The sequence below is a fragment of the Anastrepha obliqua genome, chromosome 4 (genome assembly GCF_027943255.1).
Source record: "Anastrepha obliqua isolate idAnaObli1 chromosome 4, idAnaObli1_1.0, whole genome shotgun sequence".
In the NCBI taxonomy this organism is placed as follows: domain Eukaryota; kingdom Metazoa; phylum Arthropoda; class Insecta; order Diptera; family Tephritidae; genus Anastrepha; species Anastrepha obliqua.
The window spans coordinates 51,950,149-52,094,327 of NC_072895.1; the positions used below are offsets into that span (position 1 = coordinate 51,950,149).

General features: G+C 35.6%; 1 protein-coding gene across 1 annotated transcript; it reads right to left on the reverse strand.

Moving 5' to 3' along the window:
* Positions 1 to 13,968: 13,968 nt before the first annotated feature.
* LOC129246253 (uncharacterized) lies at positions 13,969 to 107,432 on the reverse strand. Its single transcript, XM_054884919.1, has 6 exons — positions 107,059 to 107,432; positions 78,023 to 78,443; positions 77,523 to 77,738; positions 32,597 to 33,084; positions 26,735 to 26,928; positions 13,969 to 14,458 (listed from the first exon to the last, which is right to left on the reverse strand). The coding sequence occupies exons 1-6, from the start codon at positions 107,430 to 107,432 to the stop codon at positions 14,235 to 14,237; spliced, it is 1,917 nt and encodes a 638-aa protein (XP_054740894.1). The 3' UTR covers positions 13,969 to 14,234.
* Between the last annotated feature and the right edge of the window lie 36,747 nt (positions 107,433 to 144,179).

Sequence of the window (144,179 nt, forward strand, 5' to 3'; positions counted from 1 at the left end):
TGCCGCTTTTTTTGAAAAGATGGTTCCCTGCAGTTTTAGTACATATAATAAAATTTAGAACAAAAATAATTAGTTCCAAACTATTTGCTTGCTTTTCTATTGAAATAAGGCATAATGAAAGAGAATATTCCGAGGTTTTAGTACACCGACAAAAATTTAGAACACAAATTATTAATACTTAGTTTATCGCCTGTTTTCATTTTTATAAAAGACGGCATGAAAAATGAAAGTGTTCTGCAGTTTTAGTACACAACATGAAATTTAGAACACAAACAATTAGTTCTAAACTGTTTGCTTGCCTTTCTATTTAAAGAAGGCGTGCTAAAAACGAATATTCCGAAATTTGAGTACATAAAACTACATTTAGAACACAAATTATTAGTTCTAATTCTTAAATCACTTTCTTTTTTTTATAAAGACGGCGTGGTGAAAAGGAGCATTCCGACGTTTTAGTGTACGAAACAAAATTAAGAACACAAATCATTAGTACTAAGTGGTTTGCGTGATGAAAGAGAATTTTCCAAGGTTTTAGAACATCAATGAAAATTTAGTACACAAATTATTGATAGCTTGGTTTTTGGGTTATTTTTTTTACGTTTACTTTCAACACACCGAAAATATTTTTATTCTGCATTATTTTGCTACAAAAACGTTTTTCCTTACCTAGTTTTTATTTCATATTCGGTAATGACGTATAAAAATTATAAAAAAATTAAATTTCGTTGTTTTTGCATGTTACTTAAGTTGTTGGAATATTTTGCATTGCCTATAAAATTTTAATTTGCTAACATTTTTACTTTCAAGTACCAGTATACAAATTTTATTGCAGGCCTAATTGGAATATTACTATAAGAGATTGTATAACAAATGACACCAAATATATAAGTATGTGAATTGAACATTTAGAAAAAAATTTACAATAGAATTTTATTATATATTTAATTGAATACTAATTTTCGTCATATCAAAAGGACTTTAAATATAAAAGTTCTTTAATACACAAATATTTCTAAACAAAAAGTCAAAGAAAAAATATTTTTTCTGTTTTTAGTTGAAAGTTTTTTTGGTTTATCGTAAATTAGAAAATATCAACTAAAACTAGTTGACCGATTTTATCTATAAAATATTTGTAGTAACCTCCTTGAAGTAAAAAAAAATGTATTTACTTATTTTATTTATTATATGTAAAGGCATTGTGCTATGATAGCCAGATAATAATTGCCGATGATAAAATTTGTTTCAAAATATTTTATAGCTGTATTTCTAATTTTTTTTTTCGAAATTTGGCTCTGTGAAATTAAAGACTAAAACAAGAAAAATGTAAATTTTAAATTCACCCAGTTATGGAGTAGGACGGAAAATAATCATTATTTTTTATAATTCGATCAAAAAATCAACATAATAAAATTTTAGATGCCGCCAGATGCATTTAAAACTTTAGTGGCACAGTGACAAAAGCATAAAAAGTCAAACGCATTTGCCACAGGTGCTATGGTGTTTTTCTAATTTCTTTACTTAATAATTTTCTATTTTTAATTTACTATTTTTGCAGAATTACCTAAAACGCATTTATAGTTGTAACGGGTACAAGTTTTTTTTTCGTTTAATTTTAATAAAATATTCTCACTAATAAATAATATTGAAAAATATTCGTGTATGGAATTATACATATTTTCCATAGCATCTACGAGTTTTAGTTTTCCTTCTGGTGTTGCCAAAAATTTTAATACATACATATATTTTTTGTAAACGCACATGCATGATTGGATATTTTAAATAGTGTTGTTTTTTACTTAAATTTATTGATATGTTTTTGACATGTTTTTTTTATTTATTTATTTAATTTTTTTTTTTCAAAAATTATGCTAAGCCAATTGTTTAGTCATACCTAAAGTTAAATGTGCATATGTATATACTATACTATACTTCTATATATATATAATCTAGAACTTAGATAAGTAATTGCTACTCACTGCCACTGGCAATTGATATGTATTGATTTCATGGTTGATATGTTTCGTTTTTCACAAATTGTACACACTCAAAAAAAAAACTGAGTAAAGCATTTCCTCTATGACCTAAATTTTATATAAGCTAGATTTTGCGAAATTACCTTTGGTGACCCTCAAAAACAAATTTAGAACGTATTAAAGGCAAACGCAGATTTTTCACTGTCGGAGTCGGTGTGTTAAGGTGTAAAATAAAATTAATAAATAAAATAAAAAATAGCAAAAGAAAAAATAGATGGGCTTTCTATTCAAGAACCAGGCGATCCATGCTCTAGGAAAGAACACCTTCGTTATGCAATGTATTTTGCCATCATTGAGAGCTTGAATCAATCGCAGAAGTCTTATTTATTCGTTAGACGATATGTTGTAACGATTGAGCGTGAATGTTCGGAACCTTTCATTTCATTTCAGGGGTGCCACAAGGCAGTATTTTAGGGCCTCTTCCCTTTTTCTATTTATTGATGTTATTAGTACCTGTTTTTCCTTTGCCAATTTTCGTCTGTATGCTGCTGACTTCAAAATATTTTCTGCGAATACAATTACTTATATCGGTGCATGAATTCAAAGATTTAGGTGCGAACTTTGACTCCCAGTTTTTATTCAATAGTCACATTAACTTTGTTGTAACCACTTCATATGCAATCTTAGCTCTTATACGGCGTAATAGCTCGCAGTTCTCGGACTTTTACACTCTCGAATTTTACTTCCTTTGTTCGCTCTAGATTAGAGTAGGCAACATTTATCTGGAGGCCGTGCCGCCACCAATTCCTATTCCTTTCTATAATTTCCGTTTGATTGAAATTAACTTAAAGTCCCAAGAGAGTAAAAGCGCTATACTTTGTTTTTAATGTAATCAAAGGAGAAATTGATTGTTTATCTCTATTAGGGAGCATTTATTCTCATATTCCTACTGTATCTCTACGCAACCATTTCATCTTGAATTATGCGTGTAATGCTCCTATTGCCCGCACTCTAAGGGAATTCAATGAGGTCGAGTTCTATTCCGCTAGACTTTCCGGTTAATTTTAATAATTCCTAAACTCTGTTTTTTAGTATTTAACTATCTGTAGTAATTTTAGCTCATATTAGCTCTAAGTGGCCTATAAAAGCTATAACTTTGTTTTATACTTGAAATAAACGAAACCATTTTCGGGGTGAAAAATAAGAAAATCACTCTCTCTCTCTCTTATTTGAGATTTTCCCAAGCTGCAAGATCTTTATGCCTTAATCTTTATGCCTTAATCTTTATCTTTATCTTTATCTTTATCTTTATCTTTATCTTTATCTTTATCTTTATCTTTATCTTTATCTTTATTTTTATCTTTATCTTTATCTTTATCTTTATCTTTATCTTTATCTTTATCTTTATCTTTATCTTTATCTTTATCTTTATCTTTATCTTTATCTTTATCTTTATCTTTATCTTTATCTTTATCTTTATCTTTATCTTTATCTTTATCTATATCTTTATCTTTATCTTTATCTTTATCTTTATCTTTATCTTTATCTTTATCTTTATCTTTATCTTTATCTTTATCTTTATCTTTATCTTTATCTTTATCTTTATCTTTATCTTTATCTTTATCTTTATCTTTATCTTTATCTTTATCTTTATCTTTATCTTTATCTTTATCTTTATCTTTATCTTTATCTTTTTCTTTATCAATTCTAAAATGGTTCCCGCCTTTCGCCATTGGCGTTGATATATGCGCAGCTGTAACGAATCCATAATCTGTTTCAGAGAAAAGTAAATTTTGGTCCGTATAAGAGATGCCACGCTCCTTCTTCGAATACCTCCGCCTCATATATCTGTATTAATAGTTGGGCATTAGAGAAAGATAATAACGTTAGACCGATGCACTCGTATGTTTTAAAATCAGAGAAACGGAACTTCAAAAAGGGGGTGCTAAAATTTTTGATACATTGTTTTTATGGACTTATTTTTCATACATCACAAAATTGCAAGTAAATATTTGAAATAAGTGATATATTTTCTAAAATATAATCTAACTCAAAGGTGATATCAAACACTTTCTCCCGACAGTCAGTTCTGCGTTACCCGAACGTCTGAGATTTTTGCTTATTCGGCCAAAGGCTGCCATTTCAGCAGCTTTTCTCTATTAAAGGCGATACAAATTAGAGCGAATAGTCACCAAAGTAGTTGTGTACACAATTTTGTTTTCCATTGCATTGGATATGTATTTAGTTTCAGTTTCAGTTTCAGTTTCGATTTTCGAACATTAACCTAAAAAAAGATTTCAGAGATTTTCTTGTACTTCTAAAAATTATGCTAAACTTACTCATTTAACCGTATTGTGCTATGCTAAGCTTGAAAGGTATTGGTAAATAGTTATCTTTTTGCTATGAATTTCATTTAGATTTGTAACTATGTAATACTAAATTTATACACACCTTTTTATTCAGCCTATATTTTGATATGTTTGCGATTGTATTGTGCGAGCGTAAGCAATAAATAGCATTGAAGGTCAGCAGAGTGTTGTGTAAAATTTCCAACTCATTTTGGTCTCCAATTCGTAGTTGTCTACTTTTAGGCGGCGCTCCCTAGCTCGCACAAATTGTTCATTGCCTGCCCTTATCTTACATGCACATGGATGTGTATATGGATTTCACTCCACTATAAGTGAATGTTCTTTGGTATTTTTTTTTTTTTAATTATACTAAATACATCATTTCATATAATTTCTTGTTGGCGCCTACACAAATGTATGTATAAATGTATTTGCACAAATATGTCGACATACATCTTTGCTTATTTGCATGCACACATCCATCTCATCTTCTTTGTTCTTCTATTTAGTATCTGCGTATTGTTTTCTAGTTATTATATAATTTTTATATTTTTATAACATTTTTTTATTTAATATTCACTAAACATACTCACTTACTTGCTAAAAAATCACATTTAGTTGCTTAAAAAGTTCTTCACTCCTTATGATAAAATACGCTTCTAAAAACGACTTCGTTTTAAAAAAGGGGAGAAAATATTAAAAATTACTTAAAAGCTACAAAAACATAAATTACTATACAATTGCTTGTGCAACTTATGCCATTTGAAAAATAGTATATTTCTCTCAATTTGGTGTGTTGGCAAATAAACAAATATTTTTGGAGTTTTTGGTTTACTTTAAAAAAGTATATAATATTGCTTTTCAATCGTTTTACAAAATTTTACCGCTTTGCACATATTTTAATATTTTTGGTAACATATTTTTCGCTATTTTTTATTTCCAGTGGTGACATATTTTGCGTTAAATTTCTTCTTCAAATTTGTATGCATATATAGAATTTAATATTTTTTTCATATGCGTGAAAATATTGAGACTTCAAAACGAAAAACAGCTTATAAGTTTGCTTCTACTTGGCGATAGTTAATAGTGACTCACATAAACCAAAATTAAGTTTGCTGGTTACAAAATTCGAGTTTGCTTTTTACTGTCTTCAATTTGTTTACGTATCTTTGAACGATATTGCCGATAAAAGGCTGAACGGCTTGCTAAAACTCGCGAAGACGTGCATTAAGAAGTACATAAAATAATAATTCGACTCCAAAGACACTATGGACCCTAGAGATCTAAGTCAGATCTTTGTACAGATCAGCCTACAGTGAAATGTTGAACTGGTTTTTGTAACCGGTATTGGCAAAACGACATTTTCCTTAGAAACCAACAAAAAGTGGTGAGAAAATATTGCTTTGTATTTTGATGGAAACTGTTTAAAATTAGGCTAGAAAAGTAGTAGTTAATTCTATTTGAAAATATATTTTGTGAGCTTTGTTATAATTTGGAGACTTAAATTGCGATGGTTCTACCGTAAAACTGTAGTTAAGGCGCGGTAGAAATGCACTCTTACATTCTGCGTGAAATACTTATGCCAGCGAACCCTGAACTTAACTCACATTTAAAAATTTTTTCACATCTTCATCTCGTTGGTTGTAGCCATTTTATGGATATTCATATCTTACTCTCCCTGCCTATGCATGAGGATCTTTTTCTGTGAAGTACAGAAGTTAAAACACAATTTTTATGTTTAAAGTAAATTTTTTGAATGTAAATTTTTTTTTTTTAATTTTTAATTTTATTAATATTTATTAGTGCTCAAAGTTCGAGAATTAGTTTGAAATTCGATTTTCTAGCCTCTCACGAAGTTGGGGTCAAATTACCTAAACGTCATTGAAGTTAATATTAAAAGTAAATGTTGTTCAAATATACGAGGTTTGTTGAAAAAAGTTAGCATTTCAAAATTTTCCTGTCATGAAGGGCCGTTTTCTTCCATTCAAAAAAAGTCGAGCATTCGTTAAACGGATAAAATGCGCAAGACCACCAGGCAAAAAGGAGGTAAAAAATTGTCAAAAATCAACGCGATTTTTGGGTGAATTGAAACTTGCACTGTTTAGGCCAAAATCCAATAGGCTATAAAAAAGCTTACTCGAAATTTTTCAGATTAAGAAGTTTTAAATGATATGAAAATTTGTTGATTTTTTTAATTTGCCCAGAGATTTTAACTTGGATTTATGCAATTTTTATAGTAGAAAAAACAATATTTTCACACAAAAAGTATATTATTAAAATTAAATAACAAACAAAGTAATTGTAAAAATTTGTCAATGAGTTACGAAACGCATTTTGTATGCAAATATTATATTAGACGGGTTTCGCGTTGGTTGAAGGTTTTATGATGACGAAAAAAAATAGTTAGATCAAAGAATTGGTATTGCCTTAACCAACCTCCACCACCATGTTTAGCGGGCTAAGCGTACTGTTCTCTCTCTTACTTACAGTTCTCAAAACTGAAGAGACCCATGAAAAGATGGAGGGGCTGAGCGCAAGGCTATACCAAAATGCACACGTGAGAAGTGCTTGGAGGATTAGAAAAAGCACTGAAAAAGGTGCACTATAAGTAATATATCTGGGGATGAGGAATCGTTTATAAATCATCAATAAATATTTTTCGAGAAAAGTTAAAAAAGTTACTTCTCTCTAACAAACCTCGTAGATCAGAAATCTTCACCTTTTATTAAAATTTCTTGCTAGCAAAGCACTATGCAGTTATTTAAAGGGTAGTTGTGAGTTAAGTATTTTAGTTTGAGAAATGTTTCGCTGTTTATTGGATTTGCAATTTATTCAGCCATTCGTCGTCAATGCATGGGGAAACGGTAATTCAATAACATATTTTTAAAATACCCTGAAATTATAAGCAGTTTATCGAGCAGCAAAAAAAAAGAAAAGAATATTCACAGCAGCTCTTGCAGCATCAATTGAAATGATAAATAGAAAACTAGGATTTTACAATTTTAATTTTATTTTTACTTTGCCATTTACATTTTCCGTAAATATTTGAACATGCTTTTAATGCTGCCTGGTAGTTTGGATTGGGTTAAGTTCACACATTCAAATGAGACGAGTATTTTATGGATTTTGATTAAATTTTTAGTTTTACTTTCTCATTCCAAGTGAAATACACTTTCTTTTTTAAAATTTATATATCCGTTATATGTATGTATGTATATTGTTTTTAATGTTTTGCTTTTTCAATATGTTTTTAATTGTTTTTTGTTTTTTCGTTTTTGTTTTTGTTAATTCATACGAATTTGATATGTTTGCATTGCTGAATACTCAACTGAGTATATTTGTTGATATGTATGAGTTTCGTTTGGTAAATGTTGTTAACATAAAATTATTCTCACGCACACACTCTTTTTCGCCTTTGGTACACAATTTGACTCTCTAAGAGTTTGTATGCATGTGCATTCATATTCATGTATATGTGTTTGATGTATAGAACTCTACATTAACTTTGCTTTTGTAAATATGTATTAAGATTTATCCACATACATATAGGACTAGTATATAAAATATACCTTGCCACATTCACTTTAGTTTCATTTTCTTTTTTCACTTGGTTGTTGCACTTTTGCGATTTCGCTTTGACGTGTAAAAATCGTTTCGCCTCTTTACGAAAACACAAAAAATAAATAAAAAATAAAACAAGTTAAAGTGCAGAGATTCTTATTACATGCGCGGCAACACATCTTTATCAACACATGCGCGCTTACTCACACTCATTCATACTTAAATATTTGACACATCCATTTACATACATCAATCATTCGAAAATGTTTTCAACTTTTGCCAGCAATGCTCTTGAAGAGATGCAGCAACTCTGTTTTCCTTTTTTTAATGGGATTATGCAAAATGTATTTGCATATGTGAATATGCATGAATATGCATGCATACATACATGCGTAGAAATGTACATTAGGGGTGTCTTTAATTTTAGGGAATGTATAAGTTTTTTTAATACCAAATTATAGGACTTTATAATCGTTTCCTTATATAAGTAGAAGCAGCGCTCAAAATTTGAATTAAAAAATATAGTAATAAATATTTAAATTTAAGAACAAAATTAAACACAGCGAGTTCATGGTTCAGCATGAAGCCATTTATAATTTAGTTGTCTAGCTGAAATAACTCCGACACATTCTGAAGTTGTCACGTCTAATTAAACATTTTTTAGATTATTTAAAAAATTTTTTTTTAACCAAATTTAATCTTTATTAAGTACCTTTGATGATTAAGAATTTAATTTGCTTGACGATGAAAATGCACCCAGTTGATAAATTTGAAATCATTTCTTATTAAATGCGCTATGGTAAAGTGGTAAAATATTGAAACGCAGATAATACGTATTAAAAAGATATATCAATTAGGGTGTTCCCTATTAAAAAAGTGTCCAAGTTTTCAGGTTTACAGCCAATAATTATTTAGGGAGCTTAAAAACGAGTAAAAATAGTGTGCTGGTTAAAGCGTTTGAAATTTAGAAAAAAAAATTCTATTTACTTTTTTATTTTGCGATAAATACTTTATTTGCTAGAGACGGTCATACCGAGAAGTAGCTTTACAATTTTCAATTAACTATTCCTACCTAAGCAAACATGAAGACATATTTTCTTCCAATGAGAAATTGTTTCAGACCGAAAGCTGAAACTTATCTACGATTTGATGTTTTCCCCTTTCCACAAGAACTAGAGTCGATTTTGGAATTTGACTGAACGTAATTATCTCAAAAAGTTGTTGGATTAGAGCGCTCTTCTAGCAAATTAATATGCAATAAAGGCAGCAGCACCTTTCAAAAACAAACAAATTGTATGCTTAGTGCATTACTTGTACGTTTACACAATTTTTTTCGGAGAATCTACTCTTTCTATCATTCTATTTACTCAGAATGTGTTCGATATTATGACAGCCTTAGTGCAACCATACAGCTTTCGATCAACTTCATATTTGTACACTTAAAAAAGTTAGAGATAGGTAAACTTTATGGTGAAAAGAATTCAGAAGGTGTGGCCAAGATCAGGCCATTAACCGGCTCTCTCTGTGTTGGTGGAAATGGATAAAAATCAACACGACCTTCGCTCATGTTGCTTCGTTGTCAGCTGAACCATAGATGACTAGATGCGAAATTCTTTTTCTCGTGAGAGCGCTGAAAAATGTGCATTTTTTATAACATTCGTGACTAATGCCACACCGTAAGAAACTTTGAGTGGGTATTTTTTAAACAAAAATTCGGAATTTTTAGTTTCCACACTGCCATTGAGGTTAGTATATAGTGCTCAGTAGCCTCATATCACCCGTATACATCTACATATAAGAAAAATAAGCACAATCAGCATAAAATACATAAATAAGCTAAAAAATAAAAAAATATGCTATATAATGATAATAAAGTAATGAACCCGAAAATGTATAAATAAATAGATAAAAGATTGCAATTGTTTAATATAAGAATGAAGCTAAAACAATAACCTTTAGGTTTTTATTACCTAAAAATAGTTAAGTATGCTTGCAAAATATTTCAAACTCAAATTCAATTCCCTTACCTACGCTTACGTAGAAGAGGATATGAAAAGCTTTGGAAAATTCTGAAAACTCTGTTCAAATTAAATTATTATGTTTCAATTAAATTAATTTTAAGACAAATAATTATAAACATTTCAATCGCGTAATTTCTCCATTAAGCAAAAACGAACTGTTTTCGTTAGTTATTTTTGGCGCATTTTCTCTGGCAGCCCGCCATTTCGCGTATCAGCTGTTCAAAATCCCATAAAATGTGAATGCTGCCAAGTTTTGAAACGAACTCATGGGCGCGCTCTCTCTCAAAATGAAAGAGTTTTGCATCTTATTACCTATAGCTGAACAGCGACTGATTGGACGAGTGTGTGAATGCGTGTGAAATGAGAACTCTGCTGCTAAGTTCCCTATGTTACAGCCGAAGTTACTTTCACAATTTCATTTTACACCATAGCAGATTGGCCAACTAGGTAATCTATCACCCTTGGATAAAATTGGCATAGCGCTTGTTGACAATTAGGGCACCCCTAATTTTGTTATATAGATACTATATTTTCAACCAAACAGTTTTCATTAAAATCAGACAAATAGTAAGAAGAAATTATGCAATGATTTTAAAAATTTACTGCTAAAGCAGCTTTCAAGAACTTGAAATCTTTGGTCTTGCTTTCAGTTAAAATATGTAGACAAGTTATTTTTGCAAGCTTGAAACGCATTATAATAATTATAAAAAGCAATCATAAAATAAAATTCAATCCGATTTTAAATAGTTTGAAATTGCTCACCTTTACACAGAAAAAAACTATTTCATAACACATTAAATTAAAAAATTGTTTAAATAAGGTTCAAGTCTCTTCAAATGATTATAAAATGTCGCTCTCACCATTTTGGAAATTTTAGTCATTGCTCAGATAAGAATGACTTAAACGATTTTTTTATAGTAAGGGTTAAGATATTTTTAATTCAATTTAAAATTTGACTTTTGCAATACGCCATTACTTAAATAAAAACCATTGATATAAAATTTACAAAATATCTAAACTTTTTAAAATCGTCAACAGAGGGCTAATATTTATTATTTTTCAAAATTATCATAAAATTTAACTTTTAAGCTTTTGAAATTTTTATTTTGTTAACGAGAAAAAATTAATTTATCAAAAGATTTCAAGATTTTAAATACGTAAAATGAGAGCTAAAATTTTTCATATGAACCTTTAGCTATTTTTAAAGTTTCCATAACTTTCAATAGTTAAAAAGTACATTCGGATAGTAAAAATTAAAATCTCTCAAATTAAGCACAAAATTTATTTTTTACAATTTACAATCTGTCAGATAAAAAACATTTAATACGAAGTTTTCAAAATACATACAGTTTTTTAAGTTCATCAAGTGCACGTTGATATTTTTCAAAGTAATCATAAAATTTAAAATTTACCACTTTGAAAACGTTTACCGTTACTAAAATAGAACTCATTTAAATTCTTCAAAAATTCAGTGTTTTGAAAATATCTACTGCATTCAGAAAAACTTATTAACAATTAATTTAACAAAAGCTTTGAAACTAAAAATTAATAAAGCGTAAGATAATACTTTTCAAATTCATACTAGAAGTAATTTTTACAATTTTCAAAATTGTCATTGATCAGAGAAAAATTATTATTGTCAAAGATCAGAGAAAAATCATTTGAAAGAAGATTAATAAAAAAAATATTTAAATTCGAATGGTGGGAGTTAAGATTTTTCAGATTTTACTAAAGAAAAATGTATTAAAAATTATTTTAATATAAAAAAATTTCAGACTTAAAATTAACGTTAAGATTTTAAATTTCACCATGAAATTTAACTTTTACAATTTTGCAAATTTTCGCCACTACTCAGATAAAAAGTATTTAAAGGATTGTTAACAAAAAAATTTAAAATATTAAATATTATTAAAATATTATTAAAATATTAAATATTAAATATAATTTAATATTTAAAAAGTGAGGCTTAATATTTCTAAAATTCAGTTTGAAAGTTAACTTTTACCATTTTGAAGAAGTTTTACTGTTATTCAGGAAAACTTAGTAAAATTAATTTAACAAAAACTTTAAAATTAAAAAAAAAAAATAATAATAATAATAAAACGAAGGCTAACATTTTTCAAATTCGTAATAAAAATAATTTTTACAATTTTCAAAAATTCCATTAATGCTCGGGATAAAAATCATTTGAAAGGAGGTTAATGAAAAAAAATTTTTTTTTTAAATCGTATGCTGGGCGGTAAAATTTTTTAGATTTAAAGAAATTTTTTTAATTTAATAGAAAGAAAAATGTATTAAATATTATTTTAATATAAAAAATTTTGAAACTTTAAATCAGCAAAATTAAGGTTAAGATTTTAAAATGTGCAAATTTTCATCCATACTCAGCAAAAAGTATTTAAGGAAATTATTAAAAAACAAATTAAATTAAAAAAAAGTGAGGGTTGAAGTTTCTGAAAATCCATTTGGAAATAACTTAACCGTTTTCGTCTTTACTCAGATCAAAAGCTTTTGAAAACATTTAGTTTTAAGCTAAACTTGGACAAAATTTAAGATAACGAGTCAACGTTAATGTAAAAATAAAATTTTCAAATTTGCCTGTTGAGAGTTACAAGTTTTCAGATTCGTCACAAGACTTATATTCTACTATTACTAGAAATTATTAAAAAAAATTCTTCGTACAAAAAATTTTGAGATTTTAAATTCGCAAAATGAGGGTTAAAATTTTCAAAGTCATAATAGCATTTAACCTATACAATTTTCGCCACCATTCAAATAAAAAGTATTTAAGGGAATGGTTAACAAAAAATTTAATTATTAATAATAAATTTAATAATTTCCCAAAAAGTAAGGGTTAATAATTTTCGAAACTAATTTTGAAATTTAACTTTTACCATTTCAGATATTTTCATTATTGCTCACAAAAGAAGAATTTAAGGGAATGGTTAACAAGAAAATTATTGTAATTTTTTTAAAGGTGAGCGTTAATATTTCTGAAATTATTTCTGAAATTATATTTTACCATTTCGGAGATTTTTATCATTACTCAAATAAAACGCTTTTCAAAGAATTTATTAAAAAAATTAAAGCATAATTTTCACAAAAATTTTAATTTCGCCATTTTAAAAATTGCCAACATAACTCAGAAAAAAAGCATTTAAAGGAGCTTGTTAACAAAAAAATGTATATTTTTTAAGTCCGTAAAATCAGGGCAAACAATTTTTAAAGTCGTTAGAAAATTCTTTATTTTCTTTTGGGTTTTATAACCTATTGTAACTTTATAATGTGAATAATCAGTTTTTGAGCTCACGACCAGTTTTTTTGAAAATCATAGAAATCAGTTCAAAATTTCTCTTTTTAAGATCACAAATCGTGTCTTCGCTGGTTTAATAAGAAAAGTTAAAATTGAAATTTAGAAATTGAATTTAGAAATTTCTATTAAAAAGGCTTCAATGAAGGAAGTATTAAAATTATTATATTTTAACCTTTCCTTAACTTTCATTTTTCGAACATTTCGAACTTGTGCTAGTATTTTGTTGACTGCATGAAGGCGAATATTCGCATGCATACCTACGAAAACAGGAGCGCATGTATGTATGTACATATATTCATGCAAGTGAATGTATGTATGTATGTGTTTGTACAAAAATTATCATAAAAATATAGGTATGTACGCCCTGAAAATTTCCATTTCCGTGCAACAGTTCATACATCCCTTCTACCTATACGCTTGCCGACAGCGTTCACAGACAGACACTCACACAGACTCATCTACAACACATTTAAGCTACAACACTTACATATATGTGTGTACTTATGTATAGTTTGTAAACTGTAGATATATACACTTAAAAACATACATATTTTCACTTAAATGAAATACTTAATTTTTAAATTGAAATTCGCAACAATTTTTGTGCATTTCGTTCTGTAGTCCAACAACTGCGATAACTCGTCTCGCACACAGAGATTCTTATGCGCAAATAATATGCCGATGAGTATGCAAGTTTTCACATGCCTATCTATATACATACCTGCGAAATTTAAATATATATTAATATTGAATATTTAACTTAACATTTGTTATCCCATCAGTCCTTAATTCTCAATTACAGCTACTGTTGGTCGCCAATGCCCTCCTCTCATTGCTTTACTCCCCGCTTGTTTTGCAGTGAGCGATCCTCCTTAACGCTCTGCTCCATGAATACATGTATGTATGTGTGAGTGAGTGTAACGGATGCACCGTTTCAAGTGTCTGTCTTGCAATTGCATTTTTTACACCCATGCATACACAGACATATACAATTTCATCTGTTTCTTCGCCTCTTCACTGCTTACTCCTCCGGCCAGCCAAGATCTTCGCCAACCAATTCATAGAATCGCTGATTGTGTTCGGCAAAGAATTTCCGCAATTTGGACACAACTACAGGATCAACATGCGGATGCTTGCGTCCTTTTGTTTCGCGCAGGCAACGGTCGCCGCTGTCGTAACGTAAACAGTAGAAACCCTTTGTCTCGTTGAAATAAAAATGGCTGTTGGTTACACGATGCTCAATGCCTTTACGGTGGTAGTGGTGGCAATGCACAGTGTGAAGTTGCAAATCGAGTTGGAATTGGAATGTTGCAGTTGACCATCAGATGTAAGTAATTGCAGCGACCGCAATATGAAATTTTAATACGTTGCAGTTACCGGTTGGCAGAAGCAGGCAGAAGTATTGGAAAAGATAGCCATAGCACGGCAAAGTGGAAGGCAAAATGTCAGCAATGCGGTAGACCAAAGAATTGTATGCAAATAAGAGAGAGAATATGGAAAAAGTTAGCGGAGAACAAATGTAAAAATGTAATGTAATGTTAATTGGTAATTTTGTGCAAGGTTTGCAGTTAGAAAAAAAAAAATATGAGTGCTAATACTTTACTATTCATATAAATTAAATATAAATATCTGAAGTTATGCCTAGAAAGCGGATACATAATTTTTTTGTACCGCACATCACACTTGACTTACAGGAGAAACAACGAAACACAGCAGATAGAAATTGGGCCATTTCATGGATATGCTAACATAAATTACCGCACATGCGCTCAAAGCAATAAGTACCATATAGGGGGAGCGAGTGCTATTTAATTTCTGATCAATTACTCAAGTGTGTGAACTAAAAAAGGCACATGCTGTAAATTGTATATTTAAAAGTTCCCTCTAAATCCGAATAGGAAGTAAAATTTAAGAAAAGTACAGCCACTATAGTCAAACTTACATTTTTTTAATTTCTGAAAAAAAGTGAGTTTACTAAATTGCCAGTATATCCCGTTGAGTGCATGTTAGGTTAAGTTAGGTTATACTGGCTGGCCGAAGCCCTGCAGAGTCTAGTTTAGTCCATAGCGATACCGGATCGGAGTTCGATTTTAGCGAAAATATGCATCACTCAAAATGCTCGCACTGTTCAGGTATAGATTCTAGCCTTTCAAAACTGAGAGCACCAAGGTAGTATAGTCTAGTTTTCGAGAGAGCCGAACAGTAGCATAGAAGGGTTTCTCTTGTACCTGGCTCATTACATTTCCTTCGAGCCGACTCCGAACGGCAGAAATTTTTTGTGAGGAGCTTTTCCGTGGCAGAAATACTTTCGGAGGTTTGCCATTGACCACCAAAGGCCGACCGCTATTAAAAAAAATTTTTTGAAGTGAAAACTTCTTTAGAATCGTTGGGATTGATTTGAGACTCGACGAAACGAAAAAGCGACACTACCAAGCGTTATATGTTGATATACGTATATGTGTGTGGCTGCGTACTGCTGAGCCACGCTAGTATAGTGAGTATTGTACTATGTATACTACACTGCCTATTACTTGCTTTGGCGTCATACGTATGTATGTTTTTTATGTATGCTAGTACGTATGTGTGCGCGCCTGCGTATTATGGAGCCACGGTGAGCGAGAAGGCATAATGTATACCTATACTACACTGCCTAATACTTGCTTAGACCAAGCGTCCTACGAATGTTTGTGTGTATGTTAGTACGTCTGTGTAATATACGCGTTACGACGCTTATAATAGCAACCGCGTGCGCTGCATTGCGTCCGTATTTTTATATTCGTAAATATTTTCATTTTTCAATATTTACCGCAATTGCAGGCGGTGTTGCAATATACCACAATCAAAATGACGGTGCTCGTATTGTAACTCCACAGATAGATCTGAATGCACAGCAACTAGAATCACTGTCTGTTCAGCTCTCTAAAGTGGGAGAAATTGTGCATGCGAAACCAGATTGAGCAATGGAAAAACAGTTTTACTTGTGGCAATTTATATTTCACCGAATCAATCAATAAATAGCATCACGGAATTCATTCACGAAAATTTAATAAAGTATACACCAGAAGTATACTTAGAAAAGATTACGATAAAGTTCCAATGATTTTAAGTGGCGATTTTAATGTAAACTTTGCATTGGACACAGCGGTTCCTTTAATTGACTTTCTCAATACAACATTCAATTTAAAAATGTGTAACAATCGCACTGAATCTACAACACGATCAAAAACAACAATTAACGCGGTATTTCAAAGATATGTTGACAACATCGAAACCAAAGCATTTGTATCATATTTTAGCTGTCATAAGCTACTCGTATCATTTGTTGAAATCGAAAACATTGAGGATGAATAATAATAAAATGAAGGAAATAAAATATGAACTTTATAGCAATATTATATTGAACCTATAATTATCCCGCTCCTAATGCTGCTTTCGTCTCATTCTCTCTCAGTTTGTTTTAAGGAAGGTTTCACTTCTATCGCGTCTAACCGTTAGACTGGTATTTTTTTTTTTTTTTTCATTTTGATCTCTCATCGAGATGGCGGCTATGACGGCCAAAGAAGCATCAGTTTTTAGGCATGTGAAAGGAATTTTGTTTGTGGATTACTTGCGAACTTGTAAAGCAATGAATTCTGAATATTTGTATAACCTTTTAGACCAACTGAGGAAAAAATTCGTGAGAGAGACCCAGTTTGCAAAAAAAAAATGTTTATTGCGTGGAAAGCGTTTTCATCAAATGATGAGGATGTAATAGCTGTGGAAGCGTAGTTTGCAGCCCTTCCAGATCCCCACTTCAGCGATGGAATTCATAAATTGGAATCTCTTTGGACTAAGTGGATTGATGTTCAGGGAGACTACACTATTTGTTACCCAAAATAATCAAAATTAAAAATTAGGTTAATGAAAAGTTAGGAAAAGCTTTCATTTGGGCACAGTTAAAGCAATAACAAATTTTTAAATTAGAAGAAATAAAAAAAATTATATTTTAATCATTAAACAAATTTAAACAAATTAAAAAAAAGTTTAACAATTTATTGAGTTATAATTCAAAACAAAAAAAAAATAACCAAATTGTTAATAATTTTCGCATACCTTTAGCATTATCTCGAAGTTAATATTTACGCAATTTATGCTACTGTATAGTAGAGCATCTTCACTAAATTTCGTCAAAACCAAAGCGATGAAGTTTTTGCCCTGCTTACTAAGCATGAATAGAAAACTAAGAAAATATCTTCACTTTACTTTCAACCGACAATACACTTCGGTTGTGATTCGATATCCAATTTATCTATTCGATATTCAATTCTCCGAAATTATCAATCAATACTATTTCAAAATATAAATTAATTGATTACACACAGATATGGCAAATTACAGAGCGGTAAAGTTAATTAACTAATACTCGTACTACAGAAATTGGTGTTGCAATCGAATAGATATGGATTTCTTATATCCTCATAATCCTTAAGTCGTGTTTCAAGCGTAAACGTTCAGTTACACTTTGTATGTGTGTATGTGTAAGTGTAAGCGCCTTATGCTTGCCAACGAAATTAATCAGAGTTGTGTGCACTTGTGTGCATAGTATGCAGATATTTGAATTCAAAATTACCCATATATTACAACAACAAGCAGGATAGATGCCGAATCGAGGTTTAACACTGTATGTATAAATGTAAGTGTAAATGGACACTAATTTTATATTTAACATTCAGTTGAATGGGAATTCTGATAAGTCAGCATTACGAGTAGATTTGATTATTCATTTGCTAATAAACCAAATGCTTCGTAGTGCTAATCTATCCAACGATTACTAATGTATTTTGCATATATGTATGTATGTGGTTATCTGAATATGCAAATCTGATTTAAGTGAATGGCATAATTATTATTGTTATACAGGATACAAACGGTAGTTGAGCACGTGCATATATGTGGCTATAACTTCCCGAAACCATTATTTTTATTTTTCCTCTTTTTCAGATAAGACATGGAAGACTACAAGTCAACTAAAAAAATGAAGAGACATGCAGTTATCGCCGCTTTATGAGCAAATCACATAGAAATCTTTAATTTTCTTAAGTGTGAATATTCTTTTGTTCATAAGTTGTGTCGTGAATTGGAAGCATTAGGCGACGATGCAAAATCTGTGCGAAAACCCAAAACCACGAAGAACTTTCTGACACTGTCGAATATGCAGAATTTATTAAACAAGTGCAAGCGTTCATTGACGAGCACCCTTCAAAATCAATGAGGACGCTAATGTTTCTGAAGGTCTTATCCGTCGAGTTGTCCATGAAGATTTCCGTTTTAAATCCTATATTATGCGCACAACACATTTTATGTCAGAACTAACACGAGAATAGCGAGTTATCTAATCAAAACGCCTTCTAAATAAAATTAAACTCCCTAAAACGATTGAGATGTTATGAAGTTTTTTGGACGAAAAAAATTGTGCTCAAGACCAAAAACGAACATAGATGGCTCTATGTTCAATATTACAGAGGTTCCTGTTGCCATGCACACGAAGTTTCCAGCCATTGTTATGGCTTTAGGTGTTATGAACAACAAAGAACATGCCCCCACATTTCTTTACTCGAGAATTTCGAATGAATTCTGTTGCATATATCGAAGTTCTAGAGACAGTAATCAGATCTTGGATTGATAATGTACGTGGTGACAGCTCATACATCTTTCAGCAAGACTCTACTCCTTCACACAAAGCGATGGCCATGTGTTGTTGTTGTAGCAGTAACAGAAGTCAGTGTAGAGTATATCATCGGTCGTCTTCGTCAGGCTCATCTAAATGTAGGCCCAGGAAACATGTTGTTTCGACAGTTTGGGTCCAGAAAGAGAGGGGTGTTAGATGAGTGGGTTTGATGGGGCATGTGAAAAAGTGATAAGTGTCGTGCGGGGTGCCTTCACATACCGGTAATAAGTTAGGTATGTCGGGGTCAATTGTGAATAAGTAGGAGTTTAACCTGCTACAATATCCAGAACGTAATTGTGCCAGTGTTACGCGGGTCTCACGGGGAAGCTAGAGCTCTTCATATGCAGTGGGTGACGGTTTGACTCCGATTATGGCATTTACTTGACGGAAGCTTAAGAAGGTGGTAACAATCTCCCAGTGAATGTCATTTAATGTCTGTCTAAACACTGTCCGGTCCAATAGGTCTCTGTTGGTTTTGTGCTGGATCTCGTCGGTGTAGTGTAGTAGGTGTCTCCTGATGTGCCTGGGAGGCGACTCTGGCTCAAGCAGGTGTCTGCAGGAGTGAAACCTACGGTAGTACCCTAACAGGAACTGCTTGCTGAGCAGGTTTTATGCTCCTTGACAGGTAGCATATTGGCCTCGTTGTGAAGATGTTGTATTGGGGGCATCAAGAGGCAGTACGTTGCTGTCCGAATGGCAGTGTTTTGGCATGTCTGGAGCTTTAACCACTGCGTGTCACTAAGTCCAGGCCACCAGACGCAGCATAGTTTAGAACATGCCTTAAATGCCGATAGCAACAATTCTTTGTCTTTGTCCCAAGTGCTGCCGGCAAACGATTTGAGGACATTGTTGCTATTTTGGAATTTAGTGTCAATTGCGATTGTGTGCGCAGAGAAGGAAAGCAAACTGTCGAAGGTTACCCCCAAAATTTTGGGGTTGTTTACCGTCGGAATTGGTATGTCATCGACTTTTACCTTGAGAGGCAGTTTGACCTCCTTTGTCCAGGTGGTAAAGAAGGTCGCCGTGGACTTAGTGAGGGAAAGTTGGAGATTCCTCGCAGTGAAAAAGCGAGAAAGGTCGGTGAGGTAGTTGTTCACTTTGGAGCACAGACCATCGATGTCATTGCCCGAAGCCATTATCGTGCAGTCGTCAGCGTATGTGACCAGAGAGACTCCCTCTGGTGTCTGGGGGAGTTTCGAGATGTAGAAGTTGAGCAGCAAGGGTAAAAGGACACCACCCTGTGGAACACCTTGCTTAATCTTGACGAGTGACGACCGCTCAGATAGTAGGGGGACCACCTCTTCAGCCCTGGCGGGAGTGTCGACGGATAAATGCCATCTAGTAGAGTGGAATGGCTGACGAAAGCCTTCTTCAGGTCCAATGCTACTAGGACAGTCCTCTCGCAGGGTTTTAGTTAAGCCCGCGGCTTATCTGGACGTTTATGACGGTGAGTGCAGTGGTGGTGCTATGCTCTCGACGGAAACCATGCTGATGTGGGGCTGGGGCCAGATGGCGATGGAAGATTGGATGGTTGAACATTTCCGCCTAATTGCCCAGACCGCAATACGTTGGATTACTTCATATGGGGCGTAGTTGAGCGTGAAACCCGTAAGCATCCTCATAGCAGAATTTCTTCTCTGAAGGCTACAAAAAATACCGTTATGGTTAATAAGCAGCATTTGATTCGGAAATGCAATCGTTTCTAGTCGCGAATTGAGGAGGGTGTTGCAACTAATGGAAATTTTATTGATTGATTTTATAGTTTAATAATAATTTAATGTTATGTAAAAAGTTTGAGAAGTTTCATTAAATTTTGTGCGACATACAGTAGTAATAAATAAGTTGAGTGGAAAAAAAATTGAAAAGAAAAAAAATCAAAAATAAAATTTTTTTTCTCTTTTTAATTTAAGAAAATGCTAAACTATCTCACTTTTGTGTCCTCTAGCGAATTTCTTAAAAAAAAAATTAATTCAAAAGTAAATTTCATATGTATACCAAAAAACTCTCTACAAACTTTTTTTTTATATTACTTGAAATACTTCTTTTCCACTTTGCATTCAGTGAACAATTAATCAATTTTGGTGTTTCACCGAGATTCGAACCTACGTTCTCTCTATTTGGCTATGGCCGCCGCAATTATACATATGTGGAAAATAAAAGCATTTAAATGTCCCCTATTAGAAGCTCTACAGGCTGTCTTTCGCAAATTAAAATGTTCGAGAGTCTCTCAGGCATTATTTCATTGAGTTCAGCGACCTTCGATTTGAACGTTGTATTTCAGCTTTGGAATCGTTGTTGGTTTATTCACACAGACATCATTTAAAAAAAATCCCTCAAAAGTAATCTAGTGGATACCAGTTCATGTCATCATTACTTGAAATTAATCGTCTATTGTAAATAAAAATCATTTATGTCTACTCATTCAAGCTCAGCCACAACAAATCTTTAAACAGCTGTCTATAGCAATGTCTATGGACAGTCACAGCTCATTCATTTCCATCTTCGAAGCAAAATGGGCTAATTATTATACCAAAAACCACACATATTTTATTGGATGTAATGATTTTTCTGAAATTACTCCCGGGTGTTTTTCTCCTCAAATGCTGCACTTTCTCCAAATTTTTTCACCAACCTTTGCATTTTCGACTCATTCGGACGATTACTTACACCAAAAAAATTACGATTTTGCGATGTGGCTCTCAGAGAATATCGACAAATATCATAATAAGCTTGAGTAATTTTATTACTATTTAATTTCATGTAAAGTTGTACAAATGTCAAAGATGACATACTATAAAAAAGGTACCATCTAGAAATTATTCACTACTGACATCACTGATTCACAGTTATACATCGAAATTGATTTATATGCATGATTTTTTCGGAAAATTTGTTAGGACTTTTTCAAAGAATATTCTTATATTTGCATAATAAAAACACAATCTTTCTTACGAATATATTCGCCCTAATTGAGTAGTAAAGTCCTCTCTCGACGAACAAAACTAACACTCTACAAGGCTCTCATCATGCCCGTCCTAACGTATGGCGTAGAAGCGTTGACTATGAATATCCGATGAAACATCGCTTGGAGTGTTTGAGAGAAAGATTCTGCAGAAGATTTTTGGACCCTTGAACGTTGGTGACGGTGAATATCGCAGGTGATAGAACGATGAGCTGTATGAGCTTTACTACGACATTGCAATAGCGCAGCTATTAAAGATTCAGCTTGTACGCTGGCTGGGTCATGTCGTCCGAGTGGATACAAACGCTCCGGCTCTGTCAGTATTCGATGCGGCACCAGCTGGTGGTAGCAGAGGAAAGCTGGAAAGCTCAGGTTGGAAAGCTCAGGTAGAGAAGGACTTGGCTTCACTTGGTGTATCCAACTGGCGCCGGTTAGCACTAGAAAAAAATGACTGGCGCGCTTTGTTAAACTCGATCAAAATCGCGTAAGCGGTTATCGCGCCAATTAAGAAGATGAAGAATGTACCTTGATACGAACTTATATGTGCGGTTTATATTATGACAAAGTTTCTATAATAGCATGAGGACATAAATAGTTACGCGGCATGACAAAGGTGTGTGCATATGACTAACGTATTTTGCATCGCCCGTTTTTCTTCAGCACACTCGAACCTACTTCGTCGGGGCCTTGAAAGTTTACAAAGTTGATAAAAGTTAAAAAATCCTTTTAATAACTTTTAAGCCAAATTAAAAATGGATTAATTGTTTCAGCAACTTATTATCGGTTCAAATGGCCGTACCATATGGCTTCTTTGCTATTTCGAAATCATCCTCTTAGGCGTCTTTTATGTTAATCAATAAGCAAAATTTGACAAGATGTCAATAATTTAAAGAATGTGGCCTCTTGTTAGTACAAATAATATTTTTTCATGCTAATCAACAACTTGTTCCTTATTTAAATTTTGTCTCGTTAATTTATTTATATACGAATTCAACTTTTGTCTTGTGTTCCAACCCCACCCAAGTTTATTTATGCTCGCATTCACTTGAAACCTCTTTATCCACGTGTTACCTACGCAGCCGCAAATAAATTCAAGAACCATTATTGGTGTCGCAATTTCCAAATCATTGAATCGTATTAGCTGAGCAAATAGGGATAAAGTCCCGCTTATCCTTCAACGCCTATCATTTACCAATACTAACAAGAAATAATTACGTGGTGTCCCACACATCAATAGAGCAAACCAGCATGCTCTTCAATACATATTTACAGCACATATGAAATCACAAAGCAGATATTCCAATCGGACCATGCAGGGAGTGGTGCGCAAAATAATACTTTTTGAAACAGTGGAAGGTGGAGCGAATTCTTTTACAAGTTAGTTACTTTTTTTAGGAAAACTAAGTAATGAAATGTAATGTAATTTTTATATGAAAGCTTAGAAAATATGTGCATTGAAAAATAAGCAGTTTTTTCACTTATTGAAGGGTGAAAACCTGTAGTTAATAAAAAATCAATAAATAATTCTAATTGAGCAAGAGTTGGAATAAATTTACGGTTAAGAAGAAAGCGAATTTCATGAAGTTAACACAATTCATTTAAATTTATTATAACCGATATAATTTTTTAGAATCAATCATTTAACTTTTAACTCCTTCTAAGCTTTAAATACTAGCGAAGTATGTGCAAGCGAAAAAATATAAATTAGAAGATACCCATCCTTAGCAACAGCGAATGAGCTGATATAGCTTATGGCACAATGAGTATATATCGGGTCGTATATCAAGTCGACATAAGATAAATATATATTTTTTTCTTAGCGTTCTAAATACTAAACCGATCGCATATTTTAATATTATTTTTTATTCTTTATTTTGTAAACTTATTCAAGTTTAAAGAAAAAATTAAGGTTAAGGTTGCTTACGAGAATAAATTAGCATCAAATTAAACAAGGGTGGCTATAGGTGCCATACGACCACAGATATAATACAAAAAAATATTTAGAAGAGCGTTGACGGTATAATGTGGCACATTCAGGTAAAACAGCAGTTGTGTTGAAATTTATTTTCGAAATTTGTGCTTCTTTCGCCAAATATTTCACGCGGTACGGTAAATTTTGTTCATTTTATGATATTCGCGACCATCCTGCAGAGTCAACAAAGCAACTTTTAATACATAAATTTGTGACAACCAGAATAGTGACCGACCTTGGAGCAACGAAAATGCAGGAAAGATTCATCAGATGCCTCGATACTTCGAAAAACCAATTTTTGTACTTTGCAAGTTTGGCCATTAAAGCGTCGGTATCATTGGCACTTCTTTCTTCAAGGATGCGTAAAGAGCTACCGTCGCTCTCAATGGATGGGTGACGCCACTGGCCAGTTTGTACAGGAAACATTACATTTATTAAATGAAAAGTTCGAGGGCGCTGCCCTCGGCGACTTGTACTGCCCACAGAAATGCTCTTAAACTAATGTAATTCTAAAGGCTCATATGTATCGCGTTCTTCATGAAATTGAATCACATTTATACGAATATTTCATTCAAAAGTGTTGTTGTTGTTGAAATGGTTAAGTACTTCTACTGAAATAATCCTAATTAGCGGTGGGCAACTTGTTATCTCTATATCTGAAATTTCATTAATATGGTGTAGGAATGGCTTACTGAAAGAGCGAAGTCTTGCTCTAGATAGACCTGAACATTCGCATAAATAGTGGAAAAGACTCTCTTTTAAGGATTAAAAGGATGGCTAAGTCTGGCTATATGATCCCCTAAATTCAAAAATGTTCCATTAGAATATATACTGGACTTACAGTGAAGCCTCTGCGGCTACTCGCTCGAGTTAATATTTCATATTTTTTAATATCCCGAAAGCTTTTTATTTTATTTGAAGCTTCTACTGGCATTAGACATATGTATATGATTTACAGAGTATTCTTCGTTTAAAAGAGGAGCGCCTTGCATCAAATGCGGCTTAAGGATGACGAGACTTAATTGACATATCAAGTCAGTCAGAAAAAAAATGCTTGTATCGTAGTACACATAACAGAAGTGAAACTTTGAAGGCAGACAAAGAAAGAGGGAGAGTCCCGAGAGAAACTGAGAGAGAGAGAGTGAGAGAGAAAGAATATATATCTAAATAAATTCACAACATTTGCAGAGAATACAAATATACAAAATTTACAAAAAACGGAAAAGGTTCGACCGTTGTAGGTAAACGCCGGACACAAACCGTGGCAACAACGCGCACTACTCCGAGCGTTTATCACCCGCGTTTATCACCCGCACAGCGTTTCCAAGACCGCAGCAACGGCACAAATTACCGCAAGGCAATACCAATAAATCCGACGATATATGTAAGGTATAGCTCTCTCTCTCCTTTTCCTCTACGTTATATCTTTTTCCTCGCTCGCGGGACGAAAATGCCCAAAACGTTGCATGGCCTTGAAATTTTACTCTCCATTCTCGCTCGTCCATTGACGCCTAAGGAGTTTCACTTAAAAAAAAAATGCCAAAATTTAATGCAACTCTTGAACCACTTAAAATTTGTACTTTGTGAAACCGAAATTCATTGCGCTATAAAGCAGTTTACTCAAAATTTTTTTTAAATATTCTGAGGTTGTAATTTTAATGAAAACTTGTTGATTTTTTTTTTTTTTGAGAACTGTGTACAGTTTGGAAATCGTATTAGATGGATTTTATTGAAGAATGTGCTATATTTTCATAAGAAATTATTAAAATGAAATAAGAAACAAGTAAAGCGTCTGAACTTATAAATAAGTCCCTGGGTTGTAGTTATTTAAAGAATTTTATGTATTTGCTACCCCATCTGAATGAAAAGGAAGTGAGTAAAGGAACAGGCATAAATATATTGCCAAAGCAGCCATGTCCGATTGGGGTTCTTTATGCTAAGCTTATATAGGTATAATGACCACGCATACATGCATACACACTTTAATCAAATTAGGACAGCACAATTAGTAAAATGTATCAACGGCAAATGTGCCCACACACAGACACTCACATACATATATACATATTAGGGTGGTCCAAAAAAAATTTGTATGCTGCCGCCCCCCAAAATAGTAAAGAATGAAAAATAAAAAGACCCGTATTTTTTTTTTTTTAATCAGTCCATATTTAATGGTGCCGCCGGGGCTTTGAAATATCCCATGTATTTTGCATGGGAAAAAAATACTTTTTCGTAGATTTCATGTATAAACCTGGAAAATAAATATATTTTAACCGGATAACTCAGTTTCTCTTCATAATTGGTCAGGGAATAACAACCAATTATGAAATAATTAATTTTTTTTTGTATTAACTATTTTCATAAAAGTAATATAAAATATTGTTTTTCGATTTTTTCTTAGATTTTCGTTTTATGGGGGCTTTTTGGGGTTCTATAAAAAATAGTTAATACAAAAAAATTAATTATTTCATAATTGGTTGTTATTCCCTGACCAATTGTGAAGAGAAACTGAGGTATACGGTTAAAATATATTCATTTTCCAGGTTTTTACATGAAATCTACGAAAAAGTATTTTTTTCCCATGCAAAATACATGGGATATTTCAAAGCCCCGGCGGCACCATTAAATATGGTCTGATTAAAAAAAAAAAATACGGGTCTTTTTATTTTTCATTCTTTACCATTATGGGGGGCGGCAGCATAAAAATTTTAATATAAATTTTTTCCGATGCATTTTTGGACCACCCTAATACATATACAGATAGTCAAGCAGGAAGAAATGATGTACGTAAGGAAAGTGCAATGTGTTTGATTGCGGAAGTGCGCATGGGTGTGAGTGTTAATGTGAGTGTTTCCACTTTACCGCTAACTAACGACTTACCTAAGAACGTTTCGATGCGCTTCAATTGCGAAACGGGGTCCTCAATTAATCGATCACCATTGACAACGAGTAATTGCTCACGCGGGAAGACTTCCAACCAACGATGCAAATGCAAATGATACAGAGAGATGGTTAGTGGGCGATAGGACTCATTCACCGTGCCATTGGGGAATATGGCTAGCTCCTCGAATGTTCTATGAATACAAAATGGAGGAAATTAGTGGAAGGAATAAATGTATAATTAAGTATTTAAAAATTCATGTACTTATATATGTAGATAGGTGCACAATGTTATACATACATACACGTATGTGCATACTTATGTAAATATATGAGTTGCATTTGATTATGTTACGTATACGTCATGGCTACCTGATTGGAACTGCATCTTACGTAACCACTCTACGAAGGAAGGTCAAAGTGTGCGCTGAATGGTGATTTTGGATATTGCAGGGTGACTTTGATATTTTAATACCATTTTAAATACCAAGTTTTGCTCAAATGGGCTAACTAACTTCGCAGATATCGTCGGAAAAAGAGTTGATCGCGAAGAAATAATTGAGATTCATCACATGACTACATTTCTCACTTTGCAACGAAAGGTATTTAATATATCAATTTGGAAGAGCTTTCTAAGATTTCCGAAACGCTTGACTTGTACGCTTATTTATAAGTGGGCTGTTCTATGCAAGCAAATTAGAGTATCAATTGAAAATAATCAGCGCTTGTTATGATCGAGTTCCTCAGACATTCTTGAAAAAGTTGAAGGACTTATTTCGGAAGATGTAGGATGGAAATGAAAACAAATTGCAGAAATGTTTGGAGTATAAATTAATACCATTTTGAACTTTTTACATAATCAGCTTGCAATGTCCAAGGACAGTAAAAGATGAAAGCTCAACAAATATTCAAGCTAGTTTTTGAATCTAAGTAGCGAGAACAGGATTTGGTGAATTTTTTAGGAATTATTAGTGACAACAAAACTTAGAATTTTTACTATGATTTCAGTCACAGCAGGAATCCATATAGTGGCACAAAAAAAGTAAAGTACTGCATAAGGAATTCACGGCGTAACTCGCGATCTTTTGTTTTTTTTTTTTGGGATTCAGTATTCCGCTTATTAGAACAGCGCGTCAGTCTTATGGAGAAATAATAAATTATAATTTTGAAAAAATCAAAAGATGCGAATGAGGAAACGTGAAAGGGAAGTGGGATTTGATGCATGCCACAATAAAATTAAAATGTCTCTGAAATATCCAAGTTGGCATGAGGAATTCCGATATTATTTTAAATCAACAAAATTCTGTTAACATGTAAAAGGTATTTGCGGGCCAAAAAGTTTTCGAAATACTGAAAGTACAGGCCGCTAAATTCTCAGTTATGAATTTGTTTTAAATAAAATATTTCTGTAATTTTTTTGTTGACGCTTTATAAATCAGACGGATTGCGAAACGACGGAAAGATTAGTTTCGAAACTATTGAAGTTCATTATTGATCAAATTTATTGAAAATTTAAAACTTTTCATTTTTAGGTCTCTCAGAGCCTGGTGCCTAAATGGAATACCTGGTTGATTTTTTTATATAAAGGGTGGTTAAATTTCAAGGGCCGATGTTGAATGTCAACGACACCGTTGGACTTCTTTCTTTGGGCTTATTTGAAAGAAAAGGCATACGACGATAAGCCAACAACAATTCAAGAGCTAAAGGATGAGGTAATTCGGCACATTAACGGCATAGAACCTCAATTATGCCTCAGCGTCATGGAAAATTTTGACCATCGGATAGAGGTGTACCGCCGAGACCGTGGCAGCTATTTGGCCAATATTTTGTTTTATACGTAATTGAGCTATACCAATATTATGATAATAAAGAGAAATGATAATAATTTCCTAAAGAAATTGTGTTTTATTCAAAATCAACACCGGCCCTTGAAACTTAACCACCCTTTACAATATTCGTTTGTATGTAACGCCAGAAGGTGTGCCCGATAATAATCCATACAATCGATTTGTATCTATTTATATCTTTAAAAGTTATTTCGGTTATTAAAATTCGCCTATTTTAAACTAACAACAAGTTGACTATGAAAATGAGGAATGTAAGATTACAGGGTTTGATTGAAAAGTAATGAGCCTTCCGCGCGGAGTGTCTGCTGCCTGGTGGGGAAAATGATCGTTGAACCTTCCCCTTCTACTAGAAACCGGTCCCAGTTCGCTTGCAACAGCGGTGCAGTCAACATCGCTCCGCGCGTGATAGCTGTTTTAAAAGTGTGTTAGGATTTTGCAGTGGCGAAAATGCAGCGATCGTTGGAGCAACGTTACTCGATCAAATTTTGCGTAAAGCTAAACAAAATGAGTACCGAAACCATTGGGCTACTCAAGGAGGCTTACGGGGACCAATCTCTGTCCAGTGCCCAGGTAAAACGGTGGCACAAGTCGTTCAAGGAAGGCCCGAGCTCGTCAACAATTGGACCCTTCATCACGACAATGCACCGCATCCTCTGCACCTCTGCATTGGCCAAGATGGGAGTTCGGTAGTTCCCCACCCTCCCTACAGCCCAGACCTGTCCCCTCCGGACTTTTTCTTGTTCCCGCGCCTGAAAAGAAAGCTGAAATGGAGGCGTTTCGACCCTATCGAAGCGATCCAAAAAACTGTGACTGCCGAATTGAACGCAATTCCGGCGGATGAGTTTAAAAAATGTTTCCTGCAGTGGAAAGATCGCTACCAGCGGTTTATTGACGCTCAAGGGTCCTATTTTGAAGAATATTAATTGTATAAGCCAAAAGGTTTAATAAAACTGCTTAAAAAAATAAGGCTCATTACTTTTCAATCAAACCCTGTAGATTCTTTTATAAACTTAAATTTCTACTAAATAATTGCTACTTTACCAAAAAAAAAAAGTACTACACTACAGCTATTTTTTTCCAAGGTAGAAAGGTAGGTTCTGAGTGATTTTTTATATATAAATGAGTCAATTTTATTCATTCGCGAAAATGTTCAAGGTTATTCGGTTGACCAAACTAAGAGCCTAATTATGTTGCGGCTAACACAAAAAATTTTATTGCCCAGAAATTTTTAAATTTTCACAACTGCTTTGGTTTAAAGCCTGAAGCCTTATCACTTAGTTTCCTACAATAAAAGAGACCTTGAAATAAATATATAATGATATTTAACTAAGTAGACTTTTAAAACTAAATGAGAGGTGCAACAAAAAAGTAAGACACGTAGGCGGTCTAATCCTAGGCAGTGCAACTAATTAACTAACTATGGTTTTAGGACCTACATAATTTTTTATTTAATTTCTTTATGTGGTATAACAAACTTTATAAAATGCCGGACCACTGCAGAAATTCCAAACAATCGATTTCCTCACATAAAGCGAACAAACCTTGATCGATTGACTTGAAATTTTTTTTTTTATAAGTCATGTGATTTTGGGAGAAAGTTTTATGTAAAAATTTGTGTGGGTGTCATTTTACTCAATGATAGTAAGTAAGTGTTCTTAATATTTCCCCATCACGTCACAATGTTTTTAAAAGAGATAAAGTTTCAGTTAGGATTCAGAATTTTAAAAAAATTTCCTAAGATATAAAAATGATTTTTATTATTATTTATTTTTATTATTTTAAAAATGTGTTTCTTGTTTTAATTTTCGTCCTTCAATATGCAGCTGACTTTACCTATTCGTTCACAAATGGATATACATTGGTTAATTAAAGTTATCTTAACCCTTTCAACCCCAACGTTGCCTGTGAGCAACTTCGGCAGTTTAGCAGCTTACGGAAAGCGTGCGTTTTGTTTTTGTCTATTCGTAATAAATGATAACGATACTTTTATGTATCTACTCAAAATATAATCAAAAAAATATATCATTTGCTGATCATTTAACCAAGTTCTGTTGAATAAACAGCAAGTGCAGCGCAGAAAATATTGTTGTGAAATTCAGTAGAGTTTTTAAAGTGCGTACTCAAAAAGTGCGTTATAAAAATGAAAAAATTTAAAAAGTTTATATGTCATGTTTTTTACCAAAGATTGAACTTTACGAAGCTGAATTTAAATTTGATTTGTTAAAAATATTAACCAGGTGAGTAATTTTCAAAGTTGCAATGTTGCTTGTGGACAACCTTGGGTCATTGTGGTAATAAATATTTTTGTACTTAGTTATGAGACAGAAAGAGAAAAGATTGTCAAATGACGATATTGAGAGCGAAAGTGATGATGAGCTCTACAAAGTCAACCACCGTTCAAAGAAGTGGTACATAAGAATCTTCTATTGGTGCCTAGGAACATCCGTTACAAACGCATGGCTATTGTATAGAAAAAATATGATAAATCCGAGGCAAAAGCATATTCCTCTAATAAAATTTCAACTAGAAATTGCCATGGGTTGCTTTCTGCCACTACTTCGCTCGGAAAAGGGAAAGGCTGACCATCGAATGTTGAAAGAGCTAGCTCGATAGTATCCCTGGGCTCCCCATCAAGCAGCGTGTCTTCCCAATAGCCAAAAAAGTACAGGTTCCAACCGAATCCTTCAGTCTCACAGCGTTACGATAAAATGGAACATTGGGTAGTCTTTAGTGAAAAGGGACGTTGCAGATTGTGCAAGACAGGAACGCCAATGTTCAAATGCCTTAAATGTGAAGTCCACCTTTGCTGTAATAACAATAAAAACTGTTTTTTGTCTTATCATACCTAATTTTTCAAAATAAATAAAAATCATTAAAAGTTGCTCGAAAGAAAAAAAATGTTTATTTTGTATACCACCATTGTCCAAAATTGCTCACAAGCATTATTCATTTATATACTCGTATACGTCATATAATTTTATGGACCTAGCATATTTTTTTAATACCGGATTCCAATTGAAGCTTTGACGTTCTTTAAAAACATACTGACGTCATGGTGAAAAACAAAAACCCAGACTTACTACTATTCAGCAAATTTTTTATAAATATTTTTCGAAGGCTTTTTTTAATTTTACGTATTTTATATTGTATATTTCACATATTTTGTAGCCGATATATCAAAACCTTCTGTCATAGCAATTAATGAATGTATATATGTGTATAATTCAAGCTATTTCTTGAAATTACAAATACAATACATTTGCAGACATTTTCTTTCACATTACTTTGAACAAAAATAAACTATAATTATTTGTTATTATTATACAATATAATATTTATTTACAAAAGTAAATAAATTACAAATTTAAATTTAAATTCCCAGCACTTTCGGCTAAAAAAAGAAGCCAAATTATGTAATTTTTTTTCACATTTCTAATAAAGAACTGTTCCACAATACCATACATGGACTTATTTCGTTATTTTATTACTCTACGGAGAAAATTGGCTGACGTATCCCCATTTTTCCCACAGTACAGTAGCCTAACCCCTTGTTTTTGAATATAGTTGAGAGAAGAAATAATTTCACATTTAATTTCAAACTCTTCCTACTTCAAACCCTTCATCCTCAAACACTTCGACCTCCCCTCGTGTATCTGTGCGCCATAAAGGGCCTTTTTTTTTATTTTCGCTCAATTTAAATTGAACGACAACACGCGCTTATTTTATTGAATTAACAAATTTAAATGAATGTCGCGTCTACTCAAGCCATTGAAGGTGCACCAGCGCATGCTGGTGGTTTGCAAACCCAACTAACCATAGCTTGACGTGGCAAATTTTACAATATTCTCCTGTTTTACATTTCATTTGTATGCAAAATAGTCAGTAAGAACACACTTACTTACTTCCTGTTCGGCTTTTTATTACTCTTTTCATTGCATACACTCGAACATTATAGCATGAAGGAATTGCAGCTATTCATGTACATATGTATGTGTAGTTTCTATGTGCCACTTACTTGCTTGCAATTTGTGCTGCAGCAGCCGCCGAACCGGGCGTTGGCGCTGTTGTATAGGAATCGCCAAAACGATTTCGTACACCTCCTCCATCGTCGTCAATACTTATGCCGCCACCGCCACCTCCACCGTCAATTGCATTATCATACACTTGTGCCGCCGCGTAGGAATTACTCGATTTGCCATATAGCGCCACATGCTGCGAGGCTCTGAAATACTGATTCGTTGCTGCCGCATAACCTGACCCTGGTCCATAACCAGAGCCAGCTGTTTCAATTGCCCTGCCTTGTCGCCTTTGATAAGTGTTTGCGATATGCTTAGCGGGCGCCGTTGAAGGTGGCAGCATCGCTGGTCCATCGGCTAGTGGCAGCGTGGCTGTTGCCGCATGGCTTCGCAATTGTGTGTAATCAGAAATGGCCCTCGTCACCGGTTCACGTACAATGAGCAAAAGTTTTATGCTGGCATTCATGGCGCGTACACGTTCCGGCACCTAAAGGCGGGTAACGGAAATAAAAAGTGAAAAAGAAAATTTTTGTGAGAAAATATAAATTAGAATTGCAAAGAATTTAAGACAGTAACGAGTGTTGAGGATAAGCGCAGATAGGTGGTTGTTATGTGAGTGAAATTAATTTTGTCTTCATTGGGTTTTTATTGAACTTTCTCTACTTTTACGCTGGTAGTCCTTGTTTTGCTGCACAAGTTTATTTTTCTCGGCATTTGCTGTCAATTTAATTTACAGTTCATTTTTTTTTTAGTATACTTTTAAATGCATATTGTCCAGTTGCATGTATGTCCGATTTGCCTGCACGGCTAGCGCTAGGATATATACGTACATCTGTATCAAGAAATACTTTTACCCACTGGCATACAAATGCCCACAGAAGGCAGAATACACCTAATTAATTTAATAAGACTAAAACGAGCTCAATTTGTGTGTACCAACAACAATAATAGCATGTGAGTGTTGCGCGCAATTAAGATCCACAGAGTGTACCAGTCCAAGACCGTAGCGTTAGAGTAAAGGATAATATTTGTATCGTAGTAGTTGCTCAAGTGGTCGAAAAATGAATGGAAGAAAATATTGATTATATTATTCCCCCACAAAGCCAAATAGGTATGCCGCATGAAATAACATAAACCTTACTGATAAGTTCAGATAATTTATTTATTTCTTATTAAATTTTAATAACAGTTTTATGAAAATATACTTCATTCTGACTTAAAAACAATGTAAAACAGTTAGGTAGGTAGATAGGTAGAAGTGGCATTCGGTCTCTAAGCAAACTCATTTAGACAGAAGCCATTCCATTGGAATGCCACAGTAGAAGTTCATCTGCTACAGTTCGTTAAACCATTTTGTTTTAAGTACAAACTCGTTAAGCTGGCTGACACTTACATAAATCCCTAAGGTCATCAGTGTCACTCAAGAACGATGAACTGAAGTATCTAAACATAGTGACATGAGAAACTTGCAAATCTTTAAGCATATTGACCTAGGAGACCGTGCTCCGTGATCAAAGCAACTAACATAGAGAAGTTTTCCTAAGTAGCGCATTATAACGCCTTGCATCCCATTTTTGCCAAACTCTATTTGTAGCATTATATGTCAGGCCATCAACCCATCTCGTGTTGGCTGAAGTGATAATGCTACTTGCACCACGCAGTTTGTAGGTTGAGAGGCGTATAACTACAATCTCCATACCAAGAGGGAGGCGAGTGGTAGTGTTCTCCCCGCTGATTTATCTGCTTTAGAATTCTCTGGTATGTTGCTATGCCCTGGCACCCATGTCAAATGGTTGTGGAAATATTTCGCCATCTCTTTAAAAGATGCCCGGCAATTGCGAGCAATGATGGAATTAGTGACAATCCCACCAAGAGATTTAATCGCCGCTTGACTATTGGAGTAAATATACTCTTCTCTTAAGGTAGTCATATTTTTCCCTAATCAGACAGCTGCCTTATTAATGGCTAGAATTTAAATTTTTTGGAATGGAGAATTTGAATGAAAAAAGAATGGGCAAGTAAGTGAAATTGCTGAAATACCAGTCTGGCACTACCCAAGTAGCACTAAAGCACCGTTTTGGTACAATTATGAGACCTCCAGCAGTCAGATATCTAAAGTTGCTGATGTAATGGAGAAAGTTGATGGGATTTTGGTTGGAGGACTTTCATTCTTTCCCGAAATATTTCAACATTTGCACCATTAAGAAATCTAAAAAATAGTGCCTAAAAAGTGAAAAAAATCCAACCAAATAAGATTTTCAACTTAAAACAGTTATTCTTTGCTATTTTGTTTCAGTATTGTGAGTGATTCAATCAATCCATTTTTGTTTACACGCACAGGAAGTAGTGGACACAATTAGAACGCGTATACCCATATGAAACGTGTAAGTGTTTACCTCATTTATTTATGTATACATATAGACGATCATTATCCGCATATAAAATCAATTCTTACACTCCTGCAAAGTACAATTTTGGCATTTGTTCAACTCTTTTCACTTGTTAGGGTTTGCCAAAAAGCCTACGAATTGCCACTCGCTGTCATATTATCGTCTTCGCTTTACAACCGGTTTTGGCAGCACCGTTAGCTGGCAATTAATTTACATGACTGCCGAGTTCAATTGGGTTCAATTTGACTGCCAATGTGTTTGCTTTTTATGACTGCACAAATGACTGTCTATGTCTGAATAAGCGGCTGAATCACTGACTGGGGCAATTCAATGACTTTAATGGTTCACTTGTTGCCAGACATGAAATTCGCAACTTTCTTTGAAAAAAAAAAATAAACAAAAACACAAACAAGATCGCTATAAAGGAATTTGTGTATCGGAGTGATTTTTTTTTCTCTAATATTTAATCTGCTTGCTTTCCCGTGCTTATCCATCCATGTTTTAATTTACTTTGATATTCATTAGTCGCCAGCTGCCGCCAGCCAGGAGCCACAGCACTTTTATTAAATATTTTATTCAATTAAGTTGGTTGTGTAATCCTTTTGTCTGTAAAGAATAGCACTGAGCAGTTTTCTTTCTAGCCTTTTCATATTCTGTAGTAATTTATTGCCATTTCACTCACGAGCTAAAACAGCCAGCCAACGGCAACCAATCTTTAGAGTGACCAACTAAAATATACATCAAGCTGTCAGCGCCTAATTATATGCCAGACGAAAATTATACTTTATGTTAGTTTTTCATGCTTCACAAAGCAATTAAAAAGGGGTGCGCTTGAAAGCCAATTTTATGCATTCAACCTCTTTATGACATCGTCTCGCGGTGTGTGAATTTTCAGTGAATATTGGGGTCAGCAATTAACGGGAGTTAATAATTGTATGTTGAACGTTTGCCCTTGAAACAATAATGCTTTTAATATTCATCAACTCGTTGAGCATGAGTGGGCGAGTCATGATTTTGTTTTTACATAATATTGGGTGGTGGAAAAGGTGTGTTAAAAAAATTGCCTTTCAACTGCTATACCTCTTTCAATATACAAGTATATCACATCTGATAACACTATAGCTCTTTGTAAAGCGATACACATAGGTGAGAGAGCATATTCGATTAGATTCAAGTTCAAGTAAGACTTCTTATCGAAAAAATCATCACTGATTTAATTCAATAGAATAAAAACGGTGACAAGCCAAAGCATGTTGTATGTACCTGAACAACCAATGTAACATGACATTTAAGGAAATATGAGACACGCGTATTTGACGGCTATTGACAGTGTGACAGTCCTACCCAGCACATACATAACCCTCGCAGCGTGAATATTCGGCCGAGGCGACGACGTAGAAGCATGGCCGGGCAGTCCCCATGACATTCTTTTCTTTGAATTGCTGTAATACATCCATTTTTCATCATCCATCACAATGCAATGAAGAAAACCCTTCCTTTTTTGCCGCGGGAGCAGTTCTTCACAGGCGAAAAAACGACGTTCAACATCCCTTCGTTTTAACTCATAAGGAACTCAAGTCCGCTGTTTCTGAATCATTCCCAAAGCATGCAATCGCTTGGAAATGGATTGAGCAATGCCTGCAATTCAGCGCCTTCGAAGGTTTTTGGCCTGCCTTCACGGGGACGGTCGACAATATTAAAATCACCGTCTCTGAAGCGACGGAACCAATCTCGTCACGTGGTTTCACTTAAAGCAGCATCTCTATAAAATTTTGTAGCTCTCGATGCGCTCCAGCCGCCGTTTTTTTCGAATGAAAGAGGACGGTCGTCAACACTTCCCGCAAATTACTTTTATTTGGCACAAAATCAGACATTTTCACAAAACCAAAAGTATATGATACCAAAACAAAATCACTAATGTGTTGAAGCAGTTTGTTTACCATATGTCTAAGCTTGGTTTATGATGTTTAGGTTATGTTAGAATCTACTAGCACACACTGCTGGCGGCATCTATTGACAAACAGCGGAAACTTAGTTGCGCACCTAATACATTTTTCTAAGAACTGGTTTATTGGTACACTTGGGTATAATGAGAATTAAACTGAAAAATTTTGAAAAAAAATTATAATTTTGAATTTTATTCAATGCTGAAATATTTTGTATACAGATTTTTTAAGTAAAATTCTTTCAACTATTTTTCACATTTCAGCATATAGGTACTTATAATATACCTCAAAAAATTTTTTTTTTTACTTTTTTTGTTTTATATATATTTTTTGTTTTTATATGTATTTTTGTTTTAATATTTTAGAAAAGAACAAACTTTTCCAAAATTTTAAAAGTTGAAAAAAAAATTTTTTTAAATGTTAAAAAGAACCGAGAATATTTCACTCTAGTTAACCAAAGCGAATTCATTGAAATTATTTTAAAATGTTCATCATACATTTTGAATTTTAATTCATTATAAAATTTTAATTTTTAAACTAGGTAGAGAGCGGCCGCGCACTCCTGTACCTCAAAATTTAAACTCATTTAACTCACAACGACTTGTTTTGGCCTGGTGTTGTAAAAAAAAAAAACTATTCAACCGATTCATTTGAAATTTTAGTATGTTGTTCACAAAACTACTGGCTATCGCCCGTACTAGAATCATATTTTTATTGCGAATATTTCGTATTTTTTTTATTAGAAAACTGAAAAACCCCGATTTTTAGAGCGTCAAATTCAAAACCGCGCCATTTTGTCAAATTTATTTTTATTTTTTTCTGATTCTAGTACGGGACAAGCTGACTTATAATTTTTTTCGTTTTTGTGTTTTAGATAAATAGAAGAGCCAAAATGGATAATATCGTTCAGGTACAATTCTTCGGGAGGGTCAACTTCAGCGCCATTTTTAAAATTATTAAAATACAATAAAAAAAAAATTTCACTTTTGTATGTAAAAGAAGTTAAATAAACGGATAAAAAATTTGAATATCATTTTTCATTTTTATTATTGTAAAACAAAATCCTGAAAATACCCTAAATTTTCAAGCTCTCTGCCACCGGGACCCCTTGAATAAATCTCAAAATTCTTATATTTTGCGTAAATTTGTTTCAGTTTACCTCTCATCACACTCAAGCCAAAAAATAAATCAAGTGTCGTCAATATCTTATACACTCGGATCACTTCATTTGAAACCGCACTGCGGTGAGTTTGTTTAAACCGAGTTTAAGCCTGCAAAATTAAGCATTCAAACTCAAACTGAAAACTTGTACTGAAAAACAGGCGCTTGAGGAATCAGATAAATTCAAATTCCCAAAATTATCCCTACCAGTTTTTTGCAAAAGACCACAAAAACTCTACTCAACTGTTTGGCTCTGCTCGAAAAGTGGAGTAGTTTAAAATGTCGTTTAAGTCATCAAGAACTGTTTTTAGATCACCCATTATTGGCCGCTATAAAGCTAAAAATTCTTGCTTCATGATTCAGCAATTTATAAAATGGGATTGACAACTAGAAATTGAATTTATCGCGCCCTTTTAATATTTTAATTACAGTTAGCTGATGAGGCAGCCAAAAGGGATTGTTGCTGAAGCCCAGAGGTCATGACTACTGGCTATCGCTATTCGGTTGGCAAAATGAAGTACAGCAAGCATTCCAGTTGAAATGTTATTTATACGTACAGGCAGAGTTGATAGAAATGCCAATGCACGCCACAATTAAGAGCACATATATTATTTGTAAACCCATACTTATCATTAAATCAATTAATTTGATGGAATAATTTCCCTTGTGATATGTGTGGAAATGAGATGTGTGGACAGCCAACATGTTTTAATTTTGCTTTCTTTTAATTTTTAGTATTTAGTCAATTCAGAAAGCGTGTTTGTTTTTACAAAATGAGTTCCACGCATTAAAAACGATTTGAAGCAGTGTTCCGATATCAAACCTTAAAGGTCCAAAATTGTCACGGGTATCTTTTGTTGACGACTTCCGCTGACGCACACCCAAAAAAAAATATCTCTGCAAAGCCAGATCAGAAGATTAGTGATTTGTTTGTGATAGAGCCGAACTTATCGTACGCAAAGCTAAGGAGTTTTTCAGATAGAGTGGTGTTAATGCCTCAAAAGACACGATTCGAAGGCGTTTACGTGCAAAATACCTCAAAATCCGGAGCACATGGAAAAAACTACTGCTCTCATTATTATACAGTAAAAAAACACTTTAATGGGCGAAGGCAAATTCAGAATGGTATTGGACAAACGTAATATTCACGGACGATTTTTCCTTTCGGACGAATAGTTGCATTCTTCGGTCCTGGTGCACTACTGATAATCGAAAACTTCAACGAACTGTTACGCATTCAAATGAGGTCCGTGTTTGGGGCTGCTTCTCCGAAATAGGATTTGACCGTTTATTTGTGTTTACCACCAATTTGAATGCAGTTTTGATGAATAAAATTTACCAAAAACCATTATTACCGTTAGCATCGAAAATGTTTGGAAGAACTAGCCAACCTTGAATTTTACAAAAAGACAACAACTCCAAGCATCGAAGCCGAATTTGCATAGAGTGGAAACAGCAAAATGGGATTGATAGGTTGGATTGGCTTTCACAGTCGCCTGAAGCCAGCCCTATTGAAAATCTCTGGGCAATAGTTAAGCAAAAATTCAAGGGAAAACGAATACGGATTAGGGAATGTTGGGTTAGGGAATAAGTTGTAACGTTTTAAATATTTTCTTTTATTTTACAACGATTTGTTTGCTGTTTGGCAGAGGGTAAGTATATAGATTTGATAAAACTCTTTCTGCTCTACAAAAGTATGATAATTGTATTTTTGAGTTGCTTAATTTTATATGAGTTTTGAGGCTTAGAAATGGAATACCGAGGAGGTAAAAATCAATATTTTCGACACCTGCTCTTCTTTGCTTTTCATAGAGGTCAGAAAGCTGCCGAAGTAGCCCGGGATATTTGCGACGTGTATGGAGAAGGTGTCATAGGCTAGTCTACAGCACGTATACGGTTTGCAAAGTTCAAAAATGGCGTCTTTGATGTCGATGACAGTTCACGCACCGAAAGGTCTTCTGAATTCGAGTTCTTAATGAGAAGATCATGATATGTGTTTGGTGGGACTGGGAAGGCGTGGTGCACTGGGAAATGCTCGAAAATATTGCTACGATCAACGGGGAGCTCTACATTGCCCAGCTACACCGCGTGAATGAGGCTATTTGACTGAAAAAACCTGATCGAGATGGGCAAATCATACTCCTTGATGACAATACTAGGCCCCATGCTGCACAAGTCGTCAAAGCTGCACTCCAAGAGCTCGAATGTGCGGTCCTTCAGTATACGCCGTATTTTGCGAACCTCGCGCCGACCAAATACCATATTTTCCGCTCCTTGTCAAACTATATGAAAGGCGTTACCGTCGATAAAAAAAGAGCTTAAAAACTGGCTCAACAACTTCTCAGACACTAGACCAGGCGATTTTTGGCGAAACGGCATCAACAAACAAGGCAGTCACTTTGTAATTCAGTTATAGAAATTTTCATGAAAAGGATATTTTCCTGTAAGCGTGGTCGTGGTGGTAATTTGCCTGATCTTATTTTCCACTATGAACGGCATACCTTCCTCTTTATCATGAAATAAACATCCGATCATTTATATTAAAAAATAGCATTTTTCTTTGAATATGAAAATAACACCTCTTATTGGAGGTAATTATTTAATTTTGGTATATACATAAATAAAAGTGTTCAGTAAAAACGCTACGCACTTATTCCCCAATCCAATAGTTATCAAAGCAAATTCTGTTGATTTGGATTCGAGAATGTGAAGTCATTATGGCTAGTGGTAATGGCTATACATTTTATGGAATATAGTCTTTATAATAAATAATAAATAGCTCCTACTATGCAGTTTACTCGAATCAAATTGGTGAAATAGTTTCTCAGTTATGGCGGTCACGCTTATATTAACTTTTTTGTATATAAAATTTTTCAATTTAATTATCGTTTTTTTGATAAATTCACAGACATTTTCAATGAATCGCAAGCAAATTTTGTTATGTTATATTAGCATTTTCACTCGTAGGATATTAATTTTGTATACACACATACATATAGACATACATGATACTTCTTTATTCAAGTCACCTACTCACTTCCTTTGTTGCCCATAATTCATTTATAACATTTTTATTGCCTTTGTAGAATATTTAAGTTTTGCATTTTCTATTTGCTTATGCAAATTTATTTAAATATTTGAGTATTTTCGCAAATTCCTTGCTATTGTTTGCTTTGCTTTAAGAAATAAATTATGAATCACTTCTGTGCAAGTGTACTAAGGAAAGCCTACGAACCTTGGGTAACATTCAGCTTTATTGTTGAATTTTTGCATTTATTAAAATTTTAAATCGATTGAGTTTTTTTAAATGTTCTTATTTTCATTTTTTTATTGTATATTGAAATAAATCAAAAAATATTATATGCTTCTAAGAGGATGGAAACTAATAATTGAAAACCACAAAATGCAAAACTTTAAAAGCATGTATTTGTATGGTTCTGGTATAAAATATTGCGTATCGCATTGGGACAGATTAGCTTAGGATAATTCCGAACCGAACACAGGAAGAAGCCTGAGCTTCTTACTCTTACTTTTTTACAATGAGGACTTTCGTAGGAAGTCGCTTTTATGGATCGCTATTTGTTGCAAGTAGCATTGATTTAGTGCTTAACAATTCATAAGCAAAAGTTTGCTATGTGAATGAAATGATAAACCAAATGGGAACTTGCTATATACTAACAAGCGGGAAAAGTATTAAGCACAAGTCACTTAAATAAAGGCCAAATTAGATCATCTTTTTTGTATCATGAAGAATTACACATTACATCGGCAGCCAATTCATGGAAATTGTGAGAATTTAACATTTATATGGGATAATTTATAGAGGGGAAACTGCTGGGCCGATGAGTTGGCCAGACAGGATACCCTTGAGACGGCTTCATCCAATATGAGAAAATAGGAGTTCCCTTAACGGGTTAGGGGTAGTGAGAATTAAAAAAAATTGGATTGTTTTTGCATTTTCTTAAAGTATGATATCTGATACTTTTCGAGTTGTTCAACAATTAACAAAGGGCGCTCGATAGCAAAACTTTAAATGGGTTTTTCTCAAAACTGTGGTGATCACTGCAATTTTAAAACCGCTTGGTAGATTTCAATAAAATTTATACTGCTTTTGAAAAACATAAAATCTCGTGCCTGATCGAAGTATGTCTTTTTTCAAAAATTCCAATTTTTTTTAATGAATTAACTGTCGGTTTTTTTCTCGAAAATCGAAAAAATATTTCTTGAGGTCGCCATATTGTTAATTTTGAACAATAAAAACTTGGTCAAGGAAAAAGATTATCTATTAATAAAACTAATTTTTCTTGTCCGATTGATTTCAGATGAATCTCCAAGGACTTGTGATGATCACCGCTAGGGACTTTTGCAGAAACGGGCTCCACACAAACAGCGATAACTTTTACAATTATTAATTATGTTCTTTTACCAATGTAAGAAGAATCTGTTATTATTATCATTGTTTTTTGTGATTACACTGTAAAGGTCAGTCGGTGTGAATCCCTTTAATCTTCGTTTGATATTTTCTGCCGATTCTATTTTATGCATCTCTTCGTTTTGGTGGACTGACAGTCGCTGTATATGCTTAGTGCTACATTTTGTGATTGTTTCTTGGATAGTGTCTACGTTTAAGTCACGATGTATGACTTCATTGGAAATAAACCAACCAGCATTGGTTATATTTCGTAATATTTTGGATTGTGTTCGCTGTATGAGCTGAATATTTGTGTTTTTAGCCGTTCCCCATATTTCTATTCCGTATTTCCAAATAGGAATAATAATTGTTTTGTATATAGTCACCTTATTATAAAGTGATAGTTTTGATGCTCGTCCGATTAACCAATTTAATTGCCGGCACTTATTCTTGATTTGATTTCTTTTGTTAATGATATGCTGCTTCCATGTTAGTTTTTCGTCAATAGTTATTCCAAGATATTTTGCTGCTGGGCAGATTTTTATTTTGTTGTTTTTTAAGGTAAGATCTTTTGTCTTATATATATAACTTGTGTCTATCTTTTTGTTTGTATATATAACTTGTATAGTTTTGTCTTTATTAACTTTTATACCTCATTCGTCAAACCAATTTACTGTATTGTTTATTAATTTTTGAAGTGTTAAGGTCGCCAGCTTTTCGTCATTGTTTGATGCCATTAATACAGTATCATCCGCGAACGTTGCTATCATTGTATTATCTGTTGTCGGAGTTGGCACATCTGCGGTGTGTATTAGATATAAGAGAGGACCTAATACACTGCCTTGCGGTACTCCAGCTGTCATTGGTAGAATATCGGAATATTCGTCTTCATATCTTATATAAAATTTTCGATCAGTTATGTAGCTCTTCAAAAGTTCAATGTAGTTTTGTGGAAAGATTCGTTTGAGCTTATGCAAAAGTCCTTTATGCCAAACTTTATCAAAGGCTTTTGCAATGTCTAGGTATACAGCTACACAATATATTTTGTCATTCATATCGTTAAGTATTTTGTTAGCAACACTGTGGATTTGTTGGACTGTTGAGTGTTGCCGTCTAAATCCGAATTGATGGCTTGGTATCACTTTTTTTGCTGTCAAAATTGGTTCTAGTCGGTCGAACAATATTTTTTCAAACACTTTTGAAAGAATTGGCAATAGGCTGATGGGTCGATATGAGTCAGTTTTGGTGGCATCTTTTCCTGGTTTGGGTATAGCGGTAATTTGAGCAATTTTCCATAGTCGTGAGAAGTATTTAGTCTCTAACATGCAATTAAATATATATCGCTTAGCTGTCTTATTTGATTTTTAATTTCGCTTATGGTGGTCTTTCTTGTTTTGATTTACGGAACGTTTATTATGTTATCAGATTTAATGTTAATGTTTTGATTATCCATTTCGCTTGTAAATGTGTCTAAGAAGTGTCTGGCTACGGTGTCGACTTTTTTTTTGCTTGTTTTTGTCCATGTGCCGGCTTCTGTTTTGATGGGAGGTTTATGTATTACAGCGCCATTAATGTGTTTTGTTGCTTTCCATAAGGAGTAATTTGTAGATGCTGCTGTTCCCAGGTTTGCCATATAATTTCGAAGTTTACTCTCCTTGTGTTTTGTAAGGAGTGCTTTAAGCTCATTTGTCGCTTTATTAAGTTTGGTTTTATCTGCTGGATGTCTGGTGGTTTGCCATGTTTTGCGGAGTTCTCTTTTTTCGCCGATTTTCTCTTTAATGTAAGTTGGGATATTTTCTTTATTTGTCGTTTTCAGTGTGGGTGTAGAGGAAACAACTGCTTGTATTACGCTATCATTGAAATATACAATAGCGGAGTCAATTTCATCTTGAGTTTTCAGTGATATATTTATTTTGAGTTTTTGCTCTAATATTTGGCAAGCATTAGTCCAATTAGTTCTAGAATTATATAGGCCCAGGGATTGTTTTATTTCAATAGGTCCAAGTAAGGTCATAATTAATGGTGAATGGTCTGAGGATAGCTCTAAACATGATTTTATTGTCAGATTTTCATATGGCATATTTTTAATTATGTAGAAGTCAATTAAGTCCGGTTGTTTTTTCCTATCTGTTGGCCAATAGGTTGGCTCACCCGTGCTAATAAAGCGACTATTATTTTTTCTAATGGCTTCAATTAATTGCCTCCCTTTTTTATTTGTTAACCTTGGCCCCCAAAGTATGTTTTTAGCATTGTAGTCTCCTCCGGCTAAGTATCGATTCCCTAGCGATTTTAGATAATGCAGGTATTGTTCTATTGTGTTGTTATATTTGGGGGGACAGTAGACTGCAGATATTGCTATTTGCCCTTTTGTGTCTTCTATGGCTATTGTGCTGGCTTGGATGTTTTTTTCTCTGTATACCTCCAGTTCATTGTATTTAATATTTCTTTTGATAATAATTGCTGTCCCACCGTGGGCTTTGTTGTCGGGTTCATTTGTGTAATGTATATTATAGTTCGGTATGTTAACAAAAGTTTTGTCAGTGGCATAAGTTTCAGAGATCATCATTATATCGATTGATTTATTTATTAAGAATGATTTAAGTTCCAGAACGTGGCGAGCAAGTCCATTCGCATTCCATATAGCTAAATTAATTTTATTCCTTTCTTTTTCATTTTGTATACTTTTTTTGCGTAGTGCCGGATATCTCTGGACTTGAAGTGCCTTATATATCGCACATACGCGGTAGTTTGCTGTGTGATTTTCGCCGCAATGTATGCATTTTATGCTATTTTTATTATTGTCTTTAATTGGACACATAATTGTTTTGTGTTTGCCTGCACATTTTACGCACGCTGGGTCTATTTGACAATCATTTTTCATATAGCCGTATCTTTGGCAGTTTGTACATTAGGTACTATTCTTTTTTGGCAGGGTGGTTCAAAACTAATTTTGCAATGTAGAAGATTAGTTATACTATATGTTTCTTTGTTATTATCCTTTGTTTTTAATTCAAGTGAAAATAGTGAAAGTGGTTGTTTTTTGCGTCCTGAGTTGTATTAGTGCTATGTTTTTGTTTCTGTAAAATAAAGCAACTGACCAACAAGAAAAAATGATTGAAAATCGTCATTTTTTCGGGCCTCTGACTACCCGTAACCCCTTTAGAACCTGTGGTCTGCTACTGGAAGTTTGAGCCTCGCGTCAACTCAGCAAGTGCTGAGCCAGTGCACAAACGTACAATGTTGAGAGATCCTTCCGGCCACGGGTAGCTCAGGGGCAACGATTTGCACGACTATTTAGAAGGTGGACTATTGGTTGAGGGCATCAATATTCGTCTTCTCCTTTATGCCGATGATATTGTTCTCCTGGCGAATAATCCTAAAGTCATGCAATCCATGATTAATAACCTGGAGAAATACCGCGCTGAATGGAATATGGAAGTAAACCCAAATAAATCGGAGATGATGGTCTTTAGAAGAAGTGGACGACTTTCCCAGGCTGAAAAATGGTGGTAGCAAAGTGAAGAAATTAAATTGGTGGCCGAATATAAATATCTTTGTGTCATTCTCACACACAAAATGGCATTCGGCAAGCAAGAGAGTTATACTGAAGAGGACCTATTTTCAACTTTCTCTAGATATGGAAGTGTATTTATGCTACGTTATTTGCTATTGACGTTCGATGCTAACCAAAATTTGATTCCAAATTTATCCACCTTGTTGGGCATATTTGGCAAAATCTACATCTTACTTCAGTCGGAAATAGCTGTTCATCTATGGTAATATCATATTACTACCCGGTTTGTAAAAGTTTGTCTATTCTCAATGAAAATATCCCAAACCGTAGATGCCATAGCGAATTTGTCTGTTTTCAAACGTTGGCTCCGCTGACTTTTTTGATCAAAAGGAATAAATCTAAGAACTTCCGTAAAATTATTTTTGCTTATAGTTTTAGAAAGAAATGTAAGCCCTCATATGTTATTCCACAAAAAAAAATATCCCAATTATTTGCTCCATATACAGCTCGTGCGAATAAAATTGCATTAAATGAATTTAATTTTTCTTAAGATAAACTCCAATCGGTTCCTAAAACTTTCTTTGCTTCTTCTATTGCGACTGTTCTTGTATGATTCATAATAGAGTGGTCAATTATGAATGAAAATTGCCTGAAAATGTTATGAAGTGGTGGTCTTCCAGGTGTGCCACCTACGTGTATTTCTTCCCTAACAGATCCGTCATTTGCAAAATTTTGTTCACTTATATCTACTTCACTTTCTTCAGAACTTGAAAGTACCTTTAATTCTTTTTCGTCCACAAAATATATTCACAATATTTTCCTTTTCATCTTCAGTATATCTGTAGATTGAAACTCATTTTCATTTGCAAGCAGTATATCTTCATTTTCAGAAAATGCATATTCTCGAACTGCGTTGTTTACTTCGACATTTTTCTGGGTAAAGAGTCACTTGTATTACTGCGAGGGGTGTTCAAAAGGTATCGCGAATTTTGAATTATCGTAGGTTACGTATATTCGAAATTCGTATTTTTTTGTGGTGATATGTTGGTATTCATGCCGACGAGTTCGGCCATTTTGTTCAGTTAATTGTTGGCAGTTGCTTTGGTTGCACATGTGTCGGTTTGCCTTCGATTTTTACCTATTCAAAAAAATGGATCAAAGAACCTGCATCAAATTTTGTGCGAAAAACGAAATTAAGTGCACAGATGCATTTCGAATGTTCACTGTGTCATACGGAGAAGCTACTTTGGACCAAAGCAACGTTTATCGGTGGTACAAAATGTTCTCAGAAGGCCGAGAAGATCTGAACGACGAAAAGCGTGCCGGACGCCCGAGCACTTCAACAATAGACGAAAAAAATGATGAAGTGAAGAAAATGGTATTGACCAATCGTGAATCACCGTTAGAGAAGTTGCTGCGGACCTAGACGTATCGATTGGCTCGTGCCATTCGAATATTTTCAATGATTTGGGCATGAGACTGGTCGCCGCAAAATTCGCACCAAAACCAGCATCGCATGAACATTGCTAATGAGATGTTGGACTCTGTTCGTGACGACCCAAATTTGTGGGCTTATCGTTATGACGTGGAAACCAAAGCTCAATCATCTCAATGGAAGCTGCCGCACGAACCAAGACCGACAAAAGCGGGCCAAGTTCGGTCGAATCTAAAAAATTTGCTTACCGTTTTCTTCAATTGCAGGGGCGTTGTGCATCATGAGTTCTTGCCACAGGGTAAAAAAGTCAATAAGGAATATTACCTGCAAGTTATGCGCACTTTGCGCGAAGAAACGCCCGAATTTGTGGAAGAACAAAAATTGGCTCTTGCATCGCGATAACGCCCCTGCTCACACATCGTTGCTTGTGCGCGACTTTTTGGCCAAATACCTCACACTAATGATGTCACAGCCACCGTATTCTCCAGATCTGGCCCCCTGTGAGTTTTTCTTGTTCCCGAAACTGAAGAGGCCCATGAAAGGACGGCGCTACGCTACGATTGACGAGAAAAAGACGGCATCGAAGTAGGAGCTGAACAAGATAAAAAAAATGATTTTTTAAAGTCCTTAGAAGATTGGAAAAAACGTAGGCACACGCAATGTATGTAGCTTTTGTAGTCACGGTACATCACATCAGAGTGCCCCAAGCATCCTATTACATGCGTAGAGAGCGTTATTGGCTTTTTTCGCCCTTTGCTCCACATTTCGGTTCCACAATAGCTTGCTGTCTAGTACTAGACCAAGGAAATTTAACCAGGATCATATAACCAAGTTAATCAGAAATTACCTAAATAATAATACCCTGAAATGACCTAAATAATAATGGCCTTTAGTATGTAGGACGACTTTCTCGGTAACCCTGTATAGACGAATGATTACTGGACCTATAGAACCAACGGCAGATATCGTGAATTAGTGTCCCTCTATCTTTACAATTGAAAGAAGCTAAAGAAGCCTGCTTACAATGATAAACTATATTTTTTTTCAGTTCTGCTTCTTACTAGAATAGAAATTTATTTATTATTTTTTATATATTTTATATTGTATTATGTGTGTATTATATTATATTATTTTATTTATTATATTTGTTTTTTGCTTTTCTTTTTTTGTAAAACTTGACAAAAGGCCTCTTCATTTTGATGCATTTCTTAAGGCATTTTAGATCTTCATTTCATCGTCATCTGCACCAAATCACAGAGTGTTTGCAGTGTTTTTACTCTATATGCGATTCCAACCTTGCCAATATAAGCAACATCCCCCATTCCGTTTCTCTCAAAGGTAAGTTAGTGATGAGAAAGGAAAGAATTTTCACTTGGCCAGTACTCCTAGTTACATAAATATCTCTTCTCTAACTACTAATCCGCTACTGCATTAAACAAATCAAAGATTTTTCTTAAAAACATGAAAATTAAGTCCAGAAGAAAAAAGTTTCTATAAAGTTATTATTAATATCTTAAATTAAATTTCGTTAAATGTACAAAGGCATCAAGTGCAACCACTTATCAATTTATAATAGTAAAATTCTCTGGTTTAAAACGTAATGTGGCAGCAAATAAAAAAATATTAATTGGAATATGCAAACTTTTTTCATTTTCAACTTAATTAAACAAGCGCGAAATTGCGCCAATTACACCACATTCACATTTATCAATCAATGAGTTGTCGTTGATTATAACAAGTGTACATATATATATATTTATATGTATGCAGAATGCAGAATCGTTATATACGTGTATCTACGTCCGTGCATGCTTTTACGTAAATACAAAAATATACAATGTACGCAATTGTGCGCCAAATAACAGAGTTGATTATGGTGAAAAGTATGACAAATAAATCAGGAATATGTGACGCTTGGGGTTCCGCGTTGATTTTAAGCGTTCACATGAGAGAATTCAAAATTATACAATAATGCCTTTGTAAATACAAGATTCATATATGCACACATACACATATGTGTGTACGCCAGGGATGTACATTTTTCGAATTTTATGATCCCGGGATTATTAATAAATAATTATTAATAATATTATATTATATAGCTTTATAACCTTATAACCCCGGATGCTCGAGATAAGTCCCGGAATTTAGATATTCATAATTTTGCAATAACTTAAAACGTCAGAAATTGCATCATCCCAGACCCAACACATAGCGGGCACAAGTTTTGTTGCATTCACCTCTTTATCATTGAGTACTTACTTTGAAAAAATAGCTGTTTCATGACATTCTATTTATTGGTTCGTGAGTTATTATGTTAAGAGTGAAGCTATTTTTGTTATTTTCGAAACAATGGATTAAAAAGAATTTCGGGTTTTAATTTTCCACTTTTGGGTGGGAAGGAGTACCAGTCAAGCGAAGCAATGGCTTGAAAGGTGTTATGGGAACTCTGCTCTATCATAAACAATAATAAAATGATGGTTTGTTGGCTCCATTCGTGGTCATAGAATGAGGCCAAAATGAGGCGGTAATACCAGAAAACATCAAAAAAATCCACAAAATCGATAAAAAGCCAAAATGCGTGAGTTAGCTGACATCATAAAGATATCCGAAGAACGTGTTGGCTTTATATTGCATGAGTATTTGACTAAGTAGATACGAGGGCGGGTCAATAAGTCCGTGACTTTTTGTATTTCTGACCTCTTTACTGAAAAAGAAATACTGCTCCTGTCAACAGGTATCTGTCAGTTGACTCCTGTCAAAATTTGAACGTGCTGCGTCAGTTAATTTGTGTTTTACAGCTACCTTTATCAGACTACCCAGCAATTCACAGTCGACCACAAACGCAATCGTGTAACAACTTCACAGGAAGGTTTGCCGTTGTTTAATCGCAATATGGAGCAGTTTTTGCGCTCTTTTGTAATCGTGGACGAAACATGGATCCATCACCACACACCAGAGCCCAAACAACAGTCGAAACAGTGGGTTTCTAAGGGTGAATCGGCTTAATAAGCACACGAAATTCAGTTTTTTTCCATTTTCTCCTCAAATTACTAGGTAGTCTGATAAAGGTATCTGTAAAACACAAACTAACTGACGCAGCACGTTCAAATTTTGACAGGAGTCAACTGACAGATGCCTGTTGACAGGAGCAGTATTTCTTTTTCAGTAAAGAGGTCAGATATACAAAAAGTCACGGACTTATTGATCCACCCTCATAGATATATGAGGTTTACACTGCGAGCTCATGGTCGTTTGTAGCCTCTACATACTCATCACAACATCTCATCCAAGGCTTGGATTGTGCGTATATGCCCTCCTCTGGCTGCAATTGGCCAAGATATCTCAATATTCTCCGCACTATAGCGGTGCATTCTAGGAGAAGGTGCATTGGACTCTCCTAAAATTGGTCGCAGAAACAGCAAGAGTCCGTAGTCCAAGTCCCGATTATGTGTAGATGACTTCACGGTCTGCAATGGCCTGTGAGGATGCCCGTGAGCATTCTCAGATTATCCTTGGGGAGGGTTGTGAGTTTTTAAACGAACCCCCCCAGGTTCATAATTTCGACGTTGGGCCCCTCAACAATACGCAGATCCGTCAAGAGGGGCACCCCTCAGGGCGGTGTACTTTCTCCTCTGCTGTGGATTCTGGCAATGCATCAATTGTTGAAGAATCTAGAGGAAAGGAGGATACACGTAGTGGCCTACGCAGACGATGTTGCAATATTAATAAGAGGGAAATTCCCAGATATCCTCTGCAACATAATGCAAAATGCTTTGAACGATGTAAGCCAGTGTGCTGTATCGAGTGGTCTTGGGGTAAATCCCAACAAAACAGAACTAATCATGTTCACCAGAAAATACAGCATACCTGTTCTAAACCCCCCAACCCTTGAGGGAATCACACTGTCGATTGGAGAAGAGGCGAGCTACCTAGGACAATTATTAGATAGGAAGCTCTCGTGGAAACATACGATTAATGATAGAGTAAGAAAAGCAGCCACAGCACTCTATACATGCAAAAGAATTGTGGGGGCAAAATGGGGCTTAACCTCAAAAATAGTACACTGGCTATATACAGCAGTGGTGCGGCCTATCATGACATACGCTGTCTTAGTCTGGTTGCTAGAAAAGAACAACAGTAGTATTCAAAGTATTCAAATGAGTGCTAGTATCTGCATAAGCGGGGCACTAAATACCACGCCCACGGCAGCGATGAATGTCATTCTGCTCTTATTACCGATTGAGGCCTACAGCAAGCAGCTGGCGGCGGAATCGGCACTTAGGTTAAGAGAATCTTCTAACTTAGCCATTAACAGAAGGTGTCACGCAAGAATACTAGACGAATACCCCTTCCTACATCAAACGACAGACTTTTGTATCTCAGTAGAATTGCATTTAAACATATCCTTTACCACAACTTTCCCAACGAGAGAAAATTTGGACAATGGGGTAATGGACAATAGAAGCGGAATCAGCATCTATACTGATGGTTCCAAGCTAAATGATTAAGTAGGCGGAGGCCTTCATTCTGAAGAAAAGGAAGACCTGCTAGCCCTAAATTAAAGTGTCGTCACCATAAGAGATATAAACATATATTCACATAGCCAATCGGCCCTGAAAGCTTTAAAATCGCCTAATGTTAACTCGAAGACAATAAAATAATGTATCGACGTTCTGACAGAACTATCACAGTACTTTGTAATAAACTTTCTCTGGCTGCCGAGTCATGGATACATAGAAGGCAATACAAAGCAGATGAACTAGCGAGATTGGGTACCACATTACCGATTCAACCACAGAAAGCGAACATACCTATACGTTTAGCAACTTGTAAGATGCTTATAGATAAACACACTATCAGTGCTTCCAACAGGCTATGGTCTCAGTCCCTGACCTGTGCAACTTGTATAATGACAGGGCCGGAATGGAACATGGGCCGCACAAACCGACTGTTAAAACTAAACAGGAAAAACATGAGAAATCTTCTCGGGGTCCTAACAGGGCATTGTCCGATTGGAAGGCATGCCAGTAGACTGGGAGCACCCTATAACGACTATTGCAGAAGCTGTAACGACATTGAAGAAGAAGAGACTATAGAAAACTTTCCATGCGGGTGCATGGCTCTGGATAGAAGAAGGTTCAATATTTTAGGAAAAAGTTCCCTGAATAATTTGGAAGAAGTAGCCAATATAAAAATTACAAGTCTTGTTAGATATATTAGCCACAGGTTGGTTCAATGAGGACATTGTAGAGTGAGGAGAGGGGACAGCCCTGGTGGTATTACAATGGGCCTACAGCAGGGCTAGGTGGGTCAACCGACAACCACTATACTTACCTACCTATACCCTCCCAGTAAGGATTTCGCCTGGCATATCCCCATAGTTTGGTGCCAGCAAACATTCCTTAGCCCCTGCTGAGCTTCTCCTTGGTGGTGTGTTGTTCCATGGCAAGGAAGGGCTCGGGTCCTATTAAAGGCGAGGCTACAGCCTCTCTCGCCAATGCATTTGACTATGAGAAAGCACTGCTCAGAGTGGGTAACGCGTTTGCTCACTTTTGACCTAAAGCAAGAACGTATTGATGATTCTGAGAAGTTGCAAAACTAGATAAATTGAACTTCGAACTGCGTCTACATCCACCATATTCGCCTGATTTGGCTCCCAGCGACTACAGTCCAATCTCAGACCTAAAAAAAAATCTTCGCCGGTATGAAATTTCGCTCGAATAAAGAGATTATCGCTGAAACTGAGGCCTATTTTGAGGCCAAAGATAAATCGTTCTACAAAAGTGCTATTGAAATTTTAAAGCGGCGCTGGAATGATAGGGTTGCTCTTGTTGGAAATTACGTTGTTGAATAAAGCTAATTTTGAAAAAATAAAAACGTGTTTTCATTGTTAGACCTGGGACTTTTCAGCCTATGTGTTGACCCAATGTAACAATTAAGCCATCCTAACATGATACAACTTGCTATACCGACGGCTCCGAGAACGAAAATGGTACTGGAGCGGGATTACATTTGGGCAGTTTCTTCTTATGCTTTACTGCTTTAGATTTATGATGATAACTGTTTTCCCATTGGAAGCCCTTGCAATACTTAAAGTTGCAGGTCTGAATGTGGGCAAAGGGTGGCGAGGGCATAGAATCATGGTTTCTAGTGATAGCCAAGCTGCTTTAAAGGTCTTAAAAATCGCTCGCACATCTTCAAAATTAGTCCAGTAAAGCAACTTGAGACTAAATTCTGCTGTATGGTGGAATGAGCTTAAACTTGGTGGTTGGTGCTCGGACAATATGGTGTTCAAGGCTATCATTAATCAAGCTCATGATAACCGTTGATATAGTACTGACACCTGTAAAACAACCTCGTGTTTCCACCTCGTGAAAAGTTCTGTCAGAGTGATCATTAGATTCCTTTTCTGACAGAGCCAAAGCGAGCTACGAGCCCAAGTAGAACTAACACTAGTCAAAATTCGACATAGTGTAATCGACGATCTACAGTGAATGTACGAGTACATCTTGTTTGGATTTGTCTAGAACGCCTACAACACAAGGAACGAAGCTAAAGTTTTATGAATGCGGATCACCTGAACGTAAGATGAGTTTAAGGTTTATAAATAGGTAAGTTTTAGGCCGCTGTAACCGAATGGGTGTGTGCGTGACTAGCATTGGCAAGAGCGCAGGCAATGGCAATCCCCTATTGTATTTCTGCCACGAAAAAGCTACTCATAAAAAACGCACGCCATAAATAGGAAGAGTAGATCGGGCGATACTAAAAACGTGTAAGCGCCAATTATAATATGTTTATATATATGGATATAATGGTGTAGGAGGATAATGATGGTGCAGATTATATTCGCTGCCGTCTGGCTTTCGCCAGATTAAATGTGAATGAGCTACATCCCCCTTTTCATACTCTTTTATCATAAAATATTCATGAAATTAATATGTACTTACACAAGCACTTTAGTATGAATTAAAACTCTAGCAAAGCTAATCAAGTGGTTAACGGTATATGCATCATGTCTATAAACATATACTCGTACAACTCCAAAACTCATCAATCAAAGCGTCAAAATAAACCGTTGGGAGTTGAATGCATGCATTCAAAAACTTTCACACAAAATAAAAAGTTAATAAACTCACAATCGACCAAAGTTAGCAGGCTGAGTTTGTGCGCATGCTTAGTTTTAGTGTTATTGTTGTTGAAGTTCATGCAACAGCTTCGACAATAAATATTAATAATCGCATTAATGAAGATTTATGACATTTTCAAAGCTGCTAAGTAAAACACAGCAGTTTTGCAGGAATGCAACCGCTCTGAGGCACCCTACAGCACTTGGCTACTAGCAACAGGCAAAGTTTGTCTGCAAATTTTGTTGCTGATTTTATACCAGCGCAGTTGTGCCTAAGGGTATTCAAATTTTGTTAACGCAACGGTTGCATGTAATAGCATAACTGATGGACATGGACATACATTTGTGTAAGTATCAGGTCAGTCCATAAGTTCGTGCGTTTTTTAAAGGTGGTTTTAAAATTAACAAAAAAGATATTTTAACATTTATAAATCAATAATATATTTGCCTTCATTATTTACAATGTCTTTCCAACGTTTAGGCAAATTTTTAATTCCCTGCTCAAAAAATTGTTTGTCCTTGGAGCCAAAATACACTTCGCTATCCCTTTTGAGGATTAGTTCTTGTTACTCATATGGGATTGAAGTCCACGGAAAAGGTGATTATCACAAAGAGCAATATCCGGAGAGTATAGTGGATGCAGCATAAGCTCCCATCCGAGCTCGTTCAGCTTGCCTAATGTTTGCCATGCGGAATGAGGTCTTGCGTTGTCGCGGTGAAACAAAACTTTGCGTCTATTCACTAAAGACGGTCGATTTTTTTTTAAGTGCTTCATCCAGGTTTGATAGCTGATGGGAATAATAATCAGCAGTTATCGTCTGGTTTGGTTCCAGAAGTTCATAATAAACAATACCGACCATATCCCACCAAATAGACAAGAGAATCTTCTTGGGGTGAAGGCCATCTCTAGGGGTAGGTTCTGGTGTTTCACTTTTATCTAACCATTGGCGTTTGGGAACAGGATTATTGTAAAGGACCCATTTTTCATCACCAGTAAAGATATGGTTCAAAAAACTTTCATTTTCAAGCCGTTGCAGCAGCTGAGAACACACGGAAAGTCTATGCGGAACCCATTTTCCCAGCTTTCAAACCTTCCCCAACTGAACCAGGTGCCTGTGAACTGTTCCATGAGATGAATTTAACCTCTGAGCTATCATATCGACTATCAAATTTGGCTCAGCTTCCACGAGTTCGAACAAGGCGTCGGAGTTAAAGACTTCAGGACGACCAGCGCGCGGGGCATCCTCCACGTCGCAGTTACCACTTCGGAATTTGGAAACCACTTTTGCGCAGTCCCTACACTCACGGTATCCTCTCCGTGAACAGTGTTTATTTCTGCGGCAGCAGTTGTTGCATTTTTACTACTTTTACAATTAAAAAAAATACAAAATATGCCTCCTATACGCGTTCGAAGATTCCATTTTATTTTTTAACAACACGTGCTTCTATCCACGATTAAAATCACTTGTTGAATGCACAATTCAAAGAAAATATAAATAGTTCCGTTATATTCCGCGAATAATTTTTTGTATGCAAAAGTTGTACCAAAGTGAAATTATGGGTAAAATACGCACGAACTTACGGACTGACCTGATATATCCATGGACAATAAAATAAGTGTGCGATATTTTGACCAGTTTTCGTTATTCCAATTTCATTTATTTAGTATCTAACTCATTATAAAACCAAAACTATTTAAACCGTTCCTTCGAGCTTTTAGAGAAAATTATGAAATTTATGCAAATTTTCATCAAAATTTCAAAATTTTTGATCAGAATTTGTAGAAAAAGTAAGCAGTTCTATAGCCCATTGATCTTAGTATAATAAAGTGCAGGTTGCAAGTAGCTACAAAGTAACCTTGAATTTTAACAATTTGTTTCGCTAAGAGTGGCTCGCATTTTTTTCCATGCAAAGTACACTCGATTTTTTTTACATTCAAGAAATTATCTTGCAACATCAATGAAAAAATTAGCCCGGAAACAGAAATACAATGCAATAAAGAATTTAAAAAATGGGCAAAGTCACGCTTTTTTTGGATACATGCGTGCGCCTCGTTATGGACTTAATGAACTTACCAAAATTTGATACACGTATTTCTGCCTATCTAATTCAGGACATAAATACTTATTATTGGGGCCGTACAAAAACCACGCCCACTTTTTTTACATGCTAAAACTAAAATTCAGTGCGTCCATGTCTATGAGTTTTCTCTCATTGTCTATAATTTTTTTAATTCCAAAAATTAACAGTGAGCCCAAATTAAATTTTCCTGGAATGTGCGCGGGTATACAAAGTTCGGTCCGGACCGAATTTAGTACCTGCTTACGAGTACTAGTTTACCTTAATTTTTTTTTTTTTGTTACTTGAGCTTTGAAATTTCATGACTATCACGCCACTTCTTCTATGCTGCATAAATGCAAGAGCATGCAACAAAATTTAGACATTCGCTAAGCTGTAGCGTTAAGCTAGTCACTGCTTGTGAAATTACACGCTGACAAACGCACTCACGAAATGAGTAAGTGAGCGAGTGCAGAGCATAGAAAGAGCGTAGCTGGCGCACTTACCGGCGTTTCAGCCAGGGGCTGGTGAGTAGGTATCATGACAGAATTTTATTATGCCACAACTTGGTATTACCGCACCAACTACTACTAGCAACATGCAACAACGTTTTCTACTTTGCACTTTAATCAGCTCATCAAACTGACATTCTACATATATTTGCTTCTACACTCAGACTACTGACTGACTACTCGGTTTACTAAATACTCTTTGATTGACGCAGCAACACTCCCCTACATTCATTGCTTTCGGGTGTAATGAGATAAGATTTTACAGAAAGTGCTTTGTTGCATTTATGCACGCATTCGAATGCATTTGAGTGCTTGTACGTGGACGTGTGCGCGCCCTTGAAGAAACTCTATGTGAAATCTTCAATCACTTCCGTGGCTTCATTTGATGTGAAATTTATATTCTTCATCTTTCAATTTGCCTGTGATGGATAAGAATATTTCAAATGCTGTCAGAGTAGCTACAAAAAATAAATGGAAATTCAACATCACCATTCTAAGCAACGGCACCAGCTAAAAATTTTCTTTGTGGCATGCAGAGTAGACACAGTTGAAGGGGAGCGTTTCAATATAACTTTTTCTCATCGCAAATTCATGTCATGTGAAACTAATTCAGAGAAATTCTTCAAAATGAAATATAAAGAAATGTTGGAATGGGTTTCATATCTAAAGCTAAGTATGTGAGTCATCAGAAAAGTATATAAGTAGATGTGTTTTGCGTAGAGAGGAGAGTCTATATACTATTTTTTCTTTTAATCACATCATATTTGGAGACTTGAACATTTTTCCCACTTGAAATCTAGACAAAGAGTCAGTATTAATATATATCTCCACGGGATGAAATTAGTTGCTTTACGCCTAAACAGCCTTGGAAAATATTGCAATCTTATTTCCAAAATCAATGATGTGTAGCCCAAGCTGTGCGTTTATTTAAGGTTAGGTTAGGTATATCTGGCTAATCTTAGTAGATCTCACATATGTAGACCACAAGGATCCGTGGCGCTATCAATGTTGTTGGAGTCATGTTAAACATAGTTTGTGATACATTTCTTGGCGAATTATATGTAATAAACAGTTTAAACTTTTTTCAACACTATCCTTAAGAGATGGAAAGTATACAAATCCCCAGCAGTTGCAACGAGTTTTGCTTTGAGTAGAGCAGTGGCAAAGGAAGTGCGCTTTCTTTCCCCATTTTTGCTGCATGATATGGAGGCTGACAACTTCCCGCCAGTACTCCAAGCAATATTTTAAATTTTTTCTTTGGAAGTGATAGAACAAAGTTGGTTGTTTTCACGTTGCACGTACGCAGTGTTATTCTGGCATTCCTGTGGGAGGTCGATGCTTTCTATTTAGACTGCGCTTCCTGAGTAAGTTACTCGTCTAGTTCCGTCTTCAAAACTGAGAGCGAGGCATATTTGTTCGACGTACTCATCCTAGGCAAGCGGCTGCCTCTCATTTCCCTCTCTCTATCATTTTCCTCTATGCCCTTGTGTATTGGTACCCAATAAATTGTGATCTGTCTATTCTCGCGAGCTCGTCCATTTTGGATCTACAGTGTTGCACGTATTCCGAGCTAGTCCTTGCAGCCATTATTGCCTTAATAGTAGCTTGACTTTCGATGAAGATGTTTCTGCGAGTGTCGAGGGGAGTAAATTCCAACGCTAATTTAGCTGCTTTGGTTGCAGCATAGATTTCAGCTTGAAATATGCTACCGCGATTAGAAAGCCTGAAAGACTTTCGGAGATCAAACTGCGGACTTTTATTGAAAAGTGACCCATTTTTCTATGTAAATGCTTTTGGAAACGCTATTTCGGTCACCGATAAGAACTACATAGGCATGACAAACGATTTTCTGTGGCTGAAAATTGAACATGTGGACTTGAACAAACTTTTCTCTCAGCAGATTGGTGCGCTATGCCTCATCACCCATGCCAAAATCGATCAATAGATCTTCTGAGCGCCAAAGCCGTCTCGGCGATGTCCATTGACCACCATGGAGTTACAATTAGATGGCGTTAATTTTTTTCTTGCGGAGTGCCTTGAAGTGCCAATATCAGACGAACAATCCATTAACGAGGCATGCCTTTAAGGCGATTATAGAGCAAGCTATTGATGGGATAGAGCTGCAAGCCATCACTAAGATTTGGAAGACGGAATAAGCTCCTGCGAAGCCTGTCGAGGTAGTCGTATGCATGTATAAAATATTTAAAAAGAAATTGCTTTATGGATCAGCTTGCATTTACCGCCCCTATTCTTCATAATACTTTATCTTGACATAAATATTTTTATTTATTTATTTATTTTATCTACCGAGCATAGTTTACAGACTAAAACCTATAAAGTTTATAGCTTCTTGCCATATATCTGAAGATACCTTAACTAACTCTGTGTAGATAAATTAATATTCGCCGGCGTGTTTATCCCAGCTGATTCTTTGCCTCTCGCTATCCGTCTGTTTAGTTTCAATGCAATTCTTTAGTATCTCTCTTCTCCTCTGAACTCATTTTTGATATTTTGTGTCTTTCCACTGTATCTAAAGAAGAATTCAGACCCTCTTAATGTTGCTGCTACCGTTTTTTAATCAAATAATCTACTACCACGTTTCCATATACGACTTTATGGTCTGGAATTCGGTCGAGCTTGCCACTAATGCGTTTTAATTCTCTACATATCTAAAGAGTACACTCGGCTAACAACTTGAGCGTCCCCCAAGTGCAGTGGAACTCTGTTCCCCCTCTTTATTAGGAGATGAAAATGCCAGCAGTTACTCTAAAATAATAATAAAACAGCGTCCAACTACGCCTTACAAATAAGGCTACCGTACTGGATGGTATTTTGGATTAAAAGCTGAGTTGGGAGAAATCAAAACTTAGTTCTTTGAAATTATATCCCTATCAGCCCATCTACACGCAAACGATCTGTAACAAAAGGTAAAACCTGAGCTCCACTACTTGCCGCTGGAAGTACGCGGCGATCGCTAGACCTGTTTTTTCCATATGAGGCTGCCTTGTCGAGATAAAAACAGTGCATTCGTTGTATGGAGAAAATACGTAAAATAAGATAAATTAATTATAAAAAGTAAATGGAATTTTTTAGTAACTGTTTTTGTAACTTTTAGTATTTTTTCCACTTAATCGTACTAAAATTTAATAAGCTATGAAACGGCATGAAAAACATTTTTCGAGAAACTCGAATTAAAAGTCGTAGAGTTGTTCTAATTGTTGTATAAAGTCACAAACTCTGATTCATACAGCTTTTGTTAGACAACGAGTTATATTTTTATGTATTAAATAATAAAAGGGAAAGAAAAATAGTCAAAACTGGTAAAAATATTGATGTGCTATCGTCTTTCACGTACTGAATGTGGCTTTCAAAGCTTCAGAGGTTTAGAAACGTCTCTCTTCTTATTTTCGCCGTGGTCGAGTGGGTTGGCGAGTGACTGGGTTGATTGATTTTGGCTTCTATGCTCTCCGTGGTTATGAAATATCAAATAGTGGAACTTTTTTTTAATAGCCCAAGAACGCTTTTCTTCTGACCAGAAACTACACAACTACCTAACCTTTCCAGGCCATCAGCGCGACAAATGCTCCGCTTGGGCTGATATTTAAAATATGCGCAAATAACACCGCACCACATAGTATCGTTGCGACATTTGTATTGAAAATAAATATTAATTACATGAAAATATTCCCGGAAAAAATTTGCATCCTCTGAGTAAATGGCTAAAATCCGAGTGGCTGTAGGAAAAATAGTGTTTTAATTTTCAGTCCATTTTGTCCATTTTGAATTAAAAATTTTTTACTTCTTTCATTCAAATAATTATTCTTCCTATATAAGTTGAGTACACACACCCTTTCTATCAAGCTTTCCGCCCTTTGCGAATAAATGCTTTATTTGTATTAATTCAATTTTAGCGCTGTAATGGACAGCGAAAATAACAGCAGAGGAGCCGCTAGTACTAGCAGGTGATTTTTTGGGTGCGTTAGTGCATACACATGCATACTCATATATGTATATCTAAATATAGATTTTGTATGTATACATATACATAGATACCGTGCAGGGAAATATCCGATAAGGAAAAACATTTTCGTAAAGGGAAGCATTTTCGTGAAGGGTGGTCTTAGGTTCGATATCAAGGAGAGGTACGAGTAAAAGCCCTTATTTGTTTTTCTTTTGTTATTTTATTTTACTTGACTCCACTGGAGCATGGACTCAACTAAGCCGATTGGAAATATTAGTACCCACTCATAGCAGAATAGTCAAACCCCAAGAGAATTTAGCTTCTCCTCATCGCAATTTTTTGAAGTGAAAACTTCTTTAGAATCGTTGGGAGTGATTTGAGACTCGATGAAACGAAAAAGCGACACTCTTGGCCACGAAGCGTTATATGTTGATATACGTATATGTGTGTGGCTGCGTACTGCTGAGCCACGCTAGTATAGTGAGTATTGTAGTATGTATACTACACTGCCTATTACTTGCTTTGGTGTTTAGTTCAAGCGTCATACGTATGTATGCTAGTACGCATTTGTGCGCGCCTGCGTATTACGGAGCCGCGGTGAGCGAGAAGGCATTATGTATACCTATACTACACTACCTAATACTTGCTTAGACCAAGCGTCGTACGAATAATTATTATTATTTGTGTGTATTTTAGTACGTCTGTGTAATATACGCGTTACGACGCTCATAATAGCAACCGCGTGTGCTGTATTGCGTCCGTATTTTTATATTCATAAATATTTTCATTTTTAAATATTTACCGCAATTGCAGGCGGTGTTGCAATATACCACAATGAAATTGGCGGTGCTCGTATTGTAACTCCACAGATAGATCTGAATGCACAGCAACTAGAATCATTGTCTGTTCAGCTCTCTAAAGTGGGAGAAATATGTGCATGCGAAACCAGATTGAGCAATGGAAAAACAGTTTTACTTGTGGCAATTTATATTTCACCGAATCAATCAATAAATAGCATCACGGAATTCATTCACGAAAATTTAATAAAGTATACACCAGAAGTATCGCGGATACTTAGAAAAGATTACGATAAAGTTCCAATGATTTTAAGTTGCGATTTTAATGTAAATTTTGCATTCGACACAGCGGTTCCTTTAATTGACTTTCTCAATACAACATTCAATTTAAAAATGTGTAACAATCGCACTGAATCGACAACACGATCAAAAACAACAATTGACGCGGTATTTCAAAGATATGTTGACAACATCGAAACCAAAGCATTTGTATCATATTTTAGCTATCATAAGCCACTCGTATCATTTGTTGAAATTGAAAGCATTGAGGATGAATAATAATAAAATGAAGGAAATAAAATATGAACTTTATAGCAATATTATATTGAACCTATAATTATCCCGCTCCTAATGCTGCTTTCGTCTCATTCTCTCTCAGTTTGTTTTACGGAAGGTTTCACTTCTATCGCGCCTAACCGTTAGACTGGTATTTTTTTTTTATTCTGAGTTAAAGTTTAATTTTTGGGAACAAATCCGACTTCAGTATACTTTAAATATTATTAAAAAATAGAGTTCATATATCTTCGTTCTTTTTACATACTTATAATAAAATTTAGCGTACAATTTTTTGACAAAACCCTCTTACCTTAAATGATGGGTTTTTCGAACTACTTTTTAAAGACTTACCCGAAGGTTAATTCAAAAAGGCAGTTAGAGGGTTCAAATGCTCCGCAAAAATTTTAAGCGTACAATTTTATTAGGACTTACCGAAGTTGAATTTCTACTAATTAAGGGAAGTGCGGAAGAAACTTTAAAATTATGAAAAATGTGAGCTAACTGCAAATTATGTATTTACGGTCATTTGGCCGGATCGATATCAATATCTGATGCCTTTAAACTCTGTACCCTGTCACTTAGTACTTTGTTTTCTCTGTCGTCTGTGCTATTCTAATTGCTAAGCAGTGAACTGGTATACTTTTAATATTGCTCTGACTCTATCTTATATATGTACTATATGTATCGGGTATGTTTTAGTCGAATGAAAACTATCGATATCGATAACTATGGATTGATAGCTGAGAGTGCCAGACTGTGGTGACATTGCTGTTCAGTAAGGCTTGTCCAATAATAATGAGCATTCATGCAATTCATAGACTACTAAAAAACTTTCCTTCCGAAATAAGTAAGGAATTGCCGTTACGGTGAATGGAGAACGCTATCGAGCTGTGCTGACTGAAATTTTATCTTCAAAAATTAATCAGCTAAATAACAGCGCGCTTAACAATCGATTTATTGTAATATTCAGGCCACCATTATTAGAAAAAGTAGCCAAATATTGGATTGCTCGAAAGAACCATGTAACTTGAAGCCGCTGCGGACATATGCCGGATATTATATTCAAAAATTAAATGCTGTTATCTACCAGATTATAACAAAACAAAATCACTCCAACAATATTACAGAGTTGTGTTATCATATTATGTTTTCAAACTCTTAAGAAACATCCGATATATACCCTATGATCAGAAAGTACCGGGAATGTAACGTAATGTAACGTAATGTAACGTAATTTAAACGAACTGCGCACGTGAGAATGGGTCCATATTTTTTTCTTATGTTGGTAGGATTGTAAGACCCACATCTGTCACCTTTTATACCATCGTGCAAGCACAATATTCACCTGATAAAGCCCCCAACTTGTTTCCCTAGTTGAAGCTACCACTTCGTGGCAGGAGATTTCAGTCGCTAGAGGAGATCAAAAAGAATGCGAAGAAGGAGCTGGAGGCCCTCTCTGAAAACATATGCCATTACTCGGAACTTGAATACTGAAATGCTTCCCAATTGATGAAATCCATTTAGTTTTGAACCAGAAATTTATTTATTATATTATAACTCAGACTCACTTTCCCGCAGGGTATGCACGTATATAAATACAATTTATGCACGCTATCACCAAGCCGTTCACTGCATCCATTCACTTTGCGATTTTTCACATATTTTTTTTATTGTTTCGACGATGTGTCCGAGATTACAAGCCGCTACTTTTAAATATGTATACAGCTATTTCATAGTTGTTGTTGCTGAATTTCATCGCTATGCAGCATTTACTGCGTATATGTATGCGTACATCTACGTACGAGTATATGTGTTTGTGTGAACATTTGAAATTCTCTTTTAACTGAATTTTTGTGTACTGTGTAATTTTCTGTAAATACCCTTTCCAACTCAGTTACAAGTTACTGCCCGTCTCATCACCCTCATTCACACTAACTCATTCGCTCACTCTCGTCTCAGCCCTCTTTTACAACTCATACACACCAGTTATATTTCTATCTCACCCATTTTGCTCTGTTGTCCAGTTAAGTCAGCAATTTTCCTTTCATTTTTAATGATGCATGCAACAGACACTTTGTGAATACACACATCCATAGGCACTTACGCACACACAACTATGGCGGAAAGTGCAATTTATCCCTGCAGTTAAACTTACTAGCTCTAGACTGCCGACTACCAGTTTTCTTTGCAGCTGGAGTGCGTGCTCTATATTTTCCCAATGCTGGCAATTTTTAACATGGCGTTGTCCTACGAAAAGTCAGTTGTCAATTTCGGTATCAGTGTTTCACTGGCTGATAAACTAGTTTATAACGGACAAAAAATTAACTAATTCAACATTTATATTCGTCTAGTCCGCATTGAGGCCATCCTTAACGTTTGCAGCACTCCTATTTAAAGTAATAGCAGAATATTTGCTCGCCATACACCAATAATTAAGAATTTTGCAACTAGTAAAATTGTAGTCACTTTCGAACTAGTATGTATTTTTTCAGCTAATACCAGTGCATGCACTATCATATTTGCTGTATGGCCTTTTACAACAGCGATAGTATGCAGGGTGCATATGACGGACCGTTCACTCGTACAAACGCACATACATATGAACATACGTATATATGAATATATGAGAGCTTGCGCTGCGGATTGTGGAAAACTGTTGGTCAGTGCATTTCAAATGCTTTGCTCGTTCTGCTCATCTCACTTTGTTAACGTTCAGATTTTACAGATTGAGACTACAGTTTCGTGTATACTATGTATGTACGTATATGGCATAGGTTCGTAGTTTAATTTGCAGCTTTTGCACCCAGCTTGGCGGAAAATACTTTTAATTATAAAATAAAATATTAAAATATGGATTTTCAACAACGCACATTCATAGTAGATTGTCAGTTAAAGCGCAAAAGAGCCACTGAAGGGTAGTTGGAAAAAGTGGTGCTAAAATATTAAAAAATTTATTGAAAAAAGTGATAGTTGCGGTGTACAGACGTGTTTTGGTTCGCTCCATAATTGTGTTTATTTTCTAGCGAATCCGTCAATTAGTGCCTATTTAAAAACATGCCTTGCACATGCAAGCAAAAAGTCGACCGTGGTGAACGGAAAATACAATGTTCCAAATGCAAGGAACTTTTCCACTTGAAATGCGTTAACTTATCGGAAGCTGATGCTGACTTTTTTATCAACTGTGAACGTGACTTTCTTTGTGCAGTTTGCTCTAAAGTGCGGCGAAACTCAATTCGGTCCCCGCCTCCACCCCGCAACACACTTGATGCATTGCCGCCTGTGGATGATCGGGAAATTGTGATTGTGCCAGAAAAACAACAAGGACCATCTGTATTTCAAAAGGTAAATAATACTCGGCAGAAAGAAACGGAATCTGCGCTCATTGCTGTTGTGCAAGAACTAGCTGGGCTTAGAGCAGAGAATATTCGTGTGCTTTCTCTGCTCCAATCTCTACACGATGATAAGCAATTGCTTTTGGGAAAGGTTGATAACCTTCAATCAGAAATTCTCTCTATGAAGAGTTTACTGAATAACTGCTTTACTGCAGTAAATCCTGAGGCTGTTAATGCGCCTATTTGTGCTGATGATAAGACTAGCTGTATCTCGCGCACTGCTAACACAACGAATCCAATGTCAACAACTGTGCCAACTATTTCTGCTGCCAACAATTTTACTTCGAATGCTGCTGCTGACGCCTCCGCCTCTATCTCATACGCTGCTGCTGCCTCTGCCTCTGAGACTTTGTCGCCGTCTGTTGTGCCTTTCGTTCGCAATCGCTCTCAGCTGTTGCCTCGCCCAATTGTTGCTAGTGCAGTTGATGCTCCCTCCGGTAATGTTAAGAGCGTAAATAATAATTTACCTTCGCGGATAATTGCTTCTCAACTTCCAAACTCTTCGCGGGCTCCCACTGATTCTGCCTGGGTCTCTGTTGAGACTAAAAAGAGTAGACGTAAGAAAAATCAATTACGTGTTGTTGGTTCTGGTGTGAACAACGAACTTGAGGTGGCTGTACGCTATAAGTGGCTACATTTGTCATCTTTCTCACCTACGGTGTCAACTGATAACATCATTCAGTATGTTAATAAACATGCCGGCTTAGATACGAAGCATATCTTATGTTATAAGCTTATTAAAAAAGAGACAAATGCGGACTCTCTTAGGCATATAAACTTTAAGTTAGGTGTTAGTGAACATAACTATGATGAACTACTTAAGCCTGAGATTTGGCCTACTAATGTATCCATTCGTCCTTTTAATTTTTTAAGCAAACAAATAAATCAACCGCCGCAGAATTAGTTGTCTGTGCTAGGCCTAATAATCGAAATAATAGTCGAATTAAGATTTATTATGAAAATGCGTCCGGCATGCGTACTAAGGCAGAGCATGTACACTCCCTTAGTTCGCAATTAGATTATGACATATTCGTTCTTGTTGAGACCTGGCTAAATGCAAGTTTTTATAACAATGAATTCTTTGACCCGAACCTATTTAACGTTTTTCGAAAAGACAGAGACGCTGCAAAAACAGGGTGCTTGCGCGGGGGTGGTATTCTTATTGCTATCAGGTGTCACTTTAACGCATTTTTGTGCCCCCTCATGAACGGTGACTCTCTACTGGATCAGATCTGCGTCTGCATAAGTAGTCGAAACTCACGAGGCTCTTTATATCTGATTGCCTCGTATTTGCCGCCTGAAAGTTCATACGAGCTGTACAAAGCGCATGTTGACAACATAGTATATCTTGTCCAAAATAATTTAAATGACAATAATTTATGTGTGTTAGGTGATTTCAACTTGAGTAAAATAAATTGGTGTCCTAGTGCCTCTAACTCTATTCTCATACCAAACAATGTAACTGCAAACCATGAATTATATCTTATTGATAATATTCTTAGTCTTAATTTATTTCAAATTAATAATTTTGTTAATTCTCTGAATAGAATCTTAGACCTCATATTTGTAAGTGATAACATAAACTACGAGATCAATGAATGTTTGAATTCCATAACTCCAAAAGGTAAGCATCATTTACCCTTAGTGCTCAAAATCGACTTTTATACTTTTGCTACAACTGCATCTGATGTCAGGCAATCATTCAATTATTCTTTATGCGATTTTGTCAATTTCAATGACTTATTACTTGACATTAATTGGGATAATTTATTTGCTGAACTCGACACATCTAGTAGTTTTTCTGCGTTTAAGTCCATTTTGTCTAAACTCTGTTTAGATAACATTCCGCTCAGAAAGAAAAAGCCCTATAAATTGCCCTGGTATTCTAGGTCTCTGAAAAAGCTTAAAAATCTTAAAAATAATTACTTCAAGAAGTTTAAATCTACGAAGAATCATTTGTACTTCGTTAAATATAAGCAAGCGTTAAAGGATTTCAACGATTTAAATAAATCTCTCTATAACAGCTATATTACCAATATAGAGTTAAACATTAAAGCGAATCCCAAAATCTTCTGGAAATACATAAAATCTAGAAGGAGTAGTGCCAGTGTTCCCACTGGTATGTTTTTCGATAATAGCCAAGCACGAACCCCAACTGAAACGGCAAACTTGTTTGCTGAATTTTTTAAATCTAATTTTGCTGACGACGAACTTGATTGCCCATCCGACTTTTCTTCTGACTTAGATTATGCCCTGAACTTTGGAGGTCTTTGCCTCTCTTCTGAGGATATTAGTAATGCTTTAACTAAATTGAAATCATTGTGACGGTGTATACCATTTTGGGATGTCCATGCAGTGATTACTGAAATGTACGCCCTGCCGACCGACGAAAGTTCACTCCGAATTCTCGCTATGTAACACCTCGATAGGTTTATAAATTCTCGGAGAAATCCTGTTGACTGCGTATATGAAGTATACCCTATGATCAAAAAGTACCGGGAATTGACTGTTTTCTTCGGTTACCAACGCGTAGTGCAACATGAGTACCTTCCAGGTAGTCAATAAAGAATATTATTTATCCGGTTTGAAGCGTTTGAGAGATGTTGTACGTCGCAAACGGCCGGAAATGTGGGCAAACAATTCTTGGATTTTGCATGATGATAATACGCCATCGCACCGAGCCCAAATTGTGCTGGATTATTTGACCAAACACCAAGTAAGTATCATCGTGCAAGCACCGTATTCACCTGATATGGCACCAACTTGTTTTCCAAGTTGAAGTTACCACTTTGTGGAAGGATATTTCAGTCGATAAAGGAGATCAAAGAGAATGCGACGAATGAGCTGAAGGCCATCCCTTTGTCGGCCTGCCAGGGGTGCATGGAGGGCTGGGTTAAACGTTGGCACATGTGTGTTGTCATGGACAGGCCATATTTTGAAGGAGAAAAAATAAATTTGCCTGAAATTTAACTCTGTTTTGTTTTATTTAAATATACCCGGTACTTGCTGATTATAGGGTATGTAAATAAATGACTTTAGTGATACATATCTCTTGAAGTATATGTCACAAAGGTCCTTTGCCAACGGGTCATAATATAAATACTTAAAGGTGACGTTATGCATAAAAAAGTGTTATATAGCGATCCGACACGGTGGTAAAATATAAATAGTTTTATAGGCTTTCCAATACCACTGCGACCAAGGTGAAAAGTACATCACCGCTTAGTCCAAGCGGAAAATTCTCCACTCACATTCCATTACGATGCAACATTTGGAGACAGGGTCTGGTGAACCCGTTCACAAATGGCTCGAAGTTGTAAGGAAGGGCTGGCGGGCAAAAAAAAGTATTCCACGAGGAGCTCCCCATCATATTCAAGTTCGGTTTACTGAATTTCTGAAGTTCCAAGCAGAGGCAGCCGCATTCAGAGAAGCAGCTGATTGGCTACTCACTTGGGTATTATCTGTCTCAAAAGTAAATATTTACTCCGGTAGCGAAGCGGCAGTTAGGACTCTGGGCTCAATGACGGTGCCCTTGAAATTGGTCAGGGAATACCTGCTTTACTTTCAATAGCATCCGAATTCTCATAAGGCTTATCTGGGTACCAGGTTATATTGACATTGCGAGAAACTGCGAGGCGGATGACCAGATAAGGGACCTGTGGGGTAGTATCCTAGGAAAAGAAGAGGCTTGGGATCCCCTTGACCACCTGCGGTCAGCTGAAAGGTGGGCTTTGCGACAACTCAGCGAGCACCTAGCCAAGTATGATACACAAATTTGTAAGTTCGCGAAATTCTTCTGGCCATCAGATCAGTTCGGAGGAATCTTCTGAGAATGACGAAATCTCAGCTCACGAATTTCGTGGGTGTCTTCAAAATGAGGTAAGTATGCTGTGAGACTCGACATTACTTCGAGTCTTTTTTGCGTTAGCTATATGGAGGATAAGACGAAATCATCTCAATACCTTCTCCTTAGCTGCAATGGTGTAGTATTCCTTGATACTGAAAACCTCATGAACTTCATCAACAGTATAAATCGGTTAACACAATCTTAACTCAGTCATCGTTCGTAATTCAACAAAGAGTCAACGCCTACTTCAACTTAAGTTCTAATAAAATAGGAAAAATTGTGTTAAAGATAAGGTATACTCGCGTCAGCCAATAGTCGAAAACGTTAATAAATTCAACTAAATAGTCGAAACGAACCGATATTTGAGCAATTTTCCCATTGCCATTGAGTGATTGGTGACCGCCATAACCGAAAAAGCTTATGCGTGACTGCCAATCGGGACAGTTCTGATTCAAAATCTACTGTAGGTATAAAAGAACAAAATGATAGAAACGTTTTTTTCTGCTCCTCTGCAGGCAATTGTAAACCTCCGAATGTATTTGTGCCATGAAAAAGCTCCTCATAAAAGAATATCTGCTATTCAAGGGGGCATAGAGTTGTACATTCGTCCACTTGTAGAAAGTCATTTAGACGCACACCAAGAGTTGGAGATTGACTTCAACTAAATACCCAACAAAGGATGTTCGGCACAAGTAGTAGAACTCACTGACAAATTTTAACAACTCATTTTTTTTTACATAATTTTAATAATTTTTTATGAAAACATAGTTTATTCTCCTACAACACCATATAAACACAAGTCTCAAACTTTGTGCTAATTAAAGAAATTGAACAAACTTTGGTTAAAAATTCATAATTTTTAATAACATTTTGTAGAAAAACTTTGGACATGCAGTTTAAGAGCCCTTGGAATTCGGTGTAACAAGTTGCAAGTTTAAATTGGCTCAAAAATCGCGTTGATTTTTCATAATTTTTCTTTCGACGATGTTGTGCATTTCCTCTATATATCAAATGCACAATTTTTTTTTTTTTTTTTGGGGAAAAAAACACAAAAAATCTGTCAAATTAACTTAAGCTTACACTTTGTTGTATCAAAATTCAATCGGCTATTAAAATACATAATTAAATATTTCCAAAAATTCTGGGTCAATGAGGGATAGTGTGATGTAAATTTGTCGATTTTTAGTAAATCCGCAGTAAGTTTGAAAGCTGAATTTATATAATTTTTTTAGTATAATGAACTAAGAGTGAACCTGTCAATAAGTCCCGTGATATAGTTATTTAGCGCAGGGTATACTCGTATAAGAACAGAAGAAAATGGTTTTTTCTAACAGCGTTCGTCCCTCGGCAGTCAATGGCAGGCCTCTGAGTATACTTCTGCCATAAAAAGGTCCTCATAAAAAAATATCTGCCGTTCGGAGTCGGCTTAAAAGTCTCCCTCCCTCCGTTTGTGGCACAACATGAAGACGCACACCACAAATAGGAGGAGGAGTTGGGTCAAACACCCAAAAACGGTGTATAGCAATTTTATATATATATATATATATACAGGGCCCGCCATCTATCGTTACGGATTTGAACTAGGTATTATTTGAAGAATGGTAACACTTAGCTGTCATCTGATTTGACAGAAAATTAGTTTTATTCTTCCGCTGAACGAAAATGGTTGTGTATACGCTCAAAGAACGCTGGGAAATATTGCGACATTACTTTGAAAATGAGAAGAAGAAAAGCACCGAATGAAGCGTATGTGCGTTGCTTTGCGAAAAAAGTAAGATAAGCTGGGTTGCTTATTGACAAACCAACGCGTGAGCGACCAAAAACGGTGCGTACACCCGAAAATATTGCTGCTGTGGCCGAGAGTGTTCGTGAATCACCAGGAACATCACTTCACCGTCGTTCTCAACAATTGGACATTTCGGAGACATCATTGAGACGAATTTTGCGTAAAGACCTTGGTATGGTAGCCGAGGCAGCCATATGAATGAAGTTGTGTTCCATCATTAACCGGAAGGATTGTACTTCAAAATAAAAAAAACAGTTTGGAAAAATATTGAGTAGTTTCTTTTTTATATCATTTTTAATTCCGTAAAGTTATATGGCGGACCCTATATATATAAGAAAATGCATCTCTATATGGTAAGCCACTCTTGGTTAATTTCATCGTCGAAATATGCTCAGAAATTTTTAATTCATCCAACATTTAAACTACATATTTACTAACGTACGCCTTCGCACCAAAGCATGTAAGCGTAGCCATCCTTGTGGCAATTACAACGATTCTTGTGAATTATTCACTCATCAAAGCATATGAATTAGTCTAATTGCATAAATTTGCCTGTTATTTGCGATCCCAAAAGTGTACTTTGTTCGACCTTTTTGTTTGTATGATCAACGACAAAGTTCTTAGTAATTTCAGTCAATCATAGCAATATATTTCAAAGCAAAAGATATGTGTATAGACTTGGTTCAACTATGGTCTCCATCTTCCACATTCGTCTTAATATGGACACTTAAGTAACTCAAGTTACTATTTATTTACAACAAATCTATAATAAGCCATACAAAACAAAATGTTCGTTATAATTACTTGAGAACTAAGAAAAGTTATTGCACAATTTTTCATTGCGTCGCTTTGCTAATGAAATGCACAAGAAATTATAAGCAATTAGAAAGTTACTGCTTACTTAAAGGAAACTTCTTGCTAATTGAAAGTTTCTTAAATGAAGGGACAGAAGGAAAGTAAGAAAATCGATTGTTTTAATTATCAAACATCAAAATAACTTTATGGAACAATAAGCAGCGCAGAGGGAATAGCAATAGCAATAGCAGAATATGCAAGTATTGAAGCGGAAAGGTGACACAAAGTAACAACAACGGTGTTGTTAAAGTATACAATTAACTAGATATTTCACATATAAAAACTTCACCTTTGCACATGCAGACAAGAAATTATATATCTAAATATACCAAGCATATGGGGGTATTTTGTATGCATCTATATCGTAAAAGTGAATGAAATATCAAATGAGAAAACTTTTTTTAAGGTAATAATTTGGCTTTAAATCTAGTTCTAGACTACAACTTGTTATATTTTTATCCTTATAGGGACACTGAAATGTCATACAAAACCGCTGAGACCCGTAAAATTAATTTTGCGCCATAAATCACGGAATTGTTGTTCCATTTTTAAGTGTCAGGCAATTTTCTTAAAATATTTCATTTTCCTATTTGCATAGTCTTCTAAGCGATTTATCGAAATTTTTTTTGTTTCCAGAATTTTATATTGTATACTGTTACCAGGTTGAAACAATAAATATTAATCATAAAGTTTAAAATTTAACGCTGCTTAAGTAAGCGATTCCGACACATGTCATTATAGTTTCATGTTAACACCTTAGTTTTTTAATAAACAGCGTAACAGGATTTTTTTTATTAACTATAATTTTAGCTTTCCAATCTCGATTGAAGTGTCTGATAAAAAACAAAAAATATATTTTTATTAGCTTTCAAACGAATTTATTTTCGTAAGACATAAGACATCTACATCAAAATATATAGTTTTTTTTAGTAGCACCTACGTAGTGAGGCAAGAGAAAAATAGAAATTGCTGCCATTCCCAGGTTGAACCCCAACTTTTAGGTCCCTTTCGTCATGAAATAAGAATGAGTCTTAAAATCTTATATTCCTACAGCCTTTCTAATCTATAACAGAACACCCTGTAAAACAGAAATTACGAAACTAGAACCAGAAGTGGATCGATAGTGCCATGCAGCGAGATAAGCAGCAACTAAATTGGCGATACCAAGCAAAGAAATGTGCCCAAAGAAGTAGACATTAAACAAATTTGATGAACGATGAGGCTGACGCGACCTAATGGGATGGTTTCGAAACCAAAAAAGAATTAGGAAGAGCCTCGTAGGCGTAACTTTCGATGGACTGTATTTGAAAAGTAACCGAAGTAGACCTAAGTAGTCAATCTAGCTGGCGTCGATTTAATTAATCAGGTGAAGGCCGGCAGTTGGGGAGTAAATGGTTTAGTTGAGTTAAAGTATCAAACTGATGGATATAAGCTTGCGAGACTACCAAAGAAAACAGCTTTCAATACTAGCAAAAAACAAAAGAAGTCGGAGCCGTTGGTTGGTTGGTTGGTTAGAGTGGTGATTCATCCAGAATCCAACTAGCGCTTCCGCACCATTTTGTTGCCACATCCTCGTTACCAACTTGTTATTTACGGCATGACTATACCCAGTCTGTGCGGTTCAGGAACCTTATTAGGTTGTTGACCTCTAAGCCAGACAGTTGTTCGAGCTCCTCGAACAGCGGTTTGCCCAGGGTTAACATTCTGTCCTTCCATAGGGCAGGGCATTCACAGAGGAAATGGAAGATTGTTTCCTTTTTCTCCGGTTGTTTGCAACTGTGACAGTATGTGTTGTGAGGGATGCCCATTTTGGCTGCCTGTTCTCCGACAGACCAAAAGCCAGTTATGACTGCCGTTAGTCTCCAGGCATCCCGTCGTTTCATGTTTAACAATATTGATGATTGTTTAAGGTTGTAGGTGGGCCATAACGTTCTGCTGATTTTGCATTTCGTCTGGCCCCTCCATCTACACTCCGCCATTCGGAGGTATTTTAGGGAAATTGTACTCTTGACTTCACCTAATGGTGTGAATACCGGTTCTGCAAGAGCGTTATTCATGGCAGATCCCCCTCTTGCCAGTTCATCTGCTTTTTCGTTACCTTCAATATTCCGATGTCCTGGGACCCAGATTAAGGTAACATTATGTTTTTCGCTCAAGGTGGAAAGGCTATTCCTACTTTGTTCCACCACCATTGAGGTTGTAGTCGCTGAATCCAGTGCCTGGATTGCAGCTTGGCTATCCGAGAGAATAGCGATATTGCTCTTAAAAGAGAAGTCTGTGATTAGTAGCCTACAAGCTTCCCCAATTGCCAGTACTTCCGCCTGGAAGACACTGCAGGTATTGGGGAGGCGCACAGATTTTTCAATTTTAAGTCTATGAGAATATATACCAGCTCCAACACCACAATCCATTTTAGAACCATCTGTATAGACTGTAGTGTCGAAGTTGTTTAATGAGAATCCCTTATTCCACTCTTCCTTAGATGGAAAGAGAGTGGCAAAATTCCTATTGAATGTTACCGTCGGGACGATATAGTCAGTCCTCACCGAGGTTAACTGAGTTTGCCGCAATAGTAGACTGGCATGACCATAAGTGTTTTCTTTCCAGCGGCCCGCTTCGTTTAACCTAAATGCACTCATGGTTGCCGTCTTCTTAATATGTAGGTCTATTGGAATAACGTGTGTCAGTGCGTTCAGAGCCTCCCTAGGACATGATCTGATTGCGCCGACCGTTATTGCACAGGCTGATCTTTGTATTCTGCCGAGTAATTTGATGTTGTAATCTCTCCCTAGAGCTTTCCACCAAACTACCGAACCATACGATAAAATTGGTCGTATAACCGCCTTGTACAACCATAATGTATGCTTAGGTTGAAGACCCCATCTTCTTCCAAGCATACGTTTACAGGCATATAGAGCAATTTCAGCTTTCCTTACCCGTTCGTCGGAGCCGTTACTTTTTATTTAATTTTTTTAAGGGAAGAGGGTGATACAGCTCATGCTAGAGTGTAATAAATTTTTAAACTGAATTACAAATTCCATTTTGATCTGGACGAAAGTATCTAGCTGAGCTCAAGAGAAAGCGTAATTAATTTACATACAAACATCTTTAAAAGGTGGCTTGCTGGAGTCTGTCCATTGGCACTTTGAGAACTGGGGCTCATAGTAAATGAAGTCTAGTGGGCATGGCTTCAACACACAAAAAATCATCAAAGATTTCACCAAAGCTTAAAGCCTTTAAATCACTATCTTTAGAAAATGTCTGAGTATGCAGTTTTCAGCCTATTTAGTTAAACAAAGTGCAAGTTTGAGGTCGCTCAAAAGTCGCACTGATTTCTTACAATTTTTTTCATATGATGTTGGGTACTTTCATCCTTATAAAAGACTTCTGAACCTGATATTAAAATTCAACCCAGAAATTTTCTAAACACATTCAGTACACAAGAGTACCGAAAATTGTTCAATAAAGCGCAATGTAATTGTTTAATCATACAATTTTTTTTCGCCTTCAAAATAGGCTCCTTTCGAAGCAATACACATATGCCAACACTTGGTCCAGTCATCAAAGTACCTTTTAAACGCGTTTGAAGAGATCTTCTTCAGCTGCTTCAGCGAATTCTCCTTAATGGCCTCTATCGACTCAAAGCGGCGTCCGCGGAGTGGTAATTTAAGCTTTGGGAAAAGGAAAAAGTCACAGGGGGCTAAATCCGGTGAATACGGTGATTGTTCGATGATATTTGCCGAGTTTTTTGTAAAAAATGTCCACAATATAAGCCTTGTGAGACGGTGTGTTATCATGGTGCAAGATCCATGAGGTTTCTTTCCACAAATTCCACCGTATCCTACGCACATTCTCGCTCAAACGTCGCATAACTTCCAAATAATATTTTTTATTTACCGTAGAACCATTTGGTAGGAATTCCGAGTGCACAACACCATGATAATCAAAGAAAACAAGTAGCATGACTTTCACTTTTGGCCGACATTGGCGTGGTTTTTTGGGTTTCGGCTCATGTGGATAGTGCCATTCAGCCGCCTTTTCCCTGATTTGCATGTCAAATTCGTACATCCATGTCTCATCACCTGTTATGATGCGCTGCATAAACGTTGGGTCCGAATTCACTTGTTCAAGCATGCCTTCAGCTACCTGCACCCGATGAATTTGTTCAAAGAAACTCAACTCTCTTGGAACAAGCCGAGCAACCACCCGCCTCATGCCCAATCGATGGTGAAAAATATTGCAAATTGATTCGTGAGACACGCTACTGTCACCAGCTACCTCCCTCAAAATTAAATGATGGTTTCCCAGCACCATTTCCTTGATCTTTTCATCTATTGAAGACGTTGATGGGCGACCCGATCAGGGCAAATCTTTCCATCTGCAAAAGCCTTATACCACTCGAAGACCCGTGTTTTCGATAAAGCCATAGGCTTGCCATAGACTTTCTGTAACATTTTCAATACTTCGGGACAAGAAATAACGTTCAAAACACAAAATTTAAGGCAAATTCTTTGTTCAATATTTTTATCCATAGTGAAAATCGCAGAGCACACCTGCGGTTGACTGATATAATTAAATCCCAAAAACAAGCTAATTGACAGATCATGCTCCAACTCTGCTACAGACAGTTAGACAACTAGAGGACAGTTTTACCAACATTCCAGCAAAAAAAATTAGACATATGTGTAATGCGCGCTTTTTAAATAAACAATTCTCTATAGTTTTTTGACAGAATGTACTCTAATTATAAAATTAAAAATTTCCTGCAATTTTTTTGAATTTTCTTAAATTGTGTTAAATTTTTGTGAATTTTGTACTATAGGTCTGCTGTTAACTATATTTTTATAAAGAATTTACGAAAAAAAGATAAAGTTACTTAATTGTGTGAACATAAGTAGGCTAGGCAGTTTTATATTAATAAATTAAAATGCCTTTCCAGGATAATTTTCGGAAAAATCGGTTTCTCCCTCTTCAAACTGTCAACCGGTAATTCACTTCCCATGAAATCCTTTGCTTCAGTTTTCGTTAGTGTCTTATTATTTAATATTTTTATAATAGTCAGAAATCTAAAAGCCAAACCACTTACTAAATGCTTCTACTTATATGATATTAGTTTTCATCGAGTGCGTTAACTATTGTTCTTTTTTTTTTCAATCATTAAAATTAACTTTCTTACCTCTGGCGATACGAAGTAACTCGGACTTTTTTCGATAGTAATTTGCCCACGAAATGAGTGCGGCATTTTCTTCCGATACCACTCCAAACCCTTCATATAGTTTTCATCACGATCAAAGAAGTGCACTTCACCACCAGCCTTTTGTATGCGAGGATGCAGGTAAAGCATTTCTAGGAGAGCGCGCGTGCCGCACTTTCGAACTCCAATGATAAGCGCCTGAAAGTTATAAGCAGAAAAACGTCTATAAATGAATACTTAAGAAATTGCGCCATGAGAAATGCAAGTTTGAAATTACTTGTTTTTCACTAATAAAAAATTCAAAAAAGTTTCAGCAAGCGATTACTTCATTTATTCTATTGGTTGAAATTTTTAAGGTAATCAACTAATTGAGCAAATAATAAAGCTTGTTTTCAGGTTTTCAAATTTCCTCAAAATTAATTATATTGCATTAGCATCTGTATCTATATAGGAGTATATGTACGTTTCCTTGCAATACCTACCTGTGGCAATCGTCGGCTGGTCTTTGGGAAATGCACGCGGTTCGATGGAAACACCATTGGATGACTAATCTGATTCGAGGAGGGCACTGCGGCTAATGCTGCTGCTGCTGCCACTGCTGCCGCAGCGGGTTTAATGAATTCAGGTAAATGGTTGTTGTTGTTAATGCCACTACCACCACCGCCACCACCACCGCCAGCGCTGCTCAGCAAACGTAATCGATGATGTTCGGTAATGGCTTGTGCGGCTTGTATATTATAGACTGCACTATCGTAGAGGACATGAAAGGTGAGAAATAGTGATACTAACATTACTGTTAGAAAGACTACAGCTAATTTCGGACGGGAAACACCAACAACCAATATGCAGTCGGTGTGTGAGGCGTCAGGCCCTACTGGCCGCATCGCAGACTTTGGTAACCATCTACAGAAAGAGAGAGAAGAAAATTTGTGAAAGAGAGTTAGAAATAGATAATATTCGTTAGAGAATGAATTAAATAAAATAAATTACTTTATATAGTAAGTTGGTAAAGTAGTACTTTTTTTAAATATTTTAATTTGAGAAAAAATCCTTCTTATAACAAAATTTGTTGCCAAAGATTTATTAAACAATAGCTCAAGCGTTTCCTAAATTTAATTAGAAACAAGTGGGCACGCACACCTCAGTCTTGGCGCTCTTCCGAATTATACTCATCAGAATCCCTCTTTCAAGCAGTGGTCTCAATAAACAAATATATGTATGTGTGATGGAGCTGGGTTGGGTTAGGTTTATGTGCCTTTTTTCTGGTTGTAGCAAGTCGCGCATATTTCTAGAGATAGTTCACAAAATCGACAAGAATTGTTACTCAGAGTCAATGCCAGTAAGTATTCTCAGTTTGTTATTATGGAGGCTTATGAGTTGTTTAAATTTCTTCTGATTTTGCCTTCGCGCAAAGGCTTAAACTGGTGTAGCTCCACAGTTTGGTGGTAGCGTAAGTCTCGTAAGGGATTTGATTGATTTGTTATATACACACTTACGCATGTGTGAGTGTATGTACTTTCCCCTACTATGCTTATAACTTAATAATCTAACCTATCAATCTAAAAACGCATTTGTGTATTATGAGTGTCATTAAAATTTAAGTATACGTTTGCGATTCCAAATGACAGCCGTCAAATAATTTTTTTAGCGCTCTCACACATACGCATGCCTGTGAATGAATGGCATTCTTCTTATACCATGCAGAGCGAAATATAGTACCCCTATATGTATATATATATGTATATATAATAGTACATATATAATTCGCGCGCACACCCAGTTTAGGTGTCTGGTCGAGATCCTCCTCCTATTTGTGGCGTCTTGATGTTGTTCCACAAATGGAGGGTCCTACAGTTTGAAGCCGATTCCGAACGCCAGATATTTTTTATGAGGAGCTTTTTCATGGCAGAAATACAGTCGAAAGCTTGCCATTGCTCACCGAGGGGCGACCGCTATTAGAAAACACTTTTTCTTCATTTTGGTGTTTCCCCGAGATTCGAACTTACGTTCTCTCTGAATTCCGAATGGTAGTCACGCACCAACCCATTCGACTACGGCGACTGCCTTATTACTATACTATACTTCATTTAATTCCCCCGCTTTAACAGATTATATGCTTAGTACTAATGAACAGTTTGATATTCGACCTCCTCAGTATTAGTGCAGGGGCTAACATTAGTAAAATACTAACCGTTTGCTCTCTTTACCTTTCAGTAGGTCCCATTACTTTCAGTGTCATATCCACTGGTACGATTTGTAAATTTCTTAACAAATATATCTCGTTCTTCAATTAATTCTCAGTAATGTATGAACTTTGAGATTTGATTTTTAATAAAAAAATTATTATTTTTCCAATATTTTGACATTATAAAGTATGGTAACTGTGAGATCGAGATTTTCCCCATCTTTATTGTTTAACTATTTTCTTATTATTTCCTATGGTCGCGGGGAGAAACGAAGGGCCACAACAAATTCCTTCCATTCAGATCGGTTTCTATCTCATAGCTTTATTATAGGTTGAATTCACGGTGAGCATTTCCGAATCCAACAACCGTTTCCAAGTGTCTGTTCGATTGCCTTCCTCGTCTACGGTTGCCTTTGGGATTCCAATAGTAGCAATTGTTAAATCATCACATTTCATCGATTAATGAAAGCTTGCAGTGCATTTATATCGGCCTCTGTTGCATTCCGCGATTCGCAGGCCTAGAGTAAAGATGATTTGTCATTAGAATTAAAGATTCTCAGTTTCAAAGATATTGCCAAATGTTGCTAGAGCTTTCCTAATGTGGTTTTTGTTGTCTTCGCTTGAGCGGCCTGACACCGAGATGATACTGCCCAGATATCAGAACGATTGTACTTCGCTGGGGTATATCACTACTACTCCTACTTCTTTTGAAGCATAAAGAGCTTCCAAACCTCAAGCACCTCTGCTTTGACAACATTAAATTTCCCGATATTTAAATGCTTGTTGAAGATGTTATGCGACAACTATAACAGCCGTCAGAACTAATGGCAATCGCCAGTAGTCAGTATTCAAATATATCCTGTATCCCTGTCCCTTTTATGCTCCCCTACTGTAGGCATTCACCACGGCAAGTTGCACGATTAAACCGCATGACCAAATGTTAAAACTTTATTTAGAACGATTCAAAGGACTGGAGATCTGACAGTGCTACGCAATGGTCGCCAGGATCTTGCAGTTAGACGACGCTGCACTACTTCTTGTACAGTTTTCTGAAGCTGCATATGAATATAACCCATTGTAGCTCATTAAACAGAGAACGCTCGATCTATGCCGACGAGTCAATGAAAATTAGATCTCTCGAATTCGTAGCATTATTCGAAGCCACGGTGAACATTCGAGCATTGTCATATGGCATACCCGAGTACAATGGCATACGCGTCGCTTTCAAATAAAAACAGGTGGGTTAATACCGCACACACAGCTTATTGCATTCCATTTCAGTATCGACTCGCCTGCTGAAATCTCAAATCCATTTGGTTAATTAATTGCGTTTACGTGTGCGTTCATTGATTAGCATAATTAAGGACATTCGGGATTTAAATGAAATATGTGGTTTAAAAGCACACGCAGACACAAATTGATTTGCTTGCAAAGGGAAGACAGATTACGAGTTCTTTATTGCATCTATTTGCATTGTATTTTGATATCGACAAAAAGTATCAAGTTGTGGTTTGGGGATAATTAATTAGGTAAAATTCCAATTTCACAGATTTCGAGCAATTCGACGATACTTCAGCTATAAGCAAACAAAATCGGAATAATTAAATTAAATTTATTTATTATAAGGAGTATAGCACTGTTGCTGGCAGTTGGCAAAATATTTAATAAAATCATTTTAGACCGCATTGTTGAGCCAATAAATAGTAAGGTGTGTAAGCAACAAGCCGGATTCCCGCAATACCGATCCTGCATTAGTAACATCAACACTATGCGAGTGATAATTGAGCAATGTATTGAATATAATACCACGCTATATATGACATTCGTGGATTATGAAAAGGCATTTGACTCTGTGAAAAGAGAATATATACGGGAAGCCTTAAATAGGTTAGGTATACCGAGGAAAATCACAAGTCTAATAGAAATAGCTACTTTTCTTCACAATGGAAAGCTCAGTGAAGCTTTCAGTATCACTATTGGAGGGCGACAAGGGTGTGTCTTGTCCCCTTTGTTATTTGTAGTGGACTGTATTTTTCAAATATTTGACTCTGTAAACCGTGGAATTACCTGAGGAATGTGCACCAGTCTCGAAGATCTGGAATATGCAGATGATGCCTCCTTTGCGTTGGAAAGATCAGGTGGAGAAGGACTTGGCTTCACTTGGTGTGTCCAACTGGCGCTGGTTAGCACGAGAACGACTGCCGTGCTTTGTTAAACTCGGCCAAAATCGCGTAAGCGGTTATCGCGCCAATTAGGAAAAAGAAGAAGAAGAAGACGTACGGCAAAAAAAAAAAATATGTTTTTTTTTAATATATCGAAAGCGGTTGAGTGTGGACCTCATGCCATATACAAATTTAATCCGAAATTTTCTTAAAGAGAATACTTTCCCTGTAGAACTGTATAGATCGTTCAATCACTTCGTAAGATATATAATATGTACGTGTAGGTGCGTGATTAAAAGGGTTTTAATTTTTTGTTTATGGCTGAATAGCGGTAACTTGAAAACTTCTCGAAAACTTGTCCATAAAAATCAATTACTTTAATTTTCGGAGCCAGCGGGCGGTTCTACATAGAAATTCAATAGTAGCATCTGGGTTACAAGAAATTTCAGAATTGGTAAACGAGTGTTATCAATACAAATCAATAATAACCACTTAGTGCGAGCACAGATAAAAAGTTGAAAACTGGTTGAGTAGTGTAATCCTTACTGTAATATTATATCAGCCTGTGGGATAGCATTTTTAGTATAAAGAATAGGTCACTAATAGTAAAAAAACGTCTTCCATTTCTAATATTTTATATATATTTATTTAATACTATAAAAGTTTTAAATTTGTATTACGCTAAGCTCAACGCTTTTATTATCCTTATTTTGTTTTCTACAATCAAAGCTCGAGCGGGAATAGGTTGTGCGTAGGTACGTGTAGTGTATAGTTAGCAAAATGACTAACATTAAAATTTACAGTTTCTTTCAGACGACAGCGAAGCTCATTACCTTTCCCAACACACCTACCATGTAATGATTTTAAATTACTTTATATGAAAATGTTGCAAGATGTGACGCAACACCCACACACATCCACCCGCAATATATAATTCCATAAACTTAATTACATAATTTTCGAGGCGAAAGGTTTTCACACACACGTTCCCATGATGTAATTATACGCGCGTAAGTACACATACATGTATGAGTGAACGAGTGAGATGATGTCGGCAAATGTGTTTATGCAATGCCTGATACTCGTATGTGTATGTGTATTTTGTGGGAAAACACACGCACATGCGTGGATACATTTGACTGATGTCGAAGAACAAAAATCACCTGTGGCGACAAAGCAACTGGCAATTAGAAGAGCGACGTGCAATGAAAGCTTCAGCAAGCAAATGCAGCGCACTATAAAGGAAACAGCGAGGGAGAGACTGAGAGGGAGAGAGAGAGAGCAAGAAAAAGGAAAGAAACGGAGTGGTAAAGACTACTTCAAGGCAACACAAAACTGCAGTACCTAACCCATTATTTTTATGTATGTACATATAAAAAATTCCTGTAGCAAGTGCCCTAAGCCATAGAAGAGGAAGACAGGAGTGCAAGTCCTACAAGTCTCTCAAGTTCTACTCGTACAAGTCGAATGTTAATGTGTATGTGTCACTGAAAATGAAGTTGTTCGCGCCTGCATAACCTGGCAAGTATGTGTATATCTGACGGTATGTGGCAGTAAAAGCATGTGCCACATACTTATATGACACTTATGCAACGCAGGCACATACCCCGATGCACGTGCACACATACCTACTACTTAGCATTCCTGCACTACAATTTCGCTTTTCGTTCTTGTGGCCACAAGGAGTTTAAAGGAGCGTACAGCAACAACAACAAGAATTAATAATAATGAAAGCATGAGAATAAAGAAAGAAATGAAAATGAGAATGAAAAGCAACAGTAAAAGAAAAAAAAAAAACCAAAACAAAACTAAGAGCCAGCAGTATTGTTGTTTTTATTAATATTGGCAAGGAATACCCAAGCAGCTATTTGTCCACAAATAGGAGAGAAAAGGGAGAAAAAGAAAAAGTATTAAACCATAAAAGAAAGTGCTGGTGCTGTAACTCCTTAGCTCGTACATACATACATCTTTTTTTCAGTGTGCGTACGCATAATTATGCATGTATGCAAGCACATAGGTACATATGTATATGTGCACGAATGTAGAAGCATTGTCGGTTACATGAAAGGGTTAATATATATATGTATGTGCATACACATTTATCCAGCCAGGCACAGCACTTACAACAATGCGCCAGCTCTTAGCAAGCAGCAATGGGAACACTGCCGCAGGAGACTTGTCGATGTTCTCCTAGTCGCGTGTCGCACAGTGGACGAAGGGTGGCTCAAAATTAACAAACATATGGCATTTACAAATTTTAATAAATTTTCCTTAACTAAAGTATAGTTCAATCTCCTACAAAAACCATAAAAATCTAAGTTGCACACTTTGCGAAAATTCAAAGAAGAATTCAATTTCCGGACATATCTTAAACTTTTTAGTCCGAATTTTTTACGAAAATTCGAAATTTTATAAAAACTGTTATAAAAAATTCGGGTACACAGTTTTAATGCATTTTGATATAATAAATAAATTTTGTTTTAATCAAGTAAAGGTTTCACTATAGTGGATGTTTTAATTCATATAAAAAAAATTCTAGCATTCCAAAATGTACAAAGTCGCCAGCAAAAAAGAAATGCTTAAAAATCCACGCTATTTCAAATTTGAAGTTTGCACACCATAAAACTGCATACTGAAATTTCAGATTGAAAATTGTGAGTCCCGCTCCAAACTTTGTACAAAATTTACAAATATTTAACAAACTTCAAAAAATTTTCTTCAAAATTTTCAACTTTCTAATCAGAATTTTAAGGAACCTTCTGTACAATAAAGTGGTTCCAAGTGGTCAAAAAATGCCATTGATTTTTAAGATTTTGTTTTGCTGACGACGTTGGTTCGTGTTTTTTTCACATGAAAAAATCTTGAGCAGTTGTTGCATTGCAAATGCACCAGACTGCCGCAATAGAAAAAAAATTGTGAAAAATCAAAGTGATTTCTGAGCTACTTTAAATTTGCACTTTATTGTCCAAAATAGAAAGTACCATAAAACTGCATACAAATTAGAAAAGAAAAAACTGATTAAAAGGTTTGAAATTTTTATGAATTTAGAACTTTTTTTTCAATTTGCATAAAACTTGAAACTCGTATATATATTGTTTTTTAGAAGAAAGAGTTATATTTTGATGAAGAAAAATTGCAAAACTTAAATTGTTTCAAACAAATGGTAAAACTTTTCAATTGGTTCTGGTGTAGGCACAGGCCTTTGCACAGGATGCCTTTTTTCAAGAAATGTAAATTTAACTCGTTTTAAGTTAAAGAGCTATTATGTAGCTGTTCTAATGCAATAAAAACACCTATTTTCATAAATACCGGAAAAATCTTTTTGTGCCGATCTTATGGCATGTTTTTAGGTTTGGTCAGATTTGTGCTTCAAATAAAATTTCCAGATAATTACTTTAGAACCGGAACTTTAGGACTTGGAAATTTGGTACCCAGATAGGCCGAGACATGCGGATAGTAGGTTTGATGCAAGCTTTGTAGAAATTTGTGGCAGAGAATACCTTCGTAGAGGTAAAACTTCTAAGCGCAAATGTATCTCGTCAGACAGCCGGGGAGCCTTATATGACCTCGCAGTCTCATACAACACAATCCAAACTCGATTGTCCTCAATATCGTGGAGGTAACAATCACCGCCTTTCTGGGCTGGCTACTAGAACATGCAGGTCATCACGGCAATGAATAGGCGGACTACCTCCAAGAACCAGAAACTCGTTGCGGGTTTACCAAATCCTAAATGTTGAAGACAAGAATCAAGATTTCATAGACTTAAACCTCGAATAAAGGAAGTTACCAACAACTGGACAAACAGGTAATTCACATGACATTGAGTGGAAAGCCCTAGACAAAGGTTTGCAAAACCATTTATGCTTCCTTCGAGAAAAGTATTGAGGAGGCTGCTAAAGCGGCATACTGGATACTACACTGCATATTTTAATTTTTGCTATCATTACAGAAAACATGGGTTAGTACATACAAGCTAGAGAGGGTTTTGCGTACTGGACAATAAAATGTCAGAACATATCTCATGCGAAGGTTTAGCTGTTGTTGTTGTTGTTTTTATAGTAATAGAAGCCAAGTCAGTGTAGGGTATATCACCGGTCGTCTTCGTCTGGCTCATCTACAGGTAGGCCCAAAAAACATGCTGTTTCGACGGGTTGGGTCCAGAGGGAGAGGGGTATTAGATGAGTAGGTTTAAAGGGGCATATGAAGAGGTGATTAGTGTCGTGCGGAGTATCTTCACATGCCGGTCATAAGTTAGGTATGTCGGGGTCAATTGTGGATAAGTAGGAGTTTAACCTGCTACAGTATCCAGAACGTAGTTGTGCCAGTGTTACGCGTGTCTCACGGGGAAGCTGAATCTCTTCATCTGCAATAGGTGGTGGTTGGTCTCCGCTTACGGCATTCACAGGGAGGGAGCTTAAGAAGGTGGTGAGGGTCTCCCGGTGAATGCCGTTTATTGACTGTCTAAAGACTGTCTAACATTCCCATGGCAGCCAGTTTTACGTTACCGAAATGACTCGGATTCTTCCCGACCAAGTTCTGCCGCCCCAGTAAACAAGCCATGTCTAATGAACAGTATAAGGTTTAGCTGTCGCAAGGTTTAGTTGGTTCAGAAACAACTTAATGGTGTGCTTTTGTATTGTCGCTCATCGTTTTCGCCGGAGAAGTCCCTATTGATATTTTCTGGGGAATACTTGTCGGTAACATTTAACTCCTTTAATGACCCTGCATCTTTAATATTTACAAATTTTCAAAAATAAGTGTCGAAATGACTCACGCGGCTAAAAATTATTCGGGTAAAATATTCGAGAAAAATATGCGCACTTCAATTTCATTATAGAGTCTTATGATAATATTTCAGCAGAAATCGGCCAAAGATTTTTTATGGCCAACCGCTACTATTTTACGCTGTCTCAACACCCAAAGAGTTGCCTCCTAAACAGAAAAACAGAGATTTCACTGTATCGCTCAATTATTATGTATGTATTTCCATCTTGCTATACGGTAGTAAAACGTGGGCACTCAGAGATGTGGATAAAGAGGATCTGCTGATTTTCGATGGGAGAGTTCTACGAAGATTTTTTGGCGCGATATGTGATAAAGGCAAGTGGCGGAAACGCTGCAATCATGAACTCGAAAAACTATAATATATGCGACCCCATCTGTGATAACGACAATCATGATCAATAGATGGGCAGGTCACATATTGTGGGCTAACACGAATTACCCAACAACAAATACTCTTCGGTAAATGCCACCGACAGAGAAGAAGGGACCGCCCGCCGCTTAGATGGAGTGATGGTGTAGAAGAAGACGCAGGCTTATTAGGATTGAGGGCATATAGGACACAGGCACGGGACCGAGACAGTTGGAGTTGTATGCTAAAGCAGGCGAAGACCCATCCAGGGTCAACAATGATGATGCTGATAATAATATTTATGTATTATATTTTATAATTATTATATTAATGTATTATTACATGATTTTTTTTTTAAATAATTTATATCATCTTAAGAAGGATTGAAGGATTGTACTGAAGGTACACTGTAAAAGATTGGAAGGTTTAGGGACGAAACGGTAAGTGGTAAGATATTCAACAGAACAGCTTTTTTTTTCGCTTCCTTATCGGTTTTTCGTCTCATTTTTATATTTTTTTCGTCTCATTTTGTCGCACAGTTTTATCTTTGAAATTACAGCAAAAGAAATTCAAGTGATATTTTTTTTGTCACATGTTATTAATTAAAAAACCGAAAGCCATATAAAATTTCATTGATTTAGAATAATTTGGCTAATATCTTTTATTTTTGGCTTTTTGCTATGTGATATGAGTATGACACACTGTGCTTGCCATCAGTGGCGCCACTCTCAGAGTCATAGTTATCAGAAGCTGTACACAGCACTAACTTAAGTGTCGGTACTTGCGCCTCTGTGCCACTGTAGTGGTGACAACCGCCAACGTCATTGCACTGTAATGGAGTCACCCAATTTAGTTGAGCCGTAGAGCCGCTAGACCAACACACATATACACATTTGTATGTGTGTACATATGTATATACGTAAATGTCTAAAATTTAACACCTGATAGCGTGAAGAAATTGTGTCTGCAGAAAACCGTCGCCGCAGTCACACCGCACCACCGTAAATCTTCTGGCGCTAATGGCGTTACTTTGAGCTCGCTTAGCCCTCTATTGAGGCTAAGGATGCAACATTTATTATGAAATTAATTAAATATTTAAAGCATGTTTTAGCAGGAAGCCATGGATGGTTGCTACTAAGAAGGGGCGCGTCGAACTCGAGAAAATATAAAGAACAGAAATGGAAACGACCACGCCAACGCCTTTAGCTGGCATCGCCACAAATACCCAACATACCAAAGTGGGGACAACCATCACTTTCACTTGCATTATTGCTGCGATTTTTTATTCTTCTTCTTGCCATTGCTCACTTTTCACTTTTAATTTTACTTGTTCTAATATCTAGTTTTAGCAGGCATTTTCCTTCGTATAATGCACACATATTTGTGAATGTTTGTGTTAGCCTAAACCTTGCCGCATGTACGCTGTGACACATTAACCCAAAAATGTGTGCTCTGATAGCAAAGTGCCTTTTTAAATTGAATGCGCACTGGAATGCATTTAAAAATTCTAAGATTTTCGATGTTTTTTTAAGCAAATTAGAAAGTATTTAAAAAACAAAAAACGCTGTTAAAAAAGCTGACAGAAGTTAAAAATTAACATATCGAGCAACTCAACATCACTTACGTATCGAGAAAGTTAAGGATATAATTCAGCATAAGCAGGTTTTGTTAGAAGTTTAGCTCAGTACATAGAAAATAGAGCACTAAAACCCACCGAAGGTATACAATCCGTACAACAAATACAATACATACAATACACTTTTTTAGTTTTAAAGATTCACCTCAAAGCACTCCTAACTTTTGCTTAAATACTGTGTTTTTACATTTTTTTTTTATTGCGTATCGGACGAATTTTACTGTGTTTATAAAAGTTTTTTCAACGAACTCCAAGTGCATTATTGCTAACCAGAGATAGAGACTCATAGCAAACTGCATAGAAACTGCAAAGGGATTCACCAAGTAAATCTCGATAAACCAACACATATTTAAATTAAAAACAGAAAAACTCAAACCAAGCAAAGTAGCTAATGAAATAAATATAAAATAAATATATACCGTGAGTGTGTTACGTTCTTCCCCTAGTGAGAGAACACGATCCACAAGTGAGACGAAAATTCTTATCCCGCAAAGAGTACCTCTACAAATCAAAAATTCGAACTCAATGCCGCGCACGAATTTAGCACAAAGCAGATCAAAAACAAACGGGTTAATACAGTCAGTTTCCATAAGCTGCAATAACAATATGCGCTCTGCATTATCGCGATGGAGCGCAGAGAGCATAAGTTATGTTGATTATCATATCAGGAGTCCCGTATACTCTGAGCACAACTGGTATGCCTACAACTACCACAACCAATTCATCAACAACAACTTGTTCAGCCGTCTCTTCAAATGCTACAACAACAACAATTGCATCAACAAAACTACTTCTAGCGAACCGTGAGTCTGCCTCTACTTAATCAGCTACAGTAAAAAAGGTCGCAACATCGGCTATCAGTAAGAAAAAAATAAAAGCAACATCAACCCTGAGCCAAAGTAAGCTGCCAAATTACTGGTTGAGTGGGATGTCTTCTGCAAACAAATTTGCAGCTTTAGACTTGGATGATAAAGAAGAACTTGCTCAAACTGCAAACAGTGGGCAAATTAAAGATTATCTGTCGCAAAATGAAAATAAAGACGATAAAGAAAACAATAATAAGCCTCCGTCATTATATTTCTAAGGTGTAGAGTATATTAAAACATTAAATAGTGCTTTAAGTGAAGTAGCAAATGGCAGCTTCACTTTAAAAATTTTAGGAAAAAATGAAGTTCGCGTTCAGGCAGACAATTTGCGAATATATTGGTTTGGGGAATAAGTTCATAGCATTTTTATATATTTTTTATTTTACAACGATTTGTTTGTTGTTTGGCCAAGGATAAGTATTCATCCGATAGAACTCTTCCTGCTCTACAAAACTATGCTAATTGTATTTTGAGATCTGAAGTTTTTATTAGTTTTGAGGCTTAACAATGGAATACCCAGGAGGCAAAAATCAACATTTTCGACATCTGCTCCTTCTTTGCTTTTCATCGAGATCAAAACGGTATCAAAGCAGCCCAGGACATTTGCGACGTGTATGGAGAAGATGTCATAGTATAGAATGTTTGCCGACTTGAAGGAAGGATTCTCAATCATAAAGGATTCTCAATCTCTTTTATTCATTGGGATTTACCGGAAAATTTGGAATCTGAATGCGTCACTAGCTAGCAGAAGTGCACTAGCCTATTGCCCTAAGGGTCGTTAGTGTGAATCCCACCATGGGCATGGTACTGCACTCTTCCTATTTTCCGCTTTTCACCTCTTTTAGCTTGGATAATCATTATTTATAGTTTTTCCAAGTACCTTCCTTCCCAATAAACAACCTTAATCCTAAAAATAACTAAAATAAAGCAATAGAAGCTTTCCTCAATGCCTTTACTCCGGCGTGCCGTTAATGCAGTCACAAGTAGAGAGCTGTTACCACCTCCATCTCCCCTCTTCTTCGAGAAACTGTACAGGGTGAAACAACAAGTCCATGAAGTAGCGCTGCTCTTAGGCAGCAATAGATTACAGTCCATGCCCTAATCTACAATGGCAGACTAACCACCTACTTTGTTAAAATACTTACTTCAATTATAGTAACCAATACAAGTAGCCTCGGACGTACGATTGCTCAGATGATATTATAGCATCTGATCGCGTACGTTGGAGAGGCTTTTTAGAAGCCTTATGCTACTCAAAAAGTAATCAGAAGAAAGAAAAAATAATATATAGATCTAGTTTTGCATATATCGAAGAGCTCCGATTGTACTTTAATTGATTACAGTCAAATGAGTCAAAAAATGTAATTTAATATTTTTCTCCAGCTAGCTTTTTCTGATCAAATCACTACGAACCGCTTTGAAGGCAAGTCCACTCTTCTGAAATAATAAATTGGTTCTTGAGCCCAATTTATAGCTCACTGCCTTGCGAAGTCAGTATCCTACAGCAGTCAAAGTATCACATTTTCCTGCGCGCTGCTGCCACAGTTATTCCTGTTACGTTCTGCTTGCATAATCAGGCCCTTATTACAACATACAACACTATCGATAGTATCTTACACGCGTTAGTTTCCTCAACTTGCAGGAATACCTTACTGGTGGATTTCGCAGAGCACACTTCGACTCTAACCAGCAGGCCATCATTCTTCTGAACACGTACATATATTATGCATAAAAGTTGATGCATGACGTTGCGCTATGGAAAAATAATTATTCTTTTTCTCTTAGGAAACACTACAAATGACGTGACACATGTACATTAATAAATGCCTTTTTGTTGGTGTGTCATAATATTTTGTAATATTGTTACGCGATAAGCTAAAGAAACTGGTTAAGCTGAAATCTTGTGTAGGAACAATTCACTTGAAAAAAACATAAATATCATATATGTGGCTTTATGGTATTAAATTATTCGCAGCCGAAACTTAAATTTATTATGGGGCGACAATTCTCTGTGTCAACGTCCACTGCATTGAGGAACGAAAATCATTAAGCCAAATTGAATGTTTGCACAATTTAATACTACCACAAAAAACCTGCTGCGAGTATGCAAAACAGGTAATAAATAGAAATAAAATTACCATTATAAGCCAAGCAATTTATATACACTCATTTAAGTGGATAATACACAAAAGAGGAGAAACATTCTGGCCTTCTTAGCATACCTCATAACGATATTATCACAGAGGGCAAGTTTGCCCATCAATGCCTTAACTGACTTCGCACTAATGCTAGACGGACATTTCATACATGTCAGACATTTGATCAAGCCGAAAGGATAAAATTTTAAATCTTCTATATAATATTGCCGAAATTAATTAAAAAAAGTTATAGTTCAGCTCATTTTTCCAAGCCTTTGAGAGCTTTTGGCACATCTTCAAAGATATGCACATCCTGGTGTTGTCTTAATAGAACACAACCCGCTTCCAATTCATCAAGTCTCATCTCCTCTGATCGAACACCCGCTTTAAACTGCGCAGTTGTTGAAAATGGGGAAAAGAGTTTATTGTTTGGCTCGTTGTAGAAAGCTCGCAGTGGCTCTTCGAATCCTACCAAAAACATTCCAAATCCATTTTACGCAAATCTTAATCTTGACGAAAGCTATTTGTCCACAATCTTTTTTTGCTGTTGTTTTTGTATGTGAATCCATTTTCAACTAGTAAAATTAATTTGCGTCAATACGTGTGGCACCAATGTATCAAGCTTCTGCTTAAGACTAGTCTTATGAAAATGACCCCGAACAGATTTGTGGCAAATTTTCAGTTTGCTACCAATAGAATTAGTGATCGCATGCCAAATTTGTTACATCTAGTGGACCTGTAGCTGTTCAAAACAAGTGATACATCAAATTATAGGTAACTAACTAACTTCTATATTTAACATTAAAATTAATTTTTTCATTAAAATTATACGTTTTCAAGATACTTACAAAGAAAAGAGACTATTTTTCAAAAATATGAAAATTTTTAATTTATTTTATTAGAGATATTTAATGAAATGATTTTCCAATGACCAAAAATTTGTTTACTTATTTCTAGAAACTAACATACTGAGATAAAAGTTTCCAATAAATAAAAATGTTATTCACCTTAGAATAGAAAAAAATAATTTTTCATTGAGAACAAAGTCAATGTTAAGTAAAGCTTAATAAATCCCCGACTCGGAGTCACTGTTTTGCAAATAAAAAAAAAAATTTTCTGTTTCCTTAATTTCGTATTTCACATACAAACGTTTAGTTTTAATCAGTTTAAAGTAGGAACAAAATATAAGACACTTAGTAACCCTTATTTTATATATCACCTGTTTTCATCGGTTAATAGTTTGCTTTAATGATCTAACTTTTTTCCTTTAATCCGAAACTGTAATTTGTCGATATATCGAAAACTACACAACAGAATAAAAATTTCGATTTTCTGACCCAGCGACAAATTTTGCAAAGGAATGGTCTGGTTCCTGGGTTTCGGGCTGTACAGTAGTGTACTTTATAGAGTCTATAAACTCCACAAATGTATTTATCCTCCTGCTTACAATTTTTACATTGAACCTAGTGCTACTGAAGAATGTTTGAATTTGATCTTTCTTAACTCCAATTTGGAGCGGTGTAATATACCAACGAGGCTTCCTCAGATACAAAACTGCCAAATATTTTAGAGTGGAATTATACCTTTAAAGTAAGATATAGTCCATGCAATATATTAAATAAGTACTTATACATCGTGTATACGTCTTACAATGCTTTAAACTTCTAAATGACGTATCTAAGTGCTACAAAGTGCACCTTATTTGGGTGCCAGGCCACAGGAATATAGCAGGAAAATGCAAGGCGGATGAACTTGCGCGAACCGGTACAATGCTCGATCTTCCACCGGATAAGACGCTGATACCCATGCCTATAGCCACTTGTAAATTACTTATAGACAGGGAAACCATCAAAAAGGTAAATACAAGCTGGCAAAACCTTACAACATGCGAACTAAGCAGACAGACATGGCCGAATTGGAACAGTGGTCGATCGAAAATCTTGTTAAGATTTAACAGAGAAGCTATAAGAAAAATAATAGGGGTATTAACTGGTCATTGTTTAATAGGCAGCCACGCTAGAAGGTTAGGACTCCCGTACTTCGATTTCTGTAGAAGCTGTCTTAATACAGAAGAAGAGGAAACAGTCAGACACCTTTTATGTGAGTGTGAAAGCTTAGCTATGAGGAGGCTGCGGCATTTTTAACCGATATAGCGGACATAGCGCATCTAAAACTAACGAAGCTCTGCTCGTTTCATTAAAGCTACCAGATGGTTTGAAAAGGCACACGTAGGGTAAGGATAAGCTCCAGTGGTATCACAATGGACCTGCGAAAGGCCTAAGTGTGTCGCTACAACAACCACCCAACCTACCTACCTATACATTGTGATTTTTGATTCATTACAGACGCCTAGCGGAAAGTGGTTAGAGCTTTCTACTTAACCTACTTAAGAAATACGACGTCGATGGCCTGAAGAGATGACTATTGCTATATTACTTCTGGGGAAAAAAATTTTTCCATCGGGTAATGGGACAAAGGCGAAAATTTTAATTGAGGTTGAGAATATATAGGTATGTGTTTGTTTAACCGAAAATCTGTAAGAGCTATGACTTGACTACCACTGTCCTATAAAAAATTACTTTTGCGCAAGTCTAAAAATAAATTCGATTTACTCCCGAGATCTATATTACATGCCCTGCACACATACATTTAATTCTCTACTAAATGCAGTAGATGAGTGTTCTCGTTTCCAAAATATTGCGTGTAACATAACTTAATCAAAATTAATTGTGTGAAAAGCTTGAAAAAGCTGTTGTGTGCCACCTTTTCTCCGCTATACCATTTTTTTTTTGTTTTTGTTTTGTTTGCCGTCTTTATGCTGAGCCTTTAATTTGACTACCTTTGGTTGTTTTGTAATTCATAGCTGTTACCTGATGATATGAATCTCGTTTTAGTTGTAAGTGAAATCAGACGTTATTTTGAGGGACACACCAAAGTAAAACGGAGAAATACAAAATATTTAATACACTATTAGGCCTAGTATCACAACGCTATTATTTGGCAGTCGTCATGATAAACATTGGATCCATGAACGTACATTGCTTAGAAATTTTCAAGAGAGTTCGAACATGTTGTTACCTGGCTGATGTGAGTTGATCATCAATAATTTGGCATTGGCGCCAATAGAATTCTTTCTTCGAATATTTTTGAAAGGAACAATAGACTACCGTAACCATACATATACCGAATTGAAAGAGTGCATTTAAAGCGCCCTTGATTAAATGAAGCTTTTTGGGTATTTGGCCGAGCTCCTACTCCTATTTGTGGTGTGCCTCTTGATGTTGTTAAAGAAATGGAGGGAACTGCAGTTTTAAGCCGACTCCGAACGGCAGAAATTTTTCATGTGGAGCTTTTTCATGGCGTTATGAGAAGTATGTACCATTGGAAGCTATAACTTTACTCTATCTTTCAAGCAGCTTACGGATTCCTCTGACGAAAAATTCGACTTCTTTTGACTTGATCCATTGATTGACCCAGTTTGCGATGCTCTCGTAAGAAGTGAATCGCTCTCCAATAACGGCTGACTACATCGATCGGAAGGTGCAATGCCTGGGGAATACGGCGGGTGGGGTAAGATTTTCCAATTCAGTCCCTCTAAATATTTCTGGACCTGGCGTTGTCATGCAGCTAAATCTGTTTGTGTTGTATATCGTCCCATTCCGGTCACTTTTCTTTGAGAGCTCGATTTAAACGCATTAGCTGCAGACGGTAACGATCGCCAGTGATGGTTGCAGGTGGTTTAAGGAGTTCATTGTAGATGACACCCTTCTGATGCCACCAGGTGCACAACATAACCTTTGAAGCATGAATATTTTTTTTCGCTGTTAATGGACCTGGTTCACCTGGCAGGCTCCAAAATTTTCGATGCTTAGAGATCATAATAGATCAAGTTTTTATTGGCGATACGATGCAGAAAATCTTTTCTTTTCTGCCGTTCAAGAAGCATCTCACACGTCAACAAACGTTTCTTGATATCCCTCTCCTTCAATTGATGTGGCATCCAGTTACCTACTTTCTGGACCATTTCCATCGTGTGCAAATGTTTACCAATGGTTGACCTGTCAACATCCACCTCTATAGACATATCATAAAGGGTTCGAACTTTTTCGGTACCCCTTTGCGATCTTGTGGGTGATACATTGAAATTGCCAGTTTGAAAGTGTCGAAATCATTCTTTACAAGCTGTATTTGACGGAGCGTGATGGCCGTAATATTGATTAGCTGCATTTTTTTTAATTATTATTAAACAGGACTTCCAGCAAATGCTGTTTTTTTGGACGAACATGGACATTTTTGACGTCAGGTAAAACAGATTCTTAACGCTTCAACTACTGCGATCAAGATCTAACACATACACCTTCAAATCACCAGTATATGCAGTACTAGAGCGAACACAAAAAAAAAAATACATCAGCAGTGACATCTCGTTTACGAGGGCAGAAACTTATTCCCATACCCAATATCACTACAGGCTCTTATCATGCTCGTCCTAAAGTATGGCGCAGAGTGTTTGAGAGAAAGGTTCTACGGAAGATTTCTTGACCTTTGCCCTTTGGCGATGGCGAATATCGCAGGCGATGAAACGGTGAACTGTATGAGCTTTACAACGACATAGAATAAAGACCCAGCGTCTTCGTTGGCGGGATTTTGTCGTTAGAATGGATACAAACGCTCCATCTCTGAAACTATCCCCTGCGGTACCAGCTGGTGGAAGAGGCGTTGTAAAGATCAGGTGGAGAAGGACTTGGCTCCATTTTATGTGTCCAACTGGCGCCGGTTAACACGAGAAAGAAACAACTGGCGCATTTTGTTGAACTAGGCCAAAATCGCGTAAGCGGTTATCGCGGTAATTAAGAAGAAGGAGAACTAATATTTAGCTGAAAATAATATCTGCGCTACAATCTGCGTAAAGCTTTGTTTGTTTTGATAATAAATAAAACATTCAAATCATTTGGGTGAGATTATGGAAATTTCGAGATTAAATAATTTTCGAATATTAATTTGTACTTGAAACGCTTCCGTTTAATTGAAATATGTATTATTTGTAATGCTTATCGAAGAGACGATTTTTAATACTACCTTCTCATTCCTATTAGTAGTTAGATACTGTAGGCGCTGTATATAATAGTCACGCACTAACCAATTCGGTTGCGGTGGCCATAATGCAATACAAACTAGTTTTAAAAATCAAGTCCACATTATTTACCTTGACATAAGATATGCGGACTAAGAAGGAAAAGCGGGTGGAGATTCTAAGTAAGCGACTAAGCCTAAATTAAATGAATCTATGGATTTTTTCATTTTAAATTTTATTTGCTTAAATGTTGTAAATGTATGAAATAAATTATATTTAAAAGGAGTTATTGAGAAAAATAATTTTTAACAATTATTTTTAAACAACTGGCGGGTGATCTTTTAGCTATTACTTTGTTTCGCTGTCAAAAATTTTCAGTTCGGTCTATAATTTAACCCTAAATAGTCTTACAAGCGAACAACGCTTGCAAATCATTGAATTTTATTATAAAAATGCGTGTTCTATTAAGAAAGTTTATCGCGCGCTTCTTCCATTTTATGGTCAGTTTAATCGACCCACTGAAACGGCTACTCGAGCTTTAGAACTAAATTTACATTATTGGACATCAAACCACCAACACGCTTACGTAGAGTGCGAACTGAAGAAAATATCGCAGCAATATCGGCCAGTGTTAACGATGACCATCAATTATCGATTCGTAGCCGTTCACAGCAATTGGGCTTCTATTACTCAACAACGTGGAAAATTTTGCAAAAGGATTAAGGTGTGAAACCTTTCAAAATACAGCTGGTGCAAGAATTGAAGCCGAACGACCTACCGCAACGCAGAATATTTGGTGAATGGGCTCTTGGAAAGTTGGCCGAAGATCAACTTTTTTATTGAAAACTTGTGTTCAGCGACGAAGCTCATTTTTGGAGAGCTACCAATGTTTCCAGGAAAGGTCACAGTTTGGTGCGGTTTATGGGCTGGAGGTATCATTGGACCGTATTTCTTCAAAGATGCTGCGAATGGTAACGTAACTGTGAATGGTGAGCGCTACCGTGAAATGATATCCAACTTTTTTTGCGCAAAATGCAAGATCTTGACTTGCATGACATGTGGTTTCAGCAAGACGGTGCCACATGCCACACAGCACGCGTAACAATGGACTTGTTGAGAGGCGAGTGTGGTGAACTTTTTATTTCACGTTCGGGACCTGTCAATTGGCCACCCAGATCGTGCGATATAACGCCTTTAGATTATTTTTTGTGGGGCTATGTTAAAGCTCATGTCTATTCAGACAAGCCTGCTTCAATTAACGCATTGGAAGACAACACTAAACCATTTATATGTGAGATACCGGCCGAAACATTTAAAAGAGTATGCCAAAATTTGACTAAGCGGATGGACCATTTGAGGCGCAGTCACGGTATTAGTTTAAAAATTGTAAGCACAAATGTTTTTCTCCAAGCCATGTTATTAAAATTGGTGAACGGCATATATATAACTCAAGCATTTTAGTTTTTTTTTTGCAACCTGCGGAGTATAATTGTAGATTTCCATTTAAACCTGCCCACACGACATTTATGATGGTCCAAAAATTATGGTTTATGTAAGTAAATTAAAGTAGTTTTTGTTCCTCTCTTTCCTCAAACTGCTTCCATTTTGCGTACCGCTTGCACTTACCACACAAACGCACTAAGCCGCGCGATCTCAGACTTCCATAAAAATACTTTAATTATGTAGAGAGAAAATTGTGTACTAATGTCATATCTAAGTTGCTTGTTAAATAATCTTGTTAAGTTTTTTGGGAGAAACCGATATCTTTTAATAATATTATGTAACATTAAAAAAAGGAAAAATACATGAATGTAACGAAACAAAATTTCCAATTGTTCTAAGAGCTGAGGAAGAATTGTTTAACTACCCACTGATGTCAAAATGAAAAAAGAAAAAAATCGGAAAGCTTTATTTGTACTCATTACCCCATTTTATATTTTTATTGAAACAAAACTCCATATCCTTATGAGAGCTTCACAGTTTTGCACTCTAGAGATGTAGCCCCTTAAGCTGTGCTTTGAATAAATTGTCTGCATTAAATTTTATAAAACCCATGCACGTAAAATATTAATTTCCATCACAAAGAAAAAAAATTAGGTTGTTTATTTTCGCACATTTTTAACTGAAGCACTTATATTCACCATTATTCACGCTCATTATTTTCTTTAAGTGTAAAAATGTTTTATGCAAATTTTTGCATTTTTCAACTGCTCAATTCTTTTGTTTATTTATTTTTCTTTATTCAACTTTTGCTCCACTTAACGGCCGTCTGGCATGTGAAGTGCACATGAATTTTGTATTTAAAAGCGATGTGAAAAAAAACACATGCACATAATTTTTCTAACACATCAACGAATATGCATACATGTATCGGCAACACACAAACGCAAGTTAATCCAATTTTAAATGTGTCTAAATTGCGGGTTCGCTCGTTAAGCCATCAAATAAAAATAACTTCATTTGCAATTGAGGCCTTTTTTTTGCCAAACCCAGACGGCGGCGACAGCGACAAATACATAGCATTAAAAAGGAAAATGAATTTTTTGAATGTTCGCCACATAAACATTTTTCACACATACCCAGAAATGCATATGTACGCCTATGTTTTTAATTTATTTTCTGTGCATTAATGTAAATTTCATATATAAAATATTTCATTATCATACAAATCAAATAGCAATACATTAACGAAGGTTAGCGCTAATCTCATGCCACTCCATATTAAGGCACTTAAATGATATACAATAGCAGGAGTAAAGAGCAACCAGAACAAGCAGGCATGGGGTGCATCGTTAGACAGCCAAACATGCAGCCACACGAGCGCAACGGCGGCACAAATTGGTCAATGCTGGCATGGCTTGTTCACGTTTCGAACAATAGAATATCCTACAGCTAATATTAACCACTAAGCGCATACGTTGCGTATGAGTAACATTTCACGCACATATGAGGTGAACGAGGTGGTGCAGCACGGCGTATAAGTTTTGCAAAATTGCCAGTTTGCCTTATTGTTGTAATGCTCGCAATATCTTGCTTATTTTGCTTGTTCATGAACGCCGATGTTATTATATCGTGGCGCTGTTAATGGGATTATTACTGTATGCACGCGCGCGTGCAGAGTGCGTGTATGTGTTTGTTTGCGCAATAAACAGCAACGATTTATTTGACAGCCAAACGCACACAACCTACCCCGGCACAAGGCATCGTTAAACAAAATTTTATGGCAAAATATGCAAATTTCGCTGACATAAGAACAGCTGGCGAGGATGATCTCACACATATGCATTCACATATACATGTATGTGTATGTGATGAAGGCACGTTATAAAACAATGAATTTGTTTACACATTTTTTTTAATTTTTTTCGGCAACTCAACATCAAAATTATGCTTCTTCAAGGCTGTAAGCCTTCCACATCTCTAATAAAATTGCAAATCTTTATTATGGCTACTGAAAAAACAAGTAATTTATGAGTATCACGGATGGGGCTCAATCACTTAGAATATCTGTGAGGGGATTCTAAGAGAGCTGTACATATTGCCAAACCGAGTAACTATCAACAACTTTCGGAAATTTTTAAAAGTGTGTGCCTGAAGATTCCGAAGCAGCGATGTAAGCAATTGGTGAACTCAATGCCTCGCCGTTGTGCTGGCGTAACAAAAAAAGGGAAATTCAACTAAATAGTAGTTACAACTTTGTATCTGCAAACTTTGTCAATGCAGTTTTTCTTTAATTTTTGAGCAATAATGAGCACTGTCATTTTAATGTTAAACTAGAATTTTTTTTTCTGTTATAAAACTTTGATGTTTTCCCCTATAGAATTGATTTCAGTTTGTGTTCAGTTATAATAAATAATAGAACAGTAATTCGAAACAATAATAAAAACTTTGTAATCACATCGAAGATTTTGAAAAAATTTAATATGTTTTTGGTAATGCTATTTTCGTGTTCGCAATTGTACGTACACAGGCGTGCATGACTAAGTAGATAAACATTTTTTATATGTCCAAACTGATTTTTGAGTTTATTTTTTTTAATATTTCCTTTTGACAAATAATACATATATTAATTTAACCAAAACCACCTAAGTCCTACTTTCAAATTTTATACAAAACTTTTACGCAAACGGTGTTGCGAATATTCTTGTAAAATAAATTAATTTATATACGAAAAGAAAGTGCAAAAACAGGCACTAAACAGATTTTGGTTGGTCAACCCGAAGTTAACCGCTCAAAATTTACACTTTTTACTACTTTTTCATGAGCCATACACATAAAAAAATTTTAAAATTTAAAATAAAAGGTTTAAAATTTACATGAACATTTTTGTAAATTTTGCATGGCATTTAAAAGCTTGATTTATACGCTTTGGTCAAAACATGAGGATTATTAAAAAAATAAAATAAAATAATATTACATAAAATTTTAAATTCGAACTCGAAAAACATTGTAATATTAAAACAAAATCACCATGCATCCACTTCTCTACTCGCCAGTGTGCACACAGATATTCTATAGGACGTGTGATACATTCTATAAACAAATATATGTGTTGTTGGCTGACTAAATATGTGTGTATGTGTGTATGCATACGTATGCGTATGCTTATATGTCGATACCACTAGCTCCCGCTATATTATCGTTGTTGGTCTAGATGGCACTTTATCGCTCTCTTTATTGCTTTTGAACACATATGTACCTATGTGTATGGATACATACACACTCATGTTATAAAAATTTAAGCTCAACACCAAAAATATAGCGAGCACCTCGAGTATTCCGCATTATCTTAACTCTCTTTCATGCCAAACTTTTTATTGTAATGCCTTTCTTTTCGCTTGTAAATGACATTATCGAATCGGCATTAAGCTGCCTATGGTGCTAAACTCATGTGAATTATTTGCTTTTAATGTATCTATTGTCAGATTAAGTAGAATGTTGATTGGAGCTTTGCTATGCGCAAATTATGTGACATACCTATAAGAAGAAGAGCAAGAAAAAGAAGAAATAAAGGCGCATTCTACTATCCTCGAGATTTAATTCTACAAAGATAGAAGGTGGCAAATAAAATACTATAAATTTTCAGTAAGTGACAGCTGACGCGGAAATAAAATTAGCTTCACGTCAATCTTAAAAATACATCGAATATTTTCATTTAAAATATCAGTAGCGGTTAAATTGAAAAGATTAAGAGCTCTTATTGCACTAAATTTGCACGAATTTTCTCACACTGTTGAATGATTATAATCCAATTTACATTTTTATCAATTTCTATATATATATATATATATATATATATATACATATATATGTACGTAAGCCTTTTTGGGTGTTTGGTCGAGCTCCTCCTCCTATTTGTAGTGTGCGTCTAGATATTGTTCCACAAATGGAGGACAGACATCCCGAGACTAATGACATTTCAAAAGTGCGTATCTTTACTGGCTTCGATCAAACCAATTTCAAAATCAATGATCAAAACAGTAACAATTGTATTAGCGAATTACTTCTAAATGACACATTCAACGAAGAATCTAATTGATTTTTAGTTATTGTAAAATCTAACGATATCGAATTAGAGGTTTCATAAAATACGCGAAGAGTTCAAACTATAAGTGCATTGGCCCGAAATTCGATTTAATTTCTGCATAAGACTCTCGCCGGAATAAGAAAATTAATGCATTGCAAAATAAATTAAAACAAAAAGAAAACGATAGAATCGACCTTCTGCACTCAAGCGACTTAATCCAAGTGATAACGAACGGGAGCTATAAATGGAGGGAAAAGGGAAATGGCTATTCTTGTGATAGCAAATTGGTGATAAGGTCATCAAATAAATGAAGTATATTTCAACCTCGATCGAAAAAACTCAGTTATTGCAACGTGTAAGGATTTGAGAAGTTTGAACTATTGCCTCTAGCAAAGCTCAACATTTAAATTTTCAGACATCTGCATTTCAAACTTTTTGGTCAGGATTCAAAAAAATTTTGGGTATTTAATTTAAAGTATTTTCAATTTTCATGTAATAAGGTTTGAAAATTTTCGGTGATACTTGTCAATCTTTTTTTGCTGACAATATTCATACAAAAAAAATATTGAACAGTCGTTATATAGAGAAAATGCACAAAACCACCACCAGAAGTAAAAAATTCTACAAAATCAACGTGATTTTTGAGCAACTTGAAATTTACATATTATAAACTGCATACTAAAAACTCTGATTAAAAATGTCACCTTTTACACCTTTCACATATTAAAATTTAATAAATTTGCTTAAAAATGTTTAACTTTTCAATCACAATTTGAGGAAACTTCTGGATATAATAAGGTGCAGGTTCCGAGTGGCTCAAAACCGTGATTCATTTTTGACATTTTGTTCTTCTGCCTACAAAAATTTTTAACAGTCGTTATATGGAGGAAATGCATTTGACCGAGACCAAAAAAATTGCGAAAAATCAGCACGATTTTGGAATCGCTTGACACCTGCACTTTATGATACCAAATTCAATGGCGTATAAAATTGCATACTTAAGGGGGTCTTCTGGTCTCCAGCGAAAAAAAAATCGATTTTTTTTTTGCATAATTTTGTTGTATGTGTATGCGAGAATACGCCACAGAAAGAATTTTTTGAAAATCGCATTTTTTCACATTTTTCTGGGCACCGAAGTGTACCCTCCTCCGGCCGTTTTATCATAAACTTTATCTTTAAACGCGTTTCCCCGAAAATCGTGTTTTTTAAGCATTTTGGTCACTCTTTTCATAGTAGTTATACTCCGATTTCAATGGTTTTGGTCTCAAAAGGTTCGGAAAACTTACCGCTAAGTTTCCCCGTGTACGATTTTTGAAATTTTTTTTCATTCCATTTTTATAACCTTTTAAAGTTCAAAAAATGAGCAAAAACAAATTTTTTTTGCAAATTGTTGCATAACTTTTGAAAAAAATTAAAAATAAAAAATCTGTCACGGGAAAACTTAACCAGGGCAACTCTGAAGACAACGCATATCTAATTTTTGCTTTCTGATTACCCAGGTGGAAAAACCGTGACCAAAATGGAGACCTGTTTCGTTTGGAGGTGGACGTCTTCAGCGCCATTTCAAGGTCGCGGGTGTTAATTTTTTTCAAAGTCAAAACCATTTTTTAAAAGCCAAGACATGTACCTTTAAAATAAAAAAAAATTTTTTTTTTAAATATTCACAGGATTTGTCACAATCAATCCCCAAAAAAACCCTTCATTTCAGGGCCTCGAGACCAGAAGACCCCCTTAAATTTTTTCTAAAAATATTGATTAAAAAGTATGAAATTTTTATTTAGATTTATTGAATTTTTTCTTAATTTGCGCAAAGTGGGAAATTTGGATTTACAGTGCTTTTCTAGAAGAATGAGCTATATTTTCTAAAAAATTATTAAAGTTAAATTAGAAACAAACAAGCTGGCAAAATAGATACGAATAAGTCCAGGTGCTATAGTTACTTGAAACAGTGTATTTCTGAATTGCTGCAAAATATATTTTCACTATTATACTACACTACTTTTTATTGAATTCGGGAAGTACGATAAATGGTTTCGCATCTGATTCTGCTTATACTGGCAGATAATTCTGGCAGCTTATCCATTGAAAAGCGAAAACGACGAAAGAAAGTGCGAAATCAATTATTATCGAAAGCTGCAAAAGAAATATCGTTTATTATTATGTATGCTTTTGTTGAATATATAAAAAAAATCTTGAAAAAACAACGAATAAAAATGAATCCTTATTGTACTTGTATTTTAGCTCAACCATCGTAAGTCTCTATATTTTTTTCTAGCTCCATTTTCGTTACTTCGAATTCTTTACCTAATATGATGATGATGAAACGAAGTGTTTCCAACACGAAACTGAAGCTAAGCGTCAAAGTGCCGAATGGAAGGCCTCAGATAAGCCACCACTCAAAAAATCGAGTTTGGAGAAGTAAAAATCAAGTTGATGCTCATGTGTTTTTACGATTCCAAGGGAAATGCCCACAAGGAGTTCATGCCAACGCGCCAAACCGTCAATGCAATTTTCTATCTTGGCGTTTTGAAGCGTTTATTGCATCACATTCGTCGGATTCACCCTGAGTACACTGAATGAAGGAGGAAGCTGGCGCTTATTGCATGATAATGATTTTTTGACTATAAATCGCATTTTAACCATGAATCATTCACCGTCTTCGTCTGATATGGCTCTCTGTGTCTTCTACCTGTTCGAAAAATTGCATTTGGCCATGAAAGGAAAACGTTTTGCGTCCGTAGAGGTTATCCAAAGGGCTTGTACCGACATCCTGAAAGACATTCTGACTTGATACACTCTTTCGAAAAGCTTAAAGATCGCGCAAAACAGTGTATCGAGGCCAGAGGGAACTATTTTGAATAAATAAACTCGAAGTTATCGATACAGAGCTCTTGTCGTTTCTATTTTAACTCAGTCTTTTTTATTTTTGACTTCACCTTGTATATTTAAGGATCGGTACTGCTAGATAGGCCAACCAGTCAGAGGTCCTACTTTTTGTCATCATGCATCAAAATAAAAATTTTCAACTCTAATGTTAAGTCTGTACTCTTGTACGGCTTTAAGTTGTGGAACATGGCTGCTAGCAATATAAAAATATGCAAGCTTTTATCAGCTACGTATTACGTATTTTCTTGCCAGAAGTCGTTACGGATAACAGACTATGGGAGATAATGCAACAAGTTGCTATTAACACTGAAGTTACGAGATGAAAATGGCGATGCTTTGGCTATGTCCTGCGTAGATCAACGAGCGATGTAACAAAAATGGTCATCGAATGGAATCCGCAAGGCATGATAGACCGAGCAGGAAAGAAGAGCTGGAGAGAGATAAAATTCTTAGGTTTAGATAGAAAAAATAGGAATAATTTCCATTATGTTCCTCCCTATGTTCCTTGTGGGAATAATACTTAATCTTGCCTTAAATTCATTGACAAATTTTTCAATGCATATGGCGAGAAGAGATTCGTAGAAAAAGTCCATTATTTTTGCTTTTGTTCGTATGCGTTGTCTATTCAAAACTATACCCAGTTTATGTGGCAAAAGTTCGATTGAAATTTACGGATTGCTTAAAAAACTTAATATTTAGCGAAATGTTTTTCCAAACATTTGAAGTGACAGACAGAAAAAAAAGTGGTCGGCCTCGCGTTGTTTTGAACCAGTGCAGCCATACCAGCCGTTCGAGGAAGAATTCGCAGAAATCCACTTAGAAAGCAGAAAATCATGTCCAGGCAAATTAATGTATTGACCAGATCCATGTCAAGACTAATTAGAGATGATCTCCACATGAAACCCTTCCGTCACTCATCTGGCCATCTTTTGCCGAGTCGCTTGAAGAAAATTAGGCTCGAGAGATGCAAGCAGCTTCTTCGGTGACACGCAGTCAACGCCCATGGAATATTCTTTTCACAGATTAGAAAATGTTCACTGTTGAAGAAGTTTCTAATAAGCAAAACGACGAAATCTATATTAAAACTTCTAAAGACGCAAAAAATGTTGTTCCAAGTGTTCAGCGTGCCCACCCCTAGCCGTGGGTTCAGCGTTACATCTCTTCATTTCTGTGAAAAACGGGTTAAGACCGGGGCAAGAGTGTACCAGGAGAATGTCTTAAAATACGTGATGAAACAGTTGAGTAATACTCTTTTCATTGGAGTGCGTTGGATTTTCCAACAAGATTTCGCTCCAGCTCATAGGGCAGAATCTACCCAGCAGGGGTTATTAGAAAATATTTCTGCGTTCATAGCCGTAGAAGATTGACGGTCTTGAAGTCCAGATCTGAAACCATTGGACTAAAGTTTGTGGTAAGAATTGAAGAACATGACCTGTTAAAGACCTAACAGAAATTTGGAGAGTATAAAACAATCTTTGGTTCTAGCAGCGACGTCAACATCCATGGGAACTGTACGTTTTGCAATAGCTGAATGGCCTAACCGCTTTAAATGAAAATTAATTTTTTTTTAATATTTGCATGATTAAATAAAACTGCGTCCATTAAAAAAAGTATTATAACTTCATGGCAGGACTAAGTATGCATATCGCAATATGATATTTTAGTGTGTCAAGTGGCAACTTTTATCTATTATAGTTTTAAAACCATTCATTTGATACCTTTATTGCTACATTTTATTTTATTGTTAATTAATTAAGCAGTAAATCTCTGTCGCTCATTTATAGCCACACATACATATTTATGTATGCTTATACGAATATATGATAACAAAATCAGCAAATATTTATGTTTATATGTGCTTATGCACCGCATTACAAAAATCTCTGAAAAATATTTTATATACTCACAGAATATCCAAAGGCAATTTCACCGAACAATCACGCAATGATGATTGATGTTGCCGTTGTTGTTGGTTTTGTTGGCTTTGTTGTTGTTGATGATGCGACTGATGGTTTTCCTGTTGATATAGTGAATGCGACGTATGATGCAAATACTGTGGCTGTTGTTGGTATTGATACTGGTTTTGTTGTGACTGCTGTTGAGGCTGCTGCTGATAATGATTGTATTGATGACGTTGTTGTGTACTGTGATATTGTTGTTGTGGATGTTGTAGGAGATGTTGTTGGGCTTGATGATATTCATCCGTATCATTGTTGTTGTTGTTATTGTTACTATTGTTATTAGTGGCGCCACTGCTTGCGCGTCTTTTAGCGGCGGTCATCAGTAGAACGGAGAGTTGGGCGTAACTTTTGGTGGGGGAGAAAAGTATAAAATGGTGAAATTTTAATCTCTGCTGCTGAAAGCGTGTGGAATTGGAGCAAAGCAACAGCCGGGACAGGTTAAAACTTTTTCGTTCAAAAATGAATTATAAAGTTTCGGGCGATGAGAAGAGAGGACCTTTTTGTTCTTCTCGCACTTTTAGCTCGACTTAAACGATGTGCGGAGATTACACTATTAAATGACACTTAGTAGATATTTTAGCGTTTATAAATATGTTCGTGCCTTCCAGAGCTTTCGTGTTAATGTACGCTTTATTTAGTTTTAATACCTAAAAGGGTCGAATCGGGATTAGGCATTCATTTGAATTTGGTAGTCTTTAATTTGTAGAGACATTGGCCTGTTTATCATTATTTAATAGGGCTTTTATTTTCTAACTAAGCTTTAGAGCTTTGAAGCTTTCTCGCATTTTTCTCTGCTGAATATTATTCAGTTTCTTTTTTTGAGTCTTTAGGTTAATTTATTTTCGCATTTTTTCTCTTTGAATTTTTTTATTTTGTTAATACGACTTTCACGCTCAATATTTATTTAAGCTGCCTTCGTCTCCTGTGACCTTTTTATTTTTTTATAGCCTCAAAATTATGCTACTTACGCCTAAGCCCTAGCTTAAAAATTTGGGCTACTTTGTTTTGAAAGTTTTTTTATTTTGCAAATTTAATTTTCAAATGGCATTCGTTTCAAACTTCAAACCTCGCAGGTAAGAGCTTTTAAGCTCTATACAGTCCTTAACTTTTTTAGCTTTCGGGCTCTTATTACTTTTGGAATGGCATTCAGTTTGCTTACTTCATTTTAGTCTGCCATATTCCCAAGCTTGTAAAGCTTAAATTGCTTGGACTAGTTTCAGTTGTTTAAATATCCGCTTTCTTGGTACGCTGGTTATGATAATTAAGATTAAGGCTTGATGTTTTCCAAAGGAGCTTTTAGGTAGGGCACATGCTCTTTAAAGCTCTTTTACACTTTCTTTTCAGCTGCATATTCCGAGTCATACTTAGCTCGCATACCAACTGTCGGATGCCAAAAGCTTCGAAGCTTTTTAAAGATCTTAAAGCGGCTTACTGAGCTTTTCTTGGTTTTTGGTGTTGCTGAGTTAAAATACCCGATCGAACAAGTTTAAAGCTCGAATATTGTTGAAAAGAGCTGGCGTCAAGTTTTGTATAAATTGTATTTCTTTGTTTTCAAACCTTGTTTTCAACTTTATTTTACTTCATTTTTAACTGCATTTCAGAATTTTGAGCTCCAATACTTTTTTGAATCGCCTGCCTTGTAAACGAGCTGCTCTATTGCTCTAACCGATTATATTTGGCAGCATGCACATAAAAGCTTTTCCAATAGAGTTACTGTATTTCCGTCTGTTGTTACAGATTTCATTGGCATTTTTATTTCATAAACATATCAATTCAACCCAAGTGCTCTGCATTAACTTTTTGTACTCGCAGCCAAAAGTCCTTTACTGAATTTCTATTTTTCGAAGTACAGTGAAACCCTTCAAAATCCGCTGGCTGATATTTATATGAAAGCTTTCCTTAGGCGTCTTGCCTCTTGTTATTGCGAAACTTTGCACGTCACCTATCATAGTTGGCATTGTTTGGTTGCACCAGCGACGAGCGAGTTACTTTTACATATAGAAAATTGTTATTATTTTTCGAAATAATGTTGCAACATCACTTTTAGTTGTTATTGTCGCGGTTATTGCTGTTAAGCGCTTCGCCAATTGAATGGCATCACTCTACACCGGAACTTAAGTGGCCATTTAATTTCCGTCAACTATTTCCGCCTTGCAGCAAATTGCATTAATGGCAGCAACAGTCACAGCCACAACCAACAATGAAAATTTGCTGTTGAATAGAAGAGCCGCGAACGCTTTTACTGATAACATGAGCTTAACGCCACACACTTATGTACACACCGGCACACACACGCGCACACAGTCGTAATCTCACTTACACGCACTTGACTAATAAACGCGTAATTATATATATGTATGTGTGTATGTGTGTCTGCTGGTGTTGGATGCGTTGAATGCAGTATGTGGAGCCCGAGATTTTTCTGCTTTGTCTTCGCAAATATCTTTGTTATTGGCGCAGCTGCTTTGAGTTACATATATTGTTGTTATTGTTGTGCGCTTTGCGCAATCAACTACTTAGTTGCTCTCCACTTGACGGCAATGGTGGTAATTTTGCTTAGTTGTTGCCTCCTTGCTGGTATGCCTTGGCTGTGCGCTAAGGTTAATTGTTGTTTTTGTAGTTACTTTTGCAATTGTTGTTGTTATTGATATTATTATACTTGTTGTAATGTATGTTATTGAAGTCGTTGTAGCGGATAATTAGATTTAGCGCGCTTCCTTGTTTTCCTTCAATGCGCCGACTGGCTTAGCGGCTACATACACGAATATGTTTGAATGTATGCGTATTGCTTTGCAAACTCTAAGTTGGGCATACACACACAAAAATCACTTGCTTTCGCTCAACTCTACAGTAGTTCACCTCCACAGCTCTTCAGTTGAGTAAGCATAGGAAGCGTCTGAGTGGAAAATCTATGTTTGTTGTATTGCGCTGCTCGTTCAGCTAAAGCGTTGATGTAATTGCTCGATATGCCATTGTGTATTTGCTGTTTTTGATTTTTATTGTTGTTGCTGGCGTTGCCTTTGTCAATGTAACTTCTAATAACTGCGCATGACACAATAGTTGCTATTCGTATAACAGTTGCTGCCACTACTTCCCTTTTGCCTGCGCTATTATGAAGTTCTTTCTAGTTTTCCGCCACCGCTGCTTCCTCTTTTGCTATCTCTGCTACTTTTTTGCTTCCTTTTATTACTTCAGTCACTTTTGCCGCTGCTGCTGCTGATGTTGCTACAGTTATGCTATTCTCATGCATCTTCTTGTTGTTGCGGCCGCCTTTGTTAATTATGACATGGTTTCGCGCTTTATTTGCGGGACTCCTTGTCGATTTATGGCGTTGGTGCCACGGCTGTTTTAGTGCTGCTCCTTCTCATAAGTGGTTGTGGTGACAATACTCGCTCTCACTTTGGTGTCGTTGTTGTTGTTTTTATCACTTTTCCCTATTATACCTTCTGAAAGTTGCTGCAAGGTTTCCGCTCTAGCGCTTCCCATTTATGTTGTCACCCTCCTCTTTTTTGTTGTATTTGCTGTTGCCGTTGTTGCAGTAGATACTTTGCCACAACTGCTTGTTGCAGCTATTGTTGCTTTTATTAATACTACTGATACCTTCTTTCTCGCTCTAACGCTGTCAGTCCGTGTCATTTGAATTCAATTAGAATTTGTTTGCTTTTTCGCTGATGTGAATGCTTTTGTTTTCTTTTAAATTATTCGAATAGCGTTTGTTGTTTTATTGTACATTATTATGCGCTGCAACAGAGGAATAATTTTTTATTTGATTGTAGGTATGTAAATGACATGGATTGTGTGAATGTGTGTGTTAAGGTGTTTGACTTAATAGAAATGGTTGCAGTCGTTGTTGTTGCTTTTGCAGTTGATTGCAGCTATTGGTGTTCCTTTTTTGTACTTTGCCGTAAAGTAATATTATTTGTTTTACTCCTGCTATTATAGTTTGCCGTCAAAGTAATGTTATATTATTTTTTCCCCTTTTTCCCCCTTGCAATAGCGCTCTTTTGTGTGCTATTGCTGATATGTATGTATGTATTATATTTGTTCACTTGTGTTCGAGTCGAAATTTAAATTCGCACATTAAGTTATAAAAAATTCAATTTGTTTTCTTTGGTTTTTTATTTTATTTTTTATTTTTGTTCGCCTGTTAACCTATTTTCCGCATATTGTGGCACCGTCGATATGTTTTGTTATATTTTTCCCCGCCTTTGTTGTTTTTCAGCGCGTCGACTGCTTTGCGCTGTTGCTTATAATTTCAATTGGTCGGGTTGCAGTTCAATTAGTTGCGAGTTCACATAATTCGCTGAAAGTTTAAAGCAAAAGAAAAATATTAAAAGCCACTAATAGAAATAATTTCATAAGCAGGAAATTGAGTATGAAATCAGTTTATAAAAACATTAAGGGGAAAGTTATTCAAACTTTTTTTTCAAATTAATTTAATTTTTTATTTTTATAAATGCATTTTTTTCAAGCGTGAGAGTAAATTGTAAGACCACAGGAAAAAATTGACGAAATTAGGGGTTTTTAAATGATCGTTGTTTTAGGTCGAATTTCTATGCCAGCTCGACTTTTAAACGAAACGTGCCATTTTTCCTTCCATTTTTCCTCAACGATTTTTTATGGCCGGAATTGGATGGTATTGATATGGACAACGTTTATTTTCAACAAGGCAGCGCTACGTGCCCCTCATGCAACCAAATCTTTGATCTTTTACGGGAAAAGTTTCCGGACCGTGTCATCTTTCGAAGAGGTGATCACAATTGGCCACCGAGATCTTGTGATTTAACACCTTGTGACTTTTTCTTTGGGGTCACGTGAAAGAGAAGGTCTGCGCCAACAGCCCAGGGTCGACTCAAAACCTCGAAGTAGAATTCGTGCGGCTATCAAGGGCATAGGGCAGCCAGTTTGCAATTCGGTTATAGAAAATTTCATGAAAAGAATATTGTCCTGTAAGAGTGGTCATTTGCCTGATGTTATTTTCCACTATTAACAGCGAACCTTCCTCTTTACAATGATATAAACACCCGATCATTTATATTCAAAAATAGCATTTTTCTTTGAATATCAAGATACGGTCTCTTATTGGAAAACCCTATATTTATTATTCGTAACCAATAAATGCAATGTTCTTACTAACTAAGCAGACTACATTTAAATTACCTAGAATTATTGGTTTAACATAAAGTTAACACGGCTCTAGGGAATGAGGAATATTAATTCAGCTAAAGTTCTGCTTAAAGACGCATTCAATTATAATAATAGGACTATGTTTAAGTTCGTGCGGTTTTACAACAGATGGCGTAACTTGATTATTATTCCATCGATCCACATTTCCAAACATTCATTGGAGAGCTACTGTCGTAAGGCACAAACGTCAGTATAAGTTTTTTATTTGAAGCGTAAACAACAATATTTTTACCACACTTGAAAATGTCGAATTTCGTGCCAAATAATGTGTTTTTGCGGGGAATTCTTCTTCATTATTTTAATATGAAGAAAAAAGCAGCCGAAAGTCATCGTATCTTGGTGGAAGTTTATGGTGAGCATGCTCTAGCTGAGCGAACGTGCCAGAAGTGGTTTGCACGCTTTAAAAGTGGTGATTTTGGCTTGGAAGACGAAGAACGCGAGGGTGCGCCGCCAAAGTTCATGGATACCGAATTGGAGGAATTGCTCGATCAAGATCCGGCTCAAACGCAAGAAGAGGTTGCAAAAACTTTGGGAGTTGATCAATCAACCATTTCCAAACGTTTAAAAGCCATGGGAATGATCCGAAAGGTAGGCCATTGGGTGCCGTATGAATTGAAGCCAAGAGACGTTGAACGCCGTTTTATGGCATGCGAACAACTGCTTCAACGGCACAAAAGAAAGGGTTTTTTGCATCGAATTGTGACTGGCGATGAAAAGTGGGTCCATTACGACAATCCAAAACGTCGGGCAACGTATGGATACCCTGGCCATGCTTCAACATCGACGTCGGCGCAGAATATTCATGGCCTGAAGGTTATGCTGTGTATCTGGTGGGACCAGCTGGGTGTTGTGTATTATGAGCTACTGAAACCGAATGAAACGATTACGGGGGATGTCTACCGACGACAATTGATGCGTTTGAGCCGAGCACTGCGAGAAAAACGGCCGCAATACGCCGATAGACACGACAAAGTTATTTTGCAACATGACAATGCCCGGCCACATGTTGCACAAGTGTTCAAAACATACTTAGAAACGCTCAAATGGGATGTCCTACCCCACCCGCCGTATAGTCCAGACCTTGCGCCATCCGATTACTATCTCTTCCGATCGATGCAACATGGCCTGGCTGACCAGCACTTCCGTAATTACGATGAAGTCAAAAAATGGATCGATTCGTGGATTGCGGCAAAACCGACCGAATTTTTCACAAAGGGAATCCGTGAATTGCCAGAAAGATGGGAAAAAGTAGTAGTAAGCGATGGACAATACTTTGAATATTAAATTTGTAACCATTTTACGTCAATAAAGTTTCAAATTTCGAAAAAAAACCGCACGAACTTAAACATAGTCCTATATTTAGTCGTACAAATATACAAAATGCGTATTCTGCTCACTAGCGCAGGTCTGTCAACAGGATCTCCTAAAATATTAAGGTCCTCCCCTCATTTTAAATGGTGTTTTTGGGTGTTTCTTTAAATGCGTGTAAAACGGAAACGAAAAAGATTTTTATTCTTATTTCCAGTATTTTATTTTCTAATCCATTGTTAAAAAATAGATATTTGCTTTTGGTCATATGACGTTCGCTCAAAAAGTTGTCAGCCTTCAAAAAAAAATCAACTATACATATGTACTTATAATTGGGGCGTACACCGTTTGTGGGTGTTCCGCCGAGCTCCTCCTCCTATTTGTGGAGTGCGTCTTGATGTTGTTCCACCAAAAGGAGGGACCTACAGTTTCAAGCCGACTCTGAACGGCAGATAGTTTTATGAGCAGATTCGGCGGTTAACTTCGAAGCAGTGAGTGAACCAATTTAAGCGAGACCCAAAGGAACTTTTGCATAGAGTGGTCACCGACGATTTTTTGGGATGCGAACGGTGTCATCCTCATGGATTTTTTATAAAAAGGAAGAACGATCACTGGATAATACTATAGTGAGTTATTGGTCCGCTTTTATAAACAATTGAAGGAGATACGGCCACATTTGGTGAAAAAGAAGGTGCTGTTTCACCACGATAAACCACCGGCACATTCATCAAGAGTTGTCGCCGCCAAGCTACATTTGGTGCTGCATCCCCCGTATTTACCCGATCTAGCTCACTACGACTTTTTCTTGTTCCCTAACACAAAGAAATAGCTAGTGGGAAATAAATTTAGTTGAAACGAGGAAGTCATCGCCGAGACAGAGGCGAATTTTGAAGAGTTCGACAAATCCTTTTTTTTTGAGGAGGGGTTAAGAAATCTCCGGAGCGTTGGAAGAAGTGTATCTTTCTAAAACGGGACTATGTTGAAAAATAAAAAAAAACATTAAAAAATGGTGTCTTCATTTCTAACACGAGTACTTATTGAACGCCCCCCGTATATATACAGACATCTCAAGCTTTATGATCGTTGTGGCGCTGACAAACGTTCCCTATTTTTTTCAACCGAATTTCAATTTTTTAGCTCTTTTGGGACGCTGCAGCCCATACAGAGCTTCACAAAATACATGAAGGATTCTAATTCGATAGACGATTAAAAAATAGTAATAATCAGAAATGTCGTTACCGTTTATCAAAATATTGCTTATTGATGTTCATATGTTTTTTCATAAGTTTAAAAGAATTTTTCAAATACTTGAATTGAGCCTTATTCTGAGTAATTGCCATAGCATGTCTCAATCTTATTTGGCAATAACAGTTCACGCACAACATTTATTTTTCCAGTACCGTAACCGATTTGGATAAATTTCAGAGAATTTGTCCTGTAATGAAACGCGATCACGATTGAATTCGGTAAAACAGAGAAACACACTGCATTGAGATGGTAGTTTAGGACTAAAACCCAAAGGGGCAGATCTGCTCATTTGGCTTAATTGGCTTAGTCCATGTCAGAAGGCATGGTAAGTCAATGTAAAATTTAATATCATCTGAATGTGCTAATTGTCTTTAAAAATGCAAATAGCAGTGGGGAGAGAACTGTTACTGAATACGATTACCATTAGAAATGTCCAGCTTTGCCATGAAAATTTCGTACTCTAAGTATTAACGCAAAATTGAAAAACCAAATTCCCATAGGAAATGTTGGAGGAAATCGTGAATTGAAATTTAAAAACAATTTATTCAACTATAAAAACAACAGCACATTTTTGATGATTCTAATCAAGACTAAACCATTATTTTTTTTTTTTCAAATAGCATGAGCTTACACTCCAGTCAAAAACCAAAAAACCAAAAAGGGTTGCATTATTTGTACATCCTTTTCTCATTATTTTTATTTCTTAAAAAAGTCCATATTCGATTTAATGAAACACATTTCAGAATTGACAAAATATTTCATTTGATTTTCCTAATTGCAGATAGAAAGAGAAAATACATAGACGAGTAAGTTTATATTTAATATCGACAAATGCTTTAAACGATTTCATCGAAGAACGTGCAAAAATACTAAGTAAGTGCCTCAGCCCTAACTTCATTTTGAACCGGTAATTCTCCCAGTCACAAATGCAGTTATACCAACATCCATAACAACATATTGACTGAGTTCAAATTGCATTTGCACCAAACTGCCATTGCAGCTTGTTTGTTTCACTTTCCGTATTGCCTGTTTCGCTAAGTTTTCCCTCGTATTTTCCTTTACGCGCACTAGTGCCAATATACATACGTACAAGCATATAAGTATATATGAGCACTTGTCTAGAGCTGAAATCAATTTGATTGTAGCGCCGGGCTTCGGAGAAAGTAAGCGGGAGCGGGAAAAATGAATTCAAGGCGCCATAGACAATGCATTTCCGGCATGTCTATGGCACAACTGTAGGCAGTAATAGTTGTGTATGTGTAGGTGCTTGTGAATAAGACAAATGTGTATATGTATGCCCACATATGCTTGTTTAAGTTCAACAATCGTTTTTTGTTTTTTTTTTTTGTGTTTTGAATTGTGGCAAGAGGAACAGATATGGTGTCTTCCCCACTTGTGGAATTCTTTGGATGTGTGATGCTTTGCTTACTTATCTCTTTCGTTTCTTTCATTGGTTGTAGGCATTTTGTGTATTTTGTAACATATTAATGTTGAAGCATTGAGCAACACTTTCCTCTTCCTGTGCTTCTTTCTGTTGTTCTCTTTTTTTTCTTTGTTCTCGATGCTTTCAGTAAATGCTTATCCTTTGTTATCCTAACTCATAAAATGCTTTGTTGGCATTTCAATTGGAATGGATGTACACGTATTTGTAGGAATTACTATGGACATGTTTACCAGTATCCATTAACATTCTCAAGCACATTTATGTGTATATGTGTATGCTTGCTATTCCCAGCAGCAACTTTTGAGAACTTTCCTCCAACTAGGCAATTAATACCCATTAAATTCGATTGTTCTGTAAATGTACTTTGTATGCTCCCATTCACATTGCATGCGTTGTGAAAGCTCTTTCGTGAGCGATGTAGAAGGAAGTAAAAAATTCCGCTTGGTATACAGAACGAAAACGGAAAAGTTTTCCATGCAGAATCATACCGCAAACTGCCTAAATGAGTAAGGAGAGACTTATCACCACGGGACCCCATATTTGGCTTGAGTCGCCACTGGATCTTGTGGGGCTACCTCAACATTTGAAAATACGGCCCCTAAAGTTCTCCTCTTTTTAAATAAATCTAAATAACTTATTTATTTTCTATAAAAAGAGCAAAGCAGTATTGAAAGTTGTTTCATAACCTTTAAAAACCATATCATCGTAATAGAAATCATCTGAAAAAGCACATATCGCTTATTGCGGAAATGACCTTTATGCGTGGCGATATCTATAAAATATGACTCATTAGATACAAATGTATCGTAACTTTTAATTAGAGGAGCATAATAAATTGAAAACTTTGGAGCCGTTTTTCTCGACATTCCGGTCTAAGAGGAAGTTATGAGGAACGATATTTTAATTTGTATTTTAAATTTTCAATAACATTGGGATGATTACCAAAAGAGTTACTGGTTAGGTAGGAAAAAGTTATTAATCCTACTCCTTCTTATGAATTATTCCAGTTCACTTTAGGCAAACATCTCTGGTACTATGCCATATTCAATTTTTCAAGTTTTGCGTCTAAATACAGTTGTAGAGACCCATAAGCTTTCAAAAGTAGTTAATCAATACTCAAAGATATGCAAAAAACAAAATGTGACTGATGTAATTTGGAATCAAAGCCTCACGAGCTATGTAGCTAAGCAGTTCCCCGTGATAATAAAAACACAAACATTTTGTTGACTGGTGTAATATCTCCAACAACATATTCACTTCTCCGAGATATTCAAAAAAAAAAAATTTTGTTGACTGGTGTAATATCTCCAACAACATATTCACTTCTCCGAGATATTCAAAAAACAAAAATTTTTTTGACTGGTGTATTATCTCCAACAACACATTCACTTCTCCGCGATAATAATACCTCCAAAAAAATATTCTACTTTCTTCTATTTGTATTCAGAGACCCAAAAACTATCAAACTTAGCTAATCACTTTCCCGCGTTAGCTCGAAAAATCACGTTCCGGTGCCAAAATCACCTTGAGTATTTTTTCTGCATGTCGACGAAACGACAAATAAAATTCTAAACACTAAGAAATATTTCACTATGTAAAGTCGGTCTTTTTGAGGAAGTTTTAAAAGCAATGAATTTATAAGGCCGCTTGAGGGATAAAATATTCTAGAAAATGTTTTACTAGAGGCTTTTTTTGACAAATTCTGCAAAAAACCGCCTATAGAAACTTAATACATTGAAAATACATTGAAAGTTCACCAGTTCCGCTTAAGATATGCAACACTCCCTAGTTTTCCTTCACAAGCATCTACGTTGCGATTGAACAAAGTTGGTACTTGCAATTATCGGTAATTGCGTTTTTATGTGCCTTAGAAAATAGTTTTCGCCCTCTCAATTACTTATTCACGGTATACAGTCAAAACAAAGCTCATTTATGGTTTCAAAGCCATACGTTTTTTTCAGAGTTAAATTCTCTATAACTTTCTGACTTCTATTTAGTACTGCTGGGTTCTTTCATTTTGGATGCGGAATTACTATTTTGTTTTTCGTTTTCAGCGGAAAAAAGGTCATGAATTAGTATGAACCAACTTTGAGTTAAATTTTTGGACTTGAAATTAAAAGTAATATCAGCAAGCGCTTAAAGCAGCATATTCTTTCCAATATAATATTGTCCCGCTTCCAAAATATATTAATCCAATACGGGTACCCGTATCGCTGCAATTCTATTTCAGCGCGCTCTCAAAAATCAAAATTAATCATACAGAATTGATAAAAGATTTATTAAAATTGAAGTTCCATGTTATTTCATAGCAGCCAGGTTACTGTAAGGCATATCTTTTGGTAGGAGAACGAATTCATAAGGAAAAAACCATAAATCAGTATGGGATTGAACATTTCAATGAAAATTGGTCTGTTAATTGTTATCCTATCACCTTAAGAGATATGTATAGAATATTACCAAAAAGTTTATAATCATTTAGAATAACAATTTACGATATAGTTCTTGGTAAGTTATGGTCGTTAATTTAAGTTAGCCTGGTGTATCAGTGTATTTAGTTTTAAATATATTTAAAGTCAGTCAACATATCTCATCTCTCAAAAACATAATGAGCCGATTTCATAAAAATGTTGCACTTCTTCAAATAAGGTTCCGTGGTGTTGAAACGATGGGTATTTTTATCAAAACTAACTTTACAAAACATTTCGAGATGCAAGTTATAAAAAATAATACTTTTGTACTGAAAATATTTCGAGTTTTATCAATTTTTTTTTTTTCAAAGAAATACTTTTTCGTAAAACGAATCTAGGAGTCACTCATAGCCGAGATGTAAATGGAATGCTTGCTTCGCTGAGAGGAGCACAAAGTAGCACGCAGCAAAACTTTCATGACATCAATTCGGTCTAGCCGGTAATTCCTGGGAGACTCATATATGTAGGGTTTTTCAGTAAGAGCGCTTCAACTTTTGAACTTTTTTGAATAAAACACAAACGGTTTGACTTTTTAACTAATTTTTTTTTATTATCGAGTTTGAACATATACATTTAAGTATGAAATTTGATTTCTTTTGCATGACCACCGCGTGCACGTTTTACGAAGTCCAATCGTTGAACCCAATTTTCGACCACTCTTTTGCATAAATCGGCCGAAATTCCAGCAATTTCGCGTTCAATATTGGCTCTGAGCTCACAAATCGTCGCCGGCTTGTTACTGTAGACCAATGACTTCACATAACCCCAAAACAGGACGGCTTGTTAAATGGACCGTAAAATGGCCGTAATGCTCTTAAAGTAGCAGCAACAGAACGATTATTTTCATAAAAAATTTGCAATCGGTGCTCAAGTATGTAGCGTTCCATGATGAAATGTATACTATTGAAGTTTACAAATGACAAGCGAAAAATAAAAAATATTGCGTCGTTCGCCCTCCCTATCGGAAAAAAGTTGAAGCGCACCTATTGAATAACCCTACATGGTCTACGTGAGTTGCTGCTCTAAGATCGGCTTTTAAGCCGCCGTAAAATATGGGACCATCGTAAAAATTTGCTCCCTACAGACATCTAGCGAAAAAATGTCAAAACTTTCCACTTTGGAGGGGAAATGGAAATGATAAAAACTGAATTCATATCATAGTAAAATATGAAAAATATTGATAGTTGGACAAATTGACACTTTTCAAACGACAGAAAATTTGTTATACTAATAACGAGAATATTGCTGCGCTAGAGGATATCAACGTGTTGCATATCTCATCAAGCAAAACCTTAAGAGCACTTAAGGAATCTAAGCAGTAATCTGAACTAAAGCCTGGACTTATTCACCCATACGGCTCAATAAATTCACAACTTGAAAACAACTCTCGCTGTAAGGGCTTTAAAGCAGCTAAAAACAGCAGTTTAATTGTCAACATGCAAACAAGTAAAGACATCATTGTGCATCGAGCAGTTGACCGTTTTTTGTGGTTTTTCGAATTCCAGCATTACTAACTAAATTTTCGTCGAAAATAAAGACAGAAAGAACGTTGCAGTCAAGAAAGAGCGCTAGGTATGCCAAACAATTATTTTATTTTTATTTTTTGTTCTTGTTGTTTAGCAGGGCAATGAAAAATTAGGTACAGGCAAACGATGGTTGTAGCAAGATGGATACTAATGGGATAAAAACCTTTTCTTCCGTTATAAATTAGACAATCGCACTAGAAGCAGATTTTCGCCTCTTAGTTGACCTGCTCCAACTGAGATTTGAAAAAAAAAAGACTTAAACCCCTTTATATATACTGATAACTCTGAAAAGAGTCCGACCCGCAAACAGAATATTTTTAGCGCTCTTTAACGTTAGGAGCAAAAACCATCAGAAAGCTGCTGGAAAATTGTGTTGACAGGTTTCGCTATTACAGGGTTTGCCGAGGTAAACAATCGAATAAAGCTTATAATTATTAGCAAGGCTTACTCTTTTTAACAAAAAAGATTATTAGAAATCATTGAATATTAAAAGGATTTTATAGCGCTCATAGAAATAAGGAATCAGATGGGTTTTTTAGGAAGGGAAATATTATTAATTTTATTTGGTAGGCCATTTAGTGTTTCGAATTTAATTTAATTCGCTTGTAAATACAAGACACATGAACATTTTTTAACGACTTTTTCTTAACTAGAACAAGTAAGCCTTGTAATTAAATGTTTGCTTTTAACAGCACCACAAAAATCCTATCTAATGGGTGTCAAAATTTCTGGTTTTAGGAAAAAAATATGAAAAAACCCATAGTATTTAAGCCATTTCATATTTGCATTTTATTCCATTCAAATTTAACGCGCTATAAAACTGCATACCCAATAATTAACACTGATTAAAAAGCTTGCAATTCTGATAAAAAATTGTATGGTTTTTACAAATATTGCACAAAGTTTGAAGTAATAGTAGCTCTATACAAATTACCTATACTTTCGAAATTCTATTAAAAATATTGTCGATATGTGGTTCTTTTAAAATTATGCAGCAGAGGATATTTTTTCTGGCTAAAAACGACCGACTTTCCAAGTACCTAGATATCTGCAGAAATAGATAAAAAAATAGTTCTAAATGGTAGGTTGACCACCCTTTCCTAGTACCTTTATTTGCATATTTTTCGCATTAAAATATGTAGAAATTTCCAATTGATGAATTTGTTTTAGGCAACTTTAAACTTTAGTTCATTTTAATCTATGTAAAGTGACACCTAAATGTCAGTAGTAAATAAATCCTAAACGTTACCTTTTTTGTTTCGTCTTTGACAATTATCAAGTACACAGATACAGAATTTTGGAGGATAGAACAACGCACTAACATTTTTAAAATGTATTATGGAAATTATTATTGGCGGCCGCCATTCGGAATTCAGTGAGAATGTAGTTTCAAATCTTGGTGAAACACCAAAATGAAGAAAGTGTTTTCTAACAGCGGCCGCCCCTGGACAGACAATGGCAAACCCCCGAGTGAGTTTCTGCCATGAAAAAGCTCCTCATAAAAATATCTGCCGTTCGGAGTCGGCTTAAAACTTAAAGTCCCTCCATTTGTGGAACAACATCAAGACGCACACCATAAATAGAAGGAGGAGCTCGGCCAAACACCCAAAAAGGGTGTAAGCACCAATTGTATATATAATACACTAGCAAACCCGGCCCCCTTCGCTGGGCATACTAAAATAGAATATATATGGTTTAGAACAGAAAATATATGGTTTTCATATTATTTATTTCTTTATTCTTTATTCAAGCGCTTTAGCATAAACAATATTTTTTGTTTTTCTATTTGTTTTTGAGTAAATATAAAATATAAATTGAAAATCAGGAAAAAAGAAGATTGTTTTTAAATTTCAAATCAACGCATATGAATAAACAATCGTCTTTTTTCCTGATCATCCATGAATTTTTCGTTTCAATTTATATGTTTTATTAAGCATTGGAGCTTTTTTAACCATTATCCATTTATATTTTTCAAAAAAAAAAAAAAACAAGAAAAAAATTGTTTTTTCGAACACATAATTTTATTCGGATTTCACATTAAATTCTCAAATTTCGTAAGAAATTATTCACTGTTCCAAAATCCACTCCAAAAAAATTCACAAACAATTTTTACATGTTGCACTTTCGTGTTTTCCTTATGGCATCCAAATCAGAAAGAAATATTGACACATTGTTTGTTGTAAGTTTGGTTTAATTCGGTGCAAAGACACGGCGGGTCCACGTTTTGGCATATATTTCGAGACCCTAGTCATCAATAGGTATGAAAATTACCCCGTATTAAAGCACTTATCAACAGCTTTCATTTGATATCCATATTGTACATACACAACCAAAGGTTACCCGGGTCCACGTTTTGAACTATATCTCAAGACCCCAGTCACGTAGCGGCATGAAAAATACTCTGTACTAAAGCATTCACCAACAGCTTCAATTTGATATCCATATTGTACATACACATCCGAAGGTTACCCGGATCCACGTTTTGACCTATATCTCGAGCCCTATCCACCAATAGGTGTTCAAACTATACGGAAACCATCTTCAATACCTTCTTCACAATGTGTGTAAGTTTGGTTTAATTCGGTGTAGACACGGCCGGTTAGCGAACACACACAAAAAGTTGACTTTATTTTATATATAAGATTTTTTTCAGTTTGTGTCCGAAAAATCCAAATATCTTACGGAACCCTATTTTTTTCCAAAATAAAATGTAATCCATGTTACTCGTGGATAATGTAGTTTTCGAATGGTGAAAGAATTTTTAAAATCGGTCCAATAGTTTTTGAGCCTATTCGTTACAAACAAACAAACAAACAAACAAACAAAGTTTTCCTCTTTATAATATTAGTATAGATTATGGAAATGCTCGACCTTAAAGAGCAACATATAGCAAAATTCGTGATATTTTGAGGGAAATAATCGTCTACCAAAATTCATCGACAATTCAAATGTTGGGGAAAAAATTTCATGAAACTTACCCATTTGAGGATAGGAAAAGGACTGGCAGATAAAAAACTGAATATTCTGTTGAGAACATTGCTACTGTTGCGCAAAGTGTTTCTGAACAGCCAGCAACACCGTCAACAAATATAAATGTTAAGAGCCGAATTTTGAATGAACCAGAAAGAATCTTAATTTTTATTTTCAAACAACCCCTATGTGCGTATTTTGAAAGACCCTTTACTTTAAGGTTTGCTGCTGAAATTTTGAATCAGGTACATATTTATAAATAATATATCTACATATATGCGCATACATATTTTTGCATCAAAACATATAAACTGGGCGTACATATTTCTAAACAAAATTAGAAATTATGTAAATCCCACAAAGTTCAATCGAAAAAGCACTAAAATGAAAAATATATAAAACCTGTAATGTCAGACGTCGCACCAACACAAGAGCAGAAACCATTAAGAAGACACCAGCGCAGACAAATTGACAAACTTTTTAAATTACTGTAGATACTCCCACATACTTATACACTTATTCGTATATCCCTTACTTATACGCACACTGACGCATTAATAAAGTTCTTAAAACAAAGTAACAACGCACATTAAAGTTGAGTAAAGGTTAAAAAAGGAGCAAAATCTACTTTCACCATCCAACTATGTGCAAACTCTGCTTCATATCTACACTAATGGTGAATTTGTTTAGTGCGACTCCAAAAAATATTAGTTGTCAAGCAGATAGTTTAACAGACATCCAGCAACTGCGGCTGTTGGCATGGCACCAACGTAATCACTTAAGTGCACGCAACTCCCCTACTAATTCCACACGCACTCCTTCGCTCTTTCACTCTTTGCGTAACCATTCCTTCCATGTAGAATAGCGATGTTGACTGCGACAGGAGCTGCTGCCAGCTGTCTACTGGCCTGTTATGTGCTATATCATGTTGCGTATACGCCGTGTGTGACCTTTAATGAACGAGACGCGAGTCAACAAACACAACAATCACATCATGCGCATATAAATGAATATACAAATCGGCGCAGACAAAAAACTGACGCATGGGCGAACACACTCACACACACATAGGAAAACATCGGAATAAGTTTGCTTAAATCTTTTCTTCATATATGTGTATCTGGTACATCCAAATGAATGGCTTCAACTCGCAGACCGACGTTGTTATGTTGTCACATTCTATACAAAACCACCCCATTGTTCACTCCAAATGGTTGGTAGTCTGTATTTGCTTCTTTTCGCCTGTTTCATGTCCTTCACAGCCGCCAATTATTATTGATTACTGCGCGCCGAAATGCTTGCTTGATTTTTATAGACAAAACCCGTTTGGGAGCAAATGCTTTGCTTTAATGCACAGTGATTCAGGGCCAGGATGGCCAATTTCGATAACTGATGTAATGAAATTGTAGAAATAGGAGTGAGGATCTAATCTCCAGGCAATGTAAGCCTCACTTAAGAAGCTCCAAACTTTATTTTTAATTTTTTCAGTAATACTTGCCGTGATTTTCTCACTTACTACCAAAAAAGTAGCACTGTATAGTTTTGTTCCACAGTAGTTGGGTGACTTAATTTAACTCTTTCAGGCACTGGTGCATGCATCAATTATAAATGTTGACTGAATAACCGATATTAATAGTTTGAGCGTTTTTTTCTTTTATCTCTTTAGATATATCAGTAACACGTCATTTCGGCCATTAAGGTATATTTATTTCAGAATTTTTTAATATTCTAATGGTCATCTGTTGTTTGTAAAAGGGAAGCATGCAAGCAAGTTGAAATATTTTTTCACATGAACAGTCTGTCTTATGCAGGCGTGATTAGCAAAACTCAAACCTAGAGTTCCGTTACAAAAAAAATGTAGATGTGGATAAATAAGTAGATATATTTTTCACCATACGCGTTTGTTAGATCTGTGAGAAATGTAGAAAGCGTGTTGTTAATGTTATAAAATGAATTCCGTTCATGAAAAACGATTTGAAGCAGTGTTCTTATGTACACACCCTAAAGGCACAAAAATGCCACATGTATCTGCAGCAAACTAATTGAAGAAGTCGAATACGTTCATAAATAAATAGATTCAACAAGCACGACTTCCTCGGACGAGGCCCAAAAAAATAGCTTCTCTTATCATTGCTTTGTTTGTGACAAAGCCGAATTTATCGTTGCGTGAACGTTTACGAGCAAAAGTTCTCAAATTCCGGAGCACATTGAAAAGGCCTATGCTTTTAATATTAAAAAAAAACTTACATGGGCTAAGGCAAATTCAGAACCGCAAAGGGTAAACGTAATAATCATGGATCAGTATTTTTTTCTTCTCAAATAGTTGCATACGTCGGTCCTGGTGTGCTGCTGAAAATCGACAACTTCAATGAACTGTTAAGCATCCACTTAAAGTCAATTTATGGGACTGCTCCTCCGAAAAAGGGTTTGGCTGTTTATTTGTGTTTACCGCCAATTTGTATGCAGTTTCGACGAACAAAATTTACCAAAACGCATTATTACCGTCAGCTACGTAGGCGTTTGGCTGAACTAGCCAACCTTGTATTTTACAAGAGGGCAATGATCCGAAGCCAAAGGTGTATGGATCGGAGACAGCAAATTGGGATTGAAATGTTGGAAAGGCTTTGTTGTCAGTTGTCTGATGCCAACAATATTGGAAATGTTTGTGCAATAATTAAGGAAAAAATTCAAAGGAAAACCAATATGCAAGGTGAAAGAGTTATTAAAGCAAATTTTGTTGGTTTGGAGCCTTTTATTTACACAACGCAGAGCCTCTTATTTCTTGCGCAGAAATTAACGCAAAGCATAACTCAGAGATGTGAAGCCATAATAGCTAATGGTGGTGACTATAAATTATATTGAATATATTGCGCTTAATACATATAATTTTATAAGCTCATACAATGCAATTCATTAGAATCAAATTGGCCAAATAATCTCTCAGTTATGCCGGTGAATCTTCCATTAGACAGACTGTTATTAAAATTAAAATTTAAGTATACTAAATAGTGTTGTTTTAGGGGTTCCTATTGCAAAAAAAAACTATTACAATTTTACGCAAGACTTTTTTTTGTTTTCATGGGAAGAAATAGTTTTGAGTCAATTGTCATGAAATTCTCAATCATTTTATGCAGATTTTTTCTAATTAATTGTTATTAATTTTATTTATAACAAATTTTATTTTTAAACTCGATTTGTGAAAGTACTTTCCAATTGGTTCGACTCACGTAAATTTTTGAGTTTTACGAAATAATTTTATATAATTCTGATGGAATGGCTGAGGTGGGAACACTATTTAAATAAATATTTCATAACCGACTGGATGTAGAAAACCATCAATAGGCTACTTTGGCTGATTTCAGAGAAGTATAGTTTGTTTAGTTTTTTTTTTTCTTTTTTTTGTATAAAAACTTAAAAAACAAAATGTGAATTTTTTGCTCGCTTAGTTTTAACGAATTTTTCTCTAATATACCCACAAGAGTTCAACCCAAAAAACGCCCCAAACAGTAGGCTCCAAGGAAATATAACGCCAAAAAGTAGGCACCAAAAATATATTTCCTGCAAGTTTGCACCAACAAACAAGCGCCGAAAAGTAGGCAGTGTTATTTCTCACTAGAAATTAGCAACTACAAGGAAAAACTCAGGGAAAATAGCCTAAAGTGTATCTAAGATATATATGAGTTATAGCCCTCTCTCTCCTTTTCCTCTACGTTATATCTTTTTTCTCTCTCGCGGAACGAAAATGTACAAAATGTTGCATGACCATGAAATCTTACTTTCCACTCTCGCACGTCCATCGACGCCTAAGCAGTTTCATTTCAAAAATTCTGCTTAAGCTAAAGACATGCATTGTTTTCTTATCGTAAAGGCTGATCAGATTGTAGGTACTTTTCCAATTGGGTTTTCTTGACAGATCACGCATGACTACTGTCAAACCGGAAGGTGATTGGAAGATACGGTATCGAAATCTATACCGATGGTTCTAATATGAACTGTGGTGTGGGAGCTGGCTTCCATTCGAAACCACACAAGCATCCAGGCAGATCTTTTAGCGATCAGAGAAGCATGCAAATCACTTACGCTCCATAAGGAAGTTTGTGCAAGAGTAGCTATCTTCTCAGACAGTCAAGCAGCTATAAAGGCCTTAGATCCCAACCCCATTTCATCCAAACTGGCCTTACAGTATAGAGCGGAGCTGGAATTGCTTAGTCATTCGCTTTAATTCACTCTGAAATGGGTTCCCCGTCATAGGAACATACGGGGTAATGAGATAGCGGATGAGCTAGCAAGAAAAAGTTCGACACTATACTTAGCAGAGGCGGTGGCAGTTTCCAACCCACTGAATACATTAAAAGTATCCATTGCTTCACGCTATCTTGCTTAACCGAAAGAAGATGGAAGCAAATAACTACATGTATTACAAAAAAAACACATGGCCGTCATACAAAAACAAAGGACGAATGACCTGTTAGGATGTTCTCGGCCAAACATCTCACGCATCACTGCAACCCTTACAGGACATTGGAAAGTAGGGGATCATGCATCCAAACTCAACCTCCCTTTCAATCCTATCTGTAAAAGCTGTCAAGCGGAAGGGGCGAAGGAAAGTCTTTTCCACTATTTATGTGAATGTCCGGAACTAGCCAGGGCACGACTCCGATCCTTCGGTAAGCCTTTCCTACAGCAAATTAAGGAGATCTCAGACAACGAGAAAAAAGATTTGCTGTTATACTTGGACCTCACTAAATGGATCTGACTTGGAAACAAAAGAAAAAAAAAACATCATCATAGCACGAGATAGTTGTAGTAAAACGGTGGTGGTCACTAATTAGGAGCATTTCAGTTCAGAAATGTTCAACCACCTCAGCAACAACAACAACAACCTTATATGGCAGAATATAGTGCTGAAAAAAATTCCACTCCAATGTGGAAATAGTCCAACGTTACCAGTCAAAAACTCTAAGACTAATAACAGGTGCTCCTTGGTTTGTGAAAAATGAGGAGATACATAAAGACCTCAATATTCCTTATGTTAAAGAAGAGATAAAAAAATACAGCAAAAAGTATATTAATCGACTCGAAAATCATTGTAATACCCTAGCTATAAATCTGTTAGATAATAGTCAAAGTATACGACGACTAAAACGATTCCATATACTAGATTTATCAAATAAATAATATAAAATATCCTAACATAAAATGGCATATAATGGTTAGTCTCAGTGGAGACTAAACCATTTCTGTTAAGTACCTAGGTTAAGATTACAAAAATTATAACATTTGCTTATTGTCGTCAAGATAGATTGCAAATAAAAGTATACATACAAAAAAAAAAAAAATATTTTTCGAAAAAAGAAAAGATCAGCTATTAAACTAGGCGTATAAGCTTTCAGCTACGTTTAGCGGTATTTAAATAAATTCAAGAGTAAAATGACTAGGACTAACGCCAAAAATGTGTTTTATTGCTTTTCGTGTTTTGTTGCTCGAACCCCGCAATTAATAGCGCCAGCTCGAAATGGATTTTTTGTTTGGGTTTTGATATCTGATGTTACTAATGCACGGTTCTTGTAAGTACTTATCATCAACTTTGAAGCTTTAGCGTGACAGCCACCTATGATTTTTCGTCCTTACTCACAACACAACTTCAAGTTCGCTATTCCGAAAAGCAACGAAGGGCAACTATGATAATTTAACCAGTAGAAAAGAAAAATAGAATAAAATCAATGCTTGTAACAGACATTGAACTCAAGTAAACTTACATAATAAACCAAAACCACAATAAGGAACAACATACATACAAATAGGTATTCATAGTGTATTCCATTAGTACGCAAATATGTATGTACCTCTCAATATGTATGGGACCTAATAAATTATATGACGATTTATAATTAAATCGATATTAAATAATTATTCATATTTGACAACAATAACTTAATAAGAGTATCTTATGAAAAATTGGAATTAATATTGTCAACAAACAATGCATACCATAAACGATGAACTTGTAGACCCAACTTATTACAATCAATATAATCGTATTGCACTTAATACTGCATTATAATAAATTAACTCGGCTCATAAGACTTGGATAAATACAGCACTTGGGGGTTTGTAGTGATTTACGTTCTAGTATTCGATATTCTAGCTCTGTACTTGTACACATACGGATTGGTTACGATTATGTATTTCCGCCCCTGTGGAATTTTCACTACTTTTAAGAAAATTAATACTATAAATACCCCTAAATACAAGTATCTACTGGGTAATAAGTACTACTTCTAGCTAAATACACACGTATGGTTAGCACAGCATAGCGAAATACATCAGAAAAACTTTCACAGGGTTTGTGTAAAAGAGTGTACAGGAAAGTCATTAGCGCACTGACTCCCTGCAGTTAACTTCGATGTACGACTACACCGTGTTTTCCGTCTTTTAACTACAAGGTAGTCGTAAATTTTTTATACACAGCTTATCAGATATGATACACATGTACGTACATACGTCTTGAAAACAATTGCCTATTATATCAAAAAAAAAAGCGTAATTCTACGCCATTGTTGGGAAAGGCTACACCATACCATAAACTTGGAAGAAAACAATTTGACATATTTCATTTTTTTTATTATATGAATGGTCAAAATATCATCTAAAACTGCTATGTTAAAATGATTTTGGGCAATAAATGAAATGAAATGGTAATAATTCTAAAATTGGAAATGTTTAAAAAATCTAAAAAAAGTAAAATATTTTTTTAGGATTATTTTTTCCTATTTGACAAATTTTTTATCGAATTCAATACACTGAAAATTAATTCTCCAATTTGGTTTTCGCATATATTTTCTACTAAAAAAAATGATTTTGAGTAATGGACCTTTATAATTTTTTCTGTTAAGTAGTTAAGTTATATAAGTTTATGTAATAAATAATTCGTATAACTCTTTATAAATCGATAGCAAAACTTTAAATGCGTTTTTTTTTTTCAAAACTATTATATGTTTTTTGAACTGGTGATCACTGTAACTTAAAACCGCTTGGTAGGTTTCAATAAAATTTATATTGCTTTTGAAGAACGTAAAAAACTCGTGCCTGATCGAAGGATTTTCTTTTTGAAATATTTCTATTTTTCGCGTCGGTTTTTTTTCTCGAAAATCTGAAAAATATTTCCTGAGACTGTCATATTATTAATTTTGAAAAAAAGCTTAGATCAAGCACAAGATTATCTATTAATAAAACTTATTTCTCTTGTCCGATTGGTTTTAGATGAGTCTCCAAGGACTTGTGATGAACACCGCAAGGGACTTACGGAGAAACGGACTCTACACAAACAGCGATAAGTTTTACAATTATTAATATTTTTTTTTAAATTCTGCTAAAGTCAAGTCGAAACATGATGCATTAATGCTATGTTTTTATTTTTTTTTTAAATAAAGCAATTGAATAGCAAAAAGAAATTATTGAAAATTATCCTATTTTCGGACCTCTGGAAACCCCTAACCCCTTAAACTGCTTGCTCAAAAGTTTTCTAAATAGTCTGATAAAAAAATTTGAAATTGTGGTGAGAAATTTTTTAATTTTATGTGAATTTTGTACAAAGTTTGGCACTTTGATTTTTAGTGTACCTGTGTTTTTACAAAAAGCTAAGGAAAAGTATTTAAAATAAGCTAAAAAATAAAGCTACTTCATTATGTGTGTAAATAAATTACGCATGAACGTTTTAAATTCAGAAAATAGTATCTCAGAGGCAAAACATGAATTTAGGGGTGACGCGTGGTGCTGCATAACCTGAAATGTGGACAAAAATCATATTTTCTTAATGAAAATTATTCACAAAATTCCCATTTATGCAATCTCAAAAGTAGCATTGACTTTTAATTTTTTTTCTGACTGTGTTTTCCTCTATTTAAAAAAATTTTGTGTTCTTGTTATATGGACAAAATGCACTTCCACCCTTTGAGGTTTGTCATTGCTAGCAGAGAAGCAACCACTATTAATAAAAAAATGTTCCGATATTTGAAGTTTAATGCCAAGACTGAGTTTCGAATCAAAGCCCAAGCACAAGTCTATGCGGTCACGGCGATTTTCAATAATTATAAATTTTTTTTATTATCGAAATTATGAATTTCGGCGACTTAGAGAGATTTTGTGGCACACTGCGGCCCCTTTGTTGTTGTTGTTTCTTTTTGGCGCTGCAAAATTCCTTGAATGGCGTAAAATTAAGTTCAATGGAACTACCACAATGACTAAATAATACGGCCGAAAAATGGGAAAGGATGATGAACTAAATGATAAACATTTGTTTAAAAGCATTTATTACAAAGAGGTTTTCGTTTTCTCAAGTCAATAACTTAATTTTTACTTAACGCAATGGTTGCAACATTTGGAAGCTACTTATATCGAGTTTCATGCAATCGGTTTCACCTTCCCTCTTACATATATTTACATACATATAAACATGCATACATACATACATACATATACTTGGTATATTTTTACACTCGTACATTGCATGCGAAAGTATTTATTCTCCTTCACACTATCTGCCCATCGAAAATGCAAAACTAATGTAAGCAAATTGAAATTCAGCTCGAGTACAAGCCACAAGCAGTAAGACAAAGTAACAGCAGCCCAGTGGCAACTGCAACAAACCAACAAAGTTTTCGCAAAGCAAGTCTTGCAATGCAGACAAGCGTGGATGAGTTGAAAGTTATGGTGGCAGCAGCAATTGCTTATGCGCAGAAGGCGATCTGAAATAGTGTTGCGTCTTGCAAAGTGGAATATAGTCACAATAGCTACAGCGTACACATGCATACCCATACAAACAATATTTGCGTACAGCTGCTAAATGTTCATGTATGTGCATAGTGCATAGTTTTAGCTGCATGAAGTATACTTTCTTGTAGAAATGGCTCCCAAAGTAGCTTCCAAGTGCCGCGGCCATTTCAATAATTTCTTAATTCAATTATGAAGTTTCTATTTTGTTACGAAATCTTGGATGTGGCGACGAAAATATGTATGTAAAATAGACCACATGCACAAAACATATTTTGCTGATGTTTGAACACTTACTTCGAGGTTGTTTCAGAACCGAATAATTTTACTTTAAGTAACTTATAAAAGTGGCTAAATATTTTATACATAAAGCTCACCTGTTTTGTATGTGATTGTGATTAATTGCTTGCCGCGTAAAAGTACGGACTGAAGCTAATGAAAAATAATATACAGAAAGGCTACAATCAATAAGCTACGAGAGCTTGGATGGCAGACGCTAACGCCACCGCCGTCTAGTTCAGACCTGCCGCCAAGCAATTATCACCTTTTCAAGTATTTGAAAATGTTTCTTTATGGTACCAAACTGGTTGGAATAGAGGCTTGTCATAAGATTCATAAGATTCATAAAAATAATGTTACCTTTCCCGCTGTTTTTTGATGCTTCGTCCACATTTAAAATAATTTACAGAAAAACTAATAACAGTGACGGATAATGGACCAGCTGTGCCACAAACTTAATCTAATTTCGCTTTAATATCTTCGGAAGTTCTCTTTTTACCTATATGATCTGATTCAATGCTTTGCCTTGTATTAGCGACAGTTTCAATAAAAAAGCCGAAATGAGTCAAGTTTTTCGATTAGCATTAACACTTAATATGGCTGCAATTTACAAATTGAAGTTTCAGATGTATCTTCTTCTTTATTTGGAAATTCTTAATAGAAAAAGTAAGCAAAGTAAGAATGTAGGAATTTTCTTACTGCCCCTTAATTATTTCTATACTTCAGTGAACTATCAAAGGAAATTTCATCGAACTGTTAAAGCTGTGCCTACGGGGGCCATTGGAAAAGTCCGCGTAAAGTCAGAAAGGTAGGACTACTGGCGCATATCGAAACCATTTTTAGTTAGAGGCATCTCCTAGAAAGATACACAACAAGTTTCAGACAGATCCATAATTTTCTTAGTGTTTGGCATTCATTTGAATCGAGGAAATCGTGTCTCGTCTCGGCAGTTGTAGTCGCAAAATTAATGGAAATAGGGTTCCAGCTCATTTCATATCCCATATTTTGTCCAGACTTGGCTCCTTCGGAGGCTCCGGAATACTATTTCTTCCCCAATTTGAAGAAATTGTCAGCGGGAAAAATATTTTATTCAAACGACGATGTGATTGCAGAAACGAATGGTTATTTTTCAGACCTGGACAAATTCTAAGTACGTTAAATCACTAGCCCTGGACACCAAGTTAGAAATAAGTCAAAGTACAATTTTGATAGACTACAATAAAGTGAGCTCTTACACCTAATCTCAATGATGTGATTTCAAAATTTGGGTTATTAAAAATGTTGCACCCCCATGCCTCAGCTTGATTTTATGTTTCGAAATGATTTCTTCTATTTCCTCTTCTTCTTAGTATTACAGTCCTTGGTGAACCATTGCTTTATTCACAACCTTGCGCCGTCTGTCTCTTTCTAAGGCAACTTCCTAGTATAGCGCAAACACTCAGATATGCCGTATGCGTCGAAAACGACTTTGCTTTTTAGGAGCAGATGAAGGTTAAGAGTTTATATTCATATTTAATGGCGCTTTTTCTTATGGAAGATTTTAACCCAATATTTTTTAGCCGTTTACATTACGTTAGCCCTTATTTTTAAAAATCCAAAAAATGTTAAGTTTATGGAGTCGATTTTTAAATTATTCACAAAAATATTGTATATATAAATACGAAAACTATAACGGTACAACGTGCAGCTTTAATTTGCTCATACTGCTTTAGAGATTCCGGGCAATAATTTTTGTATTGAAAACTAAACCTTAGCTGTCAGAAACTAGTACTCAAAGTTATAGTGATTACTTTGCACCATTATGGAGGGTACAGCCCTAAACTTTCCACTTTTATGAGTTTTATAAAGTGTTGGGCAAAACTGAAAGAAAAGTAAGCGTTTAAGTGAAATGTGTACGACTAGTAACATTTTTGAATAGCATTTGCCCTTCTTCTATTTTGAGTAAAACGATTAAAAACAAAAATTCAACTTTAATAGCTAAAACAACTTTTTCTTTTACACAAATGTTTGGTTTTTTCATACTTTTCAAATATTTCAGTTAAAGGATTCCATTTAATTTCTTTTAATTTAAATTTGTTTGTTCCATTTTTTGTTTTGCAATTTCTCTTTTGTTCAAGAGCTACGATCTTCATTTTCCCCTCTGTAGGTAAGTAGGTGAAATGGTTGAAGTGCCGGTCTGGCACTCCTCAAGTAGCACTAAAGCGCCGTTTTGATATCACTATGAAACCTCCAACAGGAAGATATCTGCAGCCAGCCAGAGCTATTGATATAATGGAGAAGATTGATGGGATTTAGGTTGGCGCACTGCCCCAGGCTGTCGAAGAAAGAAGCCCCCAGTGACCTTAGTCATCTAGCTGCCAAGCCCGAACATTTATAGAGAAACTGCTCTACAGTCTGCTTCTCTGAAAGGTCCCCACAGCTTCTGCAATGGACGTTAAATGGTAACCCTAGCTTTTTCGCGTGTGTGCCGATTGTCCTGTGACCGGTAAATATAGCCACGAGTCGAATGGCGAGGAGTCCAAAGGACTTTCTGAATCCTTCGTATATCGTATTGGGGCCAAAGGGTTTTCGAAATAGCACACGAAGAAATGGAGATCCATCTTTTCTGCACTTTCCTGAGAAATAATTTGTGCAGTTCCCCTTTAACAACTGTCAAGGAGATACCGATGGACGGGTATGAGGTATCTGACGCCAATTTAGTCCCCTTCCTGGCAAGCTCATCAGCAATTCCTTCTGTATACGCACTAAATTTAAAGGCGTCATAGATAAGTGGCATCACAAATCAGTTGTGCGCAACTTCAGTGTATGAAATTATTTCTTCCAAACTATATTTGGATATTTAGCAGTTTGCCGGAAGAACTAGTTCGTCTACATCTATTTCACTTTCTTGAATTTAAGTGAAAGCACAAAAGCTGTTTTCGCTCGCGAACACTAGGACGGGGCATATCTGTTATAAATAGTATATTTTTGAGTAACTATTTTTTGTTGTTTGTATTTCCTACAATACATGTACATAAGCACATGTATGAAATATACAAATAAAAACCTTTTTCCTACCTTATTTCCCTCCTAAAAATATTTTACAAAAACGCCTCTTTCAGACCAACTTTAGTGCCAACCTTAAGCCAATTGCTTGCGCGTCTAAGTGAAAAGCTGAAACCTAAAAGTAACTCCTTTTATATCTATGTGAATCTTTTTCTACAGTATGGTCAAAAGATGCAATATTCTTGCTCCTTTCACTTTTGACTGTTACAAAGTTTTCTAATTAAGTTTAGTATAATTTGCTGGCTGCTGTTGGCTGGCAGCGGCAGTAAAAAATTCAATGAAAACTTACAGCAGCAGTGTGAACTTAGAATTTTCTTGCAAAAGATGACATTTTAATATTAATATAAACTAAGTTGTTGAGGATTATGAGAAAATAAAAACTTTTGAACAAAAATTTGTGTTAAGTTTAAAACGCTGGAAGATACGTTTTATTTCAAAAAAAGTAGCAACTTAAAACTAAACCAAAAATATTTGTCTAATGAGTAAGAAAGTTGTTTGAAAAATTTTTCAAGCTTTTAATTCAATTTATTAATAAAACTGTAAGCAGACGAAAAAATGTATGTCATTTCGTACCATAGAAATTTTCATTAACAGAAGACTACACCAAATAAACAAATGGCAATGTTACACTGTGCATTACAACCTTTATTCTCCGCTTCTTTCATACTTTTTCTCTTTATTTTTTTCTCTTCTTCTTCACGATCGATGGTATAAAGTCATACTGAAAAGACTCAAAAAATGCCTTCATGTTCGGCGTTTGTATTTTACATAAAACGAACAAAATAACCTAAGAACCTCTTACATCACGCGACAAAACGATAGCGCATCAATATTTTGATAAGTTTTGACTACACTTCTTTGTTTGTTTTTTTGTTATTTCCATTATTCTCGTATGCAATTTTAAATTTCTAAATACAGGGTGGCAGATGAAAGCCGCTACCAAAAAAATTGAATAACTTTTTTTCTTTTTAAGTTATCTGTTCCATTTTTGTTTTAATTTGCAGATTGATCTTTAAAATTTATTAAAATGAATAACTGGGACACGCAAACAAGAATTTGGATAGTCCGCCGCTATCACGCACTGGAGTCCGTAGTTTTGGTACAGAGAGAGTACAGGCGGATGTTTGGCGGCGATCCCCCGAGCAGATGGACCATAATGAGACTGGTGAATAATTTTGCTGAGCAAGGAACAGTCGCAAGAAGGCCTTATCATCGAAACCCACCAGTTCGGACGGAGGAAACGATCGCTGCTGTAGCTGCAGCTATACAAAGCAATCCAAGGGTTTCAACAAGAAGCTTATCTGCTCAACTTGGTGTCAGCCGACAGTCTTTGCAAACAATAATGCACAAAGATTTAGACTTATTTCCATACAAAATTCAAATGGTTAACAAACTGAATGCAGCAGACTTGCCGATTCGCTTGGAATTTTGCTAGAAGATCCTGCGAATGGTGGAAGAAGACCAAAGCATGTTAAACTGCCTTTTCATGTCTGATGAGGCCCATTTCGATTTAAACGGCAATGTGAACAAACAAAATTGTCGAATATGGAGTACTTCTAACCCACAGATACTCCACGAGACGGAATTGCATCCTCTTCGCGTGACAGTGTGGTGTGCGGTTTCTTCACGTAGTATTGTCGGGCCTTATTTTTTTGAAGAAAATGGTCACACCGTTACGGTTACTGGAGACCGTTATTTGAAAATGCTGAAAGAATTTTTCTATCCAGAACTACGCCGAAAGAGAATTCCTTTCAACTCTGTGTGGTTTCAACAAGATGGGGCAACGTCTCACATAGCCCAGACTGTTATGACAGAGTTGCGACGAAAATTTCCCAATAAACTGATTTCAAGAAACTCCGAATTTCGTTGGCCCCCCAGGTCGCCTGGCCTTACTGCACCTGACTTTTTCTTGTGAAGTTTATGTAAACAAGAAGTTTATAAAACAAAGCCAACAAATTTGGATGAACTAAAACAATCCATTCGGGCAACAATTGCTGCTATTCCTGTCGCAACTCTCAAAGCAGCAATGAACAACTTTTTACTAAGATGCCGCACTTGTGTCAACGAGCATGGGGGGCATTTAAATTCAATTATTTTTAAAACTAGTTAAGCTACATTTAATAAAATTTAATGACCTTCAACTTGAAAAAAAAATAAATGAATTCCATACACTAAAAAAAAAGTTATTTGAGTTTCTTAATGTAGCAAAATTCATCAGCCACCCTGTATTAAATAGGTTCATATGAGTATTTGCTTTAAATAATTTCCCCACGATCAAAGAGAAATTAAAGCAATAAAAAGGGAAATTGCTTAAGTTGCCTCTGGTGTTGGTTCTCACTCACTTCGACCCAAAATTTGTACACATTAAAGGCCTGTTGAGGTTTAGTGTAGTGAGGTATTATAGGTTAGGTTAAGTTCACCTGGCTGATTGAAAGCCACCACATAGACCTATTGGTCCTTAGTGGTACCAGATAAAGCTTGACCTTTACACTTCTTTGTAGTAGACTTCTTGTAATAAGCCCACGTCTTTTGCGAATCTAAGTAAGACCCAAAGCTCTCATTCAGAGAGACGTTCTAACTTCTTATATTGTAGAGCTCTTATCCATTTCATTCGGGTTCTTCTCTACTACAGGGCATGACTAAAGAAGGTGTTTTAGAGTATGAATGTGCCGCCAGCAAATTTGTTTTTCGCGTTTTTGCAAGTGGCTAGATTGTTCCACCTTCTATCTATCTATATTTTCATATCCGCAACAGCCTCATTGCATATCGTATTTGAAGACTTCAGTATGTCATTTTTATGTTCACGTGGTTCAATGTAAACAGCGCTCTTGGCAATCTCATCTACAACTTCGTTTCCTGCAATGTCTTACATCTGTCTGCCGTCACTCTCCCTATGGCTTCCTTGCTCTTAACAACTTTTCTAGATGAAATTTCTGATGCGTTCATTGCCTTTATCATCGCTTGACTATCAACGTATATATTTAGGTTGGAATTGCTCGATGTTTTTACTTCAGAAAATCATTCTCTCGGCAAATCATTCCTTCGCAAAATCATTTATGATTGAAAAATTTGTAATTAATGATTTCTTGAAAACAATAGAAGGAGTGGACATTGTTGAACTATCGAAAAATTCATAGTTTTAATTTGACAGCCATGTCACTAATACAGCGGAATTGAGGAACTAAAAACCTCAACTTATTCTCCCACAATTGGATCTTATACACGTTAATACACATACCAACAAACCATGGTCATACTAGCGGCCGCCGTAGCCAAATAGATTGGTGCGTGACTAACGTGGAAGCGCACAGTTTCTAATATCCGTGCACGAAACACCAATTGATAGAAAAAGTTTTTTTCAATAGCGTCCGCTCCTCCTTTGCAAATATCCGAGTGTATTTCTGCTATGAAAAAGCTCCTCATAAAAAAACGTCCACCATCCAGAGGCAGCATAAAAGTGTAGGTCCCTCCATTTGTGGGAAAACATAAATGCGCACACCACAAATAGGAGGGGAAGTTCGGCCAAATACCCAAAAAGGGTGCCACTTATTTCTATATGTAACATATTGCTAGCAGACGTGCAATTACCAATGCAATCGCGATTGCATTACATTTGTACAGTTGGAGAAGCGTGACGTTGTTGCCGCTTATCAGAATTCAACAGCTCCACTGGGAAATTATATTTTTCAATTTGTCTATCGGAAACGAAAAGCAAATACAAAAAGAAAACCGAATGCAGGCAACGATTGCAAGCGTAAGTAGTTGGTTGTGTTTATTGTTGTCGTTGTAGCAGTGCCCGCTTGCAACTACTAAGATAGGTAGAGATGGAGGCATTTTAAGGCCATGCTATTTTTTTTTTCTTCTAAGTGTTTTTGGTTGCTCTTTATTCTCAGTTCCTTGCACTTTTTTGTGCTTTTTTTTTTGTTTTTGTGCTTTTGTTTTTATATTTTTATTTTTCTACACTTGATTTGGTGTTGTAATTCATTGCTGTCAGTTGAAAAGTTGCATGCTTAAATGTAATTTGTGGTCACAGGCTATGAACTCTGTCTGTGGTGTAGTTTACTGTTTTTCTTTTACCGTTTAATAACTCTTTCGACGGCGTCTCCACTCGACGTTGATGTTGTTTTCTTGCCCTTTTTCAACACATTTCTTCTAACGGGTATGCGTTTCCGAATGTTATTGTCATGGCTTTTTCACAACAACTACATAAGTGCATGCGCATACCAGCGCCAGTTACAATTCAAAGCCGTTTAGCTGACTCATCAATATTGTGCATGGCTAGCTGAGGTTACTCATACACCACCTCATACCTGCAGACATGCAAAGCAGAGCACAGAATTTGAATATACAAGAATTCAGAAATAGCAACAATTGAAATTTAAAAAAATATTTAAGTAAAAAAAATTGTGTTATTGTAATGGAAATGTAAGACATTAAAATTAGCGGAAGATTTTTCTAATATAAAAATCGATTTAGGAAGATTTCCAACAACAACAAGAAAAAAAATAAGACATTTAACATCTTCAAAAACAACACGGAAAATAAAAATATAATGCCTGTAGCTGATAGCTAGAAAATCGGCAGTAAAATTACCAACACCAAACGCAACTCGAATTCGGCTGGCTACGAAAAAACTGAACACTTCCGTTTAGCCGGCAGCTCATCTAAAAAATTTGTTTGCGGCGCCACTCTGCATTGCTACAGAAGCACCTTTGTTGTTGGCTTTTATCTACTAGGTTTTGTGTGACTATGTGGCTTAGCCGCTGCTCCTGGAATCCTCTTTTTTCTTTTCAGCTGCATGTGCCTTTTTTGTTTTTGTTTTATTTCTACTTTTTGTTTTTATTTATCGTTTCGCTAAATTTTGCATTTTTGCATATCTTTTTCATCTACCGCAGCCATTGAAAGTTCATTGTATCGCGTGATTTAGCCCGCTTGCTTTTAGTTTTCCTGCTTTTTCTACTCGTCCACCAGTTCTCTCTGCTTTTTCTTTTCTTCTACCGCATGCCAGTTTGCCTACTATTTAATATTGCTCGCTCGTGCGCCCGAACATTTGTTGCGTGACTAACGATGCAAGCAAATAGAAAACGTTTAAAAAATATAAATGAATGAAAATACTAAACAGCAGATACGGAAATTAAAACAACAAACTAAATATAAATAAAGGTATTGCCATGGTCGCCCCGTTTTAGTTGACTCATTTCCTCTTATGTCACGGTGCAAATGACCTCTAAAATTTTACGGAAGCTACGGTCGAGAATTAAATATAAATAGAAGATTGCCTTAAATGTTTATGGTTTTTTTTCCACATATATATATATCTTTTTTATAACTTAAGCGTACAATTGCTGTTGTATTATAGCAGATTTTTCATTTAATAATTGAACAACTGCATAAAGAAGATAAACACAATTTTAGACGTTTATTTTACTACTTAACTATTGTATCTTTTATATTTTATATATTTAATGGGATGGGAGCAAAAGGCAGTAACTGTGACAATAACTGTAATAATTTATTGCTACCAACCTCCTGTCGCTCATAGGCTTCCACTGGAAAACGCTAAGAACTGTAAAACAAAATTTCAAAGTCACTTGACAAGTTGGCATTTTCATTTTGTGTGTCTCCAAGTACGGTATTCATAGTGAGTAAAGTCGGTGTGTGGTATGAGTTTCACAGTGCCGCAATACATGCCTTGTTTGAAATACAAGTTTCTCTTCTTTTCTTTTTGACAATTGCACCTTTTCTAGTTTTTCTAAGTCTTGGCTAACCATCCTAAGTCATCAATTGTGATTTTCACTATGTTTTCAACACCTAGCATTATTCCTTGCGTAATAACAAGGACCGCCAACTATAAAGATCGACAAGGAATGTTAATGGGTTAAAAATGACACTGTGTGGCAGAGAGAACACACTTTTTGGAGATTTATGTATATCAAACGCCAGGTAGTAACAAAAAGAGCTGCTTAAAAATTTGAGCTAATTTCAAGCATACACTTTATATGGGAAAAAAAGCGTTACACGTCAAAAAAAACTTGTAAAAATTCACTGAATTCAAACTTATGAATTATTATTAAAATTCAATAGGCTATAAAACTGCATATCCATACAAATCCAAATAACGCTGGTTTTAGCTTTCTACAGCGTATGAAAATTTTAAAATTTTTCTTAGTATGAAACTTTTTTTTTAAATATGAAACTACGCGTTATTTGGTTTCTGTAGTACCAACATTTTTTTTTTTTCATAATTTCACAACGTACTGCATATGGGAAAAAATCCTAGGGATACGAATTAATAGTAGTTTGGGAGTATAGAGAAGAGACGCAATCTAGTCAGGGAAAATTATTTTAAAAAGATTTTTTAGGAACCTTAAACTTGCACTTTAATTACCATAAAAAAATTCTGAATAACCAATACGATTTTTGAGGCACTTCCACGGGGTGCGTAGGTTTTTCTTTCGGTGCCTGTTATTTTATAATTAAAAATTCTTAAACTAAGTTTTCCGTTAATAAGAAAACCAACTAATGGTATCACAAAACAATTTTTTTTTTTTAAATATGTGCCGTTCTAGAACAAAAACTACATAAATCCAAGTTTAAAACTTCGTTCAAAATTTGTATACATTCATTTAATTTCCACCAACATTTCACACTACTTATTAAGAATCAAACAACAAAAAACCAAATATTGGGTAAGCAGTTATATAGCCTACTTAGTTTGATAATTGTTTCCCTTTACGGTGTTCTGCATTTTGCCCATTTAATGAATACACGAAATGGAGAAAATACGCAAGGGAAAAAACTTTCCCAATCAAAACGAGAATTTTGGGCTACTTTAAACATTCATTTAAATTTAATTTTATTTAAAATTTCATGGACTATAAAACTGCGTACCGATTTTTTTTTTTTGTCATGAGGAAGATGGAACGCCACGCTGAAATGGTGCGAGACAGGTTCAAGGGTAGGTGACGGTTCCAAACGAGGGGGAGCTTTTTAGTCTCCGGACATACCATTGCTGTGACGGCAACTGTGATGACGCATTAGGTACTTCAAACCCCCTCATCTGCAAAAAATTTCAACTTTTTATAAAGCTGAACAAAGTTTGAAACTTGCATTATTATGGTCTTGTTTGGTATGGATTTCAAAAAAAATGTTTAATAAAAAAATATTTAAACATAGAGTCACAACATGTCAATATGTCGAGATTTAAAGTTTTAACTTCAATAACGGTTTTCCAAGTTCTATGTGAAATTTCACAACAATTATTTGCTTCATTGCCATACTTAAGTACTGGTTGAGATTGGCTAATCCAATTGGCGCAAAGTAACAAAAAAATAGGGATATCGTAGTTAAATTAAAGTTTTTTATTTAAACTAAGAAAAAAAAGTAGGTGCCGGTGCAAGTACAGACTGCTCCAAAACTCTCTTCTATAAGATTTTTTTGGACCACTATCCCTTTTTGACGCTAATGGGGAGCAAATGGCGCAAATACTATTGAATATGGTTTTTATGTATGTTGTTGTTGGCAATGCAGATGCACCAAAAGCTGACCGCATAGCGATAACGATGAGGAAAGTGGTAATAGCGAAAACTATCGAGATACAAATAAGCGCAGAGCAAACAAGCGATAAGAAAAACCACAAGCGAGGCTCTTCGAATTGATGAGGACGAAATAAAAGAGAATTGGGTGAGAGGCCAGAATTTGGGTGATGCGATATACATTTACCTTTCAGACTAAAACCATAACAGTTGCTTTAACGTTTACGAATATTCACCTTCAATTTATTGATTCACTAGAAATAATGGCATTCAGATTTATTGGCATGCGAATGTTGATATGCAAATTCAGTAACTTGCAATTTGCAATTACTTAAAATTGCTCTCTAATTTTGATGTAAATTTGTTAGAGTTTCAATTGTGAATTTTACTTACGCTCCTAAGATTCGGAGATTTTCTACAAAATTCTGTATAATTAAATGCAAATGAAATGCATTCGACAGCTTATAATACAAATGTTTCAATTAAGCAAATTGGAACAACTATGGCAACAATTTTTTGTTTTTTTCAAAAACCTTACACACAATATTCCAAGGACAAATGAATTTTACTCAGAACAATAAAGGCAGGCAAACGCTGCTATTTACATACATAATTCGGGTTGCCATTTTAATTTACTGTGAGAGCGGAGTGGCCGTATATTAATATACGTATGTGAGTACGTGATTGTCAGTTGTGCCCAAAAGTTTTACACTGCACAATAAAATTTCTTTTTGCTGGTAAATATTTGGTGAAGTACAGAGTTCTAAGCATTATCCGCTAAGAGCTTCATACATGCAATGCATCTGTATTAATTACAAGGCTATTTAAAGGTGACATTGCACATAAAAATAAATTGTTTGATGGTGTTGTATTTGGAGAAGCCAGTTGCGTGCTATGTGGTGTTCCCAAATAAAGACAAAATACTGCAAAAACTCGACACATTTTTCAGTATCACACCGACAAAGGTAGAAAGTCAAAGTCGGCGGAAGAAATGGTGAACTGGTAATTTGCCTATGCAATTTCGAATGCAATAGCAAAGCTGTGATTTTATTAATTCTGTTCCGGTTATATGAAAGTCGAAGATGAGGCGTGCCTCTGGCAGTTCATTTGTCAAAATAGAGACTTAAATCATGGAAAGCGTCGAGTCGGAGCGGCATCTGTGGACTGAAAACCGCTGGTCTTGGTTTAATTAAATAAAAAGGGTCTCAAGAATTTCACGCAGAAGAACCTGTTGAACCGAACTGACTTCTGCTATTTTTGCAAAAATTTCACGAAGGGCCTGTAT

Bases quoted from the DNA above. Each gene is read 5' to 3' on its own strand.
- LOC129246253 (XM_054884919.1), bottom strand. From the start codon at position 107,432: ATGACCGCCGCTAAAAGACGCGCAAGCAGTGGCGCCACTAATAACAAT. The intron at 33,085-77,522 runs GTAAGAAAGTTA...ACCCGCCTTTAG, and splicing joins GTTACTTCGTATCGCCAGAG to GTGCCGGAACGTGTACGCGC. The intron at 26,929-32,596 runs GTAAGTGGCACA...TTGTATTCATAG, and splicing joins GCAGCACAAATTGCAAGCAA to AACATTCGAGGAGCTAGCCA.